At 45.1% G+C, this 125,067-nt stretch overlaps 5 protein-coding genes and 4 long non-coding RNA genes across 30 annotated transcripts; 5 read left to right on the top strand and 4 right to left on the bottom strand.

The window, feature by feature from the left end:
• Positions 1-5,761: 5,761 nt before the first annotated feature.
• On the top strand, positions 5,762-20,066 carry HSBP1L1 (heat shock factor binding protein 1 like 1). Of its 2 annotated transcripts, none has more exons than XM_081563114.1 (4): positions 5,762-5,904; positions 7,538-7,604; positions 8,590-8,683; positions 16,129-16,975. In XM_081563114.1, the coding sequence occupies exons 1-4, from the start codon at positions 5,854-5,856 to the stop codon at positions 16,136-16,138; spliced, it is 222 nt and encodes a 73-aa protein (XP_081419240.1). In that variant the 5' UTR covers positions 5,762-5,853; the 3' UTR covers positions 16,139-16,975. The 2 variants fall into 2 exon arrangements, with proteins under 2 accessions (XP_081419240.1, XP_081419239.1); XM_081563113.1 differs by lacking the exon at positions 16,129-16,975 and adding an exon at positions 19,653-20,066 and having other exon boundaries at positions 5,854-5,904.
• LOC145534805 (uncharacterized) lies at positions 6,103-10,593 on the bottom strand. The gene is made up of 3 exons (XR_014075003.1): positions 10,412-10,593; positions 8,470-8,667; positions 6,103-6,772 (listed from the first exon to the last, which is right to left on the bottom strand). It is a non-coding gene; the product is annotated as an uncharacterized LOC145534805 (long non-coding RNA).
• Positions 18,709-30,003, bottom strand: TXNL4A (thioredoxin like 4A). 6 transcript variants are annotated; one of them, XM_081563110.1, is made up of 6 exons: positions 29,909-30,003; positions 28,903-29,070; positions 26,741-26,810; positions 24,682-24,793; positions 22,936-23,039; positions 18,709-19,104 (listed from the first exon to the last, which is right to left on the bottom strand). In XM_081563110.1, exons 5-6 carry the CDS (start codon positions 22,977-22,979, stop codon positions 18,933-18,935), a joined length of 216 nt encoding a protein of 71 aa, XP_081419236.1. In that variant the 5' UTR covers positions 22,980-23,039; positions 24,682-24,793; positions 26,741-26,810; positions 28,903-29,070; positions 29,909-30,003; the 3' UTR covers positions 18,709-18,932. The 6 variants fall into 6 exon arrangements, with proteins under 6 accessions (XP_081419236.1, XP_081419235.1, XP_081419232.1 ...); XM_081563109.1 differs by lacking the exon at positions 24,682-24,793; XM_081563106.1 differs by lacking the exons at positions 24,682-24,793; positions 26,741-26,810 and having other exon boundaries at positions 29,726-30,003.
• A 101-nt stretch (positions 30,004-30,104) lies between these two features.
• On the top strand, positions 30,105-53,929 carry LOC145534795 (putative 2-ketogluconate reductase). Of its 4 annotated transcripts, XM_081563094.1 has the most exons (8): positions 40,316-40,404; positions 40,543-40,651; positions 41,146-41,248; positions 44,218-44,602; positions 45,504-45,675; positions 47,107-47,285; positions 48,644-48,740; positions 53,717-53,929. In XM_081563094.1, the coding sequence occupies exons 4-8, from the start codon at positions 44,221-44,223 to the stop codon at positions 53,871-53,873; spliced, it is 987 nt and encodes a 328-aa protein (XP_081419220.1). In that variant the 5' UTR covers positions 40,316-40,404; positions 40,543-40,651; positions 41,146-41,248; positions 44,218-44,220; the 3' UTR covers positions 53,874-53,929. The 4 variants fall into 4 exon arrangements, with proteins under 4 accessions (XP_081419222.1, XP_081419220.1, XP_081419221.1 ...); XM_081563095.1 differs by lacking the exon at positions 40,543-40,651; XM_081563096.1 differs by lacking the exons at positions 40,316-40,404; positions 40,543-40,651; positions 41,146-41,248 and adding an exon at positions 30,105-30,184.
• On the bottom strand, positions 40,724-49,401 carry LOC145534804 (uncharacterized). The gene is made up of 4 exons (XR_014075002.1): positions 44,240-49,401; positions 44,053-44,133; positions 42,474-42,679; positions 40,724-41,181 (listed from the first exon to the last, which is right to left on the bottom strand). It is a non-coding gene; the product is annotated as an uncharacterized LOC145534804 (long non-coding RNA).
• LOC145534803 (uncharacterized) lies at positions 50,349-54,715 on the bottom strand. The gene is made up of 2 exons (XR_014075001.1): positions 54,168-54,715; positions 50,349-51,211 (listed from the first exon to the last, which is right to left on the bottom strand). It is a non-coding gene; the product is annotated as an uncharacterized LOC145534803 (long non-coding RNA).
• Positions 53,717-72,323, top strand: RBFA (ribosome binding factor A). Of its 5 annotated transcripts, none has more exons than XM_081563100.1 (8): positions 56,164-56,316; positions 58,945-58,987; positions 61,213-61,281; positions 61,864-61,976; positions 65,049-65,133; positions 68,640-68,713; positions 69,842-70,149; positions 70,398-72,323. In XM_081563100.1, exons 1-7 carry the CDS (start codon positions 56,192-56,194, stop codon positions 70,101-70,103), a joined length of 771 nt encoding a protein of 256 aa, XP_081419226.1. In that variant the 5' UTR covers positions 56,164-56,191; the 3' UTR covers positions 70,104-70,149; positions 70,398-72,323. The 5 variants fall into 5 exon arrangements, with proteins under 5 accessions (XP_081419227.1, XP_081419226.1, XP_081419224.1 ...); XM_081563098.1 differs by having other exon boundaries at positions 61,213-61,389; XM_081563101.1 differs by lacking the exon at positions 56,164-56,316 and adding an exon at positions 53,717-53,878 and having other exon boundaries at positions 61,213-61,389; positions 69,842-72,323.
• Positions 72,324-85,485: 13,162 nt separating this feature from the next.
• ADNP2 (ADNP homeobox 2) lies at positions 85,486-121,174 on the top strand. 9 transcript variants are annotated; one of them, XM_081563084.1, is made up of 5 exons: positions 85,826-85,994; positions 90,407-90,524; positions 96,653-96,773; positions 111,457-111,546; positions 116,465-121,174. In XM_081563084.1, the coding sequence occupies exons 2-5, from the start codon at positions 90,511-90,513 to the stop codon at positions 119,705-119,707; spliced, it is 3,468 nt and encodes a 1,155-aa protein (XP_081419210.1). In that variant the 5' UTR covers positions 85,826-85,994; positions 90,407-90,510; the 3' UTR covers positions 119,708-121,174. The 9 variants fall into 9 exon arrangements, with proteins under 9 accessions (XP_081419208.1, XP_081419215.1, XP_081419211.1 ...); XM_081563083.1 differs by lacking the exon at positions 85,826-85,994 and adding an exon at positions 86,493-86,590; XM_081563082.1 differs by lacking the exons at positions 85,826-85,994; positions 90,407-90,524 and adding an exon at positions 85,486-85,603.
• Positions 121,175-122,268: 1,094 nt separating this feature from the next.
• LOC145534792 (uncharacterized) lies at positions 122,269-124,021 on the top strand. Its single transcript, XR_014074998.1, has 2 exons — positions 122,269-123,109; positions 123,814-124,021. It is a non-coding gene; the product is annotated as an uncharacterized LOC145534792 (long non-coding RNA).
• The last annotated feature ends 1,046 nt before the right edge of the window (positions 124,022-125,067 follow it).

Below are 125,067 nucleotides of genomic sequence, written 5' to 3'. Positions count from 1 at the left end.
GCTCTGAGAACCACTGTTTCAAAATTCACAACGTACACAGAAGTCCTCAGGATTCAGGTTATTTGCTTCTGGGAAAGGCACTTACTATAAATGGGGCCAGAATTGCATAATAAATAATTAGTGGGTTAAAAAATAGGTGCTTACCTTGCATTAAAAATAGAAGTTAAGGGACTTCCCTGGTGGTCCAGTGGCTAAGACTCTGCACTCCCAAGGCATAAGGCCTGGGATCAATCCTTGGTCAGGGAACTGGATCCCACATGGCGCAACTAAGACCTGGCACAGCCAAATAAATAAATAAAGGAAATAATTTTAAAAAAAAGTTAAAATTATGAGATATTGCAACAACGAATAAAAGGAAGCAAAAAAAATTCTATGCTCAAAATCTGTGTATCCACTGATATATTTAAAATGGATAACCAACAAGGACCTTCTATATGGCACATGGAACTCTGCTTGATGTTATGTGGCAGCCTGGATGAGAGGGGAGTTTGGGGGAGAACGGGTATATATATATAGCTGAGTCTCTTCACTATTCACCTCAAACTATCACATTGTTAATCGCTATATGCCAGTTTAAAATAGGAAGTTTAAAAAAAATCTGTATATCCAAATAAGTACCCTGAAAGAACCCTTCTTTTCTTACAGAATTTTTAAGTGAGAATTTCAAACATACACAAGAGTAGAGATCGTAGCACAGTGAACTCCATGTATCCATCACCGAGCATCAATAACTATAAAAGAGCTCTTTTAATGAATATAAAATAAAAACATAAGTAGCGCAGCTAATTGGCAGCATTTCTCCCTTTCTGGCAATAATGGTGCATCTTAAAATTAGCAGCATCTTAGATTGAAGGCCATAGAAATTAAGCTATTCACATGGACTCAGAGGGGCATCCGAGGGCTTCCACTGGCATTCATGCTTCAGAGGATAGAACTTCCTCTTACATTCAGTTCTGTTCGTTCAGTCGCTCAGTCGTGTCCGACTCTTTTCGACCCAATGGACTGCAACACAGGCCAGGCCTCCCTGTCCATCACCAACTCACTGAGCTCGCTCAAACTCATGTCCATCGAGTCGCTGATGCCATCCAACCATCTCATCCTCTGTTGTCCCCTTTTTCCAGCATCAGGATCTTTTCCAGTGAGTCAGTTCTTTGCATCACATGGCCAAAGTACTGGAGCTGCAGCCTCAGCATCAGTCTTTCCAATGAATATTCAGGACTGATTTCCTTCAAGATTGACTGGCTAGATCTCCTTGCAGTCCAAGGGACTCCCAAGAGTCTTCCTCAACACCACAGTTCAAAAGCATCAATTCTTCGGTGCTCAGCTTTCTTTGTGGTCCAATGCTCACATCCATACATGACTAATGGAAAAACCATAATTTTGACTCTACGGACTTTTTTTGGTAAAGTAATGTCTCTGTTTTTTAATATGCTGTTTAGGTTGGTCATAACTTTTCTTCCAAGGAGTAAGCGTCTTATAATTTCACGGCTGCAGTCACCATCTGCAGTGATTTTGGAGCCCAAGAAAATAAAGTCTGTCACTGTTTCCTTTGTTGCCCCATCTATTTGCCATGAAGTGATGGGACCAGCTGCCATGATCTTCTTTTTTTGAATGTTGAATGTTTTTCACTATCCTCTTTCACTTTCATCAACAGGCTCTTTAGTTCCTCTTTGCTTTCTGCCATAAAGGTGAAGTCATCTGCATATCTGAGGTTATTGATATTTCTCCTGGCAATCTTGATTCCAGCTTGTGCTTCATCCATTCCAGCATTTCGCATGATGTACTCTGCATATAAGTTAAATAAGCAAGGTGACAATATACAGCCTTGACGTACTCCTTTTCCTATTTGGAACCAGTCCGTTGTTCCATGTCTGGTTCTAATTGTTGCTTCTTGACCTGCGTACAGATTTCTCAGGAGGCAAGTAAGGTGGTCTGGTATTCCCATCTCTTGAAGACTTTTCCAGTTTGTTGAAATGCACACAATCAAAGGCTTTAGCGTAATCAATGAAGCAGAAGTAGGTGTTTTTCTGAAATTTTTTTGCTTTTTCTATGATCCAGAGGATGTTGGCAATTTGATCTCTGGTTCCCTCCCTTTTCTAAGTCCAGCTTGAACATCTGCAAGTTCTTGGTTCACATACTGTTGAAGCCTGGCTTGGAAAATTTTGAGCATTACTTTACTAGTGTGTGAGATGAGTACAATTGTGTGGTAGTTTGAACATTCTTTGGCATTGCCTTTCTTTGGGATTGGAATGAAAACTGACCTTTTCCAGTCCTGTGGCCACTGCTGAGTTTTCCAGATTTGCTGGCATATTGAGTGCAGCACTTTCACAGCATCATCTTTCAGGATTTGAAATAGCTCAACTGGAATTCAATCACCTCCACCAGCTTTGTTCTTAGTGATGCTTCCTAAGGCCCACTTGACTTTGCACTTTAGGATGTCTGGCTCTAGGTGAGTGATCACACCATCGTGGTTATCTGGGTCATTAAGATCTTTTTTGTATAGTTCTTCTGTGTATTCTTGCCACCTCTTCTTAATATCTTCTGCTTCTGTTAGGTCCATACAATTTCTGTCCTTTATTGTGCCCATCTTTGCATGAAATATTCCCTTGGAATCTCTAATTTTCTTGAAGAGATCTGTAGTCCTTCTATTCTATTGTTTTCCTCTTTTTATTTGCATTGCTCACTTAGGAAGGGTTTCTTATCTCTCCTTGCTATTCTTTGGAACTCTGCATTCAGATGGATATATCTTTCCCTTTCTCCTTTGCCTTTTGCTTGTCTTCTTTTCTCAGCTATTTGTAAGGCCTCCTCAGACAACTATTTTGCCTCTTTGCGTTTCTTCTTCTTGGGGATGGTTTTGATCACCACCTCCTGTACAATGTTATGAACCTCTGTCCATAATTCTTCAGGCACTCTATCTGTCAGATCTAATTCCTTGAATCTATCTGTCACTTCCACTGTATAACTGTAAGGGGTTTGATTTAGGTCATATCTGAATGGCCTAATGGTTTTCCCTACTTTCTTCAATTTAAGTCTGAATTTGGCAACAAGGAGTTCGTGATCTGAGCCACAGTCAGCTCCTGGTCTTGTTTTTGCTGACTGTATAGAACTTCTCCATCTTCAGCTGCAAAGAATATAATCAAACTGATTTCAGTATTGACCATCTGGTGATGTCCATGTGTAGAGTCGTCTCTTGTGTTGTTGGAAGAGGGTGTTTGGTATGACCAGTGAGTTCTCTTGGCAAAACTCTGCTAGCCTTTGCCCTATTTCATTTTGTACTCCAAGGCCAAACTTGCCTGTTACTCTAGGTATCTCTTGATTTCCTACTTTTGCATTCCAGTCCCCTATGATAAAAAGGACATCTTTTTTTGGTGTTAGTTCTAGAAGGTCTTTTCTAGGTCTTCATAGAACCATTCAACTTCAGCTTCTTTGGCCTTAGTGGTTGGGTCACATCGGTCACACCAATGTTCTCATCTCAGAGTTAAAATTCTAGCGCTCTGATTTAAAGTTTTGTTTTATATTTAGCTGCTGCTCTTTTGGTCTGTGTCTTTGATTCCATTGTGTACTTCTTGTGAGTGAGAGTGAAAGTGTTAGTCACTCAGTCGTCCAACTCTTTGTGACCCCGTGGATTGTAGCCCACCAGGCTCCTCTGTCAATGGAATTTTCCAGGCAAGAATACTGGAGTGGGTAGCCATTCCCTTCTCCAGGGGATCTCCCTGACCCAGGGATCGAACCTAGGTCTCCTGCATCGCAGCGAGATTCTTTACCACTGAGCGACCAGGTTCTTCTTACCCAAACTCTGTTTTCTTCCCCAGCCTGACTTTGCACCAGTGAAGCATCATCTAGTTTCTGCTGCTTCACAGCACACTTGAATACTCTCCTGTTGTAGATTTGCAAGATCAGCTTCATTAGAGAATTTTTCCTCTGATAGTTCCTGGGATTTAATATCCTTAACAAAATGAGTTTTTGTTGAGTGATTCTTATTTCCATATTAATTAATTTGTGTTCCACAAAGGCCGAACTAAGAATTTGACCCCTTCTTAAGCAGTGTAGGTGGTAGATAAAGAAGGACAGATCTCATTTCTCCAGTAGAGATTGGGTTCTCGGGGTTATCAGAGTTTCTGAGTAGGTTTCCACTGAACGACAGAGATTACAGTTGAAGAAAGAAAGAAACCCCTTAACTATGATGCAATCTCTCCCCTCCCCCCTCCACTTCCTGTCTTTATGGATCTGCCAGGCCGGACCTGTCCTGTGAGTGGAGTCTAACCACGCATCCTCCCGTGACTGGCTTCTCCCTGAGCATCGTGCTCCCCAGGTTCATCCACGCTGTGTCACAGGTCAGGGCTTTATTCCTGCCAATGCCAGAATTGTGCTCCATCCTGGGGAGGGACCACAGTTTGTTTATCCATTCATCTGTTGGTGGACATCTGCCTATTTCTACCTGTTGACTGTCATTAATAGTCAACAATGCTGCTATAAACTTTTCTGTACACGTTTTTGTGTGGATATATGCTGTCTTTTCCCTCGGGCACATACCTAGAGGCAGAACTGAGGTTGTCTGGTAACTTTAAGTTCACCTTTTTATGGACCTGCCAGACTGGCTGCACCACCGCACGTTCCCACCTGGGTGTGACGCTCAGACTCTGCCACTCCTTGCCCACACCTGTCATCATCCCTTTGATTCAGGCCATCACAGTGGGTGTGAAGTGGCTCCCCTGGTTGATTTGCATTCTCCTGATGAAAGAGGATGTTGGGTTTCTTTGCACGCAAGGCTATGCTTCAACACACATGCAGCAGCCAAGTGTCCCTGTGTGGTCACTCGGCCAGGCCCCCTGGGGTGCTGGGGCACCCATACAGACACAGCCCTGCCCGCAGAGAGGTGGAGATGTGTAACCAAAGCAGATACTTGCCAAAAACAGGGTCCTGGGCCATCACCCATGAAGTGCCCCCCGAGCCACAATCCAGACAGGCCTGAAGGGCACAGAGGGAGAGAAGGTGGCAGTGACGCCTTCCTTCCAGATCCTCAAAAAATCAGAGCAGAGACTCAAGTGTTGGCCATTCTGCATTGGTCACAGGACAGGACTAGTCTTTCTTTTTTTTTTTGGCCACCCTAGGAGGCTTGTGGGATCTTAGTTTCCTGACCAGGGATTGAACCTGGGTCCTTGGCAGTGAGAGCTTGGAGTCCTAATCCCTGGACCACCAGGGAATTTCCAGAACATAACTATTCTTAATCTTAAAGTTGGGGGCAGAAATGGCAGAGGTTCAGGGAGAGGAGAGTCTCCTGGGTTGAAGATCACAAGGCCCAGGACCGCAGTGCCAACGTGGGCTGCGGCTAGACTCCATCCCCGCTCCCGCACCCTCATCTCCTCCAGGATCCCCCAGTAGACGGGTGACAACACTGCTTGGTGGAAGGGCGAGTGCCAGGGGCTGCGGAGCTGGGGAGGTGTTGTCCCTGGGCGCAGAGCCTGGGTTTGGGACGAGGAGAAAGCTCAGGGAGTGGATGGCTGTCGTGGTTACACAGCAACGCGAAGGTACCTGATGCCACTGCACCATGCGCTTAGAAACGGTTAAAACGGCAATTTCTATGCTGAGCATTCTCTGCCAGGATGATCATTAAAAGGTCGTGCTCACTCTGGGCTCTGAAGCAATAGAAAATAAAACAAACAGTGCAGCTGGGATAGGCCTGTCCGCCGAGGTCCCGCCCCGCCCAGGCCGTCACCCGCGCCCCACTCGGAGCTTGCTCCGCGCCTCCCCGGCCATCGCCGCCGGGAGCCCAGGGCGGCGGAGCTGACCCCGCAGAGCGGCCGGCCGGGGACCAGCCGGCCCGCCTGCAGCCCGGGCCCGCCAGCCGCAGACATGGACGCACGGAGCCCCGAAGCACAGGGCGGGCGCGCGCTGCGGGACGCGGTGAGTGGGGACCCTCCCGCCCCGAGCGCCCCTCCCGGACGGACGCCCCGCTCCCGAGGCTGGACCCCCTTGCTCCCCACCCAGCCCGCGAGGCGCCACTACCGTCCACCCACCCCCAGCTGCTTCCCATTTGCAGAAGGAGCTGCAGTGCCAGAGATGAGACGGCCCAGGGCTGGTAGTCTCATTAGGAAGATTCGGTTAGGTGTACACAATTTAATCCACGTTTTCCTGACCAAAAAAAAAAAAAATCTGATTGACCGCCGAGAAGCGCTCCAGAGGGCCTGCTCCACACAGGAAAGCAGAGTCCAGGGGGCACCTGCCTCGGTGTCTCGGCTCTAAAGCGGAGATAACACTGTGCGGTGCGGGGAGGGAGTGTGTCCTGGACGGGGTGAGATTTCCATCTGGAAACTCAGGGCAGCCTGGGTACCCCTGCCGTCAGTCACAGGGATGGTGTTCGGGTTTCGCCCCATAACCGATTTCTGCAAACCCAGTCCCGGCAAACAAGCACCCACGAGTGTAGGGGCGGCGTGCACCCATGCGGCGTGCTCTGGGGACCCTAGCAGAACTCCTTAAGAATTCTTTGAGAAGCCGAGGTTAGAGGTTTTCTCCTATGCTATCTTCTGGACGTCTGGTAGTTCATTGCTTGTATTTAAATGTCTGATGGCTTTGAGTTAATTGCTGTGGATGGTGTGCGGTAAGGGTCAGGCCTGCTTCTTTAGTTAGTTACCATTTGGCTGTCACTGTTCCAGCTGTTGGTTGAAGCTGTTGATTGATTTTCTTTACTCTTTGTGTGGGAAAGCCTTCGCACCCTGTCAGAAATCAACTAACTGTAGAGTGCAGCCTCTGTGGAAAACAGTACGGGAGGTTCCTAGAACAGTAAAAACAGAATTACCATGTGATCCAGCAAGGCCACCCCGGGGCATATATTCAGACAAAACTATAAAAAGATACACGAGCCCCTATCTTCACAGCATTATTCACAAAAGCCAAAACATGGAAACAATCTAAATATCCATTGACAGATGAATGGATAAAGAAGATGTGGTATATATATGTATGTAATGGAATACTACTCAACCATAAAAAAGAATGAAATAATGCCATTTGCAGCAACATGGATGGACCTAGAGATGATCACACTAAGTAAAGTAAGTCAGACAGAGAAAGACAAACATCATATGATATCACTTATGTAGAATCTAAAATATAACACAGATGAACCTACCTACAAAACAAACAATCTCATAGACTTAGAGAACAGGCTTGTGGTTGCCAAGGGTAGGGGGAGGGATGGGGTGAGAGTCTGGGGTTGGTAGACGCAAACTATTACATTTAGAATGGATAAACAAGGTCCTAACATACAGCACAGGGAACTATATTCAATATCCTGTGATAAACCATAATGGAAAATAATATTAAAAAAGAATGTATGGATATGTATAACTGAGTCACTTTGCTGTATAGCAGAGATTGGCATGACATTGTAAATCAACTGTACTTCAATATAATAAAAAAAATTAGCATCAAAAAGAAATAAACTAACTGTTTATAGGGATAGTTCCCCTTTCATGGTTCTTAGAATGCTCTGCATTGCAAGTAAATATATATTCATTTGTCTTGTTCAATTTTTCAGGCAGAAAATCTATTTCAGGAACTTCAAGAACATTTTCAAGCTCTGACAGCAACATTAAACCTCAGAAATATCCTTTTCTATTTCATAACAAATACTGCAATTCTTTTAGACTGTTGAACTGTCATGGACTATCTTGTTTTCTGCTCTTGGTGGATAATTGCTGACCCAGAGCTTCCTGGTGTTTCCATCTGTGCTTTTACATGCCATCCTGATGTGTTAATTACCACTCGCAGGTAATACTTCCTGCCTGACCAGAGATCCAGGGCGTTTATGTAAGGCAGGGATAAAACACACGACATACATACAGCACATACTATCCAATGGGCTTTTCCGGCAGGCTTAAATAAATCTGGATGGTCTGCTCAGTAGCGTGTGTACTCCCTCAAACGGTCTGAACCCTGCACATGCACTGGGAAGGTCTCCAACCTAGGGATCTTTATAAGGGCTCTCCTGGCCTTGTTTTGCTTCGTAACTTCAGCAGCTGACTATTTGGTAAGACATGAATTCAATCAAAGTTAGGTGGAATGTTTCTGGTTTAAGAAAACCCAGAAAAAGGGACACTTGCCCTAAGACTTCCCCAAGTGAGCTCACGTAACACGTAACACCATCAAACTCCTGCCTTGAAATGTGTAGCATCATTTGCTGAGGGAATGCTTTACTTGCAACTTATGATCATGCAGATGGGGCCCAACAGGGAAAAGGTTTTTGAACATGATAAAAATAAACAGTAGGAAATTATTTTAAACAGAGGTAATTTTCATCGTATTTACATGCTGATTAGAGTTTGGTTAAAACATAGTTGAACATACTAGACAAGCTCATGTCCTAGAATCCATGTGCAAAGAAAGGGAGCCAGGTTTTCAGAACTGGATGCACAGTGCCAGGATTAATGGCAGCTCCAAGCCCGCGGGACACGGTTAGTGAGCACTAACCTGAAGGTGTCCGTGCCTTCGACTCCCTCCTTTCACGTGCACCACAGGGCGTTTTCATCAGTCTTTGAGGGATCGAGCTAGGTGCTCGTGTCCTGTGTTCTGCTCTCCTTGACCTCGTACTGGAAGAAATGGGGGGTCGCATTGAAGACTTGCAGAAGAACGTGAACGACTTGATGGCGCAAGCTGGGATTGACAGTCCTGCTCAGAAACACAGGTGAGGCCTTATTAGGGCACTAATGCTCACCTGTCACATATCCTCTGCTCTCCTCTTGAACGTTTACCCTGTGTTTGTTCACTAAGGGAACTACTGCTTCTGCATTCCATAAAAAACCTTCAGGAGTGATTTTAAAAATTCGCAAATGCTCTCTTCTAAGTAGAAAAAAAACACTCTCTCATTGTTCCATAAAAAGTGCACATGTAAAGGAAAAACCACTATTTAAAAGTGGATTTTATTAAAGTACTTTTCACCCTCATCCCTCAAATTAGCCTTCAATCAAAACACAAGCCGCAATGAGAGATTGGGAATGATGAGTAGTGGCTTCTGTTTGAGACAGTACGTTTGTGGAACCATTTAAAGAAGACACAGATGCATTAGGCTCTCTCCCTGGTTCATGAGTGCTTCCTGAGGGTCCCACCCTGCCCCCCAGAATGCAGGCATTTCTTTTCTGGTGGAATTTTGCACTTCATCTTTTTTTTTTTTACTATTTTATCTTTCATTTTCATTTTATTTTTATTTTAGTTTTTATTGTATTTGATGTACAATATTATATGTACAGGTGTACATGTAATGTGTACAGTGTAATGATTCACAATTTTTAAAGGTTAAACTCCATTTATAGTTATTATAAAATATTGGCTATATTTCCCAAGTTACAATGTATCTTTGTAGCTTATGTTATATAATTATTTCTGCCTCTGAATTCCCTAATCCTAATTGCCTCTCCCCTGCCCCTCTCTCCCCACTGGTAACCAGTAGTTTGTTCTCTGTATCTGTGAGTCTGTATATTCATTAGTTTGTTATATTTTTTAGATTTCACACATACAAGTGATAGCATACAGTATTTGTCTTTCTCTGTGTGACTTATTTCACTTAGCATAATGCCCTCCAAGTCTATCCATGTTGCTGCCAATGGCAAATTTTCATTCTTTTTTATGACTGAGTAGTAGTCCATGGTATATATACCACAACTTCTTTATCCAGCCATCTGTTGGACACTTGTGTTGCTTCCCTCTCTTGGCAACTGTAAATAATGCTGCAGTGAGCATTTGGGTGCAGGGATCTTCACCAATTAGTCCCTTTGTTTTTTCTGCACTTCACCTTGAAGATGTAGATAGATGCTTGGCTTCAGGTCTCAGACTGAATGTGTTGTCTGTGTAACATACCTGGAGACACAAGCCTTATTTTATTGAGACACTCAAGCACGTTTCACTGACATAATATTCCGCTTCTATGAGCATGCTCTAATTTTAGCTAAACAGGTAGATGTGGTTGTTTTCCTCGATTTCATTTCTCTGTCAGTCGTTATCCTGAGTCAGCTGGCAGATCACCTGTGCTGAGCCTGCTGAATTAGAGCAAGTTCACTGTCAGTGACTTATTTATAAATTTCTACATCTGCTGTTCTGGTGGAAAAGATTGCTGGAATCTGGCCTGGACACACGAGCTGCAGGTCTGGAGGCGGGTGCTCCAGCTGTGTCTGCAGGATACTTGGCTCTACCCAGGTGAGGGGGCTGCCTCAGACGGACCCACCTGCCCTGGAATGTTGTCTTCCCTGCAGGTGCTGAGCACCACGTCTCAGGGCACGCTGCCCAGAGGGGGATGGCGGCCAGGAACGTGGTCCCTTCCTGTCACCACCCAGACTCCAGTGGGCTGTTTTAAGTTTGGTCAGAACCCATCATAGGTTAGGCATCAAGTTAAATGGATAAGAAGGTATCAAAACTTCACCTTTTCGATGCACATGCAGCCATTATCCAAAGCAGCATGAGAAGTCAGTTGCTGCTGCTGCTGCTAAGTCACTTCAGTCATGTCCGACTATGTGCGACCCCATAGACGGCAGCCCACCAGGCTCCTCCGTCCATGGATTTTCCAGGCAAGAGTACTGGAGTGGGTTGCCATTGCCTTCTCCTGAGAGGTCAGTTGATGCCTTTTAAATTAAAAGAAGAACCTGAACAGGTCTAAATCTGTTTGGCTAAATCTGTGCTTGTTCTGCTGGGTCAGGGGTTCCTAACACAGGGCTCTTGCTGTGGATTTCAGGGGATTTGGTAAACACCCTAAACTTGTGTTCCTGCTGTAAGTAGGGGAGTCCATGACCCCCAAAACTACTGTTCCACATTCTGCTGGGCCCCTCTCGGGCGCAGCATCTGAACACCTGTCCTGATACAGGGAAGCAGGCAGGCAGTTGTTCCAGGAGAATGTCTTCACGCTGTTGATGCGAAGTAGCATTTTGCCATTGGAAGAGCAGGTACTGTTTATTTGCCTTAACTTGTGCATCCACACAAGCATCTGACTCAAATGAGAATCATTTAACATTCAGGTTTTTCATATACTGAATTTTTCCTGTACAAAACTGTCCTAGTAATTACAGGAAAGTAAGGTACATTTTTTTGTTGATAGTTTGGATTCCAGTTTATTTAACTGCACATTAACTGATATTTAAATCAACCATTACTTCTTTCAATTTTTTTCTTACAGACTTGAAGACAGAACAGTCATTTGAAAATATGAAAATGAAAACTGTATTTTTTGAGTAATAACTATATAACACAAGTTCTTATTTTTAGTATTTAAGAATTCATTTTAGTAAAATAAAAGATTAAAAGAACAAAGGCAGGGCAATAAGCATGTAATTAGGCAAGTGATGGATCACTTAACAAAGATGGTTGTAAAATGACACTTTTCAATACACAGGTTAATTTTCCCCCAGAATTAAGCTCTATATAGAGCTTTCTTAAGAATATCATAAGCAGTTTTCTATAGAAGTTGCTTCTTCAACATCTGCATTCCAGTTCAATAATTCCAGTCACACGGTTTTGGGGAAGACTCACGTTCACCTGTCCAGTCCAAGCAGACCCTGATGGTATGTTCTCCAAACCAAAGGAAAACTAAAGAAGCAGTTGATGCAGGAGCTCTGGACTGCTTCCTGGGACACCCTTACCTGCCCTGCCCCCGCGTAGAGGTCGTGACCAAGGAGGTGCACAAAGATTGCACCCACCTTTATCTTGTCAGTTAGAGATGCTTTCAAATAATTGTCAATTCACCTGTCTCTGAGCCAAAGTAAAAAAAGAGCTATGATCACCTAAAACAGGGTCTCATTATTAACAAATAACATTATCCCTGCATTTAAAAGAAATCATACTCTTTATACAAAAGTCAAAAGCACTCCTACAATTCAGAATTATACACTATCAATACTTTTTTCTATGCAAGCAATTTTATATAGTTCATCATATTGCTTGTAATCTAATATCCTGTTCTCATATCATAAACACTTTTTCCCGTGTGAAAATTTCATACACACTTTTGTATGGTTACTAATACTCTCTCTTGTGGCTGAAATAATTTAACCATCCCCTTAACCATTCCTTGGGGTTGAGGTTATTTCTTACTTTCTGGCTAGTATAAATATGCTTTAATGAGCATTGGCTATCCTTAAATTCTCTGCACATTTCTCTAGAGCCAGAAGTATGACCACAGGCCAAGCACACTGAGCAGAATGCATGTAAGAAAGGAAGGGTCATTTTACAACCCCAACAGTAATGCAAACCCAAAGGTTAAACCCGAAGTTTTTAAATTGCATCATTTAAATTCAGTATTCTTGGTGGTTTAAAATCATATTTCCATTTGATTATATGAAAGATCTCGAAACATCTTAGCTGTAATTTTAATTTTAGCAGAAACTAGAGAAAATTACTTGAATTAAAGTAAACCAAACAGATTTGCGTCTCCATGAATAATACAGAACACAATTTAAAGTCCAGGATTTTTAATAAGTAAGAAAGAAAGCTTCTGTTTAGTTATTAACTAAAATAAAAACATAGACATTGTCAAAAATTTATTAACTTCTTTGCAAAGAAAGTTCTCAGCTGATCCCCTCTTATTGGCTCATTTGGCCATTTAACATCTCAATTATTCACTCAAACCACAGGTATCTACCTTTAAAGAGATTATTTGGCATTTTTAAATATCATATCTGTTTCAGTATGTTCCTAATACTTTTACAAAGAATTGCTATTTTCCAGCACCGTGTTACATATACTTAGAAGAAATCAGAATGTTTTCATAAGAAAAAGAGGAAAAATAGTAGACAGATTTACATATACTTAAATACTCATCTTCTAATCTAAATGGGATTAACACAACTTTAGTAGAAAGCAGTTTATCCATTGAATACCTAAGTAAAATGGAGTTACTTCAATATCAAATCCTATATTCATGAATCTGTAATTTAAAACTCACTTAACATAAAGTTATGAAACTTATGAAAATATAAAGCTTAATAATAGAGTTGAATCTATAAGGCAGAAGTGCTGAAAGTTTTAAATTCGCACATTCCGTTTCCTTTTTTACAATTGCCTGATCTATCACCATAGTAGATTTTTAACTCTCTCCCCACATCTCCTTTCAGCAACCCTGCCCAAGCTTTTTGGAAGTAAATTCCATCACCTCACACCTCCTTCCCTAGCAGAGCCTCTCTGCAGCCACCAGCTCCCCTCAACCACACCACATTCTCCAGCCCCAGGCAGCCTCCCTCCTCCCACCACAGGGCCTGCTTCCGAGGTTCCTTCTGGACCGGAGTTACACAAGCACACACACACACAGACACAGACACACACCCGTGCCAGTTAGCACTTTTTCTATCTGATCTCAGCTTGAACATGATCTCCTGAGAGGTTCTTTCCCTGAATGCCTGTCTGGGTGTGATGTACTTCATGTGATCTCTGGCTGACTGTCACAGTTGTCATTTCACTTCTTTGTAATCGTTTGAGTCTCCTCCACAAGGCAGCAACCAGTTTGATTTTGTTCACCTCAGCCGCCCAGGGCTAGCACCGGCCCTGGGGCCCACGAGCTACTCCAACATTTTTTAAAATGAATGAATGAATTTTGAGAGTTTCTAAATACTTTGCAATCTTTTCTATGATGCTTTTTGCCCACAGAGATGTGTGAGAGCTTGACCACTTTTTGACAAGAAAACCAGGGGCCAGAGGGAAGACTGGGAACAACAGCAGTGACTGTAGACTGGGGTGGTGTGGGGAGGCAGCGCTGAGCTCCTGAGGGCGCTGCGAGTGTTCTTTGTAAACCTTTGACGAAAAATGTAAAAATGCCAAAAAGAATACTAGGATCAGTTGCATTTTAAAACCATGTAGGAAAACTGTTCAAAATGATACCCACCTAAAGCAAGTCTTCCAAAAGGTTCCAGTCTAATCTTTAAGACCTCATATAGTCACAAGAAGTCTGAGGCAGTCTCGAATCTACACCCTGCGTTTTAACTAAGCAACCCAAGAAACCAAACTTTGAGTGTGGTTTTCTAGGATAGTTGTAGACAGTAGATGCTTTGATTCTGTCGGTGCCTGAGCTCCTCATCTCTTACCGGCTTGGTAGAGACAGAACTGGGCAGTCTAGCCTACGGACACTTGGATGCCTATATAACAGCCTGTTGCAAACACAGAGGGCTGCTGTTTGTTGTACCGTTTCAGATCTTTGTTTTGAATGTCTTAAAGCTACGTAAATAGCATTATATCCCAGTAGCCTTCTATACCTAGTTTTCCATTCAGTGGTTTGAGATTTGCCTATGTTAATATGTGTAGGTCTAGATTAATGTAACTAACTGCAGTATAATAGTCCTTTGACTATTTGTCATTTGTTTCCAAATAATGCTGCAATAAATAACTCTGCAAAGACATCACTTTGCCGACAAAGGTCTGTCTAGTCAAAGCTATGGTTTTTCAGGAGTCATGTATGGATGTGAGAGTTGGGCAATAAAGCAAGCTAAGTGCCGAAGAATTGATGCTTTTGAACTGTGGTGCTGGAGAAGGCTCTTGAGAGTCCCTTGCACTGCAAGGAGATCAAACCAGTCCATCCTAAAGGAAATCAGTCCTGAATATTCATTGGAAGGACTGATGCTGAAGCTGAAGCTCCAATACTTTGACCACCTGATGTGAAGAACTGACTCACTGGAAAAGACCTTGATGCTGGGAAAGATTGAAGGCAGGAGGAGAAGGGGACGACAGAGGATGAGATGGCTGGATGGCATCACCAACTCAATGGACATGAGTTTGAGTAAACTCTGGGAGTTGGTGATGGACAGGGAGGCCTTGTGTGCTGCAGTCCATGGGGTCCCAAAGAGTCAGACACGACTGAGCGACTGAACTGAACTGAATGCTGCAATACTCTTTCATGTCTCCTGTGTGTGTGCTTGTCTCTCTAGTTTACCTGATTACTTACTCTATTACTGAATAGATTCTGTACCTCCTAGGTTGGTTGCCTCTGTGTCAGCTGCCTTGTTTAATTCCTGGACTTTGCAATAAAACTCATCCTGGGAAGAATGGGAAACAGAAGTCTCTTTGTGCCCAGAGAACCTGGGGTATCATCACCTTTCTCTACTAGTTCATTTCAACTTGATAAAAGCAATGCGCACAGCAATGAGGCAAGGTTTGGTAGCCCTACAGATCTAGGTTTCGAATTCATGTCCTCTGCAATTAGTTGTGGTGGTGGTTTAGTCACTAAGTCGTGTTTGACTCTTGAGACCCCATGTACTGTAGCCCACCAGGCTCCTCTGTCCATAGAATTTCCCAGGCAAGAATACTGGAGTGGGTGAAAGTGAAAGTCCCTCAGTCGTGCCCGACTCTTTGAGACCCCATGGACTACACAGTCCATGGAATTCTCCAGGCCAGAATACTGGAGTAGGTAGCCTTTCCCTTCTCCAGGGGATCTTCCCAACCCAGGGATTGAATCCAGGTCTCCCGCATTGCAGGTGGATTCTTTACCAGCTGAGCCACAAGGGAAGCCCAAGAATACTGGAGTGGGTGGCCTTTCCCTTCTCCAGGGGAACTTCCTGACTAAGGAATTGAACCGTGGTCTCCTGAGTTGCAGGCGGATTCTTTACCAACTGAACTGGGGTGGGTAGGTAGCCATTTCCTCCTCCAAGGGATCTCCAACCCAGGTATTGAGCCTGGGCCTCCTACACTGCAGGCAGATTCTTTACCACCGAGCCACCAGGAAAGCCCAATTAGTTGTAACTTTGGGCAACTATGGTTTAGTTTCCTTCTCTGTCAACTATCTACCTGGCAGGTGCTTAGAAGGATTTGAGAAATGACTTATAAGTTACTTGGTTAAGGGTGAGGTAGATAGTAATAAGATATAAGCTTAGTATTAATAAGCTTTTTACAATAAAATATAAACATACAATAGAGGCCAAATCATAATTCAGGGATATTATACTAACAAAGAACCAGTGAAAAGATCATTTTTAAAGTCAAATGTGAATGAAGTTGTTACAACTTGTAAATAAAACAAATTTATAATAGAGTAAATTTACAAAAGTGAAGTACAATTTTTTGTGTTTTGGTTAATAAAGCTTTATCAATGAGAGAGAATTCATATGCCATGCAATTCATCCAACTAAAACGTACAATTCAGTGATTTTTCTCTGGATATATTCACAGGCATGTATAACCACAATTCTGCAAGATTTCCATCATCTTAAGAAGAAATCCTGTACCCATCAGTTGTCACTGCCCAATTTCTGCATCCTCCAGTCTTAAGCAACCACTAAACAACTGTCTGTCTCTATGGATTTGCCCATTCTAGACATCTCCTATAAATGGGATCACACACGACATAGTAACTAGTTTCTTCTACTTACGTTAATGTTTTCAAGTTTGGAGCCTACGTCAGTACTTCATTCCCTCTTACGACCAAGTGATAGTCCACTGCATGGATATAGCACACTATTCGATCTACTGGGGAGCTGATGGACATTTGAGATGCCTGTCTTCTTTGGCTCTTGTGAAAAATGCTGCCATAAAAATTCGTGTCCAACTTTCTGTGTTGACATACATGTTTGAATCTCTGAGATATATACCTAGGAGTGACTCTGATGGGTCAGATGGTAATTCCACGCCGTGTTTTGAGGAACTGCCACACTGGTTTCTACAGTGACTGCACCACTGTCCCTTCCCACCAGCAGCGCATGTCATCCAGTTTCTCACATCCTTGTCAGCACTTGTAATAATGGACTCTTGAATCTGTTCACACCCATTCTCATGGGTGTCAAGCAGCATCTCCTGGTTTTGATATGCATTCCCTTGGTGACTGATGACGCTAAGCATCTTTTCAGGAAATTACTGGCTAATGGTCTTGCTTGAAGAAATGTCAGAAGTATACTATCAAATGTCTTTCACATGCCAGGTACTTGGGATCACATTTTTTTTTCTTTAGCACCTCATATGATACGGTATTATACTATTTTTGGGAAAATTAAAACTGGAGACATTAAACTGCATACTTCCATTTGAGTTTTATATCCATTTTTAATTAAAAAAATATTTGGCTATACTGGGATCTTTAGTTACAGCATGCGAACTCTTAGATCCAGCATGTGGGATCTAGTTCCCTGACCAGGGATCAAACCTGCACCCCCTGCTTTGGGAGGGCAGAGTCTTAACCTCCGTACCACCAGGGAAGTCCCTCCCTATCAGTTCAGTTCAGTTCAGTCTCAGTCGTGTCCGACTCTTTGCGACCCTATGGACTGCAGCATGCCACGCCTCCCTGTCCATCACAAACTCCTGGAGGTTGCTCAAACTCATGTCCATTGAGTCAGTGATGCCATCCAACTATCTCATCCTCTGTCGTCCCCTTCTCCTCCTGCCTTCAATCTTTCCCAGCATCAGGGTCTTTTCCAGTGAGTCAGTTCTTCACGTCAGGTGGCCAAAGTATTGAAGTTTCAGCTTCAGCATCAGTCCTTCCAATGAACATTTCCTTTAGGATGGACTGGCTGGATCTCCTTGCTGTCCAAGGGACTCTCAAGAGTCTTCTCCAACACCACAGTTCAAAAGCATCAATTCTTCAGCGCTCAGCTTTCTTTATAGTCCAACTCTCACACCTATACATGACTACTGGAAAAACCATAGCCTTGACTAGACAGACCTTTGTTGGCAAAGAAGTCCCTATATCCATTTCTAAAAGCACATATTTGTGTGTGTGTGTGGCTTTTTAAAATTCATTCTCTGGTAAGTACACTCATGTTTCAACAATGAGTCAGTCTGATGAGGCAGTGTGCCTTTTCACAGCAGAGGGCCCCCAGGGAAGGCTGTGACTGATTTGAGTACAGCAGGTGTCAGACAGCAGATGCTACTACCATCCTCTTCACATGGGAGAGCACTTGCCCAGGGTCCTCAGTAAGCAACGGAGGACGGCTGTGAAGCCAGCTGGGGGCTCCAGGTGTGCTCCCCAGGGAGCTCCCTGTGCTCCTTCACGCCAGGCGTCCGCTGTCGACTTCGTAGTCTGTGTGCACTGAGATGTGCCAGGGAAGATCCCAACTAACAAATGCCGCTGGGGTAAGAGATTTAGGAGAGGAACTCGCGATTGTGATGAGGAAAGCAGCTACATGGATTGAAGGGTCTAGTTTCCATGTAAAATACAGTGTATGTATGCACATTAGATTTGATCTTAGGAAGTATAAGAATCAGCTCTTAGTATTTAAAGGGAAGACTCCAAAAACCATTATTTTATTGTACTGTTTTTATAACCAGAATAAAATGTAATTTTTCGTTGAGTGTGTATTCTTCCTGAACTCAAGCCTTTGGTTCTGTTGAGGGTTCAGCTGTGTCTCCGAAAATTCCTGCATTGGAAGTCCTCAGCCCAGGACCTCAAAATGTGTCCTTGTGGAGATGGGGCTGTTGCAGACGTCATGAGTGGAGATGGTCGTGCTGGAGCAGGGCGGCCCTCACCCAGTGGGACATCCGAACAGACACGCACACAGGGAGAACACCGCATAGGATGAAGGGTGGGACAGCGGTGAAGCATCACCAGCCAAGGAACAGTTAAGACGCCAGAAACCGCCAGAGCCAGGAGAGGGGTAGGAACAGACTCCCCGTCAGGCCCCAGAGGACCAGCCTGACGGCTGGATCTGACTCCAGCTTCCAGAAGCACGAGACACACTGAGCCTCACTCAATGGTAAAGAGTCAATTCTTGACTACCAGAATCATTAATCTATACACTAAGTTTCTTAGTAAATAAACAATTTTGACCATCCCCATCACTGTGTATTTTATTTATTTCAGTTAGATATTTACAGATATTTGCTGATACAAAAATACAATGACCAAGCAGACTGAAAGGCGAGGCAATGCCACCCACACTGCAAAATCCTCCAGCTCCTTGAGCTCCGTGTACTTTCCCAAAGGCTTTAAATAGTTGAAAATACCTCCCCGTGAGAACGACCTCGGGGCACCATGTGCACCGGGCTCAGTATCTGTACTTGGTGGAGTAGTCCTTCGGAGACACAACCAGCCCGCGGCCCTTGCGCGCCCCCCGGTACACCGTCTCGATGATGTCGATCATCTCCTGCTTGTCCTCCATGGCCCAGTTGATCTTGTTGTTGTTGCCGGTGCCCAGGTCGATCATGATGTGCTTGTTCCTGTAAGAGGGAAGGGGTCAGTGCTCACAGGAATCCCTCTGAAAAAGAACCGCATGGAAAACATGCCTTACATTCCCACCTCCATTACAGGCTCTTGTCAAACATTAGCACGATCAAGAGGACCCACCACGGTTTAGAAGAAGACTAGAAACCATGTAAATACTGTTAAGAAAGACACACGTGTTCCTTCCGTGTGCTCTGTAATTCCTTAGGACAAATAACCTACAGGATAATCAAGGGTCAAAGGACACAGCCTCAGTCACCTGGAAAGTCAAAACAGTTTTCCAGGGGGTTGTACTAACTTACCTAAAAAAGGAACGTGTGAGTTTCTCACGGTATTCTTGTGAGCACTTAGTGTAAATGTTACTGAAAGTCCTACTGATTGTGAAGTGAATATGATATTTTGCACTTCTTGATTCTCCATAGACGTATATTTCAAGAAGCTACTTTTTAAAATGAATTTATATGTGCACTTCATAAAATAAAGATATGAACCCTTGTTGTACCAGCTGCACTAATGGTTATCGATTTAACTTTCCGTTTCTTAGAGGCTATGAGTCTGGCTGCCGGCTGCTGTTCCCTGGCGTGGGCTCCACCTGGAGCTGCAGTGAGGTCTCCTTCTAATCAGGGTGAGCTTCCAGGAGGCAAACTGGACGTCACTCTCCTGCTGCAAAAACTTGCTTCCAGGAGTCACACTGGCCCAGGAATCCGGGCATCTGGGCCCAGCCTTGCCCTCCCTTGCACACCTGCCACTCCCCACCCCCACCTGTGTTGCCCATGTCCTTGCAGGTCCCCAGACGTGCGGGCTGTTCTGCCCTGTGCCCCTGCCAGGCTCACGCCAAACTTACTCAGCAGCCTCTATACACTCCCTGCCACCAGATGACAATCAGTATTTGTGCCTCTGCAAATACCTGCTGCAATATTGTGACTTATAGGAAAAATACATATGTGGTCACTCAAAAGATATACTCTCCTATGTATTTGGTTTTATCCACAGTTCCTGGCTCAATGCTGCCAAAACCTTTGGAACTGTCTGCAGTAAGAGTGATGGGATATTTGGTCTCTGGTCCTTAGTTCCTGAAGACACTTCACGGCCATAATGCTGAAATGTGTCCCGTGCTATTCCTAGGCACCTCTTCTGTCACAAGGGAGTTCATGTTAACGAAGGCCACTTCTAGATCCTACGATTGCTTGTGGGTGAGGGGAAGCCCCTCCCACCGGCAAGCACACACGCTGTCACCTGTCGCTTCGCCGTGGTTTCCGGTGCTATCTGCTCTGTTGTTGCCATCAGAGGACGTTCTGTGACAGCAGGCACCCTGTCTGATCTGATTCATGTCCCAGCATAGACATAAAACTGAGCAGGACTCTATGCGTATACATATTTGGTGAACAAATTAACTAAAACACTGTTACTACTTGTCTTAGAATTCTGGGTTGCAGGAACAGCTTTGTCTCCTTTTCCAGTGCAGCATTAGTTCTGAAATATCAAAATACACACCCAGCCCCAGTACCACTCAACCTCTTTCCCCAGCAAGGCATCTCCTGTCCCTCAAGGCTGGTCACACGCAGTGGAAGGCAGGATCCAAGACGGGAGGACTCTGGGAGAATTCTGAGGGGCAGACAGAAAAGACCCAGACTGCCTTCAACAGGCTGTCAGTAGGAACATGGACTGGGAGGAGGTGGGGCTGCGTTACAAGGAGTGGAGGATGTCTGCGACACTCCAGAGTGACGGACGTGGATACCAGCTGAGGACACCTAAGTGTCCAGAAGGCGCTGCCGAGTTTCGTGCTGCTTACAGTAAAAGGAGAAGAGAGGCAAACTGGCGTTAAGATCTGTTAACCAGAAAAATTTCTCAGCCTCTCCAGACAGCAAAAGGTGCTGAAATCCAGAAACGGCTGCTCAACTCTTGACAAAGAGGCCACACAACCTTCTGCGGAAACATAGGAAAGACCTAAAGTCAGAGTGTCCAGTCACAGGACAGGCTCTTCCCCGAGGAAGCAGCTGTTGGGCAGAGGGCACCCCAGAGCCCAGGACAGGAACCCTACTTGCTCAGGCTGAAAGGGAAGAGCATGCAGTGAGAAGAGCTGACACAACCCCAAAATGCTGCTGGCAGGAAGCAGGTTGAAAAATGAACCAGCTACAAACGCCCTTCATGAGAAAGGCAAAAAATAAAAACCTGCACTGGGCCAGGAGGACGACCCCGTCCTGCGTCAGAGCCCCTCCTCCAGAGGCCCCTCCTCCCAGTCTTCTCTCCTTGTGAACCCAGGAGACTGCTTCTCATGACTGTCCACATGGCGGCCTGGAGGAGGGGCCACAGATAAGGAGCAGCGTCCAAAGCTGGCCAGGGAAGCCTCATCCACACCGGATTCTGCAACCGGAGCCGAGGGTGGGGGCTGCGGGGGGCGGAGGACATGCCTCTCTGGAGCCAGGGGCGGGGCGGGCCTGGCTGGGCTGGCGGCGGTGCACAGAGCCCTTAAGAGCCCCTCCCTCCCGCCCAACCCCCGGAACTGCGCGGCAACACGACCACGCCCACCATCAGGTATATGATACCGCACAGGGGGGTCTGCAGCTGTCCCCATGGTTACTCATCGGTTGATTTTAAAATAAGGGGATTCTCCTGGATTAAGGGGTTTGTCTAATCCAATTACACGTACCCTCTGAAAGCAGAACAGGATGTTGGAGCAACTTATGAAAAGAACTCAACTCACTGCTCAGGGTTTCAAAGACAGAGGGGCCTCTAGGAGCAGAGAGGGGCCCAGCAGAAACAGACTTTAGACCTGTGACCACAAGAAACTGGATCCAACCAATAGCGCCCCCTGAGCCAAGTGGATTCTTCCCTGACCGACAGCCTAGATGGGAGCCCAGCCTGTGACTCTGGCCTTTGGAGACCCCACGTCAGAACCCTGACCTACAGACCACCAAGTTTGTTACCCAGAACAGAGAGTGAGTACACACCCTGCACACCGCACCCAGACTTCCTCACCCACCAGGGAGCTCTGCTTCTAGAGCTGGCCTGGTGTTTATATTGCTACTTACTAACTTCTGCAGTAACGAACGTAAGAAATTCTGACAAGTAAAAACAGTGTCATATGGTGATTTCCTTCCAAATTAAACCTCCACAACAGAATTTTTTTTTCCACTCATTCTGTTACTTAACTTTATTACAAAAATACTAAAAACCGTGTTTATATCTGCATCAGACTCCTGTGTCTAACTAGTAGCTACTCCGCATTCTCCTTTCATGCAAAGTTTGTAAATCATAGGTGCAAATTAATTCAAGGCGATCAGGGAGATTCTAATACTTGAGCCAATGATTGACTGACTAGGGTCCACAAAAGAATTTTTCAGCTGATAAAAGATGTTTTTATAAGATTTTGTATTTATAAGCAAATTAACGAAGCACAAGTTTCCCTCTTGGATATCACGAAAGGATGCTAAACAGAGTCAGTAATATATTTAAAAAGTGAGTTACTGTAAACACATTTTTCAATTTAAAAAGTGAGTTACTGTAAACACAGTTTTCATCAACAGATTAAATTTAAAGGTATCTTAAATGTCAGTAAGAATGTCCTCCATTTAATTACACTTCACCTAGGTCCCTGGGCGGTTATTTCAAAAGGGTAATTTGTTACTGAGTAAATAAATAATTTGTTACTGAGTAAAACTGGAATTGTTACTTTGAAAATTATTTAAAAGATCACATTGATTGCCTGGTGATACACACTGTATTATGATATGCCTGCATTACGACTTCCTTCTAAAGATACCTTGATTGCATTAAATGTCCAATCTATTCGATTTAAATAATAACTTTAAGATAAGTGAACATACCTGAAGAAAAACATGACAGTACACGGATCATATAACTCATACATTTTGTTGAAGTCAGGTACTTCTGTAATATCCACAAGATAAATAACTGCAAAATTTTTAACCTAAAAGTAAAGGAGATTGAGGGAAAAAAGAAATGAAATAACAAATCAATTTTTTTTTTTCTGTAAAAGCATATTAAAAAAACAAAAACAAAAGAATCTGTATATACAGGACAATTTTCAAACTAGCTCTGCAACAGGTTTTCCCAGGAGAGCTGCCATGTGGGAAATCATCACTAGCATCACGGTCCTGAGCAACTGTCCATTAGCATCTCACTTAACATTTTCTAGACAGCAAGTTATGAGAGTCCTGCAGGAAAAGTCCACAGAGACATCATTCATGCTGATCCAGTAAAATTCTACATGAACTTTCACAAACTTTTAATTGTATGCGGCAAACAAATGCTTTAAAACATGCCCCTGGAATTCAGCCACACATTCCCCTCTAACTTAGGTCTGGACACCTGCACATACTAAGGGCCTAACAACTCAAATCATATTGTAGGTAACAAATGTTCTTTAATTTCTTCCTTAATTGCAAGTCCATCACAGAACATTTAGAAAACCCAGAAAACCATAAATAAAATTACGTCCAATCCCAACACCCAGAGTTAACTGCTGATAACATATTTTTACTATACTCTTTCCCACTTTTTCTGGTCTGTTCATGCTGTTCTAATAAAATTTGATAATATGGTGATCATACTACAATATTTTGTATCTCACTTTAATTATGAGTGTCCTCATATAAACTGTATACTGTATATAAGAAAACAATCCAAACAAAACTTTATGGCTACGACTATGCCATTATTTTACCATTCTTGTTATTTTCTTTGATTTTTCATGAAAATAAGTAAAATTTCATTAATATCAATTATTCACATATGAACATTATTGCATTTACATTTATATACATATTTCATTATTTCTTAAGGATAAACACCTAAAACAGAATCTTCAGAACAAAAGACATGACATTTTAAACGCTCCTCATAATTTCTGTCTCAGTGCCCTTTAGAAAGCTTATACCAACTTAAAATACTGTGGGTTGAATTATGTCCTTTTACCCCAGCAAGAAAACAAACTGAAGCCCTCACCCCTCATTCTCAGAAGGTGGCCTGACCTGGGAACAGGGTGCCTGCAGAGCTCATCAGCGAAGGTCAAACCAGGTCATACTGGAGTCTCAGCCATGATCCAACCCAGCTGGTTGAAACAAGCCAAGGGAACAAACACGCCAACTGAACCCAGAGGGCTGGGGGAGGCACCTAGAAGTCGGGGAGCACCCCAGGAGGGGAGACACAAGGGACTTTCCCGAGGGAGGGAGCGCGGCCTGCTGACACCCCAGTCTTGGACTTCTGACCCCCAGACTGTGAGACAACACATTTCTCTTGTTTTAATCTGCCCAATTTGTGATGCTTTGTTACGGCAGGCCCAGGAACTTCACAGAAAATGTACATTTCTTCCTCCAAACTAACTCTAAAAACCCGACTGTAATTTATTAGTGAAATAGCATGGGATTTGGTTCAATATTACAATACAAAAAATGAGGGATTAAATGGTACAAGACTGACAGAATACTGGTAAGTGCAACAGGTACAGAGGAGTCCACTACGCTCTGCTCTCTACTTTAGGGAATATTAAGAAATATTGACTATGGACATTAAACCACCACCTTCCACAAAAAGGAGGGAAGGAAGTTTACATTCACGAGCACGCCTTTTGCTGACAGACGTCAGTGCCGAGGTATGGGAAGAAAAGGAGTCTCTCCGAGCCTCTCGCACATCTCCTCTTCCTGGCGAACGGAGAGAACACACCTGCAGAAGGCAGAGAGCGAGCTGAGCCCCACGTGTTCACAGGCACACAGAGCCGGAGGACAGCTGAGAGCAGCCACGCGCGCCACTGCACGACTGCCTCCTGGCAAAAGTTACCCTGCTGGTTTATAAGTTCTGGGGGTTGTGGTTTAGTCGCTAAGTCGTGTCTGACCCTTGCAACCCCATGGACTGTAGCCCGCCAGGCTCCTCTGTCCATGGGATTCTCCAGGCAAGAATACTGGAGTGGGTTGCTATTTCCTTCTCCAGGGGATTTTCCTGACCCAGGAAACGAACCTAGGTCTCCTGCCTTTCATAAGTCCTGCCTGCATCTAATTTTACTAAGCAGAGATATTTTATTTTACTTCTTCTCTCATTAAAAAAAAAAAATACTACAATGTAAAAATTAGGTATTAACATCACAGTATAACCAAACACACACACACACACACACACGCACAGCCTCCTAAAGCATAAAATGACAACTCAATGATGTACAATTTTCACACTGTGAATGTTGCTTTTTACGTGAGACTTTTAAAAAAGGTCTTATTTTCTTCTGCTTTCAAAGATGAGTAAGAAAACCATAGCTCATTCAGAAGTCAAAAAACAAATGACGCTAGAGGCCTTCATCGCCTCTTCCTTCCACGTAAATCCCATCATGATAGACGTGAAGCCTCACAAGGTCGGGAACCACATCTGCTGTCTTTTCTGCTGGTCCTCGAGCCAACCAGGACCGGACACACCCAAGGCACTAGTAAGTATCACTATCTGAATGAATGAACTTCAGAAATAAACATATATTTCAAAACTAAGAAAATGTTTTATTGTCACTATGGACTTAATTACATAATCCTGAGTTCAAACAGACCTGCCTTAAAAGATGTTCTGTTCCTGCCACTAGGAGGTGATCTGACAGGTCCTCTAGCCCCGCAGCACCAGCTGGCCTCTCTCACAGTGACAGTGCAGTTCCGCAGTCCTGCAGGCCACTCGGTGCCACTCACGAATGTCACTAGGACCAAAGGCTGTCAGTGTTGCCTTCCACCTTCTCTATGAAGCTCCTCCATTAGCTAAGAACCCACCTAAAATTCTGGACAAATGTTCTTGACTGTCAATTGGCACTATGTATTTTTGAAGTATCAATTTTTACATTTTTAGATGGTTCCTTTCAAAGCCATCAAAAAACTGCATGATAACTTCCTTTTCTCAAACTGTTATTTGCCCTGATTGGTTACTGGTTCCTATGAGATTTCTAAATTGAGCATAAATTTCTGCAGGTTCAACCTACTTTATGACATGTTTAAAAAAGACCCCTGGAAGTCATTCCTAAATAATTCCATGAATACATCTACCTTATATACAATCTTGTTAGGAGGTCTGACTATGAGATAGTATCACTGAGGTTGTGCATATTTTAAATTCTACTTGTATGAACTCTTTAAACATACAAAAATTAAACATCCCATTTATTCTTACATATAATGGGACTTGGTCACAGTGCTGCCAAAGTACACTCCTCCAAAATGGCAAGACAAAATAGTCCTACCTTGAAGCTGTGCATAAAATCACCCACTAATCAGAAAACTTTATTTTTTAAAATATTTAATTTATTTATTTTGCTGCACCAAGTCTTAGTTGTGGCACGTGGGATCTTTAGTTGTGGCATCTGGGAGCTAGTTCCCTGACCAGGGATTAAACCTGGGCCCCTACTTTGGGAACCTGGAGTCAGGGCCACTGAACCACAGGGAAGTCCTGGAAACTTTATTTTGATAATAATTCTACCAAACTCCAGACAGCTGTAAAATCTTTCAACATATCTCTATGTTTTCAGTACAGCTCAAAACTAATCCGGCATGAGGTGGGGTTGGAGCTGCTGAAGCAGCGAGTCAATAAAACACATTCCAGGAGAAATTGTATAATCAAGTCCAGCCTCAATGTTGGAATTTTACTCACTTTAAAACAGCTGGGGTATCCAAACAGGGCTCGTAACAAGATGAGGAAGATCTCCCATTATCTGCCATTTCTGCAGAGGGAGATAGACAGTTAAATTGTTCTTTATACTAAAACCTTAAATTTCAAAAATTCTTGTTGAACGTCCCCAAAAAGGGCTTCCAGAATTATAAACCCATATTCTGCCCTTATACTAAGCAGAAAATAAAACATTAACAGTTTTGTAATGCACTTCAAGCTTGCATTTTTAATGACTATACTATTACATAGTACTGGAAGTTTATTAAAATAGAAATCCAAGTTCTAGATAAAAGAAAAATAACTTAAAAGACCAAAGAAAAATACTCCAAGTGAGCCAAATTAAACTATTCTTACCAACAGGTTCTAGTCCAAAAAGAGCACACCTGCTAGCACTACAGCAATTTGGTCTCTGACTGCTACATAGGGATTAAAAAAGAACAATTCTGGAAAAAGTCCCTAAAAACTTACATTGACACAAAATCTGTCTCCTAGCTAAGAGTATCTTGCTGAGTTTTGCTCAGATATGAACAGCAAACAACCCTCATGCCTCTGCCATCCTAGCCTCGTGTTGAGGGCGACCAGGTCTGGACATCCCCTGGTGCTTACGTGCCACCTGCAAGGCAGAACCCAGAACACATACCTAAGTTACGTCAGTGTCCACACAGCAGTGCTTCGATTACTGGAACAGGGTCGTCATCTGTCATCACTGAATTCTGCAGTCTCTGCCCTTGACCACTGAGGCTCAAGTCATGCGGAAATGACTCCTGGGCACCACCTCACTCCTGACCTCTGACCCGACTGGCAGAACCCTGCTCTCCTGAGTTCCCTGGGCATCTCTTCAAGCTCCCTCAACGCCTTGGGGTCCAAGAGGAAGAGGAGGGCAAAGTTATCACCACAGACTCCTGCTCTGACTTGGATCTCGTTGAAGGGATTCGGAATTCCTGGGGGAGCTTCTGTACCTCACCTCAGATCTGCAGAATCAGACTCTTTGAGATGCACTTTCGGTGACAGACACAGAAGGATGGTCCCTAATGTTCAAATGCCACCACCCCTACCTCACTCTGCCTGTCCTACCAAAGAGGAGACAGTGAAAATTACTGATGGCAGGTCAGACTACTTTTCCATTCCTAAATACAAACTATATCCTTACACCTGATACTCTTTACTCAAAGGAGTTATTTTAATCCAGCCCATATTAGCATATCTTACTCCTGTGAAATAAATGATGGCTTCAATGTTTCCCTTAGTTTTATACTCTTTATTAAAATGAATAACCTCTCAAATTATCATGGAATATTAATTTTTTTATTAATACCCTAATATATTTGCCTCTTGCCCTATTACTGCAATTGCAAAAATCTAAACCAAATTTACCTTAAAATACCCATGAGACGATTACAGAAAGAGAATTAAGCCCTAGTAACTCAACAGTGCCCTACAATTGCTCTTGATTGTCAGCAAAGGGCCACAGACAAACCCGTGTACTAAATTTAAGGATCAGGAAAACTAGTTCTAACATTACAGTTCTACTTTCTCCCCATGTTTCCTGCATTGGAATCACTCTAAGCTATAAATCAAGTCACTTACAAAGAGCACCCTGGGGAAAAGAAGGGACTCAAAGAAAAAGAAGGGAATTTACTATGTTGTTACCATAGATGTTCTGCTCAATACATACAACAAATAAACACGGTACCAAAAAAATGACAAGTCTTTTAAACTAAGCCATTCAAAGTAAGCTCCTACACTCAGCCAAATTCTGCAAATGTGTTTTGCTCTTGGCAGTATAGATGTAAATTTTTGAAAACTTCCTATCAGTTAAAATCCCTATAAATTAATAAGAATCTTTCACTTCTTCAAGGAGAGACATCATGAACCTCTTAAAAATTTGAAAATCTATGTAAACTTCTGTCAGATAAGGATATAAGCTATTCTGACCAATTTCAGGGAGCCCATCCTCATACCCCAAGGTAAGTCTGTACTTTTGTGAATTCTACTGCTTCTCTTTAACCGGTGAACTGGCTGTACTTTTTTTTTTTTTTTTTTGGGGTGTACTTTTAATGCTTACCGGCAAAACAAAAGCAATCCAACAGGATGCAAACATCAAACCAGACGGCAGGACGCGACGGGAGGTGGGGTTGCTTTACCTTTTCAGCAATGCTGTACAGAACCTCATCCATCTTCATGCAAGTAGGGTCCCAGTCGTGCCCAAACCGGATGACGACCACGCGGTCTTCTTCCGAAAGGATGGCCTGATCCACCTGCCAGCCATTGTGCAGGTGAGGGAGCATGTACGACATCTTGGGCCGACAGGTCTGCGGGGGAGTAGGGGGAAATCACGGGCCAGCTCCTCCCAACTCCCCCATGGCACACCAACGGGACCCCTCGCCCCACGGAGCCTCACCACGGAGCGCCCCCACGGGGTGTCACCCTGCGGGGCCCCCACCGCACAAAGCCTCACCACGGAGCCCCCACCCCACGGGGGCTCATCCTGCGGGGCCCCCACCCCAAGGGGGCTCACTCTGCGGGGCCCCCACCCCACGGAGCCTCACCACGGACCCCCCACCCCACGGGGGCTCACCCTGAGGGGTCCCCACCGCACAGAGCCTCACCACGGAGCCCCCACCCCACGGGGGCTCACCCTGCGGGGCCCCCGCCCCACGGGGGCTCACCCTGAGGGGCCCCCACCCCACGGAGCCTCACCATGGAACCCCCCAACCCATGAGGGCTCACCTTGCGGGGCCCCCACTCCACGGAGCCACACCACGGAGCCCCCACCCCACGGGGGCTCACCCTGCGGGGCCCCCACCCCCCGGAGCCTCACCACGGAGCCCCCCCAAGGGGGCTCACCCTGCGGGGCCCTCACCCCAAGGAGCCTCATCACGGAGCCCCCACCCCACGGGGGCTCACCCTGCGGGGCCCCCACCCCACGGAGCCTCACCACGGAGCCCCCGGCCCACGGGGGCTCACCCCAAGGGGCAGTCGATGCGCGGCCGGCAGGGTCAGGCCCGCGTCCACCAGGTTCCGACCCCGACCCCGCCACAAGAACGCCTTTGCCCCCGGGCCAAGAACCCAAGGCGAGGGGGCCCCTGGAATCACACACCCGCGCATCACTCGCCGCCCCATCCCCACAGTCTCCAGCCACGCACGCACCTCTGCCCTCACCGGGCCCTCCCGCTCAGCGGTCCTTCCGGGCGCGGAGCGCTCCCACACGGCGTGAGCGCGGGCTAGTGCTCCCGCGCACCCACAGAGCGTGAGCGCCGGCGAATGCGTGCGCGCGCCCGCAGAGCGTGAGCGCCAGCGAGTACGTGCGCGCGCCCGGGCCGGGCAGGGGCGTGGACTCCTCTCTGAGGGACTCGGAGCTGAAGGTGGGGTCAGTGTCATGAGCGTCTTGGAGGTGGCGGCTGCTTCAGACCTACTGCGTCTCCAGTGAGTCGGCGTCCGAGCTTGCGACCGAGACCCAGGAGTGAACGGAGAGGATAACCTCTCTGAGGAAGAGCTCCTTGCCCTTCACTCCCACACTGCTGCTGCTGCTAAGTTGCTTCAGTCGTGTCCGACTCTGTGCGACCCCATAGACGGCAGCCCACCAGGCTCCGCCGTCCCTGGGATTCTCCAGGCAAGAATACTGGAGTGGGTTGCCATTTCCTTCTCCAGTGCGTAAAAGTGAAAAGTGAAAGTGAAGTCGCTTAGTCGTGTCCGACGACTCTTAGCGACCCCATGGACTGCAGCCTACCAGGCTCCTCCGTCCATGGGATTTTCCAGGCAAGAGTACTGGAGTGGGGTGCCATTGCCCCCTAATTAATCATTTTGGAGGCCCTGCCTTCCAGACGCAAGCACAGTTGCTTTACTTGTGAAAAGCGGTTCATTAACAGAAGAGTACTGGTAAGATGCAAATGCCCCCAAATAACTTATTGAAATTAGTATTTCTAAACATTTTTTGTTGTCGTAAAATTTAAATAATATAAAAGTTACCATTTTAGCTATATAGTTCAGTGGCATTTAGTATGTTCACATCATTGTGCAACATTACCACTCCAGATACCAAGAGAACATTTCATGCAAAGATGGGTTCGATAAAGGACAGAAATGGCATGGACCTAACAGAAGCAGAAGATATTAAGAAGAGGTGGCAAGAATACACAGAAGAACTGTACAAAAAAGATCTTCATGACCCAGATAATCACGATGGTGTGATCACTCACCTAGAGCCAGACATCCTGGAATGTGAAGTCAAGTGGGCCTTAGAAAGCATCACTACGAACAAAGCTAGTGGAGGTGATGGAATTCCAGTTGAGCTATTTCAAATCCTGAAAGATGATGCTGTGAAAGTGCTGCACTCAATATGCCAGCAAATCTGGAAAACTCAGCAGTGGCCACAGGACTGGAAAAGGTCAGTTTTCATTCCAATCCCAAAGAAAGGCAATGCCAAAGAATGCTCAAACTACCGCACAATTGCACTCATCTCACATGCTAGTAAAGTAATGTTCAAAATTCTCCAAGCCAGGCTTCAGCAATACCTGAACCGTGAACTTCCAGATGTTCAAGCTGGTTTTAGAAAAGGCAGAGAGGAACCAGAGATCAAATTACCAACATCTGCTGGATCATCGAAAAAGCAAGAGAGTTCCAGAAAAACATCTATTTCTGCTTTCTTGACTATGCCAAAGCCTTTGACTGTGTGGATCACAATAAACTGTGGAAAATTCTGAAAGAGATGGGAATACCAGACCATCTGACCTGTCTCTTGAGAAACCTGTATGCAGGTCAGGAAGCAACAGTTAGAACTGGACATGGAACAACAGACTGGTTCCAAATAGGAAAAGGAGTACGTCAAGGCTGTATATTGTCACCCTGCTTATTTAACTTGTATGCAGAGTACATCATGAGAAACGCTGGGCTGGAAGAAGCACAAGCTGGAATCAAGATTGCCAGGAGAAATATCAATAACCTCAGATATGCAGATAACACCACCCTTATGGCAGAAAGCAAAGAAGAACTAAAGAGCCTCTTGATGAAAGTGAAAGAGGAGAGTGAAAAATTTGGCTTAAAGCTCAACATTCAGAAAACTAAGATCATGGCATCTGGTCCCATCACTTCATGGCAAATAGATGGGGAAACAGTGTCAGACTTTATTTTTTTGGGCTCCAAAATCACTGCTGATGGTGATTGCAGCCATGAAATTAAAAGACGCTTACTCCTTGGAAGGAAGGTTATGGCCAACCTAAATAACATATTTAAAAGGAGAGACATTACTTTGCCAACAAAAGTCCGTCTAGTCAAGGCTATGGTTTTTCCAGTGGTCATGTATGGATGTGAGAGTTGGACTATAAAGACAGCTGAGCACTGAAGAATTGGTGCTTTTGAACTGTGGTGTTGGAGAAGACTCTTGAGAGTCCCTTGGACTGCAAGAAGATCCAACCAGTCCATCCTAAAGGAGATCAGTCCTGGGTGTTCATTGGAAGGACTGATGTTGAAGCTGAAACTCCAATACTTTGGCCACCTCATGCAACGAGTTGACTCACTGGAAAAGACCCTAATGCTGGGAAGGATTGGGGGCAGGAGGAGAAGGGGACAACAGAGGATGAGATGGTTGGATGGCATCACCGACTTGATGGACATGGGTTTGGATAAACTCTGTGAGTTGGTGATGGACAGGGAGGCCTGGCGTGCTGCGATTCATGGGGTCGCAAAGAGTCGGACACGACCGAGCAACTGAACTGAACTGAACCACTCCAGATACTTATTTTGTTAAAAAGCTTTGTTGAGATATTATTCACATACCATTTGTGGCTCAGCTGGTAAAGAATCCACCTGCAATGCGGAAGCCCTGGGTTGGGAAGATCCCCTGGAGAAGGGAAAGGCTACCCACTCCAGTATTGTGGCCGAGAGAATTCCATGGACTATACATGGGTCGCAAAGAGTTGGACATGGATGAGCGACTTTCACTATGTTGTACTACTACCATCAAGTGATGCGCCCACTTAAGATGGTTTTTCACAGAGTTATGGAACTCTGCAATCCAATTATGGGCGGGCATGGCGGTCCACTCCAGTATTCTTGCCTGGAGGATCCCCACGGACAGAGGAGCCTGGTGGCTTGCAGTTATGGGGTCTCAAAGAGTTGAACACTTCTGAGAGACTAAGCAGAGCACACACAGCAGTTAGTCCCACATCCTTTCCATCCCTTTGGCTTTTGGCAACTTTTAACTATCCTAGGGCCTTCCAGGTGGTGCTAGTGGTAAAGAACCCGCCTACCAATGCAGAAGACAAAAGAGAGTTGGGTTCCATCCCTGGGTAGGGAATATCCCCTGTAGGAGGGCATGGCAACCCACTCCAGTATTGTTGCCTGGAGAATCTCATGGACAGAGGAGCCTGGCAGGCTGCAGTCCATAGGGTTGCACAGAGTCAGACATGACTGAAGCAACTTAGCATGCATGCAGGCAACCTACCCTAGATGTTTTGTGTAAACGGAAACATAAATATGTAGTCTTTCATAGTGGCTCAGTTGGTAAAGAATTTGCTGTGCAGGAAACGGGGATTTGATCCCTGAGTCAGGAAGATCCCCTGAAGAAGGACACTACATCCCACTCCAGTATTGTTGCCTGGAGAATCCCATGGACAGAGGAGCCTGGCGGACTTAGGGGTCTGTGGGGTCACAAGAATCAGGCGTGATTTAGCGACTAAACCACCACCAACTACTAACCTATCCTAGACATTTAGTGTAAATGGAAACATAAATATGTAGTCTTTTGACTTCTTTCACTTAGCATAATGTTCTCAAGGTTCACCCACATTGTATAAACATAATAGCAGGCATCATGACCCTTGAACAACACGGATTTGAACTTACACATGTACTATGTGTACTACATGATCTGCAGTTGGGTAAATCTGGGGAACTAGGGATATAAGGGGCCAACTCTATAGTTATGCAAGGATTTTTGACTTCACAGAGGGTCATCATTGAAGGATCAACTGTACTTAGTTCCTTTTTGTTGTTGACTAATATTCTATTGTTTAGATACACTGCATTTTACCTATCCATCAATTAATTGACATTAGAGTTGTTTACACTTTTTTGGCTATTATGAGTAATGCTGCTATGAACACTCGTGTACAAGTTTTTGTATGGATTTAAGTCTTCATTTTTCTTGGTTATATACAGGTGGGGTAGCTGAATCATATTATAATTACATATAATGTTTTGAGAAATTGACAACTGTTTTCAGATGCGGCTATACCATTTTACATTTCCAATGGCAACATGATGGTATTGGATTTCTCCATGTCTTTGTCTACTCTTGTTATTTGTGTGTTTTTGTTGTTGTTTTTTTGGAATGATATCCTGCTAGTTGTGAGGTTTTATTACATCACAACTTTTCCTACTGGTTAGTGATATAGAGCATCTTTTAATATACTTGTTGGCCATTTGGAAAAATGTCTGTTTATCTCCTTTGGTCACTAAAAATGGATTAGTTGTCTTTTTATTATTGAGTTACAGGAGTTCTTTATACATTCTGGATAGAAATCCTTCATCAGATATATGATATGAAAATATTACCTACCATGTTGTGGATTGAATTTTCACTTTTTATTGGTATTGTTTGCAGCATAAAACTTGTAAATTTTGAAGAAGTCCAGTGTATCTTTTTTCCATTCTGTTGCTTTTGCTTTGAGTGTCATATCTAAGAAACCATTGCCTAACTCAAGATCAGGAATATTTACTCCTCTTTCTCCAAAAGTTTTACAGTTTTAACTCTTCCTTATAGGTTTGTGATCATTTTGAATAAGTTTTTGTGTATGGTGTTAGGTATGTATCCAAATCCATTCTTTTGATGTTTTTGTTTTGTTTTTGCCATTCCATGTGGCTTGTGGGATCTTAGTTCACCAACCAGGGATTGACAACTCCGTTCTTTTGTTTGAGGATATCCAGGTGTCACAGAACCATCTATTGGAAAGATTTTTTTTTCACCATCAAGTTGCCTTGACACTCTTGTTGAAAATCAATTGACTTTAAATATAAGGATTTATTTCTGTAGTCTCAAGTCTATTCCAATGATGTGTATGTCTAGCCTTATGTCATACCACACTGTCTTGATTGGCATAGCTTTGTAATAAGCTGTGAAATCAGGAAGTGTTGTCCTTCTATTCTGTTTCTTGTTAAGACTGGCTTGGCCATTCTCGGTCCCTTGCATTTCCATATAATCTTTAGGATTAGTTTGTCAATTTCTGCAAAAAAAAAAACCCCACACACACCCCTGGGATTTTCATAGGAATTTTGTTGAATGTGTACACCAATTTAGGGAATATTGCCATCTTAACAGTACTAAGTCTTCCAATCCATGAATATGGGATATCTTTCCATTTATTTAGGCCTTCTTTAATTTCTATGATTTTAATAGTTACCACTATTCATGTCTTGCACTCCTTATTAATTTTATTCCTAAATATTTTATTCCTTTTGATGCTATTTAAATGGAATTGTTATTTTAAATATTTTCAGGTTATTCATAATCAATGTATAGAAATAGATTTTTTCATGTGGTTTTACTTGTTATTCCAGTTTTATTGAGCTGTAACTGACATACAGCACTGTATAAGTTTAAAGTGTACAGCATAGTGATTTGACTTGTGTACATCATGAAATGATTATCACAGTAAGGTTAGTGAGCATCCATTATCTTATATGGATAAAAAAGAAAAGAAAGAAAAAATATTTTTCCCTGATGAGACCTCTTAGTATTTACACTCTTAACAACCTTCATATATAATTTATAGCTGTGTTTATTATATTAATCATGTTGTACATCTGTAGTACTTTTTTATCTTTTTTAATATAATTTTATTTATTTATTTGGCTGTGCTGGATCTTTGTTGCTGCATAGGCTTTTCTTTAGTTGTGGCAAGCAGGGGCTACTCTAGCTGTGGTATGTGGGTTTCGCCTTGCAACAGCTTCTCCTGTTGCAGAACACAGGCTCTAGAGCATTTGAGCTTCAGTAGTCACAGCTCCAGGACTCCAGAACACAGGCTCAGTGGTTCGGGATGCAGTGGATGTGGCTCCAGGACTCCAGAACACAAGCTCAGTAGTTGTGGCACATGGGCTTAGTTGTCCCAGGCATGATGGATCTTCCTGGACCAGGGAACGAACTTGTGTCTCTGGCATAGGCAAGTGGATTCTTTACCACTGAGCCATCAGGGAATTGATGCTTTTGACCTGTGGTGTTGGAGGAGACTCCTGAGAGTCCCTTGGACTGCAAGGAGATCCAACCAGTCCATCCTAAAGGAAATCAGTCCTGAGTATTCATTGGAAGGACTGACTGATGCTGAAGCTGAAACTCCAATCCTTTGACCATCTGATGTGAAGAACTGACTCGTTGGAAAAGACCCTAATGCTGGGAAAGATTGAAGGCTAGAGGAGAAGGGGATGATAGAGGATGAGAAGGTTGCAAGGCATTACTGACTCAATGGACATGAGTTTGAGCAAGCTCTGGGAGTGGTGATGGACAGGGAGGCCTGGTGTGCTGCAGTCCTTGGGGTTGCAAAGAGTCGGACATGACTGAGCAGCTGAACTGAAACCAACCTAGCATTCCTAGGATAAATCCTATTTAAGTACTAGTACTAGTATTAGTCTCTCAGTCATGTCTGACTTTTTGCAACCCCGCCAGGCTCCTCTGTCTATAGGATTATTTAACCTATACGCTGAGCACATCTTGAGAAATGCCTGGGCTGGATGAGTTACAAGCTGGAATCAAGATAGGCAGGAGAAACATCAACAACCTCAGATATGCAGATGATACCACTCTAATGGCAGAAAGCAAAGAGGAACTAAAGAGCTTCTTGGTGAGGGTGAAGGAGGAGAGTGAAAGAGCCGGCTTAAGACTGAAAAAACTAAACTAAAAAAAGCTAAACTAAGCTAGACTAAAAAAGCTGGCTTAGTTAAAAAAACTAAGATCATGACATCTGGCCCCATTACTGCATGGCAAATAGAGGGGGAAAAGGTGAAAGTAGTGACAGATTTCCTCTTCTTGGCCTTCAAAATCACTGTGGATGGTGACTGCAGCCATAAAATCAGAAGACAATTGTTTTTTGGCAGGAAATAGATGACAAAGCTCGACAGTGTGTTGAAGAGCAGAGACATTACTCTGCTGGCAAAGGTCCATATAGTCAAGGCTATGGTCTTCCCATGGTTACATACAGTTGTGAGACCTGGACTGTAAAGAAAGCAGAACACCAAAGAATTGGTGCCTTTGAACTATGGTGCTTGAGAAGATTCCTGAAAGTCCCTTGGACAGCATGGAGATCAAACCAGGCAATCTTAAGGGAGATAAACCCTGAATATTCACTGGAAGGACTGATGCTGAAGCTGAAGCTCCAGTATTTTGGTCACCTCATGTGAACAGAAAACTCATTGGAAGAGTCCCTGATGCTGGGAAAGATTGAGGGCAGAAGAAGAGGGCGTCAGAGAATGAGATTGCTGGACAGCATCACCAATGCAGCAAACATCAACTTGGACAAACTTTGGGAGATGGTGAGGGACAGGGAGGCCTGGCATCTGCAGTCCATGGGGTCATGAAGAGTTGGACATGACTGGTTGACTGAACAACAACAACTCAGTCGTGTCCAACTCTTTGCAACCCATGTACTGGCTCCTTTGTCCATGGGATTTCCCAGGCAAGAATACTGGAGTGGGTTGCCATTTCCTTCTCCAGGGGATCTTCCCAACCCAGAGATTGAACCCAGGTCTCCTGCATTGCAGGCAGATTCTTTACCTTCTGAGCCACCAGGGAAGCTAAAACCTATTTGATCTCAGTAGTTTTTCAAAATATGTTGCTGAATTTGGTTTGCTAGTATTGAAGGTTTTGTCTCTATAACTCACAAAGGATATTGGTCTGTAGTTTTCTTGCAAAATCTTTGTCTCATTTTGGTTTGGGGCCTCATGGAATGAGTTGAAAAGTCATTAGTCCAGCCAAGAAAAATCGATTGTTTGACCAAAGCTCTCCATTTCTCCTTTCATTTCCTCTAAAAGTATGTGATCATTACTGCTACTGCTAAGTCGCTTCAGTCATGTCCGACTCTGTGCGACCCTATAGACGGCAGCCCACCAGGCTCCGCCGTCCCTAGGATTCTCCAGGCAAGAATACTGGAGTGGGTTGCCATTTCCTTCTCCAGTGCATGAAAGGGAAAAGTGAAAGTGAAGTCGCTCAGTCGTGTCCGACCTTTAGCGAACCCATGGACTGCAGCCTACCAGGCTCCTCTGTCCATAGGATTTTCCAGGCAAGAGTACTGGAGTGGGGTGCCATTTCCTTCTCCGATCTGATCATTAAGATGGGAATAAATAGGCCAAATCATCTCTGAGTGAATCAGACGTCTTGAATTACATTTTATCTTTAGAAACTGAATTCTTCATTTTAAAAAAGACTAAACATAAGCATTAAAAACGCAGTCTGGAATTCCCAAGTAAGGACAAGACAGATGTTTAGTGGGAGAAGATGTTCCTATGTCTCCTAATTCAGAAAGGATACACATGGCCAAACAGAGCCCTCATTCCTGTGGAGCAACTGGCTTGAGTTGAAAAGAAGGCAATTTGACAGAACTAATTGTTACTAATAAAAAATTATTGAAGAGCCTTACTACTCTTCTAGAAGGATTTGCATTTTTAAAAGAAGAAATGTTTTAAATCAAATGTAAGACAATGTTAAAGTGAGACTTTCTCTCAAATTTCTGCAGAGGCCCCAAATTGAAGATAAATGTACACTAAACTAGTAACTGAAGAATAACAGCTAAGGTAGGAAACTTCTTAGAACTGTCTGGAACTGAAAGAGGAGAGTAAAGTTTTAGTAGAGTAGAGTGGAGTGGAGACTGAAAGAGGACGTAGTGTTTTACTATTCTATCTCAAGGTCATAAAAAGGCTCTTGAGAAAGCATTGCCTTGAAAAATGGGTTTATTCAGGAATAGCAAAAACTGTGATTTAAAACAGGCAATCAATGGCAAATGAAAGACAAGTCCAGAGAACAAAGGAGAGGAAGCCCTTTTATAGAGGAGAAGGGAGAGATGAAGGTGAAAAAGGAGAGTGAAGAAGCTGGCTTAATACTCCAAACATTCAAAAAACTAAGATCATGGCATTCGGTCCTGTCACTTCATGGCAAGTAGATGGGGAAACAATGGAAACTATGACAGACTTTATTTCCTTGAGCTCCAAAATCACTGTGGACAGTGACTGCAGCCATGAAATGAAGACACTTGCTCCTTGGAAGAAAAGCTATGACAAACCTAGGCAGTGTTATTAAAAAGCAGAGACATTACTTTGCTGACAAAGGTCCCTGTAGTCAAAGATATGGTTTTTCCAGTAGTCATGTACGGATGTGAGAGTTAAGACCATAAAGAAGGCTGAGTGCTGAAGAATTGATGCTTTTGAACTGTGGTGTAGGAGAAGACTCTTGAGAGTCCCTTGGCTTGTAAGGAGATAAAATCCTAAAGGAAATCAATTCTAAAGGAAATCTGTCCTGAATATTCATTGGAAGGACTGATGCTGAAGCTCCTATACTTTGACCACCTGACGGGAAGAGCAGACTCATTGGAAAAGACCCTTTTGCTGGGAAAGATTGAAGGCTGGAGGAGAAGGGAAGGACAGAGGTCAAGATGGTTGGATGGCATCACCGACTCAATGGACATGAGTTTGAGCAAACCCTGGGAGATGGTGAAGGACCATGCAGCCTGACATGCTGCAGTCCATGGGGTCGCAGAGTCAGACACGACTGAGCGACTGAACAACAAAGCGGGAGCTGGGCATGGCTTCTTGTAATAGAGTCCATTGGCGGGAACCTGGAGTTGGAAGTGTAGCGGCTTCCCATTGGCTGGGTTGCTTCCAGACTGGGAGGAAGGTTTCCTTCCTTGTAGGTAGTGAGGTTGCGCCCTTCTTCCTGCTGGGTCTCCAGTCAAGGGAGAGTGATGCCCAGAACTATCCCTTCTGGCCTCCCAACTCTATCTTGAGTGAGGTTTCCGGGTGTTGATTTTCACAGTTCGCACGCTGAGACCGGCCTGCAACCTTCTGCACTGCACAGGCCCCACTAGACTCTGCTCCTGCAAGAGGCTCCACCAAAGCCGTCCCTCTAGGCGCCATTTGCCCTTCAGGCGGCTTCTCCTTGCGCCCAGCGTTCTTGGCCTCGGGACGTAATGCTGGAAGTGCGGGCGCGGCCTAGTTGGATGGGGCGGGGCTCACAGAAGAGGCCCAAGCTGGATGTGGGCTTTGGGGCGAGGCTCGGGCGGGGCGGAGCGGGGCGGGGCGAGGCGGGGCGAGGCTGAGTTGGCTCGGGCGGGGCGGGGCGGGGCGGGGCTGGGTTGGCTCCGGCGGGGCGGGGCGAGGCTGGGTTGGCTCCGGCGGGGCGGGGCGAGGCTGGGTTGGCTCCGGCGGGGCGGGGCGGGGCGGGGCTGGGTTGGCTCCGGCGGGGCGGGGCGGGGCGGGGCTGGGTTGGCTCCGGCGGGGCGGGGCGGGGCGGGGCTGGGTTGGCTCCGGCGGGGCGGGGCGAGGCTGGGTTGGCTCCGGCGGGGCGGGGCGGGGCACCGCGCTCTTTGACCTGAGCTTTCCCTGTCCAGGTCTTGCCTTGGAGGTTGGGTTGGCTGGAGAGTCCCTTAAATCTGGAATCTTGTTAAAAGGTAAATGTACCCCTAGAATGTTGCGATGTGTGTGGGGGGAGACTAGATAGAGCTCTGCCGCGTAGACAAGACTGACCTTGGACTTCACCTGGGGCAGGTGGGCAGCATTAGCATCCTAACACCCTTCTGGGCCCCCAGGGCACAATCCTGAAGAATTTAATAAGGAAACTCCATTGTTATTTATACCTCCCTTGTTCCAGAGAAGACTTAAAGTGGTTTCAGAGATTCTCAAGGTCATTTTGGACAGGTATGTACTTTTTTTCTAAACTCTAGGCAGTGGCAGATTAAGCTTTAAATGAATAAGATTCAGGTACTCCCATACGATTTTACAGTTTATTCCCTACATTAGTTAAGTTTTAATATTTTAATCTTGCCTTTCTTTTCTCTGATATTTAGCAAGCCCTGACAAACCATTTCTTAGGAGGGAAGCAACCGTTTTTGCTGACACATTGTGACAGTGTTGGTTTTAAGTTACATTCAATTTGTTGACAACCTGGTGACTGGAGAAACCTCACAAAAAGGGTGTAAACAGTGCAGTTTTCATTAAATCCGAAATGGCAAACACACCCTCAAGGATATGCCTTTTGGTATATCTTAATCTTCAGGTCCCTTTATCTAGTCATGCATGAATAGATCATTTGCAGCAAATCCAGAATATCAGCATACGGATGATTAAAACAAGCAGAGGGGCTAAACATGGCATCAACTACTCTTCCTTACAGAGATCTTTTTTTTCCCCAGTCTTTTTCGGAGCCTCTCTGGAGCAGGATCAGGGATCTGTAGAGGACAGAGAAAAACAATTGTGATTTTATCCCCATGGAGAGGGCAGAGAGCGGCTCCATAGGTGAGATTGTTGTAGCCACGCGTTCCGGGAAACAAACTCACTCAGAAGGGCAATGCAGATAGTGGAGTGCAGTTTATTAACACCGGCGGGCCCAAGGCAGAGTCTCCTCTTAACCAAGGACTCCAACCAGTTTTTGTGAAAACCTTATATACCCTAAGTGTGCTTGCTCAAACCCACCTCCCCAAATTCCTTGAAACTACTGTGGACAAGGTAAAAGAGAGGTATGATCAAAGTTAACCCGTGATTCATGTGTCATAAGCCTAGAAAGTTAAACAGTGGACATTTATCAATAGGCCTGTGGTCATATCCCTATAAACATAATGGAATTTACGACTTTGTTCTGTTACAGAGATACTTTTTCAGGCAACGGAGAGTCCAAGTCCAAGTCCTGAGGCTCTTTTATCCGGGTGGTCTGGTTTTCCATTGGTATGCCATTTCTATAGACGCTGGGCACAAAGTTCAGAGTCCATTGGGAGAGTGACCATGAGTGTAGCCTAATGTTCACAGCCTGGCCTAAGATGGAGCCCAGCTCTGTCTGTTTCCTCCTTCAAGATGAGGATAGACTTTGAAAGGGACTAGAGAGAGGATCAGAGGACAGAGTGGCAGGGAGAGAAGATACAAGTCAGTGGGCACCAGTTTGAAGCAAGTCTTGGCATGTTGGGGATGTGGGGATGATGGGAGGGTATTGGACTTGTCTCTCAAATACTGCGAGGAAGCTTCGTGAGGAAATAGGGTTTTAAGACAATTTTAAAAAATTTTACTGTGCTATATGAATTCAGTCTCTCTCTTTGGTGTAAGTTTGTTTCTAGACACTTAGGTAGATGCCTAAATTGTTCTTCAGATTTGAACATTAATAACCCCCGTTCACTGAAGGCTTGCCCCTGGTCCTCCAGGCTCTGAATGCTCTCTTTCATTATCTGGGCCACGATGCAAGGCTGTGTGTTCTCCTCACTCTGCGTTGGAGGAGAGCAAGTTTCAGGGAGAATCACAGTTAGGCAGAGTGGCCTGAACCAGCGCCTGTGGTCCTGCTTTTTTGTCCTCCTTCCTGCCCTCACCCCATCTTTGTTTCTTTCTCTCTGTTCCCAAAACTAAAAGTATTTTGTTGGTTGCAGTTGGTTTTTATTTTCATTTTTGCTTTTAAGTTAGAAAGATCTCTCTTACTCCCCTCCCCCTTGCCTGTCCCCACCCTCGCCCCTTCTGTGAACTGAAGTCTCGCTCTCCTTACTTGTGTCACCTGGTGCTCCCTGCCCCATCCTGCTCTGGGCTCAGAGTCCAGCTGGGCAGCCATGGTCACTGGTCAGGGATCTACATGCCTCCCTCTGCACCTCCCTCATGAGTGCCGTGCACATGTCGGTCTTACTTTTCCTTGAAAGAAGAGGTTGGAAGTTCATTCTACTTTATTTTTCTTTCTGGGTCTCAATTTTAAAGAGGCTTTAAAAGAAGAAAATCCTGAGTTTAGACCCTTGGGTCTGTGGAAGGCAATTTCAACAAAGTTAATACAAAGTCTTTTATTTTTTAATTGAGCAATCATTTTGCAAGGAGAAAATAACTAATTTTAAATCTGTGTTAGCAGTTCAAATTAAACGGTGCAAGGAGCATGCACATAGCAGTTAGAAAATATACATGTCTGAACTATCACTCTCTTAACTAAAAACAAAGCTGTAAAATTTTTTATTTTTCCAAATTTCACCCATAGGTTTATCTTTTGACTTGGACAAAATGTGGGTGCCTAATAATACACCTTCTTAGTGGTGAGTTCCTTTGTTGTCAGAATGTCCTAACCAACCATCATGTCAATACTGGGCATCCAAGGACGCCTGCTAGAGGCAAGTCCACTTACCTCTGTCTGTGCAGAAACTAGGGGAGGAGAATGAGATGTGATCTCAGGGTACGGCTGTAAAACACACCTGTTGATATCATGTCAGTTTCACCAAGAACCCAGGAAGCCTGAAGACCTTTGGTCGGCCGTTGGAGCCAAAGTTGTCTCTTTCAACACTGACCACCCCTCTGAGCACCAGGCTCAGCAGCAGGTAGGACCTGTGCCTTCTAGGAAAGCAGTTAATGAGGATCCCACCTCCTGTCTCATGCTCCTTGGCTAGACTCCTGGCTGTGAGTGGAGATGTTTAGGGGCTGGTGCTGGTAAAAGGAGTTACGGAGCAAGGAACAGAGCCCAGGGACGGGGTAAGCTCCCGAATCTGCCCAACACTCCCACCCTCTGCTATGGCCATCTCTCCCGACTTTGACTCTCATCTCCTCTTAACTTTTGGAGAGGCCACGAGTCACGTGGATGGTCTTGGATCTTCACCATGTACACCTACTGACAGTAATGGCATGATGGATGTGTGTCATTGCTCCATAACCAACTTGAAGCAGGCAGGAATTGAGCCTGCTCTCTGTAACACTAAAGTCTTATCCTGAATGAAGCTCTTTTAATCTTTTACTCAAAGTCCAAGAAGTAACACAAGTTTTTTTTTAGCCAGTTATGCTCTGAACTTTGAACACATTTTAAACATTTTTAGCCAAGTGTGTGACCCGAAGATAAAATGCACTCATTAGCCTCAACTCTTGAAAGCAGCTGGTTTTCTTTTTGGAAGAAAGCTATAAAATGTTTAAAAAGAAAATCTTATTTTAAATTAGGAACAAGGAACATAAAATATTATTTAATTCGTTTGACAGACAATAACAAATATCTTTTACTTTCACGGTAAAAAGATCAGTTAGTTACTGCAACTGCTATGGCCAAAGGGCAGAAATAAAGACCCACGTCCAATAGGAGGAACGTGGGCCTGATGGGGTGTTGGTACCTTCAGAGTCCCGGTCTGTTGTGGTTCAGATTTTACAGGAATTCATCCAGGAAATAATTCCAGTCTTATAGTTCAGAAAATCTAAAGAGTGGTAGAAGAGCATACAGGTTATTCTCTTGAAAACTCTCTTCTTTGACAGCAGAAATTGCATCTGTCTTTCTGCAGGCCATGGGCGATCAGGACCTACCTGGAGTTCTGGTGTCTGATCTTGAAGGACCACATGGTATATGTGAAGATCACATTGAAGACCTGAAGAGACACTTTAGTCTCATTACCATGCAAGACTTTTTGGAAAATAAAGCACAGCTGGGTCCCAAGATCCAAGCTGTGTACATCTGGGGTGGAAGGCCAGCCGTCAGCCAGGAGCTCCTGCACAGCCTGCCCTCCTTGAAGATCGTGGCCAGCGCAGGGGCAGGGCTGGACCACTTGGACCTGGGGCTCCTGGCCAGCTTTGGTGTGAAGGTGGCCAACACACCACATGCTGTCTCCAGCCCCACGGCAGACCTGGGGATGGCCTTGCTGCTTGCCGCAGCTCGGAGAGTTGTGGAAGGTAAACAGCCAGGAGATGTTGGTTTTCCAGATTAGTTGATGGGTGTTTAATGTCACACCTGATAAAGCCCTTGTCTCTTCACACCGCATCCAGGACTTTGTGGCCCTGGGGTGGGAGCCAGTCTTGGTTGCTACAGCCTAGTCAGGGCCAGGCTCAGCACCTGCACACATGCAGCCCGCATGGTCTAAGCGCTATCTTTTCTTCCACCACATTCTACTCACTGTGCCACAGGGGTACCTGTACATGTGAGGTAATTTCAGCACCACTGTGGAAACGCCCTGGGGTGATCCATTGGCCTGTCAGCCTGCTACCCTGGGGTGAAGGCCCACACATGAGTAGGTGAGACCCCACCTCTCCACACACTGGACATCACTGGGAGTGTCCTAGGAAGGACAGTGCAGCCGTTCAGCACTTGACCGTCATCCTGGTGGAGCTCTGGGGTGAAAGGGCTTGAAGAGAGGAGGCAAGAACCAGGCTGGTTCTCTTCTGATTTCTGGTTCACATGTGCACACTCACACACATTTATGCACTTGCATATGCACATAAGCCATATATAAACACATATGCAGTCACATACACATACATGTAGTCACAATGTGTGTGTACGGACACACACACCAGAACCAACAAATTTTAACCACAAATCCTCCCTTAATGTGAAAGAAGTTGCTTGTTTAAACCATCATGCTAGGAGGTTTTGGTTTGTGATGAAGAAACTGCTGTCAGATTCATCTTTCTTCCTGCAGAAACATTTTGCTGTTGGATACATATGCCTGAGCGCCCAGGGTCCACCTCGGGCTTCCTTCAACCTCATCTCTCAGTCAGGAGGTCCCGTGAGGGTTGTGGGGATTCTGTGTGTGGTGCTGTCCACATTGCCCACTCTGCACCTTGTTTATTTTAGGTCATCAGTTGGCTGTTTCACCACATACAGAGAAGTTTCCTACAAACTATATGGGTCAACACGTGACAGGGGCCACTCTGGGAATTATTGGCATGGGCAGCATTGGCTATAAGATTGCTCAAAGGGCCAGAGCATTTGAAATGAAGATTCTCTATCACAATAGGAAACGCAGGTAAAATTCAGAAAATGGACTTGAAATTAACTGAGCAGAACTTATATCATCACTGCCTTCAGTATGGCTTTGATATATTATTTCTCCACTTTTTATTTGATTCCCTTATTCTGTCTCCAAAAAGCAGGGTTGATGATCAAAGAATGGATTGTAGCATTTTTATGATTCCCTAAAAATGTGGCAGGTAAGCTTCTCTTCATGGAATAAATTTCACCAGAGAAAAGAGATTTTGGCTCACCTACAGTTATGTGCTTTTTTAATTTGTAAACTGATTCTTTCTGACCATGGGAGATGCTGCCCACACTTTAATACACATAACACAAGGGCACAGGGCTTCCTCCAGCAGTGTTTGGTCTGAAACCGTCTTCCTTGTACTCCACGAGCAGCATTTGGCCCAGCGCCCAGTCTTTTGATTTTGTCTCAGACCTGCCTGTTTGCTCTCACTTCATTGATGCCTCCTGCCTACGCCCTGGCTTCTCTCACCCACATTCCACATCCCCCAGGGGGCTGCGCTCTCTGTTTTTGAACGTCAGCCCGTGTGCAGATCAGCGGGAGGAGGGTACTATTCAGAGCCTTTCAGTGGCTTCTGCTCCCTGGAATAGCTTTCCACTCACAGAGGCAGGGTGAGCTGGGAGACCTTCCATCAGGACCACCCTCTCCAGTTGACGTGGGCACACTGGACGGTGGTGAGGCGTCAGTAGCTCTCATGGCTCCCAGTGTGGTGAGGGCTGACGCAGAGGCCAGGGCTCTTCGGGGACAGGCATGTGATACGAGCAGGGCCTTCATAGTGGCTGGGCGTGCTGGCGGTTCCTTTCCTCCAGGCGGCCCCCTGGCCAAGATATGTAGGAAGAATCCATACAGTTTTGTATTGCATATTTGTAGGGCAGGAGTGGCTACCAAGGACGCTGAGAGCTCCTGGAGCTTGGCATTTCTGTTGAGGAATCAGCTGCCTGGGGTGGGCAGAGCAGGAGCTAGGATTGAACCCAAAACGGAGCGCACAAGCTGCCTGCACCAGAACCTTGGGTCGTTGCTCTCTGTTGAACACATGGCACTCCCTACCCTCTTGTTTTTTTTTCTGGAGTTTCTGACGTATTTGCCCATATCCAGCAGTGTCTCATGTCACTGAAAGCATGTCTGACACTATCGGCTGTACCAGCCTCTGAGGGCTCAGAGGTGAGTGAGAGGAAGCTCCTGTCCACAAGAGGCTTGCAGTCTGGTGTGAAATGCCACAGACACAGGGCTCAGAGCACCCAGAGGCACAGGTTTCTATGGGTAAGCCCTGACCTCAGCGTCCAGCTGCCTCTGAACCCACATGGGGTCTGGCCCCATGGGGGACATACTGAGTCTGCAGCCCTCTCAGAAACTCCTTCCTGGGGCAAACAGATGAATTTCTAAGCAGAGAACATGGTCTTCTCCTTGTTCCCTTCATAGAAAATTGGAGGAGGAGGAAGCTGTTGGGGCCATTTACTGTGAGAGGCTGGATGACCTGCTTCAGCAGTCAGACTTTGTGATGTTGGCTGTGAGCCTGATGCCACAGACCCAGAGCCTGATCGGGAAGCGGGAGCTGAGGTTAATGAAGCCCACTGCCATCCTCGTCAACATCGGCAGAGGTACCCGCTCCAGTTGTATGTGGGCTGGAGGACTGTGCAGGAGGACCCCCAGCCCTGGCCACTCTCTCAGCATTTCCAGTCAACCTTTTCCCTGAATGGTCTGAAAAATCCACTAGACTTGTGGGTGGTGCGTTAAAGGGATTATACTTTATATTTAGAAATATTTCTGATTTTTATCTTCACATCATTTTGAGCCTCAAATTAGTAACATAAAGAATGAGAACCCTGAACCTCGGTGGGAGTTTCATATCCCAGTGTGGGCATCTCCTTGGGTAGGGCCATCGCAATTTGACTTTCCAGGTGTTAATCAAGCAAAAGTCATGGGGATGAATTTTCTGAGCCTCACTCCGTTTGGTTACTTGACATTTGCATAGAACTTTGTGTGTCTGTGTACAGGAAGCCATAGGTCCTGTGTTGTAACTAAGTTCTCTGGAGCATTTGTAAAGGAAAAAACAGGGTCCTCAATGCTGGGCACATGAGCACGTGTGAGGATCGGTGCTGGCATCACACCTGCCAGTGACTTGCCTTTGGGGTTGGGGACCAGAGGATGTGTGAGACCTGGCACTACCAGCAGCTACCTGGATCTCATCCGTAAAACCCAGATAACAGTGCTTGCTGTGAGATCCCACAGGGCCAAGCTAGTGTACTTGAAGGTCTCAAAAATTCATACCCTGTTGACAAGCAGGAAGGACCAGTGCATTATGTGCTTTTGGTGATGTCAGAGGTTGGAGACAAAGATTCTAGAAAATCAAACACCCTAGGAAGGGCTTGGAGCTAGATGTCTCCTCCAGCAGCATGGGCAGGCTGGGTGCTGTGTCTTGACCGTGGGGCAGCTCAGCCCACTAGTGGGAAGGGGACTTCTCTGCTTGAGGGAAAGGGCCTCCTTCTCAGCTGCTGTTCAAGCAGCCCCTGCTATTTCATGTTTGAAATGCAGTTATGGGTCATGTTTGTGGCTGCTTGGTTTTTTAGCATGTATATAAAACTTTTATCCAGGGGCTGTTTCCTGGAATCCTCCGGTGGTTGGGAGGTGGTGTGGTGAAGTGGCAGGGCCCAGGCTCAGGGCCAGACAGACCTGGGCTCAGATCTGGGTGGATGTGTTAGAAGTATGTGACTTCAGCTGAGTATGTCACCTGTAAAATGAGTACCGTCTTCTGCTGGGTAAGCAGAATCAGTGAGACAGTGTCTGTGAAGGGCTTAGTGTACCGCCTGGCACATGGTAGGCTCTCTCTGAGAACAGATTGGCAGAATGAAGTTCATATGCTTTTTGTCAAACCTCTGACAAGATCAAGATGTGTTTCAGTGTGACCAGAGAGCACTGCCTAACTTGGGCCTACAGAGGAGGGGTCTTGTCCACCCAGGTCTGCTAGTTGATCAAGATGCCCTGGTGGAAGCCCTTCAGACCGGGCTCATTAAGGCGGCAGCGCTGGATGTGACATACCCAGAGCCCCTGCCCAGGTAAGGAAGCTGGATAGTATCTACAGTTCTCTCCCTCCAGGTGGAAGAGGCCTCAGACAGCTGTTGCTTTTGGCTTCTGCAGCCATGTTGAGCTGCACATTGCAATCACGTGGGGTCTTGGCCTTGGAGCATGCCCCTGGTGACCTGTCCATTTCTGCAGTGGGTCAGGCCTCTGCTTCAGCACCTCCACAGACGGGGCACTCAGGGCACTGGGGCCCCAGACCCCATGGATGGAGAACGCACAGAATAGTCTTTCTCAGGTTGAGCCAAACAGTCCTCCCTTTACCCATTGACCCTGGTTTGCCCCCTGGAGCATCAGAGGCTAACTTTGATTATTCTCTTTACAAACCTTCAGACAACCACCACATTTCACCACAGTCTTTTTTTTGAGGCTGCTGCTGCTAAGTCACTTCAGTCGTGTCCGCCTCTGTGCGACCCCATAGACAGCAGCCCACCAGGCTCCCTCGTCCCTGGGATTCTCCAGGCAAGAACACTGGAGTGCGTTGCCGTTTCCTTCTCCAGTGCATGAAAGGGAAAAGTGAAAGTGAAGTCGCTCAGTTGTCCGACTCTTAGCGATCCCATGGACTGCAGCCTGCCAGGCTCCTCTGTCCATGGGATTCTCCAGGCAAGAACACCGGAGTGGGTTGCCATTTCCTTCTCCAATGCATGAGTGAAAAGTGAAAATGAAGTTGCTCAGTCGTGTCTGACGACTCTTAGTAACCCCATGGACTGCAGCGTACCGGGCTCCTCCGTCCACAGGATTTTCCAGGCAAGAGTACTGGAGTGGGGTGCCATTGCCTTCTCCATTTTTTGAGGCTAAATATCTTCATATTCTTCACTTGTAACCTAAATGATGTCATTTCCAGACACTTTGTCCTTATTGCTTTCCAGTCCTTTGAAGATACGCTGCTGGGGACTGCATAGTATTCAGGTTGCGGCCTGACCCCTGCGGAGGAGTTACCCAGAGGTTGTGTGAGCAGCGTGTTTCCTCACAGCCTCACTGCGCCTTAACTCATTAAGTTTTTTAGTCAGCTAAAGTTGAAATTGTTATTCTCTCAAGTTTTTTTTTTAAGTATATGTGTGGAATTTAACATTTATTTCCATTTAATTTCATTTGCTTGTATGTTTTGACCATGTGATTCAGCCTAGTGGGACTGGCGTCTTGATTCTCTTACTTATTTTGAATCTTGATGCTGTCATTTGTTAAACCAGCTATTCCTAACTTTGATTTCCATCCAGTAAGCAAATTACTGTCAGATGAATGTTTTGACCAAATTTGATATCTAATTTATCAAGATTTAGAAATTAGACATTTCTGAGAAAAACAATGATTTATTGAGAACAGTTTCTCAAAATGTGGTCTGGAGACCATTTTAAGGGGTCTATGAACTCAAAACTATGTTTCTTTTTAAAGGTCTAATTGGCTTCATTTAATAATTCATGAATCAGACAGCATCCTATCTAGAAGGAGACAGAAGTTTCCACATCAGACCTGTTTTCCTGATGCATAAGCAGTTGTTCATTTCCACTCATGTTTTCTCACAAGAGCACAGCAGGGTTTCCCGGAGACCTCAGAATGTGTGATGACATCATCACTCAGACAGTTAATGAAGTGTATTACATTGTTTTCAGTTTTAATTTCTAATACAATAAATGTTGATAGACATAATCCTCATAAACACATGTTCTCTGGGGTTCTCAATTTTTAAGAGTGTAAAGGGCAAGTAAGCAAGCCACTCAGTTCAGTCACTCAGTCATGTCCGACTCTTTGCAACCCCCATGAACTGCAGCACGCCAAGCTTCCCTGTCCACCACCAGCTCCTCGAGCTTATTGAAACATCGAATTGGTGATGCCATCCAACCACCTCATCCTCTGTCATCCCATCCTCCTCCTGCCTTCAGTCTTTCCCAGCATCAGGGTCTTTTCCAATGAGTCAGTTCTTTACATCAGTGGCCAAAGTATTGGAGTTTCAGCTTCATCATCAGTCCTTCCAATGATTATTCAGGACTGTTTTCCTTTAGGATTGACTGGTTTGATCTCCTTGCAGTCCAAAGGACTCTTAAGAGTCTTCTCCAACACCATATTTCAAAAGCATCAATTCTTTGGCACTTAGCTTTCTTTATGGTCCAGCTCTCACATCCATACACAACTACTGGAAACACCATAGCTTTGACTAGACGGACCTTTGTTGGCAAAGTAATGTCTCTGCTTTTTAATATGCTGTCTAGGTTAGTCATAGCTTTTCTTCCAAGGAGTAAGCGTCTTTTAATTTCATGGCTGCAGTCACCATCTGCAGTGGTTTTGGAGCCCAAGAAAATAAAGTCTGACACTGTTTCCATTGTTTCCCCACCTGTTTGCCATGAAGTGATGGGACTGGATGTCATGAGCTTAGTTTTTTGGATGTTAAGCCAACTTTTTCACTCTCCTCTTTCATTTTCATCAAGAGGCTCTTTAGAAGAGAGCCACTGATCTAGAATAAAAAAAGAATTTCAATATAAATAAAGAAGCATGAATATTTTAGACAGTTGCCAACTTACTAAAAACTGAGAAGTCATGTGATCACCCCTGTTGACTAACCTGCTAAAAGAGCTTTTTCTCACAAGTCACAGGGCAAATACCAGTGTTATATCTGAAAGCTTAATTTATCCTAACAGGTGATGTACTCCCAGTGTCCCACATGAAATCATTTTTGTTAAAGCTCTTTTGCCAAGATACTTATCAGATATGTTTGAGTTTTCATCTTTGTTTTTCAGGGAGACATTTTGATTCTGCTCACTGTGGAAAAAAAAAGTAGGAAATCTGGGGTTATTTAGTCATACTACATAAGTATTCTTTACTTTACAAAAGGATTTACTACAAATTATTTTAAAAAGTTTCATTTGCCAGTACTGCCAGGGGTCCCCAAGACTACCTTCAGTTTTAATGATTGGCTGGAATGACCTGCAGAACGCAGAAAAGCTTTTATACTCGCAGTTTATTACAGTGAAAAGACATAAGTTTAAAAGCAGCAAAGGCAGAAACCTTCTCAAATGGAGTCCAGGAGACCCAAGCTTGTCCTCCCAGCAGAGTTGGGTGCACAGTGCCTACACCTCCAGCAGTGATGCGTGATAGCACGCATTAGGTACTTCCACCCAGGAAGCTCACCAAGCCTTGTGTCTGGGCTCAGTCATGTGGGCGTGGAGCACCCACTTGTCCGACACTGACTTCTTAGACCCCAGCCCCTACAGGGGTCAAACTGACACAGACTGGCCAAGAGCTCTAGGCAAACAACAGGCGTTCACCACAAATTAAACCACTAGCAACAACTCTCTGGCTTTGTCCAAGACCCCAAGGATCAGACACCCTTACCAGGCAGTATATCTGAAGGGCTCATAGGTTATCTCCCATAGGCCAGTCAGAGGCCAGCCTTGTCTTTGGAATGTGCAGGATTCAAGAACTCCCAACCTGCCTGCTGAGTTAATTCTTTATTACACAGGCCACCCCTGTGGCCCTTCAGTTCAGTTCAGTCGCTCAGTTATGGATGTGTGGGGTCTCTGCGACCCCATGGACTACAAGACCCTTGGCCTAGGCTGTTTCACAGCAAAATGATATTTATTGGAGTATCTACATTTATTACAGTATTTATATGACAGGTTCAGCAATAGTATTGCTCTTAGACTATGCCTAACATTTGAAGGAGTCACTGTGGGGCAGGGATAAGATTTAAAGAAACAACTTACCCATTGTATTTTTGTATTTTTTTGATTACTTGTTGCCCTCAACCTCTTCATCTACCACTATTTGTATGTTATGATGAACTCATGTAGCACTATTTAGTATATAAAGTTAGGTGATATTTAGCGAAATCCAGTAATTCCTCAGGCCAGTCATGTCCCATTGATCATCAGTGTCACTATTATCATCTGACTTACTTTCATGAGGTAGTTAAATCTTGCCAACAGTGCCAGTGTTACAGCATATTGCTATATATTCATGGTACAATGCAGTTTAATTACATAAGTCAATAACAATTGCAGAGGTATTTGCTATGCCTTCTTAACACAAATGTCTCTTGCCTATACATTCAGATATTCTTATGGGCAGGTGTTGGGCTCCACGTCAGTTGGGACAAAGCGTCGCCCTGTCTCACACCCTCGTACCGAGACTGTTTGCCATTGTGTGCTGTTATATAGTAGGGCCCACCTGCTTCATAGGGGGAAGACAAGTGTTTTTCAGAATAGTCCTATCCCTGCTAACTGTACCACACGATACGTCTTACTTCAGCCAGTCTTGGAGGTGAGGGTGGTTGCACTGCATTGGCGTAAATTACAGGTGCCTGTAGAGAACTTCCATAGGTTTGGGGTCCTTAAGATTCCCAAGTGTGTGCCCCTTGAGACTCAGTAGCTATTGTATGTGGGGGGGATCACTGCCACGTGGCTACTTTGGCCTCTGTCTGTATTAAACAGGCTCTGTTGGGCCAGGTGACAGCACTTTTCCAATCCTGAGTTCTAATATTATCCATCATTATGCTTGAGTCTGCCTGACCCACTTCACTAAAACCTTATCTTTCCAGGCTGTCTCCCATTTTTTGCCTTCTTACTGGAAGAGAGCTCGCTCTAACCTGCTAATCCTAGTTAAGAAATCTTTTCCCTCTGAATGCCATTCCCATTAAAGGTGCATTCATCTTGTCCCATCATGCCTGAATCAGCACCCTAAGGCCCTTTCTTATCTTGCGGGTCACTGTCATTTAACCCATCACGCATGTTCTGCAATTGTGAACTAATGGCCTGGGTGCAGTTAGGATATGTTATTTTACATCCAGTAATGTTGGGTCACCCAAACCATGGTTAGATGAGCAGTGATCATCTAGAGGTATCATCTCAGTACACCATGAGGCCTCCCACAGCCTTCCCCATCTCAGACTGGGGATGTGAAACCAGAATATGAAGTCAAGAAACCAAATGACTCTGTTTTCCTCCATTAATCTGTATTTCAGAGATCATCCTTTATTGGAGTTGAAGAACGTCACTCTGACACCTCACATTGGAAGTGCAACTCATCAAGCAAGACGACAGATAATAGAAAATTTGGTTGAAAGCATCCTGGCTTCTCTCAGTGGTCTTCCTATTCCTAACGAAGTGCTGCTTAAATGATTTATGTGAGTTAAGAGTTCAGTGGGATGGAAACAGCAGAGTAAATGGGAAAGAAACACTTCTGTATACTTTATGTATGAGTCCATTATATAGATTGCATTAATATTACTTAGATGAAAAACTTAAGGACTAGTCATAATACTTATCACCTGTTGAAAGTTTGCTAAATGCTTTTCTCACATGCTCACCTCATCCTCAAGGCCACTGTAAGAGGGAACTATTGTTTCAATCATTCAAAAAAAGGATAATTGGGCACCTTCTATGTACTAAGTCCCCACTCAAGGGTTTACTTACTAGTAGAAGAGAAGACCAAACAGTGCCAGGAGGTCTGTGCTGAGCGGGAGCAAAGGAGCGGGGAGAGAGTGCCTAGTGCGGAATTACCCGGGGTGACCTTGAAGAGGTGTCTGAGATGAGGATGCCTCCTTTCTGCAGGAATTTGGAAGCTGTTTTTCCCCTCCACGTAAACTGACGAGCAGGTGTCACAGGAAATGAGCAAACGAATTAGTAGCATAGAGAGGAAGGAACTTGGTCCTTCCCAGTTGTGCCAGCAGCAGGAGCTCTGCTCCAGGACGCCGGCTTTTCATTTAAGCCATCTAGTGAGGACAGACCTTACTTCCCTGCTCTTCATTTGGTGTTCAGTAGCAAGGGAGTTGCAACGCCCCCGTCTCTGTTAGCTCCGTGCTTTTGCATAAAATGTATTCCTCGCTCTGCAGTCTCCGCCTCTGGGTGTTTTGCGCGCTTCCCCAGCAGCGAATCCTAGCTAACGTGGCACTCGATGGAAGAGCGGCGGGGTCGTAGCTCGCCGGCACCCAGCACATCCTGAAGTCCCGCCCCCGCTCCTCAGGTTACGTCGTGGCGCTCCGCTCAGCACCTCAATATCTGGCCCCACCCTCGGGCGCCCCGCCCAGCCCCGGCCCGGCCCGGCCCGGCCCACCCCGCTAACGACGTGTCCTCACACCCCTGCTCACGCGCAGGCTCGCCCCTCCCCGCACGTGCCTGCGCTCGGCCGCCTCAGGGCCCATCTACGCATCCCCAGATACCGCCGCACCCTTTCGCCCCGCCCACAGTTTCCCGGCGACTCCCAGCATGCCCGGCACTTGGCCCAGAACCGCATCACAGGGTCCCCTAACGCGTCTTCCCGCCCCACGTCGCCTCAAGGCCTTACGTCGCCCCACCCGAGTGGCGACGCTCCACGTCTCCTTGGCAACGTCGGCCGGCTACGCCCTCGTCTATATAGCCCCGCCCTATTGCAGCCATGAAGTTAAAAGACACTTACTCCTTGGAAGGAAGGTTATGGCCAACCTAGATGGCATATTTAAAAGCAGAGACATTACTTTGCCAACAAAAGTCCGTCTAGTCAAGGCTATGGTTTTTCCAGTGGTCATGTATGGATGTGAGAGTTGGACGATGAAGAAAGCTGAGCGCCGCAGAATTGAAGCTTTTGAACTGTGGTGTTGGAGAAGACTCTTGAGAGTCCCTTGGACTGCAAGGAGATCCAATCAATCCATCCTAAAGGAAATCAGTCCTGGGTGTTCATTGGAAGGACTGATGTTGAAGCTGAAACTCCAATACTTTGGCCACCTCATGCGAAGAGTTGACTCATTGAAAAAGACCCTAATGCTGGGAAGGATTGGGGGCAGGAGGAGAAGGGGACGACAGAGGATGAGATGGTTGGATGGCATCGCCGACTCGATGGACATGGGTTTGGGTAAACTCCGGGAGTTGGTGATGGACAGGGAGGCCTGGCGTGCTGCAGTTCATGGGGTCGCAAAGAGTCGGACACGACTGAGCGACTGAACTGAACTGATACATCGTCCCGTCTCGCTTCGCCCCGCCCCACGTCTCACCTTCAATTTCGCTTCACGACACGTCACAGTCAACGTTACCCCGCCCAGCGTCGCTCGCCTGCGTGTCTCCTTGGCAACGACGCCCCGCCGACTCCTCGTCAATATAGCCCCGCCTACACTTCGCTCCGCCCCGCGCGCTCCTCAGCCCGTCTCCTTGGCAACGGTACCCCCCCGACACCCACGCCCCGTCTACGTATCCTACCCTGCACACAGCCCCGCTCAGCGTTTCTCCGCTTTACATCTCCTTGGCAACGTCACCCTGCTCACGTCACGCAAACGTAGCCCCGCCCCACAGTCGCCCCGGCCCGCTTCCCTCCGCTCCACGTCCTTGGCAACGTAGCTTTGCCGCGTTTGTCTTCTTGCCCACGTCTCCCCGCAAAGGTCGCCCGGTCTGGCTTTGCCCCGCCCCACGTCTCCTCGTCACCGTCGCCCCTCCTAGCGTCGCCATTTGTCCGCAGTCGCTGAGCAAACATGTGGGCCGTTCTCAGGGGGCGACCATGGCTCCACTTGGGGCTCCTGAGCGGTGCCCGAGGTCTGCACAGCTCGCCTGTGTCCTGTGGCAAGAACCTGCTCAAGAAATTTGCTTCGAAAACCAAGTAATGTTGCCGAGTGGGGTGGAGGGCGTTGGGGCTGTGGCCCGGGTGGGGTCCTGCCAAGGGTCGGGCTCCGCCTGGGCGCTAGCTGGCGCCCGAGCGCGTAGCCAAGTCTGTGAGCGCAGTCTCCGCGTGTGAAAGCCCACCCGTCACGGCTGCCGTTTGCAGTTTTTCCACCCAGCCTTTTTTCTGTACTTTCATACAGTTGTGATGATTTTAAGTTTGCTGAAAGCAAAGTGAACTTTTAAAGCAAAATGATGTTTGTATTCCACCGTGGTCCGAGGTTCCAAATTGTCGGATTCAACCAACTTTGGATTGAAAATGTTTAGAAGTTCCACGAAGTTCTAAAAAACACAACCTGAGCTTGCCTTGCTGGCAGCTGTTTTGGTAGCATTTACATGGTATTAGGTATGATAAGTAACCTAGCGATGACTTGGTGTGTCCGGGAGGATGCGCAGAGTTGATGAGCAAACACAAGGCGTTGGGCATCCTCGAGTTTTGGTGTTTGTGGGGTCTTGGAACCAGTTCCTTACAGACACTGAGGGATGGTGATTCTTGTTATTAGAAGCATTTTTTCGGGAGAGCGGTTTCATCACAGGGAAATAAAAACACGTAAGAATTGCCTTTCCACATTAATGCTTTCTCTGTGAGGTTAATTTGAGGGAAAAAAAAATAATCAGGATAGGTTTTGTTGTGATAAGAGGTAAGTATAATAAATTATGTTAATTTCCATATCATTTTGAGTCTATTGTAGATGTGTGTAAGTGTATGTATGTATATGTATATGTTCTGTTTTAATACAGTTTTAAAAAGTTTTAGATTGGCAAAGATGAGTAGAGTTCCCATATGAGCACAATTTCCCCTGTATTAATCTCATATTGGTTACATATGGGTTACAATGGATGAACCAGCATTGATAACATTATTATTAACTAAACTCAGAGCTTTTGCACCTTTCCTTTGTTTTCCCCTGTCCTTTTTCTGTTCCAGTATCCTATCCAGGGACATCTTTTTAGGTTCCTTTTCACGGTGTCAGTTTCTCCAAACTGTTGGTGCTTGATGACCTCCACAGTTTGAGGAGCACTGGTTAGGTATTTGTAGAATGCCTCTCTGTTGGTACTGGTGTGCTGTTTTTCTCTTGATTACACTGGGGTTTTGGTTCGAGGGGAAGACGATACATGCAAAGTGACGTTTTTATCACATCGTGACATCATATGAACACATACATGATATCAACATGGTTTATCCCTGTTGACGTTGGTCTTGATCACTGACTGGGGTCCTTTGTGTCTGTGGAGTTTATCCACTGTAAAGTTACCTTTCCCGCTCTGATTCCATACTGTTGCCTTTGCTGGGAAGTCACTGTATGCCGCTCACACCTAAGAAGTAGTGTGAGTTAGGCTCATGAATTATTGAGACTTTTGATGTGTCTCTTTTTCTCCATTTGTTTAATTCCTATCAGTATGCACCCATGGGTTAGAACCCATTACTACTTAATTTTGCTCCAGTTGTTCCAACTTTGACCATTGGTAGCTCTTTCAGGTGGCTCCTGTGTTCCTTTGACATACCTCATTGTTAGGGGTTTTGAAGTAGTTTTTATTTATTTTATTTTATTTATTTATTTATTGGCTCTGCTGGGTCTTTGTTGCTGCCCACAGGCTTTCTCTAGTTGTGGGGAGAGGGGGCTACTCTCTAGCTGCAGTGAGCAACTTCTCATTGCAGGGCACAGGCTCTAGGACGTGTGGGTTCAGTAGCTTAGTTGGTCTGTGGCATGTGGCATCTTCCAGGATCAGGGATCAAACCCGTGTCCCCTTTGTTGGCAGGCGGATTTTTAACCAGTAGACCATCAGGGAAACTCTTAAAGTAGTTTTTACATTTAAAGAAATTTATTAGCACTTCTTTACTTTATGGCACTACAGAATGCCTCAGCGCTAGAACCAGCCACTTCTCCAAGGAGCTCTGGTTCCTTCACTGGACACTGGCATCAGAACCATGATTTGGAGCTGAGTATGTATTGCTACTGGGGTATTTTTCTTTTATACCCTTTCAGCTGACAAAGTGAAAGCAGTATGTGTTCCAGTTAAGCCAAGTATGTATGCTTATCTATAAATGTTTCTCCATGTCACCACCTGTAGCTGTAAAAAGTGGAACTTGAGTTCCTGCTGACCTCCATCTCTAATCTGCTCATGCCCGGATGGTCCTCACCCTCTTGCCTTGCTTGTCTGCAGCAGTCAGGAGCCTGGCTCTCCCATCTGCCTTCTGTTCACTTAGCTGTCGCTGTGTGACGGTGTCAGTTGTTAACCAGATCCCAGATAGCAGCTTTGTTGAGCAGGACAGTGCTGTCATGCGCTTGGTAGGTGTGTTTTTAAGATCCCCTTTCTCCATCTTTGGGACGAGAAGTAGACTTTAGCTAAAACTTAGAGCTGAATTAAAACTGCCTTCTGTCTCTCCCCGAAAACCCATACTGCTGTCAGGTGGATATCTAAACCTTTTAGAACCCCAGGAACTTAATCTGTACGTCCAGGCTTAGCCCTTTAGAAACAGCTATGATATAACCTGCGGTTAGCATTTGTAACTGTTTGTTACCCAATTTGCCATTGTATCCAGCAGAGTTCTCACTTTCTCCCACAGGAAGAAGTTCTGGTATGAAGGTCCTTCCTTGGGCTCTCACCTGGTAAGTAGGAGGAGCAGTGACAAGCACTTTGGGATCTCAGAGGGCAGGAGGCCCTGCCCCAGGCAGCACTCCAGCCTGTGGTCCCTCAGCATCAGTACGGGAGGGAGCAGGCTCTGGAGGGGTGAGCCTGCTAACGTGGGGATTTGACCTTTAAAAAAATTACACCACAGTTTTCCAGAATGTCGTATCTGTTATCAGATTCTAACATGGTGATGTCCATTCGGGTTGTGTGTGTGTGTGTATAACACAGGTATGTGTAGGTATGCAGGCACTCCTTGTGTTGTGTGTGTGTGTAACACAGGTATGTGTAGGTATGCAGGCACTCCTTGGGTTGCGTGTGTGTGTGTAACACAGCTATGTGTAGGTATGCAGGCACTCCTTGGGTTGCGTGTGTGTGTGTAACACAGCTATGTGTAGGTATGCAGGCACTCCTTGTGTTGCGTGTGTGTGTGTAACACAGCTATGTGTAGGTATGCAGGCACTCCTTGTGTTGCGTGTGTGTGTGTAACACAGCTATGTGTAGGTATGCAGGCACTCCTTGTGTTGTGTTTCCGACATACAGTGTTTTTTACGGATTGAGGTCTGTGGTATCCCTGCTTTGGCAGGTCAGCGTCAGCATGTTTTAGCAATAAAGTGTTTTCAGTTAAGGCGTGTACATTGTCTTTAGATATATTACTGCTGCACACTTACTAGCCTGCACTATAGTGCAGACATAACTTATATGCATCGGGAATCCAGAAAATTCGTGTGACTCACTGTATTATGATATCTGCTTTATTGTGATAGTCTGGAAGGAACCTGCAGTATCTTTGAAATACATTGTATGTGTATCGTGGAAGTGTATGTAATGAATGGTTCCTTTTAGAAAAAAATACACTGTGTATACTAGAAACCTACTGCTTCACTGAGTACACTAAAGCCTTTGGCTGTGTGGATCCCAACAAACTGTGAAAAATTCTTAAAGAGATGGGACCACCTTACCTGCCTGCTGAGAAATCTGCATGCATGTCAGAAGCAACAGTTAGAACTGGACATGGAATGACAAACTGGTTCCATATTGGGAAAGGAGTACATCAAGGCTGTATATTGTCACCTTGCTTATTTACCTTATATGCAGAGTAGTTCATGCGAAATGCTAGGCTGGATGAAGCACAAGCTGGAATCAAGATTGCTAGGAGAAATATCAATAACCTCAAATATGCAGATGACACCACCCTTATGGCAGAAAGCAAAGAGTAACTAAAGAGCCTCTTGATGAAAGTGAAAGAGGAGAGGGGAAAAGTTGGCTTAAAGCTCAACATTCAAAAAAAGATCACGGCAGCCGGTCCCATCACTTCATGGCAAATAGATGGGGAAACAATGGAAACAGTGACAGACTTTATTTTGGGTGGCTCCAAAATCACTGCAGATGGTGACTGCAGCCATGAAATTAAAAGATGCTTGCTCCTTGGAAGAGAAGCTATGACAAACCTAGACAGCATATTAAAAACCAGACATTACTTTGTCAACAAAGGTCTGTCTAGTCAAAGCTATGGTTTTTCCAGTAGTCGTGTATGGATGTGAGAGTTGGACTGTAAAGAAAGCTGAGCACTGAAGAATTGATGCTTTTGAACTGTGGTGTTGGAGAAGACCCTTGAGAGTCCCTCGGACTGCAAGGAGATCAAACCAGTCAATCCTAAAGGAAATCAGTCCTGAGTATTAATTGAAAGGACTGAAGCTGAAGCTCCAATACTTTGGCCATGTGAAGGACTGACTCATTGGAAAAGACCCTGATGCTGGGAAAGACTGAAGGCAGGAGGAGAAGGGGATGACAGAGGATGAGATGGTTGGATGGCATCACCGACTCGATGTTTGAGTAAGGTCGAGGAGTTGGTGGTGGACAGGGAAGCTTGGCGTGCTGCAGTTCATAGGGGTTGCAAAGAGTCAGACACAACTGAGCAACTGAACTGATACTGGAAACCGCTGAATTGTAGTTTTTAAGAGGGAGAATTTTATGGTATGTGGATTACATTTCAGTAAGAGTTTTTTTGGAAAAAAGTATGTACTTGGCCATAGTTTTAATTTTGAAGGGATGCTAGGTAAAATCTAGACGGGTCCAGGTTTGTAAAATGAAGTATATCTTCATGAAAGCTAAGGTGGCTGAGGGTGACCCTTGTTGTCAGTAAGGTTCACGTACAGGTGTCATGTTGGCCTTTGTGTAATGTTGGCCTTTCTTCTTGATGGAGACCCACAGGTCATCCCAGTTGGAGTTCCTGACGAAGAGCACCTCTCGGAGAACCCGGAAGGAAGACCAGGTGCGTCTGAGGGCCCTGAACGGTCTCCTCTACAAAGCACTCACAGACTTGCTGGGCACCCCTGAAGTGAGCCAGGAGCTGTGCGACCTGAACGTGGAGCTCTGCAAGGTAGCCACGGGGCCTCGTGCCCCTTCGGTGCCTGGTGCTTGGAAGAGGCAGGAGGGAGGCTCAGTGTGTGCCTTGAGGTGTCAGGAGGAAGGAGTGGGGGGCAGGCACAGACAACGCCCGGTGCTCTGCCTGGGGTGAGGCAGGCCATCAGAGGAAGACCTGGGTCAGATGAGGGGTGGCCTGTGTGCCTTCCCCTCAGGGCAAGGATGGGGAGCTGGCTCCTGCTGTCTGCACCCTCAGGGTGGAGTGGGTTCACCCCAGGGAGGGCAGAGCGCACTGGGGCGCTTCCGGGGTGGGGGCTGGAGTCAGGTCAGGTGCGCTGGGGGCGGCGTGGGCCTGGGGCCCTGGCGCTGGGCGCTAGTGCTGGGGTTGAAGCCAGGACTGCCCTTGGGTTAGTGCCTCTCTCCTGACACCCTCTGTCCACACGAGCCCAGGTGAACTGACAGTGATTTGGGGTGGGGGTGGGGGGCTCAGGTCTCTCTGACTTCAGACTTCTCTGCCTGCCGTGTCTTCTGGAGGGCGACCCTCTCTGAGGCTCAGAACGCACACACGGAAGCTGTCCTGCGGAGGAGCGCTGCACACATGAGGTGAGCCGTCCGCCTGACCCTGTCTGCCGGCTGGTGTGTTCACCATTTTTTCTTTTAAGGAAAATTTGGGAAGCATTTTCTTGAATTTCAGAGCAGAATTCACATCTTCATATAAGCCACAAGCCAGGTCACTGGTTCCCTCAGTGGGTCCTGGGTCCCTGGGGACCCCCGAGGTCATTTGTTGGGGGATGTTCATGAGATTAGAGCTGTCTTCGTGGTGAGGTGTGGTTTTCTTTTCTTGGTGTGTGTACGTTTGCACTGAGCATGTCCTGGTCATCACTGTGGCGTCAGCATGTACTCACGGTAATCAGCTGCCAGCTTCATTAAGAATACCCTTGGTGAATAAGCAGCAGTTACTCCCTTTATTAAATCTTGACCCTTGGGCACATGTTTTTAGTATCTGTGTTGAAAAGTGTGGATGAAGTCCTGGTGGTTGTCTTGGAAAAATACTGTGGTTGCTGATTGTGACCCAAAATACACATTTTTCACTTGGAAGAACAAGTGAACCAACTAGGGTTATTAAGATGTAGGTATTTGACAGACATTTTCTCCAAAGTGAGTAAAGTGAACTTGTCACTTCAAGAAAACAACTGACCATGTTTGTTACCAGTGATAAAGCTTTCAGTGAAAATGAAAATTTTAGAAAGCCTGGGAAGGATTGGAGGCAGGAGGAGAAGGGGATGACAGAGGATGAGATGGCTGGATGGCATCACCGACTCAATGGACATGGGTTTGGGTAGACTCCGGGAGTTGGTGATGGACAGGGAGGCCTGGCGTGCTGCGATTCATGGGGTTGCAAAGAGTCAGACACGACTGAGCGACTGAACTGAATTGAACTGTACCCACTACCATGAGTTTGACAGCTTTGCAGTTCATAAGACCCTTGTGATGAGATTGGAGATGATATATTGTAAAGTGCATCATCATTCTGAAAATCTGTGTAACTTGGTAAATCAGTATTGTCAGAAAAATACCAATGTGTGATGTTACAAAATCACCAATGGGGAAAGGTCAATTCAGAGGGCAAGAGGATCACAAGATTTTAATGTACAGAGAGTGACATGTACATCCATCTGGTTTTAGATTCTACATTGCAGCCTTAGATAAACTACTTTTGTTGAGATTGCGTGTAGCATCAGAGAACGTCGACACTTTCTTGAAGGGCTGTTTACATGCTGTTCCTTTTTCAGTTACAGATCTGTGAGCTCACATTTCCCTGTTCTTTTTAAGCAAAATAGTAGGACAGGTTGAATGCAGACACAGAGGTGAGAATCTAGCTGCCTTCCATTATGCTGGGTTTTAAAGAAATTTGAAACCATGTAAGCAGTGTCACTCTTCTTAATAATCTCATTTAAAATACAGCTGAAAAAAAAAAGAAAAAAAAAAAGAAAAAAATAAAAAATAAAAATAAAATAAAATAAAATAAAATACAGCTGCTACTTTAAATGAATTAATGAATACATATTTTTACATTTTTCAGCTTCACTTTCTTTTTTTTTTTTAATTTTAATTGGCGGCTAATTACTTTACAATGTTGTGTTGGTTTTTGCCGTACATTCATGTGAATCAGCCATGGGTGTACATGTGTTCCCCATCCTGAACCCCCCTCCCGCCTCCTTCCCCATTCAGCTTCACTTTCTAATGTGTTAAATATTGATTGATGTAACCCACATAAACAAAAGGTCTGTGGTGTCCTCAGTAATTGTTAAGAGTATAGTGGGGGTTCTGAGACCAAAAATTTTGAGAACCACTGAGCTGGGTGGTAGGAAAAAAGTTACTCAGTTTTCTCCTCAGTCTTTAAAACGGAGAAAACCTCAGAACTGGGTTTTCTCTCTCCTGCTTCTCTTCTTTCTCCCTGGGCCTCCTGCCTCCACTGTATAGCAGGCTTCCGCATTCCTTTTTAAAGTTTTATATATTTTTGGCTGCTCTGGGTCTTCGATGCTGCACACGGGCTTTCTCCAGTTGCGGGGAGCGGGGGCAAGTCTCTCGTCACAAAGCATGGGCTCTGGAGCACAGGCTCCGTAGTTGGGGCTCACGGGTTTAGTTGCCCCATGGGGTGTGGGCTCTTCCTGGACCAGGGATTGAACCTGTATCCCCGGGTTCTTGACCCTTGGGCCCCAGGGAAGCCCCACGCTTCCTTTCCAGAAGGCGGGGGTAGATGCTGAGAGCAGAATCCTGCAGGTCTGGTGTTCTCCTGTGTGCCTGCTTCAGCCGCTCTGCATCCCGCACAGTGTCGGTCTCTGAAGCCGGCCATCACAGAGTGGTCAGTCACTCTCAATTTTTACATTTAACAGAAACAAGAAAATGAGACATTTCCAACGAGTGTTGAGATAACAGCATTGTTTTTGATTAGCTTTTAGGTAATCAGAAAAGTGGGGCTTCCTTGGTGGCTCAGTGGTAAAGAATCACCTGCAATGCCGGAGACATGGGTTCAATCCCTGAGTCAGGAAGATCCCCTGGAGGAGGGCATGGCAACCCACTCCAGTATTCTTGCCTGGAGAATCCCATGGATAGACGAGCCTGGCGGGCTACAGACCATGGGGTCGCACATAGTCGGACATGACTGAAGTGACTAAGCAGCAGCAGCAGTCAGAAAAGTCAGTTGAACAGACTGTTTCCCACCTCTTGGGATCACCAGGCTTCAGTGTAAAGGTCTCCGCATGACTGTGTACCAGTTCTGTCACCGAGCAGCTGTGCTCGTGTGTCCCAGCAGTGTTTTCTGTGTCTGGTGTCTGGTGGTGGTGGGCTGGCAGCCACCCTTCTGTGGAGCCACTAGTGGTGACCGTGAATGGAGGGACAGGACGCTGGCGGTGATGCCCGGCAGGCCATCCCAAGTTCACATCAGACTGTTGATAAGGATCTCAAAAGTTGCATTTAGAGAATTAAAAAGAGTTGTGATGATGCATTTTATATCCCTGTTGAAATGTGGCCGTTGGCTAAGGAAGACTTTTCATCTTTGAATACTGAGATAAACAGAACTCACGTCTCACCTCTTTGTGAGATGACATTTCTGTTTCTGGTACCCCTCCGCCAGATGTCACCTCAACTGCTCAAACCTTCTTTTCTGTCCAGGCACCTTCTGATGTCCCAGCAGACCCTGAGGAACGTGCCGCCCATAGTGTTTGTTCAGGACAAAAAATATGCAGCTATGATGGAGGTAAGGCTTTTACATAATTGCCTCTTTACTGTGTCAACTTTTGTATGCATAAGGTTTTACATTTAAGTTTTAAATATTCAAAAGAATACTGTGTACAGATTTTAAAAGGTAATATCTGGAAAGGTACAAATGAAAAGTAGGCCTCCTGTGCCCCTGTCCTCAGCCTGGTTCCCCAGAGGAAGCCACATCGCATAGCTTTAATATTTTGATGCTCGTCAGTATCACTCTCAAAACTACAACTCCCCGTAGTTGTAGTTTGAGTATCACACTCAAAAACTGCAGCCCCGTCTCTCGGTTCATAAATGGGACACACTCAGAGCTGCCCTCTGAGCTTGCTGCCTCCTCTTGCTTCCCTGGGTTTCAATCTGTCTGTGGTTACTTTACACCATCAAGGCTGACACACTTATGTTCTGTCCTGGAACTGTCATTGTTTCATAGTTGTTTTCCTTGATTTAAGTACAGGTTTTAGAGGTTAAAAACCTGTTAACATACGTGCATTTTTCATCTGGTGGTAGTTCCTTGGTGGTTATTAAGGTGTCTTACACCTTTCACAGGTTCACTGAAGAAACCAGCAGCGTTGCAGGATAGTTCGGTGGCGTATTCACTGTAAGACTAGGTAGTGCGTAGGTCCACAGAGCAAAAAAGATCCAGTCGTACATTGTGGTCTCTCATTTTTCATCATACAGCCTATACTGGAAACATTATTTGGATAATGGCCTCGTGGGTGTGTGGTTTCCTCGCTAGAAGGGGAGCAGGAGTGAAGATGCAGAGCTGCTGGTCAGCCCAGTTGGGGTTTGGGCTGGGGTGTGCAGACCCTCAGCAGGAGTCCCCGTGCAGGGCTGTGGGAGGAGCCCAGCCTGTCCCAGAGGGTGGGCGCCCTGCTCTCGCTGAACCATGACTCATCCCACTCTCTGTGGAGGAAGATTTCATGGCTGCACGGTGCTCCCTGACTGTGTGGGTTCCCTTCCAGAAAAGTCACTGGAGGGAGGGTATGCTCTCACCTGTATGCTTGTGTCTCCAGGGGGCCTTTTGTCCACTTCAGGCCTGTCTGTCCTCCCACATGAGCCCAAGGGAAGTGCTGAAGGGTCGGACACAGGCCACATGATGATGGCGGGTCCTGCACGTGGAGCCGCCAAGGGAAGGTCAGGCCATGGCTGGCCGCGTCGTCCAGCACTCTGTCTCACTGTAGTTAGGAGTAAGGGCTGGACCAGAGTAGGTTTCTGATTTGGGCATGGTCACTGCTTCTCCTGGCTAAGTCAGAGCAGAGTTTTTCAGACTCTGTACATTTTTAAAACTTAAAATCATCCATTGGTAAGCAGCTTGGATAGAGCAGAAATTTGAAATTAGTTCTGGATGAAACTTGAAGTCTTCTGTTAGTCTGTTTATTTCTGTCTAATATTGGTTGCAACAAAAGTTGCAAATAGTTGCTACTGCTCCAGTTTGAACAGCTTACTTTGCGTTCTCTGGATAGAATGCAGTCTTCAGGTCAAGGTCTGGATGTCTGAAAGAGGCTGGGTCATCAGCTGTGTCCAAACTGAAGCCTAGGTAGTTCAGCAAAACTACTAGTACTGCCAGTGCACACACTCTGAGGTGCTCAGCACTGATAGTACTGCCAGTGTGCACACTCGGGGGTGCTCAATACTGATAGTACTGCTCGTGCACACACTCAGGGGTGCTCAGCACTGATAGTGCTGCCAGTGTGCACACTCAGGTACTCAATACTGATAGTACTGCCAATGCGCACACTCAGAGGTGCTCAATATTGATAGTACTGCCAGTGCACACACTCAGAGGTGCTCAATATTGGTAGTACTGCTAGTGTGCACACTCAAGGGTGCTCAGTACTGGTGGTTCTGCCAGTTTGCACCCTCAGGAGTGCTCGATACTGATAGTACTGCCAGTGCACACACTCAGGGGTGCTCAATACTGATAGTACTGCTCATGCACACACTCAGGGGTGCTCAGCACTGATAGTACTGCTAGTGTGCACACTCGGGGGTGCTCGATACTGATAGTACTGCTCGTGCACACACTCAGGGGTGCTCAGCACTGATAGTGCTGCCAGTGTGCACACTTTGGGTGGTCTGCACTGGTGGTACTGCCAGTGTGCACTCAGGGTTGCTCAATACTGATAGTACTGCCAATGCACACACTTAGGGGTGCTCAATACTGATAGTACTGCTCATGCACACACTCAGGGGTGCTCAGCACTGATAGTACTGCCAGTGCGCACACTCGGGTGCTCGGCACTGGTGGTTCTGCCAGTGTGCACACTCAGGATTGTTTAATACTGATAGTACTGCCAGTGTGCACATTCAGGGGTGCTCAATACTGATAGTGCTGCTCATGCACACACTCAGAGGTGCTCAATATTGATAGTACTGCCAGTGTGCACACTCAGAGGTGCTCAGTACTGGTGGTACTGCCAGTGCGCACACTCAGGGGTGCTCAGTACTGGTGGTTCTGCCAGTGCGCACACTCAGGGGTGCTCAATACTGATAGTACTGCTCTTGCGCACACTCAGGGGTGCTCAGCACTGATAGTACTGCTAGTGTGCACACTTTGGGTGGTCTGCACTGGTGGTACTGCCCGTGTGCATACTCAGGGGTGCTTAGCACTGCTGGTACTACTAGTGCTCACTTGCAGAGGTGCTCAGTACTGATGGTCCTGCCAGTGCTCACACTCAGGGTGCTAATTCCTGGTGGTTCTGCCAGTGTGCACACTCAGATGCTCAGCACTGTTGGCCATCAGGAGTGTGACTTAACTCCCAGTTTCAACTCGAGGAGCCCAGTTTGTCCTCAATGTAGCATCATCATCCTGTTCCTGGGTTTTCTGTGGACTGACTCATCTCCAGTTCTGCCTATTCTATCTTTGTGGTTTCAATAGCATCACTTGTTGGTGATGACTTCATGTGGATGTCGGGACCCGGTTGTGGGTCAGGCTGGCTGGGCTTGTACTGAAGTGGGAGGTCAGGTCTCAGTACACAGCCCCGGTGGGAGGACCTGGCGGCATCAGAGCAGACAGGTGAAGGTAGGGGGACCTCGCTGGGCCCTGCTGAGGAGCAGAGTACATCTCCAGCCTTGGCCCCTCACACCCTGCAGAGCTGGAGTCAAATGCCGGGCTTTGTGACTCCCACATAGCCACACTGGGGGGTTCTTTCCCCCAAGCAAATTCTGTGGCAAAATTGAAGCGTTTTACAGAACCTCATTAGAAACCAGTAAGTGTTAGTAATTCAACTAATATTTAACTGGTTCCTTTGTAAATTTGACTAACATTTACATGCTTTAAGTATAGTTTTTTGAGAAGACTTGGTTCATTATCAGAGCAAGTGTAACTAAGATAGAGGGCGTGGGCAGCATCAGCGGACGGAGCCATGTCATGCGGTGGAGCCCTGATGTTGCCATGGCTCTGGGCCGCCTGACTCTCGCAGTCTGCCGGCGCCCTGCTCGGGTGCAGGCAGTAGAGAAGCACAGCTCTCTGGTAACCCACTATCTGTTCTGTTTCAGATTGATCGGCTACTGGCAATTGCTGATTTTGGGCCCCAGGATGAAAAAGAAGACTTTGTGCAAAGTGATTTCAGGTGGTAACATGTGGACGTATGTTTTTGATTTGGGCACACACAGCTATGGACTTGCTGGTTTCCACAGCCGCTGCACAGTCCTGCCTGCCCCCAGCCCAGTGTAGGGGGGGTGGGCCTTGCTTTATGCCCTAGGGTTTTGGCCTGAGGCCCAACCCAGTGTTGGCCTATGGCAGGCCACAGTGGCAGCCTGGCCAATTACCCAGCACCTTGGGGAGGCTGTCAGGAGGGCTTCCAGGCCCACCGGAAGTGCTGGGGCCTGGACACTGAGTGCTGGTGGTTGCAGCTCATCCTCTCCGTTCCCTTGTGCATTTATGTTGAGTGCCTGCTCCCAGCAGGCCTGTTCTAATGCTTAGGGAATGCTGTGAACAAATGGCAGTGTCTTTGGAGCCTGCATTTTGCTAGGAAGCAGTGAACATCAGGGTAGGCCTCTGAGAAGGTGACGTGAGGATTTGGGGTGTGGAGGGGTGCCCGTTCCAGGTGAGGGAACAGCTACACTGGGTGTCTAGCCTGTGTCCTTAGATCAGCCATGTGAGCATCACTTGGGCACCGTCAGGGCCTCGGGGGCCAGGGCCTACAGGAGCCAGCCTACCAGGGGGTGGGGGGCAACACTTGGAGCCCTGAGCTAGGGCAGAAGCCCTGAGTGTCAGTGAGTCCCCAGTTCCAGCTCAGTGAGGAGCATACCTGGGCAAGGCAGGTGGAGCGCCTAGCCTGTGCGTGTGGAGCCCTTCCAGATCTGAGAGTGAGGGATGTGCTGTGGCCAAATCGGGGTTTTGAGAGGATTGCGCTGGTTTTGCCTTCGGAATATACTTGTCTTCTCTTTTGGTTCATCAGGTAACTAAAGACCACCTCCCCATGATTCTGTTTAACTAGCCTAGTGCACTAGCCATGTTTAAGTGGAGAAAATACACTTGATGTCAGCCCAGAATGTCTGCATCAGGAGCATGGTAGCCTGAGCCACATACAGGCTCCGGGGGTGCTGGTCAAGCAGTGCTGGACTGGAGAATGCTGGACCAAAGCCCGCTTGGTGCTGGCTCCACAGTTCCATTAGAGAGGTGGTGGCGCAGTGTGTGGGCAGGGCGCTAACGGAGTGTGTGCACGCCATGTGATATTTGTCCCCTTCTCCCCCAGCAACCCCGAGGCCCTGGACGCGGCTTCGCCAAGTGATACCCTGGGCCCTGCTGCACACTTGAACCTGTGTGGGATTGACCACGAGGCACTCAACAAGCAGATCTTGGAGTACAAGAGGAGGAGAGAGCAAGGGCACGGGAGCATGGGCCCCCTATGGCCAGAGCACGTGGCTGACCTGAGGAAGCAGATGAGGAGGAGGAAGGCCAAGCCCCATGTGGATGATGACCTCTCTCCCAAGAACTACCTGCAGGGTGGGGAGTGACAAGCCCCTGGACGACCGAGGGGCCTCCTGAGGAGTGCGCCCCAGGGTACGAGTGGGGCTCCAAGAAGCAGAGCAGGAACTGAGGTGGAGAGAAAGGATCAGAAGGCAGTGAATCGTGACCTGGCTGCGGGTACATGCGCAGCTGCACGTGTCATCTGCACCCTTTGTGCAGTGTGGCAGGAGGTGGTGAGGCCTGTGGGAAGGGCGGAAAACCTTCTTGGTGGATGGCGAGCTGTCAGGCCTCCTTATTTGGGATCCATGTGTGCATGTTTGCTCACTGGAGTTTCTCCACAGCCCCCAGATGCATGGCTGCAGTGCTGCCCTGGTCTTCCTGGACGCACAGACACGCGGACACTTGAGTCCTGGGATGCACAGGTGGCATCTGTTCACAGAGATGCTGATTTGCCTGCTTTGTTCACCTTGGGCTGTAAATGGCTGTCCTCTCCACAGTTGGGTTAGCACCACATTAGTGCCTTTTGATGGAGATGTCACTCCTGGCCTTGAGTTGCTGATGAGTTCTTCTGAGTGTGAGATTCTGTGCTGTGACTTCCAAAGAGAGTGCGTGTGTTAGATGAGCCTCGTTAGGAAATAACCATCTGAGTCTGACACAGAGAAAGTGTCCTAAACTTGGGGCATCTCGACTCACCAGGTGTCAGCCTTGAAGTACTGAAAATGCTACTAACCCAGTTCAGATGGTTAGAGAAGGGTTCCTGCTGAGATACAGCAGGGACGTTTGTAGCACAACTTTCGGGGTGTCTGATTCCCCTTCTCGTAACCTGTCTTGGGAAGGTTGCCCGTATCCCAGCAGCAGTGGCATGGCCTGGATGCTCTGTTCCCTGTCGGCACCTGGGACGGGGTGCAGTGCCCGGCAGGGATGCGGCCCCCGCTGGAGGGACAACAAGCGTCCTGGGACACAGGCCAGCCATGTGGGCACCCGCTCTGGGCACATGGCTGTGGGGGTGGTGCGTGTGTGATGCTGCCCTGGAGGGGCGTGGGTACCGGTGTGGGTGTTTCCTTAGGAAGGTGGGTGCTCACACAGACTCTTCTCCAGACCAGAGATGTCCGGCGGGAGGACTGGCCAGTGTGAGAATGTGCACGTGACCTGCCCTACTCGGCGGTGAGGTAGCAGGCTTGGGAACGCCCTCCTTGAAGGCCCGTGGGTGCCTCTGGGGGTGTCTCTGGTGCTCCTGTCTTGCCAGGCTGGAACCGGAGCTCACACACATGCCCTCGGAGGCTGGAGAGATACCGTCTCAGTTCTACCTGAAAGTTCATGGTGCTTCTGTAGCCTTCGTGTTGAAGGGAAGCTGTGTCTTCTGCTGTAGCTTCTGTTGGGAGGAAGCCTTGCCCTGCAGCAGAGACAGCCCCAGACTGGCCATGACCAGCAGGATGGCAGCAAGCTTCCCTAGACCTCAGGGCACCTTCCCTCTGTAGTCCTCCTGTCTCTCACACTCACACACATTCAGACACACACACAGCACAGTGTCTCAGTGTGAGAGCACGTGCACGCACACACACCCCTTCCCTTTGTAGCCCACCCAACTCTCTCACACATACATACACTCAGTGCAGTGTCTCAGTGTAAGGGTCTTGGTAGCTTTCCTGCCGCTGGGCCCTGCTTCCTGAAGCTCTGAGTCTTGGTCAGAGGAATCTTGCTGTTTTCCCTCCTAGAACAGCCGTGTACAGTGTCAGGACTGATTCTGTGCCCCAGGTACAGAGGGCAGAAAGGAGGTGCTGTCACATTCCCCGGGGATGTCAGCTCCGGGCGCCCATGGACTCGTGTCTAGCAACATCCCAGCAGCAGCAGCCGGGACTCCACTCCTTTCCCTGAGAAAACTCATCTCGGTCTAACCAGGAGCTTGGCTGGACACACCGTGTGAGCAGCAGCTTTGAGTCAGCCTTTCAGTGTCTCACTTCACCCTCTGAAGTGCACGCAGGTAGTCTCACCAGTGTTTGAAGACCTCAGAGTTTTCAGTAGCTGAAGGAAAAGCTTGCACCCTACACTATTTCATTTAGCTCTGCGTATCGGTCCCCAGTTTTATAGAATGCAGGTCCCTGCTGCATTGTTTTAATTTTCAAACTGACTTATGCATAGCACCTCTCAACATGAACTGTGACATTATTAGATCCAGCTTATTAAAGTAAGCTGCTCTGTGAAGAATATGTACAGAAGCAACTTTGAAATGTTCAATAAAGCCTCTTCACTCAGCCCCAAACATAAAATCCCCTCTGTCTCCACTCTGTGCAGACGGCCCATGCACTGGCTTTGGAGAAGCACTTGATGCGGGTTCTGCAGAAATGAGTCAGTGAAATGCAGTGGGGAGAGGCCCCTGTAGGTGACACGTGTTCTGGGTGGGCTGAGAGCTGCATAAAGAGCAACCAAACACATCATCACGGTGGGCGTGGTGTTGGTGTCCGTGTTGTGTAGACTGGCCCTTCCATTTGCAGATGTTGAGCTGCTGGTGTCGGTTCCTGCTCAGGCCCACGACTTGCAAACTGGCTTGCGGGCTGGATGCCTGTGTCACACGTTTCTGGGACCAAGGAAGCTCGGGAGGAGTCACTGTCCCCATCTGGCTCCCATGCTCAACTACTGGATCTTCAAAGCAGATTATATCAGATACACATGAATCTTGGTCACAAAGCCACCAGCAGTGGTGTGTGAGTGTTTTAGTGACCAGAAAAGCAAAAGTGGAGGAAGAACCATTGAGAAGTGAGAAGAAAAATTGTGAAATCCTGCCTGAATTCTAGGCATGTAACTGTCAAAACCTGGTAGGGCAGTCCATGTAACAGAGCTCATAATAGTATGCTAACTATTCTCCCCCCAAAATGAGGAGAGAACACTTAGCAAATTATTCTAAAAGGCCAGTATAACTCTAACACCAAAGCCACACAGACACTACAAAGAAAGAAAAGTGAAATCCAGTATCCTTTATGAGCATTGATGTGAAAATCATCAACAAAATACTAGCAAACAGGATTCAGCAGCATATCAAGAGGATTGAACACCATGACCTAGTGGGATATATCCCTGGAATGCAAAAGTTCAACACATGATAGTCATCAGTGTTACATGCCACATCAACAAAGTGATAAGGAAAAACCACATGATGATCTCAAATGATGCAAAAAAAACCAAAATTCAACACCTGTCTTGAAAAAACACTCAACAAAATAGAAATAGAAGGAGACTGCGTTAATATAAAATCTATATGAGAAAATCCATAGCAAACTACCCAGTGGTGAAAGACCGAAAGCTTTTCATCTAAGGTCAGCAGCAAGACAAAGATGCCTGTCTGCTTAAACCATTTCTGTTCAACATAGTCCTGAAATTTCCAGCCAGAGCAATTAGGCAGGAAAAAGAAAAGGCCTACAAATTAGAGAGGGAAAAGTAAATGATCTGTTTGCAGATGATATGGTCTTATATGTAGACTATCTTAAAGATACCACACCAAAGAAAAGCTGTTAGATCTAATAAATGAGCCCTAGAAAAGTAGGGCTATAAAAGTAGCAAGATTAAAAGTCAGCACACAAGAAGCTGTCACATTTCTATACATGATCAATGAATGATCTGAAAGTGATTACAGGGAATTCCCTGACAGTCTAGCGGTTAGGACTCTGCACTTTTGCTGCTGGGGTCTAGGTTCAATCCATGTTGGAGAACTAAGATCCCACAAGCCATACAGTATGGCCAAAAGCCCCCCAAAACGTGATACTACAATAATTATATTTACATTACCGCCAAAAAAAAAATACTTAGGAGTTAAGCATAAATGAGAAACACTTGTACAATGAAAACTACAAAACATGCTGAAAGAAATTAACTGATTGGAGGACTTATGAAAACATCAGTATTACTCAAAGCACTCTACAGATCAGTGCAGTCACTGTCAAAATCTTGATTTTTTTTTTTTTTTCCTCTAGGAATTGTCAAGCTCATACTAAATTACATAAGGAATCTCAGGGGATTCTGAGCAGCCAACACAATCCTGAAAAAGGAATTAAACTGGATGACTTTCATTTTCCAGTTTGAAACTTACTGCAAAAACAACAGCAATCAAAACTGTGCTGTTGGCTTTAAGACAGACATATAGACTAATGGAATAGAATAGAGAGCCCAGAAATGAACCATCACATAAATGGCCAGATGATTTTTGACAAAGGTGCCAAGATCGTTTAGTGGACAAAGGAAACAATGGAGAAAGGGAAGTCTCAGTAAATGATGCTGGGAAAGCTAGATACCACATACGAAAGTGTGAAGGTGGGGGGACTTCTTTGGCAGTCCTGTGGTTAAGACTCCATACTTCAATGCAGGGGGCAGGGGTTTAATTCCCTGGTCAGGGAACTAAGATCCTGCATACCAAGTGCCATGACCAAAACAGGAAAAAAAAAAAAAGTTGGACATTTTGTTTGTTCAGTCGCTAAGTCATGTCCAGCTCTTGCAACCCCGTGGACTGCAGCACACTAGTCTCCTCTGTCCTACACTATCTCCCCGAGTTTACTCAAATTCATATCCATTGAGTCAGTGATGCTATCTAACCATCTCAACCTCTGCCATTCTCTTCTCCTCTTGCCCTCAATCTTTCCCAGCATCAGGGTCTTTTCCAATGAGTCAGCTCTTTGCATCTGGTGGCCAAAGTATTGAGGGTTCAGCATCAGTCCTGGTGAATATTCAGGGTTGATTTCCTTTAGGATTGACTGGTTTGAGCTCCTTGCTGTCCAAAGGACTTTCAAGAATCTAGCACCACAATTTGAAAGCGTTAGTTCTTCAGCTGTCAGGCTTCTTTATGGTCCAGCTCTCACATCCTTACTTGACTACTAGAAAAACCATAGCTTTGACTCTATGAACCTTTGTTGGCAAAGTGATGTCTCTGCTCTTTATTACACTGTCTAGGTTTGTCAGCTTTCCTTTCAAGGAGCAAACGTCCTAATTTCATGACTGCAATCACCACAATGATTTTGGAGGCCAAGAAAGTAACATCTCTCACTTTTTCCCCTTCTATTTGCCATGAAGTGATGGGGCGGGATGCCATGGGCTTTTTTTTTTTTTGAATCTTGAGTTTCAAGCCAGCTGTTTCACTGTCTTTTTTCACCCTCATCAAGAGGCTCTTTAGTTGCTCTTCACTTGCTGCCAATAGAGTGTTATTATCTGCATATCTGAAGTTGTTGGTATTTCTCCTGGCAAAATTGATTCCAGCTTGTGATTCATCCAGCCTGGCATTTCTCTTGATGTACCCTGCATGTAAGTTAAATGAGCAGAGTGACATTATACAGTCTTGTACTCCTTTCCCAATTTTGAGCCGGTCTGTTGTGCCATGTCCAGTTCTAACTTACTTCTTGACCAGCATACAGATTTCTCAGGAGACAGGTCAGGTGTATTGAAGACCTAAATGTAAGACTTAGTGCTATAGAGCATTCTCTGGCAGTCCAGTGATTGGGACTCCATGCTTCCACTGCCAAAGGCATGGGTTCAACCCCTGATTGGGGAACTAAGATCCCACAAGCCATACAAAGACTTAACACTAAAACTTTTAAAAGAAAACGTAGGACTAGAGCTTCAAAACACTCAGTTTGGCAATGATTTCTTGGATATGATACAAAAGGCATAGGCAACATAAGGAAACAGGCAAGTTGGACTTCGTGAAAATGTTTTGTGTCAAGACACTATCAATGAAATAAAAAGGCAGTCCACAGAATGGGAGATAATACTTGCAAATCATATGTCTGATAAGGAATTAAAATCTAAAATAGATAATGCTTACAACACAAGTGACAACAAAACACAATTCAAAAACAGGTGAAGGAACTTAAGTAGAATTCTCTCCAGAGATGTACAAATGGCCAGTAACCATGTGAAAAGAATGCTCAACGGCACTAATCATTAGGGAAATGCTGAACAATAAATCAAAACTACTCAACTCATCCGTTAGGATGGCTACTATTTAAAAAATTACAAGCGTTGGCGAGGATGTGGAGAAATGTGAACACTTGCACGCTGTTGATGAGCAGGAAAATGGTACAGCCGGAGGCAGCCCACGGTCCCAACCTCTGCTGCACCTCCTTATCTGCGGAGAGGAGCCCATCATGGGAAGAGGGAGACTTCAGTTGGGAACTGCACATCCTTTTACACACCTGACCTGCAGGTGCCCCGGTGGGCAGGCTATTTTCTGGCTACCTATGGGGGTTGTTGCCTTCCTTTTGTCTCTGGGGTCCTTTCCAGCATGCGACAGGAGCGTGTGTCCCGGGGCAGTGGAGAAATTCAGGGATGGAAAAAGGCAGGAGGGTGAGAGGGGAGCGGAGGGGCGCAGAAAGGTGCAGGCTTGCAAGCTCAGTCCTCATCTTATAAACAGGGAAACAGGCCGACCCGGCTCCTGCCGGCGGGTGCTTAGCGCCCCAAGAAGGCAACAGGCAGCGCCCCCCTCCCCGCCTCCCGCAGACGCTGAAGCCCGCTCGGGTCCTGCGGGACAGTCCACCCCTGGGGGCTGCTGGAGCCCCTAGAAGACGCCTGGAGTCCATGCTAATCACGAGCAATTGGCAAGAGCTGACCTAGTGAAACCCTCGAACCAGCCTCGTGAGCACGTCGGTGAACTCTTTCTCTGCTAAACTGCTGCGGAAACGGGGACTGAGTCCAGGCGTCTCAAGCTAAGGATCTCCATCAGCGTCTGTTACTTCGTCAGGTAGGTCAGCCTTTTCCAAGCTTCAGTGTACACCCCGGGGTCCTGTAACACCGGACGCGGCCGACCACCTCTCTGGGGTCGCAGGCCTGAGGCCCGAGCATCTACGTTTCTACAGAGCTCCCCGGAGACACGGCGCTGCCGGCCCGGGTGCAGGTGCTGTGACCCACCGAGCATCTCCGGGAGGATCCCCCCGGGGAGCGCCCTTCGCCCTTCTCCCCTGCTCCCCGGGGGTCGCGCGCTGACCCTCCGCACACGTGGAGCGGAGCCCGCGTGGGCACCACAGGCCGGCTCGGGGAGGCGCGGGCCGCCGCGGAGTGACCAAGGCACACCTGCGTCGCGACTCGGGCTCGGGGCCTGGAGGCGCGCGCGGACCTCCGTGTCGCGTCTGGGTCGGGGGGCAGCCCCGGCCGCCCCTCCGCCGGGCGCCCAGGCAGCGCCGGGTCTTGCGCGAGGAGGTGCTGCCAGCCGGGTGTCCCCGCTCCGTGGCTTGCGCCCCGCCCGGCTCTCAGGACGGGGTCTGCCTGCGGCCTGGCGGCCGTCCGTACTCTCCCGCGCCCCGGGCCGGGGTCGCAGTACAACTGGATTGAAGGGCGGAAACCCTGAAGCCTCGTCGGCTCCAAGGACTGAGGAGGAAACCACTCCAGCTGCCGAGCCAAGTGGGAGAGCTTCGCCCCAGTCCCTCGTCCCGCTCTTTCCACCTGCAGCGCCGGCCTGGAGCTCGCGGCGCGGGCGACCCCCGCTTCCCCCTCCCCAGGCCGCGGGCAGTCTCCTCCAGAAGCTTTGAGGCGGGAGCAGAGCTTCCCTTTAGCCTGGAGAGGGTTGGGGGGCGGGAGGGGGCGCGGTGTCGGGAAGAGACGTCTCTGACCCGGGACCGGGGGCGGCGGGTAGCCGGCGGGGAACCTTCTCCCGGTTTCTCGCGCCGCGAGGTCGCAGTTCCCGCCAGGCCGGGTCCCGCTCGCTCCACCAACTGTCGGCGGGAAGACAGCCCAACGTTCTGCAAGCTTGTAAAGCAGAACGTGGAAGCAAGGTTCCTTGTTTAAAAGAAAATCTAGAAAATGGTTTCCTGCGTTGCGGGACCGGGACCGGACCGCCTGCTAGAACCCGGCAGGTGTGAACCCAGTCTCTGGTGCTCGGGCCAGACTCCTGAGCGACTTTGAAGGGACTGGATCTTTCGCCCTGGGAGGGAACGCGCCGAAGGACCGGGTGGTGTGGTCCTTCTGAACTGACGATTGCAAACAAAACATCCATTTGCCTTCTCTCGGTCTGAGAACCACAAGCCAGGAGCCCTCCACTCAACTCTCCTTCTGAATTCCACTAGAGAGACTGCTGGATCTTATGGTGGTTCTGTTTTCAGTTTGAGAAAGAATTTCCATATAGACTGCACCAATTTACGTTCCGACCAGCAGTCCATGAGAGTACCCTTTTCTTCACATCCTCACCAACAGTTGTTACTGTCTTTTTGACAGTAGCCATTCTGACAGGTGCTGAGATGACATCTCAGTTTCGTTTGCATTTCTCTCATGACACTGAGCATCTTCTCAGGTGCCTGTTGGTTATGTGTGTGTCTTCTCTGGAAAAATGTCTGTTGGGGGTCCTCTGCCTATTTTTTAAACTGGGTTGCTTGTTATTTTAATAGGGGAGACCAGGGAGGGGCCCTGGTGGGCGTCTGTCTGGGCTTGGAGAGAGGGGCAGGGGAACCAGGGACTGCTGTTGACAGTGGCTATGACTCCTGGGACCACAGAGACCCCTCTGAAAGCTGGAGGTCAGTATTATCAGAACATCAAAACAGGGCTCCATTGGTAGCTGATCCTCACCTCCTGCAGCTACCATCGGGGGTGCAGCTGTACCCCAGGATGGCCAAGAGTTAGTGCAAACCTAGACCACGCACTGGGCAGACAGTATTGGTTCCCATTTATGATTCCTGAGCATTAGCAGTGTAGCAGGGCAAGGCCAGACAAAAATTTTACTTCTGACTTTACAATTTGAGTTAGATAAAGGACAGTAAAACCCAAAAGAGAAGGAAAGGAGGAGACCACTAAGGAAACAAAAAGAAATGAATAGAGAACACATGTAAACATTATACTGCATTGTGCAGACAAGCTTGTGTGTGATGCACTTAATGTTGGAAAGAGATATGAGAAAATTGCTTTTATCTTAAAAGGCTAAGTTTTAAGCCTTGTGCCTATTAGAAGAATGATGAGCATTCTGCCTTTACAGGAAAAGAGTGAAATTTATTAAGATGACAGTTTTGATAAAGGAGAAATTCTGAATTAGGTACTATACTGTTTTGTTTTCTATATAAAATATATAGTTTGAATTTTTGTAAATGTCTACTTTCAAAGCTTCCTTAACTGCCTGCTATTTCATTTGCACCTGCCAGGGTGCTCTGCAGAGCACTTGAGAACCTGAGTATGTCCCCTGGAGAGCCATCTGCCTTGTTGGGGTTCAGAGTGAGTTCTCAAAGTGAGCTTCACTGAGGTTTTATTTTAAAATGCAAACATAAACTTTTCCTCTAAACAATTCGGAAATCATTTTTTCCCGTGGCTCTTTAAAAGAAATTCAGAGCATGTCCTGATATGTAAATGAACAAAAATCACCTCCATTTTCAGCTGTTTGGAACCAGCACTTCATGAAAGAAAAGACAGTGACAAAGGCAGGAGTGGAGAGGCATGTCCAGCCATAAAAGCTGTTTCAATCATAGTGGGGAGAACATGGGGAAATGGCTTGGTAGGTGAAGTCCAAGTGTCGTCTATTGATGGTTCTGAACTTGTGTAAAACCCAGAAAGTGAAGCTAAATTAGATATGGAAGAAGAAGATGACCAGAAAAGAGGTTTAGAAGCCTTCAATGCAAACTTGCTGGCTCAGGTGAGGCTATACTGTGCTTGCCTCGAGGGTTCAGATGTTCATGGGTGGTTGTCAATACCTGTGGGCACTCATGCAGAAAAATGAGAAAACCAAAAATGAAGAGTTGGAAGGTCTGTCTCTGCATGCAGTTGGGGGTGTGAATTCAGATACCTCCTTAATCTCTCTGAGCTGCTGTTTCCTCATCTGTGAAATGAGACAGGAACATCTCTATGCTTCTTGAAAATTATATATTAATTCTTCTTCCCCTTCACTACCTTTTATGATGATTTATTTATCAGTTTGGGAATAAGTATGTGTAAACCAATTTTTAAATGATGACTTTTTCCCCCTAAAAATACTTATATCTCTCTTGTAATAAAAAACTTAAAAATGCCACTAGGAGATCAGAAATTCCTAATAATGTTTTGCTATTTCTCCATTAAGGCAGGATTAATTTGATTAAAACAGCTTGTGAGACATAATTCTGGGGAACCTGAGAAGCAGAAAGAAACAGTTGGAGGACAGCCTGGAAGTACAGTGAAGGGAAGGACTTCGCAGGGCTGTTCCCACTGTCTGCAGTCGTCTCCCCTCACCACCTCTTGCTGCCTTGACCCACTCGTGCCGACTTGTCCTTCTGACTTCAGGTTGCCACTCTGTCAAGAATGCACCTCCAGATCAGGTCTCTGGGATGTGGATGCTTAGAGAGTCTACCTTCTTCAGGAGCATTTGCTCAGGTTATAATTAAAATTTCACTGTGTTCTTATTTCACTAATGACGATCTCCCTCATGGTTCTCTAAGCTCTATGAAAGCAGGGACTGAGTTTCTTCTGTTTTCTGCTCATTACTGTCTCCTTGGTGTCTAGCAGACACAAATAAATGTAGAACAAAGGTGAGAAAGGCAAGATCACATCTAAGGTGTTCACAAAGAATATCTTTCCATAGAAATGTCAGTGGATTTGGATGAACCTTAGAGATGTATTTTATTTAGATGAGCGTGTGTACAGTTGTCTCTTTGTGCATTGCCAGGTACAGTTGCCTATGTGACTTGGAAATCCAGCCCACTCTGCTTGCAAAGGTGTGTCCCCTGATGTGGGGCTGGGTCTGCCCAGAGGAAAACACTTTATATATTTATATATATATATATATATATATATATATATATATATATATATATATATGATGTTTCACTTTTATCTGGAAGTTGGGACCCTCAAGGTAGCACCCTCCCAAAGGGCTCCCCCTGTGGGCTGACATGTCAGGCTCTGGGGCTCCGTGGTTACTCAGATTGCTGTTTTTGTGGTGGACAATTATTTTTACAAAAGCTGATGCTGATTATAGAGAGAATCAGATAAGAGTGTAGAAAAAGTCCGGCACAGGCTGTTTAGACCCAACTGAACAACTAAAAGCAAAGCATTTGGTACTTGTACTAACACCAAGTAGGTTGAGAAGAAGCAGAACAAACTTGCTTGTGCTGTGACATGTCCAGCATATATGCCCTCAGGTCTAACTTCTGATTTTGAATGATTTGATGACTGAGTCCCTCTGGGTCATATTGCTCATTCCTCTGTCATGGGGAGGGACAGTCCTTTCAACATCAAAGCTGTTGATTGTAGTTTTAAACGTCATTTGTAACATATCCATGCGTGCTGAAGTGTTTAGGGACACAGTAGACCAACATCTGCAACTTCCTTTGAGGGCATAAAAAAAAGATGGTACAAGAGATGAAAAGTTGATTCACAATAGCATGAAAACAACATAAATGTCCATCGACTGATGAATGGATAAAGAAGAAATGGAATATATGAAATGGAAAACTACTTAGCCATAAAAAAAGAATGAAATAATGCCATCTGCAGCAACATGGATGCAACTAGAGGTTTTATTAAGTGAAGTAAGTCAGAAAGAGACAAGTACCATGTGTTATCACTTATATGTAGAATCTAAAATATGGCACAAATGAACTTATCTACAAAACAGAAACAAACTCACAGGTAGAGAACAGAATTGTGGCTGTCCAGGGGGTGGGGGTGGGGGAGGGAGGGACTGGGAGTTTGGAACTAGCAGATATAAACTATTATATATAGGATGGATTGGAGAAGGCAATGGCACCCCACTCCAGTACTCTTGCCTGGAAAATCCCATGGATGGAGGAGCCTGGTAGGCTACAGTCCATGGAGTCGCTAAGAGTCGGACGACTGAGTGACTTCACTTTCACTTTTCCCTTTCATGCATTGGAGAAGGAAACGGCAATCCACTCCAGTATTCTTGCCTGGAGAATCCCAGGGACGGCGGAGCCTGGTGGGCTGCCGTCTATAGGGTCGCACAGAGTCGGACACGACTGAAGCGACTTAGCAGCATATAGGATGGATAAACAACAAGTTTCTACTATATAGCACAGAGAACTATATTCAATACCCTATGATAAACCATAATGGAAAAGTATGTAAAAAAGAATGTCTATATGTGTTTAACACTTTGCTGTAAAGCAGAGATTCCTTGTAAATTTTGTAACCTTGTAAATCAACTTTGCTTTACAAACATTGTAAATCAACTATGCTTCAATAAAAAAATTGAAAAAGATGAATAGCTGGATAGCTGAGTGATATAGCAAATACAGCAAAATTGTTAATTGTAAGATCTAGGTGATGGTGTTCACTGTACATTTATTTCAACTATTCAGTATGTTCCAAAATTTTTATAAGGTGTTGGGAGAAAAATGAGTTCATTCAACATTTATTAAAGGTTTATTATGTTTATCAAAATATTATTACAAACTGTATTAAAGTAACCTAGGCATCAGGGATACAGTGATGACCAGGAGACATGGTCCCTGTTGGTACAGCAATCCCTGAGAGAGACAGATACATTAGCAAATGAGGATCACACAGTGAAGTGATAGATACACATGGACTGTTCTGCGAATATCAAGAGGAACCCATCACATCTTGCCACATGTACGTGTTCAGTGCTGGTGGTCAGGAAGATCTTGGAAGAGAAGCCAGCAGAACTTAGCCTTGAATGGCAATGAAATAGAAATCAGTTCAGGTTGTGGAAAAGGAAGAAATCCCATGAACAAATACTGTGCAGTGTTTGTGTGAGTGGGAGATGGGCTGGGGATGGTCAGCACCAGAGAGCTTGTGTTCAAGCTGAGCAACTGTTGGAATGGCTGAAGGGAAGAATGGAAGCAACAGGGTCAGACTTGCTTTTGCTAGATCTCTAAGGTGGCTGACTGGAGGGCTTCCCAGAGATGCCTGAGCTGGAGGTCAGAGGTGTGCCTGAGCTGTGCAAGTGTTCCCACCAGGAGAGGCACACGTGGTAGGAGGGCTACAGGAGAGGAGCTTTAGGACGTAAAGTTAGAGAACTGGAGATGGGAAAAATGAAGGCTAGGTAAGCACACTGCTTACTGTTGGAGGGACTGTGGAGGAGGGGTGATGGCTCGGCCTTGAGCACCTGGAATCTGCGGTGTGGGTGGCGCACCCAAGTAGAGCTGCCCAGTTGGCAGCCAGAACTCAGGAGAGAGGTGGATACACTGGAATGGAAATAATGAAATTTGAATCTGCCATTGAGATTAACAAGGGAGAGGACGGAGAGTGATGACTGAAAGGGATGGGGGTTCCAGTATCTGGAACAATGCCTGGCACACAGGACATGGTGATGAACGTGGACAAAAATGGGAGGAATTATGGGGCAAATATTCAAGGATAGAAGTGATAAGAGAGAAGGGGAGAGAAGGGGTACAGTTGACTCTCGTGTCCGACTCTGTGATGCTTTTGCTGAGAAGGGGAAGCTAGAAAAGGTGTGAGGACTAATTAGCTAGGGTGAAGAAGATTAGAGGTCATGTTGTGAGGGAAAAGCTTCAGGAAAGGGAAGATGAGGACTAAAATCTGTTCTTGGCTTTAACAGTTAGAAGGTCACTGGTGGCCAAGTAAAGTCGCTCAGTCATGTCTGACTCTTTGTGACCCCATGGACTATACAGTCCATGGAATTCTCCAGACCAGAATACTGGAGTGGGTAGCCTTTCCCTTCTCCAGAGGATCTTCCCAACCCAGGGACTGAACCCAGGTATCCCACATTGCAGGCGGATTCTTTACCAGCTGGGCCACCAGGGAAGCCCTGGTGGTCAAGGGATACCTGTAATTTCCTGTTGGCTCTTAGACGTGGGTGAGGGTGGCGCAAGAGAGCACACAGTGAGGAGTGGAAGCAGCAAGACATTTGGAGAAATGTGATACAATCCTTCCACTGGAGCCCTGTGGTCTGTGTCAAGGGTAACCGGGAGGCTGTAATTTTTCATCCCACCCATTTCTTCAAGAAAGATGTATAGGGACATCATACCCATTTACTGCTGTGATTCATTATCAAATCATAATTCATAAATAACTATAAAGAGCAAATTCTCCTTCAATTATGGCTTGGATTCTTGTAGAGAAAAAACAAACTGTGGTTGAGTAATATCAACCCAGCACCCAAGAACATTTTAAAATTAATTTATACATTTACTTAGTGCCTCTTATGTTTTTAGTCATTGGGTTAAACTGAGCAGAAGTTAATGAGAGAAGCTGAAATTAGGGGAGAGGAATGCTAACAAAGGTCCATCTAGTTAAGGCTGTGGTTTTTCCAGTAGTCATGCATGGATGTGAGAGTTGGACTATAAAGAAAGCTGAGCGCTGAAGAATTGATGCTTTTGAACTGTTGTGTTGGAGAAGACTCTTGAGAGTCCCTTGGACTGCAAGAAGATCCAACCAGTCCATCCTAAAGGATGGAATCAGTCCTGAATACTCATTGGAAGGACTGCTGAAGCTGAAACTCCAATACTTTGGTTACCTGATGCGAAGAACTGACTCATTTCAAAAGACCCTGATGCTGGGAAAGATTGAAGGTGGGAGGAAAAAGGGGATGACAGAGGATGAGAAGGTTGGATGGCATCACTGACTCAATGGACATGAGTTGAGTAGGCTCCAGGAGTTGGTGATGGACAGGGAGGCCTGGCATGCTCCAGCCCATGGGGTTGCAAAGAGTCGGACACGACTGAGCGACTAACTGAACTGAATGGCTGGGCAATGAGGTGCCGGGCAGGGCAAACAAGGCCCAAGAATGAAGGGGCTGGCCCTGAGGGTGAACCGACACATACTGTGATCAGGATGGTGCTAGGGAAAAGGTGTGCACGTGGGGCCGGAGGAGATAGATGGAGACCATGTCTGATGGTCTTGGTATTCTGGAAGAAGTAGACATGGTCTTGTGCTGAAAAGTAAGTTGAGGAGGGGCAGGTATTGCCTCGGCAGCTTCAGTGAAGGGAGAAAGGGCTGGAGTAGTCACTGAGGAGTGATGAATTAAAATAGTTGTTTGCCTACACAGCAGGCCTCCCCGTTAAACTGCAAGTTCCCTGAGGGCAATGTGGTTCTATTCTTACCTCTTGGGCACTTTACTCAACAGTTGAAGACACACAGGCACTTTGAAAGCTCCTTTAACGTGATGGTACATTCATTTTTAGAAATATATTATCCCTTCACATTTTTTTTTTACTAAGCTGGGCAAAAGTGAACTTTTAAGCCATTTAAGAATTTTTATAAATTCATGCAATTAACTTTTTTCCTACACAGCACGCAGTAGCTCTAACTTAAAAATCAGAATTCCCAAGAAAAAGTGTGAAATTAATTTTCTTAGGATATAATTACGAAGTCAGGAGACCCTATCCAGTCAGTTCACCAAGATGTATCAAGGGCATCCTTGTCAAAGTTCTGATAGCTCAAGTTCTATCCTCCAATGATAGGGCAGGATTCCCCTCACAGCTGGTTTGCCATTGGCTCTGAGATGTGGGCGGGGCCACCTATTCCTGCTACTGCCACTAGCTCCACCCCACCTCATGCAAATGAAGTCAAAGCTCTAGGGAACCCACATGATTGGTCACGTGACGAAAGACGCACGGGCCCCGCCCCTCGTGACGTCATCACATCAAACTCTCACGAGAGTTTGTAGATGTGGTGAGAGGTTAGCAGGCCAGTTCACTGTGGCAAGAGTGGGGTCAGGGGAGGGGGCTTCAACACAAAACCTCATTCCCACTACTGAGCCTCCAGTCCAGCTTAAGGCAGGGGCTCAAAGGGGCCAGTGGGACAGTGCCCCGGGTGGGGGGGGTCCCATGTATGCTCTTCTCCCATTGGTTGACTGCATCGGCATGCAAATGAGGGTTCGCGTCACTTCCGGAGGCCAATCGAGCGCCATTTTCTCTTTCTGGCCGAGCTGGGAGGAGGGGACGGGGTTGCGCGGGGTGGCGCGCGCCGAGCGGGGGTCCCGCCGCGCGGGGCGGAGGCGGGCGGGCGCGGGGCCCCAGCGGGCGCGGCCATACGTGCGAGGGACGCGGCGGCGCTGCGGGCGCCCAGCGGTAGGTAACCCCGGCCCGGCCCGCGGCGACGCCCCTGGTCCGGCCCGCGAAGTCCCGGCGGCGGCCCCGCCCCACCCCGCCCACACCCAGCGGCCCGTGGCCGCCTCTCGAATCCCGCGACGTTCTCTGCCAGCGCGGGGCTCGCGGCCAGAAGAGCGCCCGTCGTCCCTCCGCGTCACGTGGGGCCGGGGTCGAGGGGGGCGGGGATGGGGCCCGGGAGGCGGGGCGGGGGACGGCATCTGGGCGAGGGGGACGCGGGGACAGGGCGGCGGCCGGGGAGGACCGGAGAGGGTGGCGGGCTGGGAGCCGGAGGGCCGCCCGGAGCGAGCGCGGACGCGGACCGGGCAGAGGCGCGCTCAGCCGCCTGCCTTGTGGCGGGTTTTCTCTGGAGGAGCACACAGCTGAAAGGAGCCCCAGTTCCTTCACCCTGGAGTTCTCGGTGTGAATACTGATGACGTGCAGATGTTGACATTACAGTTGAACTTTTCACATGCCGCCGCTCACCGCGCTGACGTAGAGCGCGCAGAATTTCTCCTGACTCTTGGCTTGGGAACGTCAAAAATAGTAGCCGCCAGTTCTAACTGAACAGTTGCTAAGTAATTAAATGTTTAAAGTATTTTCTTTGAATTTGAATGGGAGGCTTGCCGGAATGCTCTTAAAACTCATTATAATTGAATGGAATGGGTAATGGCAGCCTCTTGAGACCTGGAGGACTCTTGTGTGTGGTGATTTATGATGCAGATGGGCAAGTGCCTGAGGGCACCGGCGAGCCCCTCAGCACGCACGTGGGACTGGGAGTCGGGAGGAGCGTTCTGGGGGAGAGGACCACGTAAAAAGTGCGAGTTGAGGGAAGCGCGTGTTCGGCTTTGGTTGAAAGTCAAGTAATGTATGTGTAACTTGTTTAAACATGCATGTTTACAAACGTGTAACTTGTTATTGGGGAGGTAGCCATGTTATGAACGAACTTTGATATTCTAGTTATAATTGGGAGTTTGTTGAGGCAGTGGTCTTTAGACATGGAAGTGACCGATCTGTGTGTCGTAAGAGTACTGGTGCTAGTCTGCAGGGGAACTGGAGTTGTGAGGAGACAGGCTCACTCGTCTGACTGAGCAGTGGTAAGGATGTGAGAGCTGGTTTTAGGGTTAGGAATTTAAGATTGGTGTCGGAGAGGATGGGGAGGGAAATGGCAACTTAACTCCCGTATTGCCTGAAGAATCCCATGGACAGAGAAGCCTGGTGGGCTCTAGTCCATGGGGTCGCAAAGAGTCAGACACGACGGAGCAACTCACACACACACAAAATTCTTGTAACCACTCTATCTTCCTCTCCCGTAGTGAATGAGTGAAAGTCGTGTCCGACTCTGTGACGCCATGGACTGTAGCCCTCCAGGCTCCTCTGTCCATGGAATTCTCCAAGCAAGAATACTGGAGTGGGTAGTCATTCCCTTCTCCAGGGGATCTTCCTGATACAGGGATGGAACCCAGATTCTTTACTGTGTAAGCTACCAGGGAGTCTATCTGAAGATATCTGGGACACCTTTTTAATTTGATCCAAGTTTGCAATATGTTTCTGGTGAGTTTATGGTTGTAGTCACTTTGAGTGGTCACACCCCAGTATTCTGCTGTGGCTGCCACTCTGGTTATCACAGACCTGTTCACAGTGTGCTGCACACCTGTTAGGGCAGTGTGTTACAAGGAGGAGACTGCATCGTGAGGACTTGCTGAAGGTGACGTGTCTGAGAAGGGATCTTCTTGTATTTGAACCCAGACCTTTGATTCTTGCTTGCATGTATTGTATAAAAATCATGTGTTTTTAAAGGCAACCCACTCCAGTGTTCTTGCCGGAGAATCTCAGGGACGGGGGAGCCTGGTGGGCTGCCATCTATGGGGTTGCACAGAGTCGGACACGACTGAAGCGACTTAGCAGCAGCAACAGCAAAACAAAACAAAACAAAACCCTGTATTCCAATAGTTTAAGCATTTCACGTAGATTTTTTGGAGCTTGTTGTTCAGTCATTAAGTCATGTCTGACTCTGCCACCACCTGCCCCCTGCCCCGTGGACTGCAGGATAACAGTCTTCTCTGTCCTCCACTATCTCCCAGAGGTTGCTCAGATTCAGTCCATTGAGTCAGTGGTGCTATCTATAACCATCTCATTCTCTGCCTCCCTCTTCTTTTGCATTCAGTCTTCTGTAGCATCAGCGTCTTTTCCAGTGAGTCAGCTCTTAACATCAGGTGGCCAAAGTATTGGAGCTTTAGCATCAGTCCTTCTGGTGTATATTCAGGATTGATTTCCTTTAGGATGGACTGGTTTGATCTCTCAGTCCAAGGGACTCTCAGGAGTCTTCTCCAGCACCATAGTTCAAAAGCATCAATTCTTTGGTGCTCAGCTTTCTTTATGGTTTAGCTCTCACATCTGTACGTGACTACTGGAAAAACCAATAGCTATGACTATACAGACCTTTGTCGGCAAAGTGATGTCTTTACTTTTTAATACTGTCTAGGTTTGGCTGAGCAACTTCACTTTCACTTTTCCCTCTCATGCACTGGAGAAGGAGATGGCAACCCACTCCAGTATTCTTGCCTGGAGAATCCCAGGGACGGCGGAGCCTGGTGGGCTGCCGTCTATGGGGTCGCACAGAGTCGGACACGACTGAAGTGACTTAGCAGCAGCAGCAGCAGCAGGTTTGTCATAGCTTTCCTTCCAAGGAGCAGGCATCTTTTAATTTCATGGCTGCAGTCACCGTCAGCAGTGATTTTGGAGCTGAAGAAAATAAAATCTGTGTTTCCACTTTTTTTCCCCTTCTATTTGCCATGAAGTGATGGGACTGGATGCCATGATCCTAGTTTTTTGAATGTTGCATTTTAAGTTTTTGGAGTTAGATAGTAGCAAACTCACAGTCTTATGTTCTAAGTGCTTTTCTTGTGTTAAATGAATTTTCTTCCTCAAAGCTACTTCTCAGAGTCGGTTGTGCAGTCCCTGTTTTACAGAAGAAACAGTCCCTAGGATTAAGTAACTTGCTAAAGATCACACAACTAGTAGTAAACTGTGGAGCTTACTTGAACTCAGGCAGTGTAGCTCCAGAGTCTTGGTTGTGAGATCATTTTTCTGGATTGTTTTGCAAGTGAAATCATTTCAGAACTTAGATTTCACAGGAACTTACAATAAAGTTCTGTGACTTAAAAAAGTACTGTTTATTACCGGAATGACTTTTTTTACAGTGTATTTTTTGATAATGGAATTTTTTTAAATGATTGTGATACTAAAAAGCAACAAAAACCCCTTAAGTGCCTCTTTGGAAAATAATATTTTCTTTTGCACTTTATTGCAATTTTTGGTAAATTCATGTCTACCACACACTGCAAAATTAAAGGTAATTTACTGTGGGACTTTGCTGATGATAGAGTAGATAAGAATCTGTCTGCCAGTGCAGGGGACACAGGTTCCATCCCTGACCCAGGAAAATTCCAGAAGCTACTGTGCAGCTAATATGCCCATGAGCCACAACTGCTGAACCTGCATGGTTGAGCCCACATGCTGCAGCTACTGAAGCCTGTGTGCCTAGAGTCCATGCTCTGCAAGAGAAGCCCCCACTCCCTGCAACTAGAGAGAGCATGTGTGTAGCAACGGGCACCAAGCACAGCTGAAAATAATATAAAATACAAAAGAAGAGAATAATTTACTGTGAACTGAACTTGGTAGATAGTACAGCTGCATTAGCCTGCTGTTTCCTAATGGTGAAAATACAGATATAATTGAGTACTAAGAATATATATATAGAGAACAGCATCAATAAAAGATCTATAGATGTGGAAGCATTGAGCAACTTCTTTTCCAGTTAATTAATCCACTCGGCCTTTTGTGTTGAATCTTGCATCTCTTAGAGAATGGATAAATTATGGTAAAAGTCGGCTTTTTTCCCCCAAAGTGATTGGCAACAGTAGACCAAGGATCTTGACAGAACTTATGTGATTTACCTGTGTTTTATTTTTTATTGTTTACTTGGTTTCCCTAAAACAGTAAATGCTATAAACAGGAAACTTTTTCTTTAAGAATGGACATGTGTACTTGTTTTAAGGGAGGGAACCACAGTAACAATGATGAGGGAATGAGAGTGTGTACAGTTGAGAATAAAAAGCTCCTATTCTGCAGGTTCAAGAAGATAGACTTCTTTGGCCCTTCTCCCAAGCCTTGAACAAGTACCTGCAGAGCCCTTTAAAATTTGCCTGATCACTGGAAGCCTCTTCCAGCGCCCTCCTCCTGAGAGTTGGCCTGTCAGGAACAGCTTGGGAACCATCCTGTGAAAAGTGGCCAATCCCTGTACTACTCCTTTCTCAACTGTGATAAGATCAGTACTTCCTATGTGAGGCCAGATTTCTTTGCAAGCAATACATTTAGCTTCTTTGTTTTAGATATAGGTGGATGATGGTCTTAACCTTGGGCAGTCGTATTTATCGGCCAGCTTTTGGGAAAGAAGCGCTCTGGGAACTCTAAGGAGGACATACCAGCACGTCTGATGGAGTGGAGAAGGTGAAGGGGAGTTTCTGTTGAGGCTGCTCTGGCCAGAGAAGCTAGTCTGGGCTTGAAAGTGACACTGTGCTTAATTTTTAAGAATGCTCCCACAAGGTTCTTGACAACTTGCCTTTTAAATTATGCTTTGTGAAGCCTAGAACCCAGTTCAGTGCATTTTATTGTTAATAATTTTGTTATTTTAAAACTTTATTTGCTGTGATTTTTGTATCTTCTGGTTCTAAAATGCTCAATGATCCTTCAAACTTGCTTTCTACTGAACCTGAAGTATAATTTTTACATAGGTAACTTGTCTGAAAAATGTATCCATTCCAAATTGGCTTCTTGATATTTCACATTTTCTTATTACCCAGGAAAAGTTCCCAGGAAAAGTTCCTCCCACTGTTAGCTCTAATGCCCTTTCATGTCTCATTTTATTCCAGTCCATGTTTTCAGTTTTACTTACCTTTTGCCAAATACATTCAGATACTTCTTTACCTCAGTGATTTTTTGATGCTGATCTCTTTACTTAGAATGTCTTGAACTCCAACTCACCAACCCTCTATAGCCTGTCCATTTTGAACCTCTGTGATAGGCCCAGATGTGCAGAGAAACATGATTCCTGCCCTGAAGATGTTTAGTTCAAAAGGGAAAATAGGTATATAAGGAAATAATTACAATGTAGTGAGGTGAGTGCAATGAAATAAGTATAAACTGGCCATTCTGGGAGTTCTTAGAAGGGGTTCCAAGCTTATCCTTGAGGGAGGAGGGGTTGTAAAAGGGTTTAGAGGTGGAATTTAACGCTCATAGAAATTGTTTAAAAATCCTGGGAGATACTGCCAGTCAACATCTAAACATGGGAGAAATTAACGTTTTTCTGCTTACCCCACTACCAGTCAGTTCAGTTCAGTTCAGTTGCTCAGTCATATCTGACACTTTGTGACCCCATGGACTGGTGCACAGCAAGCTTCCGTGTCCATCACCAACTCCTGGATGCCATCGAGTCGGTGATGCCACTATCAGTGGATATTATCAATCTTTCAGTTATTGTTTTGATAATTTGAAAATTGGCATTATTTTACCTGACATTTAACTCAAATTTAACTGATTGTGTTTGTAGCTTTTATAGTTTGTGCATTAAAACCTTTTTTGAAATAGTTTGAGATTTATAGAAAGTTGCGGGTGTAGTACAAAGAACTTCCCCTGAATCATTTGAAACTACGTTGCCAGAAAAGATGCCAGATTACCCAGTATTGTCCATTTTCTACAATAAGGACATTCTGCATACCCAGAACACAACCATCAAAATCAGAAAATCAATGCATTGTTACTATCTGATTCTCAGCCCACACTGAAGTTTTGCCAGTTGTTCCAGAAACAACATTTATAGTAAAGAATCTAGTTAGAATTACACATTGTATTTAGTTTTCTTTAGTCTTTCACAATCTGAAACAGTTCCTTAGTTTTTCCTTGCATGATCTTTTTCTAAGTATTATTGTGGTTCAGTTACTAAGTAGTGTCCGACTCTTGGTGACCTCATGGTCTGCAGCACACCAGGCTTCCCTGTCCTGCACTATGTCCCAGAGTTTGCTCAAACTCAGGTCCACTGAGTCAGTAATGCCATCCAACCATCTCAGCCTTTGTCGTCCCTTTCTCCTCTTGCCTTCAGTCTTTCCCAGCATCAGGCACTTTCCAAGTGAGGCAACTCTTCACTTCAGGTGGCCAAAGTATTGGAGTTTCAGCTTCGGCATCAGTCCTTCCAATGAATATTCAGTGTTGATTTCCTTTAAGATTGACTGGTTGGATCTCCTTGCTGTCCAAGGGACTCTCAACAATCTTTTCCTATAGCTCAAAAGCATCAATTCTTAGGTGCTCAGCTGTTTTTATGGTCCAATTCTCATATCCATACATGACTACTGGAAAAACCACAGCTTTGACTATGGACCTTTGTCGGCAAGTGATGTCTCTGCTTTTTAATGTGCTGTCTAGGTTTGTCATAGCTTTCCTTCCAAGGAGCAAGTGTGTTAATTTCATGGCTGCAGTCACTGTCCATGGTGATTTTGGAGCCCAAGAAAATAAAATCGGCGGCTATTTCCACTTTTCCCCCATCTATTTAACATGAGGTGATGGGAATGGATGCCATGGTCTTAGTTGTTGAGATTTAAGCCAGCTTTTTCACTCTTTGGCTTTCACTCTCATCAAGAGGCTCTTTAGTTGCTCTTCCCTTTCTCTCATTAGAGTGGTATCATCTGCATATCTGAAGTTGTGCTATTTCTCCCAGCAATTTGGATTCCGGCTTGTGAGTCATCCAGCCTGGCATTTCCCATGATGTACTCTGTTCGTTGGAAGGATTGCTGCTGAAAGTTGAAGCTCCGATACTTTGGCCTCCTGATTTGAAGAGCTGACTCGTTGGAAACAACCCTGATCCTGGGTTGTTTGATTGAGATTGAGGGCAAGAGGAGAAGGGGATGACAAAGGATGAGATGGTTGGATCGCATCACTGACTCAATGGACATGAGTTTGAATAAACTGTGAGATAGTGAAGGACAGGGAAGCCTGGTGTGCTGCAGACCATGGGGTCGCAAAGAGTCAGACATGACTTAGCGACTGAACAACAACTCTGCATATAAGTTAAATAAGCAGGGTGACGATACATGACCTTGTTGTACTCCTTTCCCAAGAACTAGTACATTTTTCCATGTCTGGTTCTAACTGTTGCTTCTTGTCCTGCATACAGACTTCTCAGCAGACAGGTAAAGTAGTCTGGTATTCTCATCTCTTTAAGAAATATAATTAGTTGAGTTTTAGTAAATTTATAGAATTGTGCAACCAACAACACAATCTAGTATTAGAACATTTCTAGCACTTTCCCCAAAAACCTATCCATGGGCAGTTACTACTTGTTTTCACACACAGCTGACCACTAATCTACCTTCTATCTCTGTAGATTTCTCCTGAATGTTTCATATAAATGGAGTCAGACAATATGAGGACTTTGTATTTGTGTTCTTTCACTTAGCATCATGTTTTTGAGATACTGATTCATGCTGTCGTGTGCATCAGTGCCTAGTTAATATTTATTGTCGTAGTGTTTTATGGTATGAGTATGTCATGTTTTGCTCATCTATTCACCATTTGATGGACACTTGGATTGTTTCCACAGTTTGGCTGTTATGAATAGTGCTCTTGTATCATCTGGATACTTCTGAGGTTTATAGGAAATTTTGTCTCTTAACTGGATGTCTTCCAGACTTCTGTAAATTACTCTTTCCCCCTTGGTTATTAATGAGTATTTTGTGGGGAGGTGCTTGGAAATGATATAAAATACCCCGTTCTTGACTAAACTTTAATTATTTTTGTTATCATGAACTTGAGTTTATGTTCTAGTGGGTTATATTTTGATTACTATTTCTGAATACGAAACCACCCTAAAACTTCATGGAGTGAAACATTTTATATAAAAATTCAGTAATTCTTCAGGTGGGAGCAGGGGGAGATGACTGGTTTATGTTCCACAGTGTCTGGGCCTCACCTGAGAAAACTCAAAAGACTCTGGTTGAGTGGACAGCTGCAGGCTGTAAGAGCATCTTCACTCTCATGTCCAGTGGTTGATGTGGGACCTTTCCATGTGGGCTAGTTGAGCTTCTTGCAATAAGGAGTCTAGATTCCAAGCGTAATGGTACCCAGAGGGCAAGGAAAGTGTGTGGCATTTTATAGTCTAGCCTGGACATTCACATGGCCATGCTTTATTGGTCGAGGGAGCTGCCGAGTTGTGCTCAGGTTCGAGGAGTGGGAGTGTAGATGCCCCTCCTGGTTGGGAGGAGTGTCATGGACATGTTCTGAGGAAAGCATGTGGGATGGGAGATACAGTGACATTATCTTTGGAAACTTTGGGGCCACAGGTTATAATCTGTTACTCATATTTGGTACCTGCATTGTCCCGTATTTGGCTTGTGGAAACTTCTTCAAGCTGACTTCTTTTGAGTACTTCTGACATGTATCCCCATTTTCTGAGCAACTCCTTTATTTTCTGGCAGAAGACATTCTAGGATCATTTTGTCTCTTCTGTGCTCCAGCCCTGAAATCAGCCATTTTTCCAAGGAGCCCTGCTTCCTTTTAAGGGAAAGTGATATTTAGAAAGGAAGATTTGAGCCCAAGGCTGGTCTGCTACTGATGTGTAACTACTTCCAGGCTCTTGCAGTGGCCTGAGCTGTACAATATACACACACACATTAACAAATATAAATTTTTTAAATCCGTATTTATTACAGATAATAAGGTCACAGCTGTACCTTTTATCCTGGTCAAGTACCACAGGATTTATTTTAATTTTATGCCTTTTTAGATATTTTAAAAGCAGCGTTGGTGGTGGTTTAATTGCTAAGATGTGTCCAACTCTTGTGCCCCTATGGATTGTAGCCTGCCAGGCTCCTCTGTCCATGGGATGCTCCAGGCAAGAATACTGGAGTGGGTTGCCATTTCCTTCTCCAGGGGATCTTCCCAACCCAGGGATCAAACCTGGGTCTCCTGCATTGTAGGCAAGTTCTTTACCAACTGATCTACTAGAAAAGCCCAAAAGCAGTGTTACTGAGATGTAATTTGCATTCCGTACAGTTCACCTGCTTAAAGTGTACAGTCAGTGGTTTTTAGTACATTGACAGAGTTGTGCTTAACGTTACCAATATTGTATTGGTAACTGTAATACGTTTAGAATACTGTCACTGTTCCAGAAAGAAACGTTCTTCCCTTAGCCATCACCTTCCATTTCTCCTCAGCCCGAAGCAACCAGTGTTCTCCTTTTTGTCTCTGTAAATTTTGTCTATTCTAGACATTTCCTATAAATTGAATCATAAAATATGTGGTCCTTTGTGTCTGATGCCTTTCACTTAGAATAATATTTCCCAAGGGTTATCAGTGTAACATGCATCAGTACTTCACTTTTTATGGCCAAATAATACTCCATTCTTCGGATACACCACATTTTATTTATCAGTTGATGGACATTTGCACTTTTTTTCTTTTTGACTTTTGAGTAATGGTGCTGTGAACATTTCTTGTGCAGGGTTTTGTTTGGATGCAGGTTTTTAATTTCTCTCAAGTGGTATTGCTGGTTCATATGGTACTTACATGTTTAATCCTTTGAGGACCTGCTGGACTTTCACAAACCACCCGCACCATTACTACCAGCAGTGTACGGGGGATCCAGTTTTTTCACATCTGTGCCAGCACTACTACTGCTACTTCTTTTAAAATTGACAGCCATCCTAGTTGGTGTGAAGAGTTATTTCATGATGGTTTTTATTTGCTTTTCCCCATAGCTAATGTTGTTTAACATATTCTTAAGTGCTTAATGGCCATTTGTATATTGTCCTTGTAGAAGTATCCAGATCCTCTTCCTGTTTTTAAGTTGGCATATTTGTCCTGTAATTATTGTCGTTGGAGTTTTTTTTAATATATTCTGGATATAAGTTCCTTATCAGAAATAAGATTTGCAAATGTTTTCTCCCACATTGTGGATTCTCTTCATTTCTCTGATGGTCCCCTCTGAAGCGTGTAGGTTTGCATTTTGATGAAGTCCGACTGGGCTACTTTTCCTCTTGTTCCTAGTGCTTTATGGTCTCATATCTGAGGACCTGTTGCCAAATCCAATGTCATGAAAATTTATGCCTGTGTTTTCTTCTGAGGGTTTTAAAGTTTTCACTTGTGCATGGAGGTATAGGACTCATTTTGAATTAATTTTTGTGTATACTAATAGGAAAGAATCCAACTTATTCTTTGATTGTGGAAATCTAATTGTCCTAGAATAATTTGTTGAAAGTGACTCTGCTTTCTTTACCTACCCTGTTTTTACAAATTTTATGCACATACGTGTGTATGTGTGTATATATGGATGCGTGCTAAGTTGCTTCAGTTGTGTCTGACTCTTTTCGACCCCTTGGACTATAGCCTGCCAGGCTCCTCTGTCCATGGGATTTTCCAGGCAAGAATACTGGAGTGGGCTGCCATGCCCTCCTTCAGGGGGTCTTCCCGACCCAGGGAACGAACCCGTGTCTCTTATGTCTCTGGCATTGGCAGGCGGGTTCTTTACCACTGGCGCCGTGTGTGTGTGTGTGTACATTTATTATAATTTTGTTTTCGTCCCTTTAAAGGAAAATTTCAAAAATGTTTCAAATTCCCGTGGAGAATCTTGACAACATCAGGAAGGTACGGAAAAAGGTGAAAAGCATTCTTGTGGACATTGGGCTTGACAGCTGCAAGGAGCTGCTGAAGGTAAGAGAAACACGAGTAATGGATGAAGAGAAGACAGTAACCATGGAGGCCCTGGGCTGAGGGGGACTCTTTGAACGGGACTCTTTGGAGAGTGGGTCAGATGCCTCAAGGTGGAAAGTGCTGCCTCTTAAAATGAGGCCCGGGAACAGCATTCGTTTTTATTTATGTCTTTATGGTTTAAAGTGGCTGCTTTAGGCTCCAGTTTTTAGTTACTTTTAGGAGGGACTTTATAGTATATTTGTTTTTGATCTTTGAGGGGAATATGTTGAATTACTTAAATTTTTTTTAACAGAAAAAGACTAAATCAGTTTTCCAATATTAGAGTAATCTCAAACGGGGATGTATACTTGTATGGTAGGGTTGTTTGTTTTCTTTTGTTTTTTCTGATTTGTGAATTTAATACATGCAGTCTTACAAAAGTTTAAAAATTAAGGTCACAGTCACATTCTTTATGATCAATTCTGTTCTCATATAATTTTATCTTATAACTTGAGAATATATGGCTGGCATAAATAAAAATTGTTAAATAAAGCTTGCTATGTAGCTTTATAGCCATTCTGTACATGTTTAATTCATAACTATTGAAATAGGGACTGCATCTGGTTTGAATTTTTCAGAGTTGTGAATAATTTGATTCAAGATATTATTGGCCCAGGAAGTGTTCAGTTTCTTAATTTTTAAATCTCAGACTTTGAACCAGATTAACTGTATTTATAAAAAGGTGCTGAAAGACCAGTAATTACCAGGATTCTCATTAATGGTTAGAGTTGATTTTTGCTCGCAAGTAAACTTTCTGAAAAAAAGACCTCAAGTAGTTCTCTTGTCAAACGTTGCTGCCCCAGAAAAATCATCCCCCTAAAATTCTGCCCTTTCTACTTCATTGTCTTACCTGTTCTGTTTTTCTCCAAACCTCTCATAATACCTGATGCTATTTGTTTATCTGTGTCTCCCAGGTCAGGTATTGCCTTTGGTTGTCATCTCTCTTTAGTCTCCTTTAATGTGAATCACACTTTTAAAATGGAATTCTGTTACAAACTTAGTGTTCTTTTTTTTTTTTTTGAGAAAATGTCAGTAGCAACTCCTGGAGTCCTTTGATTTTGACATTGCATAAAACTGGACATTCCTCACTAACTTGCTTACTTAGTCAGTCTAAGATTGTTTACTCATCTCAGTTTGTTCAAGACTGTTAACTTTTTCTTTCCAAGACTGTGCTGACACAGATATATGTATACTTCAAAAAAGAAAAGTAAGACATTTGAATGGCATACCAGTATTGTTAGTTAATTAACTATTGGGTTACATTTTACTAATTCTTTTGGGGGGAAATTTTGTTTTTATTAATTTGTAGTTGGTCTTATATTCTGCAGACTTTCTGAAAATTCAAGCAATATAAAAATTCATTATAGAAAAACTAGAAAATATACATAGAAACATAGAGAAAAAAATGACTCGCTTGTACGCTGTTAACCCAGAATCTCTGTGGTAAACACTGTTACATTAATATCTTTTCAGATTTTTAGAGACAGGACATGCTCTAACCATGTGCTAGCTTTGTGTTTTCTTTTCACTGAATCCCACATTAAGAACTTTTAATGTCAAATGTACTTACTCTTAATCCATTGTAGTATTTAGAGTTCTTGGTTAAAAGTGATGAAAACCAACACTGACCAAATGAAACAGGAGGGCATTTGTCTGACATCTGTCAGGGTCCTTTCTGTTTCCTTATTCAGCATTTCAGATTTCATAGTGAGAATTCACTCTGCCTTCTTGGAGTTCCAAAGTGTATATGACTCCATTCATCCTGAGTTAGGACCTCAAATCATAGGCTGTATAGTTCTTGTCAGAAGCCTGGCTGAGGAAAGTAAACCTGAGGGAAAGTAGGCTCTTCCACGAACCTTATCTTCTTTTCTAAAAGTAGATCTAAACCCTGCAACTCCTTAAGAGTATCTTAAAGAGTTTCTTAAAAAGTTAACAACATTTGATCAGTTATATTAAAAGCTAGCTACATACTTTGAAGGGCACTGTGCAAAATGAAAATGTGGGGCCATGACAGGTCCCACAAGTGTGCTGTCCCAGGCAGATGATGGCTCCCACGTGATTTCAGCTTCTGAGCCAGGATGCTTCTGGTACCTGGATCCAGAGTGGACTCTAGGTGCCAAGTTAGCTCCCAAACACCATGGTGCTGCCAGCCCAGGGTGAGGCTGGTAACCACCTTGCCTCCTCCTCTCCCCAAGTCTGTACCTGGCTCTTACCAGGGTGACTGTGGAATGTGGACCTCCTGACAGCTCGGCTATTGCCCCAGGTGGTGGGCGAGAGTCTCAGAGTGGTTGTGGGAGAGGGGAGTTTGGAGGGTATGGGGACCAAGAGCAGGGACAGACTCTGGCCCAGAAACAGTGGTGGTGGGACCGTGTGTGAGCTGAAGCTTCAAGTCCCTGGCATGCGCTTCGTTGTCCTGTCAGACTTCTCGTCATAAAACAGATTCAGAGTTAAAATTATCAACATTTTAAAAATGGCGACAGCAGGGATTCAACCCTGAATTGGCCTTTCTGAACACAGGACCCTGTGCACCTGCATTGGTTGCAGTGCCTCTTTGGTCTTTTCAAAGACTTTTCCAGTTCTTTATTTTTCTAATTTAATAATTTAGTTTATTTAGCCTCATATGTTACAAATATTATTTCAATATGTGATCAGTATAAAATAAGTAATGAACTATTTTAATCTCTTTTTTCCCTTAAATCTTCTAAGTCTACTTAGAAATTTTTTATAAAGGTAAGATATAACATGAAATTGCCATTGCTCTGTGACTCGTGGGATCTTATTTCTTTGACCAGGGACTGAACCCTGGCTGTAGTGTTGAAATCTCCGAATCCTAATCATTGGACCACCAGGGAATTGCTCATTTAGCCATTTTTAAGTGTACAATTCAGTACCATTAATTACATTCACACTGTTTTGCAACTGGGTTGTTACCATCTCAAACAGAAACTCTTAAGTATTAAGTAATAATTCCCCATGCCCCCACCACAGCGCCTGATAACCTGTAATCTACTATATGCTCTATAGATTTGTCTTTTAAAGATGTTTCATGTGAGTGGAATCATGTAACATTGGATCTTTTGTAACTGGCTTATTTTACTTAATGTTCTTGAGGTTCATGTTGTGGCATGTGTCAAAATGTTAGTCCTTTTTATGACTAAGTAGCAGTCCATTATATAACCACATATTGCACTGTGTCAGTTCATCTGTTGATAGACACTCAGGTTGATTTTGCCTTCTGGCCATTGTAAACAATGCTGTAGTGAACTTTGGCTCACAGATGTCTGTTTGAGGCCCTGTTTTCATTTTTTTGCTGGATCATGTAATAATTGTTTAGTTTTTTTAAGGACCCAGCTAACTTTCCAAAGTGGCTGTACCGTTTTCAGTTCCCAGCAGCCATGCATGAGGGGTCCAGTTTAGCCACAGCCTTGCTGCTTGTTCTTTTTCTCTCATCCTCTTTCCCTTCATCTCTCGCCACTGTGGCCACTAATGATGTTGAGCATCTTTTCATGTCCTTATTGGCCATTTGTATATCTTTGGAGATTTGTTTTCAAGTCTTGTTCATTTTTAAATCGGATTGTTTGTCTTCTTGTTGTTGAGGTGTAGTTTTTTATATATTCTGGATATTAAACCCTTATTAGGTATCATTTGTAGATGTTTTCTCCCATTCTGTTTTTACTTCCTTGATAATATCTTGATGCACAAAAGTTTTATATTTTGATGGAGTCCTGTTTGTGTGTTTGCTATGCTTTCTATATCATATCTAAGAAACCATTGCCAGATTCAAGTGAAGATTTTCTATGTTTTCTTCTAAGAGTATTATGGTTGTACTTCTTTTTGTTTAGATTGTTGATCCATATTGAATTAATTTTGTATATGATGTGATGCAAGGGTCCAACTTCATTCTTTCACATGGGGAAATCTAGTTGTTCGGGAGCCATTTATTTCACTAATTTTCCCCCATTGAATGAAATTGGTAGCCTTGTAGAAAATGATTTGGCCATAGATACATGGATTTATTTCTGAACTCTCAATTCTCTTTCATTAATCTGTATGTTTGTCCTTAAACTAGTATTACATTGTTTTGATTACCATCATTTCAGTTCAGTCGCTCAGTCATGTCTGATTCTCTGCCACCCCATGAATTGCAGCACGCCAGGCCTCTCTGTCCATCACCAACTCCCAGGGTCTACCCAAACCCATGTCCATCGAGTCAGTGATGCCATCTAACCATCTCATCCTCTGTCGTCCCCTTCTCCTCCTGCCCCCAATCCTACCCAGCATTAGGTTCTTTTCCAATGAGTAACTCTTCGCATGAGGTGGCCAAAGTATTGGAGTTTCAGCTTCAACATCAGTCCTTCCAATGAACACCCAGGATTGATCTCTTTTAGGATGGATTGATTGGATCTCCTTGCAGTCCTAGGGACTCTCAAGAGTCTTCTCCAACAACACAGTTCAAAAACATCAATTCTGTGGTGCTCAGCTTTCTTCACCGTCCAACTCGCACATCCATACATGACCACTGGAAAAACCATAGCCTTGACTAGACGGACTTTTGTTGGCAAAGTAATGTCTCTCCTTTTAAATACGTTATCTAGGTTGGCCATAACCTTCCTTCCAAGGAGTAAGCGTCTTTTAATTTCATGGCTGCAATCACCATCAGCAGTGATTTTGGAGCCCAAAAAAATAAAGTCTGACACTGTTTCCCCATCTATTTCCCATGAAGAGGTGGGACCAGATGCCATGATCTTAGTTTTCTGAACGTTGAGCTTTAAGCCAACTTTTTCACTCTCCTCTTCACTTTCATCAAGAGACTCTTTAGTTCTTCTTTGCTTTCTGCCATAAGGGTGGTGTCATCCGCATATCTGAGGGTATTGATATTTCTCCTGGCAACTTTGATTCCAGCTTGTGTTTCTTCCAGCACCGCGTTTCTCATGATGTACTCTGCATATAAGTTAAATAAGCAGGGTGACAATATACAGCCTTGACGGACTCCTTTTCCTATTTGGAACCAGTCTGTTGTTCCATGTCCAGTTCTAACTGTTGCTTCCTGACCTGCATACAGGTTTCTCAAGAGACAGGTCAGATGGTCTGGTATTCCCATCTCTTTCAGAATTTTCCACAGTTTATTGTGATCCACACAGTCAAAGGCTTTGGCATAGTCAAGAAAGCAGAAATAGATGTTTTTCTGGAACTCTCTTGCTTTTTCGATGATCCAACGGATATTGGCAATTTGATCTCTGGTTCCTCTGCCTTTTCTAAAACCAGCTTGAACATCTGGAAGTTCACGGTTCAGGTATTGCTGAAGCCTGGCTTGGAGAATTTTGAGCATTACTTTACTAGCATGTGAGATGAGTGCACTTGTGCAGTAGTTTGAGCATTCTTTGGCATTGCCTTTCTTTGGGATTGGAACAGAAACTGACCTTTTCCAGTCCTGTGGCCACTGCTGAGTTTTCCAAATTTGCTGGCATATTGAGTGCAGCACTTTCACAGCATCATCTTTCAGGATTTGAAATAGCTCAACTGGAATTCCATCGCCTACACTAGCTTTGTTCGTAGTGATGCTGTCTAAGGCCCACTTGGCTTCACATTCCAGGATGTCTGGCTCTAGGTGAGTGATCACACCATCGAGATTATCTGGGTCGTGAAGATCTTCTTTGTACAGTTCTTCTGTGTATTCTTGCCACCTCTTCTTAATATCTTCTGCTTCTGTTAGGTCCATACCATTTCTGTCCTTTGTCAAGCCTATCTTTGCATGAAATGTTCCTTTGGTATCTCTAATTTTCTTGAAGAGATCTCTAGTCTTTCCCATTCCGTTGTTTTCCTCTATTTCTTTGCATTGATGGCTGAGGAAGGCTTTCTTCTCTCTCCTTGCTGTTCTTTGGAACTGCATTCAGATGGGAATATGTTTCCTTTTCTCCTTTGCTTTTCGCTTCTCTTCTCTTCCCAGCTACCTGTAAGGCCTCCTCAGACAGCCATTTTGCTTTTTTGCATTTCTTTTCCATGGGGATTTTCTTGATCCCTGTCTCCTGTACAATGTCACGAACCTCTGTCCATTGTTCATCAGGTACTCTTGTCTATCAGATCTAGTCCCTTAAATCTATTTGTCACTTCTACTGTATACTCATAAGGGATTTGATCTAGGTCATACCTGAATGGACTAGTGGTTTTCCCTACTTTCTTCAATTTAAGTCTGAATTTGGCAATAAGGAGTTCATGATCCGAGCCACAGTCTGCTCCCGGTCTTGTTTTTGCTGACTGTATAGAGCTTCTCCATCTTTGGCTGCAAAGAATATAGTCAATCTGATTTTGGTGTTGACCATCTGGTGATGTCCACGTGTAGAGTCTTCTCTTGTGTTGTTGGAAGAGGGTGTTTGCTATGACCAGTGCGTTCTCTTGGCAAAACTCTATTAGCTTTTGCCCTGTTTCGTTCTGTACTCCAAGGCCAAATTTGCCTGTTACACCAGGTGTTTCTTGACTTCCTGCTTTTGCATTCCAGTCCCCTATAATTGATATATAATAATAAATAAATAAATAAATAAATAAATTGATTACCATAGTTTTGTGTTAAGTTCTGAAGTTGGAAAGTGTGAGTTCTTCAACTTCTTTATTTTTTCTTTGCCCCAGTATTGTTTAGGCTGTTAAGGGCCCCTTTCAATTTCATATGAATTTAATGATTGGAGTTTCTATTTCTGCCAGACTATCAGAATTTTGATTGGGATTATATTGTAGATCACGCTGGATAGTATTGACATTTTGGCAGTATTCCTAGCCATGAATAAAGGATGTGTTTCTATTTATTTAAGTCTTTAATGTCTTTCAATAATGTTTTGTAGTTTTCAGTCTACAAGGCTTTTACCTCCTTGGTTATATTTATACCTAGGCACTTCATTATTTTAGATGGTATTGTAAATGAAATTGTTATCTTAATTTCCTTTTCAGATTTTTCATTACAGGTGTATAGAAACACAACTAACTTATGTACTTTCATTTTGTACCCTGCATTTTTACTGAATTTATCATTACCTCTGGTAGCTTATTTTGGATTCTTTTTTTTTTTGGCTGTGCTGAGTCTTCACTGTTGCACACAGGTTTTCTCTAGTTTCAGAGAGTGGGAACTACTCTCTAGTTGTGGTACGCAGGCTTCTCGTTGTGGTGTCTTGTCTTGTTGCTGAGCATGGGCTCTCGGGCGCTGGGCTTCAGGAGTTGTGTACATGGCTCAGTATTCGCGCCTCCTGGTCTCTGGAGCACAGGCTCGGTAGTTGTGGCTCACGGGCTTAGTTGCCCCTCGGCATGTGGAATCTTCCTGGATCAGGGATTGAACCCGTGTCTCTTACATTGGCAGGCGGATGCTTTACCACTCAGCCACAAGGAAGCCCCACTTTGGATTCTTAATAGAGTCATATCACCTGTGAATAGAAATAGTTTTTCTTCCCTTTCAATGTGGATACCTTTTATTTGTTTTTCTTGTCTAAGGACTCTGGCTAGGACTCCAGGACAATACTGAGTAACAGTGGTGAAAGCAGGCGTCCTTGTCTTGTTCACAGTGTTGGGGGGAAGGCTTTCAGTCTCTCACTGTTGAGTATCATGGTGTCCATCAGTGCCTTTTGTCATGTTGAGAAAGTTCTATTCTAGTTTTCTGAGTGTTTCCTTAATCATGAAAGGGTGTTGGATTTTGTCAGGTGCTTTCTCTGCCACTTGAGGTAGTTGTGTGGGTTTTTCTCCCCTTTGTTCTGTTATCTTTGGTATATTACACTGATAGATTTTCTTATGCTGCCCCTGCTTGCATTCCTGATATAAATCCCACTTGATCATAGTGTATAATCTGTAATCACTGTAGGGTTTTGTTCATTAGTATCCGTTAAGGAATTTTTCTTTTTATTCATAAAGAAAATTTGTAATTTTCTTCTCTTGTGATGTCTCGTTTAGCTCTGTTAATAGGATAATGCTGGCCATGTAAAATGAATTAGGAAGTGTTACCTCCTCTTCTGTTGTGGGGAGAAGAGTTTGAGAAAAGCTGGTGTTAATTCCTTCTTAAATATTTGGTAGAATTAACCAGTGAAGCCGTCTGGTCCTGGACTTTTCTTTGTTTTGATACTGTTGATTATGGCTTTTGATTCAATCTCTGCTTGTTATAGGTCTGTTGAAATTTTCTATTTCTTGAATCAGTTTGGATAATTAGTGTGTTTTTAGAAGTTTGTCTATTTCATCTAGTTTTATCTATTTTGTTTGTATACAGTTGTTGCTAATATTTTTGTCTAATTGTTTTATTTCTGTAAGGTCAGTTGTAAAACACCCACTTTCATTTATGGTTTTACTTATTTTTTTCTTCTCTCTTTTTTCTGTCAGTCTCGCTAAACATTTGTAAATTTTATTGATCTTTTCAAAGAAACAACTTTTGGTTTCTTTGATTATCTCTTTTCTTTATCTTTGTTCAGTTCCCAGGTCATTTTAATTTTGGTGTGCAGCCAGCAAACTGTTCGGTTGTGAACACCAGGAAGCTGAGAATCAAATCATGTGAGCTTCCCCAGAATTACATTTTAATGCTGTAAGATGGTCACATCAATTACCTTCATTACTTTACTCACATTTCCCCATGTAAAACCTTAAAAAAGCTTTTCTTTTCAGAACTTGTACTAGGAGAGTATGTGGCATGTCTTGAATGTGCTGGACCCACAACGGAGATCAGTCCCAACCGTACTGGTGCTTGGTCACCCTAGTTAGGGTGAATTCAGGGCCAGCCCTTGAATCTCGTTAAAATGCAGAGGAAACTAGTACCGGGCTGTTCAGTTTAAACACACACACATGTAATTAATTGGTGGGAGTGGGAAAGTGAAAGAGACATTAGATGTTCTTTCCATGTATAATGTGTGTGCTGCTTAGAGTAGAGATTGCTAATATATGATGTGAACCCTTGAGGAGTCATGAAGTTATTTGGGAGTTATTACAGTTTTTCTGGTGGCTAAAAATTCACAGGTAAATGAAGCATTATCTGAGAGTTGAAAGCGATCTCTTCCATTAAATTACTGTTATATATCAAATGTTCATGGATACCGAGGTGATTAATAGTATCCAAATTTATTTAAAAGCAGTAATGTTCTGGACTTCTCTGGTGGTCCAGTGGTTGAGAATCCACCTGCCAGTGCAGGGGTCATGGGTTCAGTCCCTGGCCCAGGAGGATTCCACATGCTGTGGGGCAGCTTGGCCTGTGCACTAGAACCATTGAGCCTGCATTTTAGAGCCGGCGAGCTGCAAGAACTGAGTCCACGAGCTGTAGCTCCTGAAGCCCACGGGCCCTGGAGCCCATGCTCTGCGTCGAGAGAAGCCAGTGCACCACAGCTGGAGAGAGGCTCTGCTCACCACAGCTGGAGAGAGGCTCTGCTCACCACAGCTGGAGAGAGCCTGCGTGCAGCCACAAATAAATAAATTTTAAAAATTAAAAAAACTTCCTGTTCCTAGCAGCTTTTGTCATCCCGTGTTTTTGCAGTTAGGAACTGTCAGAGATACAAATACTGCCACATGGAGGCCAGAAATCTTGAAAGAAGTGGTAGGAAAAGGGGATTTAGAAACAGAAGGTCCCTTGGTTAGAGTTTCAAAGTATCAGATTTATTGAGAGACATGAGCTAGAAACAATTAAGGTTGACCAACTAGTAGAAACTTGGATCCATGATCATAGTTGCCTTTTTGGCAACTTGCGGGTTGTTCCTTTGTAAATCTTTTCTCTCAGTCTTCTGTTGCACCCTGTCCTTTCTGGAGCTCTTCCATTGTCTGCCGCCTGCCTTTAGAAGCCCTCAGGGCAGCCTGCCTTTGGTGTAGAAATTTGGCTGCTCCTGTTCTTGCTTCACTGCACCACACTGGGTTCCTTTCTGCTGCTCTATACAGAGCTGCCGTTTCTGAGGCAGCTCCCGCACTTAATTTCTGTGCATCAAGTATTAGATCAGGTCGGAACATTTAAACCAGTTTTTGCAAACTTGAGGTTGTTGCATCTGAATTAGGGAAGCTTAAAAAAAGGGCCCACTAAACCCACCCCTGTGACAATCTTCTGAGACCATTAGGTGTGTAAACATTTTTTGATGTGTTACACTATGTTCCTACATCTTATCTACAAAAAATATTGAAATAGTTAACCTGTTTATTTCCTAACAATTGAGTTTCCTTGTTCTTTAGTTACAAGTTGAATCTGACTCTTTTCTGATCCCATGGACTGTCGTCCACCAGGCTCCTTTGTCCATGGGATTTCTCTGGGATATTCCCGACCCAGGGATTGAACCTATGTCTTGCTTGGCAGGTGGATTCTTTACCACTGAGCCACCAGGGAAGCCCATACTAGCTCTTTTTTTTTTCCTGCATCTGACAGTGGAAAACACTTCTTCCTTTAAACCCTTCTTGTCTCCTGCGATAGAACATTACTGCTTACTTCTTCCTTTTCCAGTATTTTCTTATGAAAAATTGAAGCCTACAGAAGTACTGAAAGGATTGTACCATGAAAACCCATGTACCTAACACCTAAATTCTATAAGATTATCATGCATATGTATATACACCCATCATTCAACCTTATTTAAAAAAAAAAAATTGGCTGCACTGGGTTTTAGTTTCAGCATGTGGGATCTAGTTCCCTGACCAGGAATTGAACCTAGGCCCCATGCACTGGGAGGGCAGAGTGTTAGCCATTGGACCACCAGGGAAGTCCTTCTATCTTATACTTTGATGCATTTCTAAGTTTCAGGCATTGATAAATTTGCCCTTAAACTCTTTCAGCATAGGTGTATCGTTAACACAAGTTTAGTATTTCTTGACAGCTTTTAGTGGGAGGGGAATTTATATGTTTGTGAGATGTACCTTAGCTGTCTCCAGTTGATGGGTTTGGAAATGCACTGACTCATGCAGTAAAAGCCCTTGTTTGGAAGTCAGACCCCACCCCACCCCACTGGTTAGCATCATGCTGAAAATTTTCACTGTGGCTGGGATTTGCCTGTCTGATGTGTTGTATGAGTGAAATAATAGGTGCTCCTGGGGAAGATTCTTCCATGTTGTTGCTCTGTAGCTGGTCGTTTTTGTTGCTGAGGAGGATCCCATTCTGTGAGTAGTTTGTTGTTGATTCTTCTAATGTGAACACCTAGGCCGTTTCTGGTTTGGGGTTATTATGAGTAAGGTTCTTATAAATATTCTTATAGGGCTTCCCTGTTGGCTCAGACAGTAAAGAATCTGCTTGCAATGCAAGTGATGTGGTTTTGATCCCTGGGTCGGGAAGATGAGCTGGAGAAGGGAATGGCTACCCACTCCAGTATTGCCTGGAAAATTCCATGGACAGAGGAGCCTGGTGGGGTCGCAAAGAGCCGGACACAAGCTAAGCAACTAGCACTTTTTTTTTCAAATATTCTTATAAAAGTGTTTTTTTGTGGACAGCTGTTTTGATATTTCTTGGATAAATAACCTAGATTTGGTATTACCCAAAGTAGTTGTGTGATTTCACACTCCTGTCAGCAGTGTGGGAAGGTTTCCCTTGCTCCGCATCCTTATTAACTTTCAATAGTGTTGATTTTCAAAAAATATTTGAAATGAAGCATAAAATAGATGTAAGAATATTCTTTATGTTACTATACAGCATAGTTGTTAGCTACATGTTTTTGGGAGATCCCCTTTTCAGGTTGAGAAAGTTCCTTATTCTTACTTTGTTGAGAGCAGAAATTATGACTGATGGTTGAATTTTGTCAGATGACTTTTCTATATTAATGTAATTTGCTTTTTTTAGTCTAGTGAATTACATGGTTTTTGTTTTTGTTATTTTTTAAGAAAAGAAATTGTTAAACCAACCTCTATCCCTGGGATAAATTCCACTTTGTCCTTTTTATAATGTGGATTGATTTCCAAACATTTTGTTAAGGATTTTTCATCTGTGTTCTTGAAGGGTATGGTCTGTAGTTTTCATTTTCTGTTACATCTTTGTCAAGTCTTGGCCAGCCTTGTGAAATGAATTGGGAGTTGTTTCTTCCTTTTTATTTTCTGGAAGAGTCTGTGTAGAATTGATAATACCATGTTTAGTAGAATTCCCAGTGAAGCTATCTAGAATTGGAGTTTTCTTTGTGGGAAGGGTTTTAATTATGAAGTCAATTTCTACACTAGATATCAGGCTATCAGGTTATCTAATTTTCCTGAGTGAGCTTTTTCTTATGTTTTTTTAAGAGATTTGTCCTTGTCAGTTTAATTTGTCGAATTTATTGGCATTATAGTGTTCATATTATTTTCTCATCTGTAGGAACCATAGTGGTATCTCTGTTTATTTTTTGGCTGTGGTGGGTTTTCATTGCTTTGCGCAGGCTTTTTCTAGTTGTGGCTAGTGGGGGCTTCTTGGTTGCAAGACACTGACTTCTCATCGCGGTGGCTTCCCTTGCTGCAGAGCACGAGCTATAGGTGCAAGGGCTTCGGCAGTTGCAGGCTGCGGGCTTAGTTGCCCCCTGGCATGTGGAATCTTCTTGGACCAGGGATTGGACTGGTGTCCCTTGCATTGGCAGGTGGATTCTTATACACTTGCCACCGGAAAAGTCCTCCCCTCTCTTTTTGACATTGGTGATTTATATCAGCTTTTTTTTGACTAGTGGTCACATGACATTGATTTTCTTCTTTTTACCTTTAACCTCTCTATGATTTTTTATTTGAAGTGAAATTTTGTAGACAACAGATGTTGCTGTTGTTCAGTCTCTTAAATTTTGTTCCACTCTTTGTGACCTCATGGACTGTAACATGCCTCTGTCCTCCACTATCTCCCAGAGTTTGCTCAAATTCTTGCCGGTGATGCTATCTAACCATTTCATCCTCTGCCATCCCTTTCACCTTTTGCCTCAGCCTTTCCTAGCATCAGGGTCTTTTCCAATGCTTCTGCTCTTCGTATCACTTGGCCAAAGTATTGGAGCTTCAGCAACAGTCCTTCCATATTCAGGGTTGATTTCCTTTAGGAAATGGTTTCCTTTAGGACTGGTTTGATCTCCTTGCTGTCCAAGGGACTCTCAATAGTCTTCTCCAACACCACAATTTGAAAGCAGTTCTTTGGTGCTCAGCCTTCTTTATGGTCCAACTCTCACATCCATACATGACTGCTAGAAAAACCATAGCTTTCAGTAAATGGACTTTTGTTGGCAAGATGATGTCTGCTTTTTAATACAGTGTCTAGGTTTGTTGTAGATTTTCTTCCAAGGAGCAGGCATCTTTTAATTTCATGGCTGTGGTCACTGTCTGCAGGGATTTTGGAGCCGAAGAAAGTAAAATCTGTCACTGCTTCCACTTTTTCACGTTCTAGTTGCCATGAAGCTATGGGACTGGATATCATGATCTTAGTTTTTTGAATGTTTAGTGTTAAGCCAGCTATTTTACCCTCCTTTTTCACCCTCATCAAAAGGCTCTTTAGTTCCTCTTTCTGCCACTAGAGTGCTATCATCTACATATCTGAGGTTGATGAATCTCAGCAGTCTTGATTCCAGTTTGTGAATTCATCTAGCCCGACATTTTGGATGATGTACTCTGCATATAGGTTAAATAAACAGGGCGACAGTATGCAGCCTTGTACTCCTTTCCTAATTTTGAACCAGTAAGTCAACATATAATTGGATTGTGGTTTTTAACTCAGTCTGACATTCTGTACTTCTTATTTGACTGTTTAGACCAGAGGTAAGCAAACTGAGCCAAATCTGGCTTGCTGTCCATTGTGTAAATAAACTTGGAATATAGCTTTGCTTGTCTGTGTTTACATACTGTCTGTGGCTGCTTTTGTGCACAGTGGTGAGCTTGAGGAATTGTTTCAGACAGACTGCATGCTGGCGAAGCCTTACATATTCACCGTCTGACTTCTTACCAACACTTGGAGTGCCCACGTCATCCCACCCCACGCACTTCTCCAGGGGGCTCACACCGGGAAGACCGTGTTTGCTCATGTAGTTTTTCTCTTTCAGAAATTATTTGTGGGAAATCTCATCTGTTTATTTCTTATAAGACTGTATTTTTAAAACTATATATATATATTTATATATGTTTTTGAATTTATGGAAGACTAAAGACATGGGAAGAATCCAGCACTCCAACAAGTATGGCCAGGAAGGAAATCAGCTCTGTAATAAGACAGTTTAATGAACCACAAACAAGAAAGTGTGGGAAAGGAAGAAAAAAATGTATTGAATTTAAGACACTGTGAAACTCAGAAGATACATTTACTAAGTATAAACTCTGTAAGGACTTGACATAAATGGAAAGGCAGCTGCTGAAGTACAGAAGCTGTAGTATTAACTTGGATTATTTCAGCATTTTCCCCAGGTCTCCAGCTTGATGGGAACTCTGTCACAGTTTGACATGGGGTATATTTTCTTTTCAGTTTTCCCACATATATTTCCCTTTCTTTCTCTCTCTCTTTTCTTCTCTTTCTCTCCCTCCCTCCCTTTCTCCACACTGTACAGCATAGGGGATCTCATTTCCCTGACCAGGGACTGAACCTGTGCTCCCTGCATTGGGAGTGCTGGGACTCGTAAAACTGGTCCATCAGGGAAGTCCCTCTCATGTAGATTTCTTAAGTGCGGAAGAATCCCATTGGGTTCTAATTCAATACTTCTTTATCTTCTGAAATTACATAATAATCTCTCTTTTTCTCCCTTTCTAAAAGGACCTTAAAGGCTTTGACCCAGGAGAGAAGTACTTTTATAACACATCATGGGGAGATATTTCTCTGTGGGAACCTTCTGGAAAGAAAGGGGTATGTATTTTTATTTCCAGTTTTCATGTTTCCTCAGAATGTGGGGTGAGTGTTGGTTTACTTCTGAGGAACATTACATGTTTTGGGGTTGCAGATGAATGAAAGGGAAGAGGAGGGGTATAATGTAAACATTTAGGGAAGTAGAAAAAGTTAAATGTTTTATAATACAGGATTGTTGATGCTGTGAGAGTTTTTTGCATATAAAGTAGATGAAGTGATACAGTGAAATTATTATATGCCTCTGATATAAAAAGTGCTTCTGAGTTATGTAACTATTCTGAGTAAAAAGAAATGACTTCAAGTATAAGTGTACATTCTGGTTTTAAAAATTAAAAATATGGAGTTTGAATCAGGGAACACAATTTATAATAAATTTGAAACCTCATAGTTCAGCAGATTCCAGCTAAACTATGTGATGTACTGCTGAATTCTCCGTTGTAAAGTGTTTCCTCTGGAAAACCTTCCTGCTGCCCAGCCGCTGGGTTCGCACCTCCTTGGCTCCAGGCAGCTAGCCCCAAGGGGACTGGCCTCCACTTACTGCCTCCCCCGCCCATTTGTCCAAATAGCGTTGCCCTTGAGAATTCTGGCTTAAAAAAACTTTCTGTAACTTGTCAGTCGTTTTTCTGTCAGAATTTTATTTGTAAACATCTCTGTTGTCACCTTGTCCTCTTGAGTCCCGCTTTCTGCCTGTTCTGTGTCTCTTCCCTTCCTTGACCCGACATTCCCGTCTCTACCAACAGACACGAGTCCTTGAAACTGCTCTGATTTGGCTATTCTGCTCAGAACAGCTCATGGCTTTTCAAATATGCCTTGTTTTGAATACCTTGGCTTCATGAATATTTTCTTAGGCCTCGCTGATTTTTCTCATCTGAATTTCTAAAAGATTCTATTATGTAACATGCAATATAATGTATAATTATATGCTCTTCATCAAGAAACATTTTTTGAATTCCTTCTACAGCTTTCTGAGTGCTTGATGCAAAGAGGTGAAAGTTAGGGTTCTTTTCCTTAGGGAGTTTATGTTTTTGTTTGTGTGAATGGGCACAAAAGTTAAATAACAATACGAAATAGTGGAGATTGAATTTGTTAAATAGGTACCATATTCAGAAAAAATAAACCATCATTACCTGGCGTGGTAGAGGCTGTGTTACCTGCTAGTTTTAGTACGTTACTCTGCATTCGTAGATAACCTTTAATTTGTGTCTGGGTAGTAGGATTTTTGAACAAAGACAGTTTTTCGGCCATTGTAGCAGGAATGTGCTACTTGGCTGCGTTATGTGGCTCATGCTGCAGAGAAGTGAGATGTGCTAGATACCTGGGTTTGGGGGTGGAGATGCTGGTGTTCTGTTGGAAATGGAGCCCAGCTGTTACAGGATCTGAAGACGTGGCCTTAGGCAGATGGGGAGACAGGGATCACCTCGGAGACAAGGCATCCTGCAAGCGCCCAGGATGCCTGACTCCACTTATTTCTGCTTCTCTTCTTGGTTATTCTTCTGTTACAGTGAGCCAAGGTCTCACACTCCAGTTATTTCTGATTGATCACTCTCCTAGAACTTTGATATACAAGTTTTTCTCTAAACATTTGCTTTCACTTCTCTTGGATAATTGTCAAGTGTGAGATTGCTGGGTTGTGCAATATATGGTCCATCTCTGTAACAAACTGCCGGACTGTTTTCCAAAGTGGCTGTACCATGTTGCTCTCCCACCGGTGGTGTGTGTCCCAGCTGCTCTGCATCCTCACTGGACTCTTTCAGGGTTTTTGTGCTTTTGGATTTAACTGCTTGTTTTCCATTTTAATAGGCTTGTAGTGGTGTCTTCTCTGGTTTTAATTTGCATCTCCCTAGTGACTGACATGGAGAAGGAAATGGCAACCCACTCCAGTACTCTTGCCTGGAAAATCTCATGGACGGAGGGGCCTGGTGGGCTGCAGTCCATGGGGTCGAGAAGAGTCGGACATGACTGAGCGACTTTACTTTCACTTTTCTCTTTCATGCACTGGAGAAGGAAATGGCAGCCCACTCCAGTATTCTTGCCTGGAGAATCCCAGGGATGGCGGAGCCTGGTGGGCTGCCGTCTATGGGGTCGCACAGAGTCGGACACGACTGAAGCGACTTAGCAGCAGCAGTGACTAACAATGTTGAGCATCTTTTTTGTGTGTTCCTTTGGCATCTGGATACCCTCTTTAGTTTAAAGTATTCGACTCTTAAATGTTTTGCCAGTTTTCTAAAAATTGGGTCATATGTTTCCTTACTGATACTTGAACATGTCCACAGTGTGTTTTATGGGCACAAGTCCTTTATTAGATATGTGGTTTGTAAACATTGTCTTCTAGCCTGTGGTTTGTCTTTTTACCTTTTAAAGTACCTTTCAAAGAGAAGATTTCTTACTTTGATGAAATCCTGTTGATAATTTTTTTCTACTGTTGTTGTTCAGTCATGTCTGACTCTTTGCAACCCCATGGACTGCAGCACACCAGGCTTCCCTGTCCTTCCACTATCTCCCAAAGTTTGCTCAAACTCATGTCCATTGAGCTGATGATGCCATCCAACAATCTCATCCTCTGTTGTTCCCTTCTCCTCCTGCCCTTAATCTTTCCCAGCATCGGAGTCTTTTCCATTGAGTCAGCTCTTTGCATCAGGTGGCCAAAGTATTGGAGCTTCAGCTTCAGTATCAATCCTTCTAATGAATAGTCAGGGTTGATTTCCTTTAGGATTGACTGGTTTGATTTCCTTGCAGTCCAAGGGACTCTCAAGAGTCTTCTCCAACACCACAGTTCAAAAGTGTCAATTCTTTGGAGCTCAGCTTTCTTTATAGTCCCAACTCTCACATCCATACATGACCACTGGAAAAACCATAGCCTTGACTAGACAGACCTTTGTTGACAAAGTAATGTCTCTGCTTTTTAATATGGTGTCTAGGTTTGTCATAGATTTTCTCCCAAGGAGCAAATGTCTTTTAATTTCATGGCTGCAGTCACCATCAGCAGTGATTCTGGAGCCCAAGAAAATAAAAGTCTGTCACTGTTGCCTTTTTTCCCCCTATCTATTTGCCATGAAGTGATGGGACTAGATGCCATGATCTTTGTTTTTTGAATGTTAAGTTTTAAGCCAGCTTTTACACTCCTCTTTGACCTTCATCAAGAGGCTGTTTAGTTCCTGTTTGCTTTCTGCCATTAGGGTGGTGTCACCTGTATATCTGAGGTTATTGGTATTTCTCCTGACAACCTTGATTCCAGCTTGTGCTTCATCCAGCCTGGTATTTTGCATGATGTACCCTGCATCGAAGTTCAAGAAGGAGGGTGACAATATACAGCCTTGATGTACTCCTTTCCCAATTTTAAACCAGTTTGTTGTTTCGTGTCCAGTTCTGTTGCTTTTTGATCAGCATACAGATTTCTCAGGATTTCTATTATGGGTTGTATTTATGATGTCTTATTTAAGAAATCTTTCCTTGATCCAAAGATCTGTTCAGTACTAACAGATAGTAGCAAGTTGTTAGTTCTGTTGACTTTTTAACTGGGTGTAATTTTCATTAAGTATCTGGTTTTTCAATACAGTATTTGTGGAGTATAAGATGCTCCATTTTAAATGAACCACAAATGAAACTAAAGTAATACTTCACCTAAGTTGTGATGCAACATTAAGCTGTCAGTTGTAAGGTGTTTTCAGATTTCAGAGATATTAAAATAGAAAAAAGTGTGTCCGAATTGGTGAAACGTATTTTTTAAAATGAAGTGTGTGGTTGGCTGTCCCCTAGGTTTTTTACAGATTCTCCTGGAAGTGCCAGAACCTGGGATTTCTTAATTGCTGAAAAGGCAGTAGTGACATATTGTTGAATGTGTTTGGGTGCTTTCTCTGATCAGTGACCCAAGAGGAAGACTGCATGACTAACAGAGAGGGCACAAAACCCACAGAAGTGGAATTTGTGTGTGTGTGTGTGTGTGTGTGTGAGAGAGAGAGAGAGAGAGAGTGGTCTCCGAGCACATGTCTGGGAAGGACGGGGGTGGCCGGCGGCCACTGTGTCAGCTGGAAACAGCTGCAGAGCGGGAGGACCTTTGCCCCGTTGTCTAACCTGTCCCCACCCCAACCTTCCTGCTTTGTGAAACTTGGGCCAGTGTTTTCTGGTGCTCCAGCTCTGGGATCTGGTACCTCCATGCTACTCTCATGTCAGACCAACAAGGCTTCCTGGATGTTAGAACACATTGTGCTCCTCAGTTGGCCAGCTGTTGTACAGATATCTGTTCTTGTGCCCCAGGCTTGTTGAATTCCCCATATTTGCCTTACAGAGAGATACCACGTTGTCAGAGTGGCAGTCTGTGTCTTGAACTTACCTCAGGCTTATTCACAGTGAGTGAGCCACAGCCCCTCTGTCTTCATTGGTTGTCACTGTCCATTTGTCTCCTGGAATCTGGGAAATGAAAGACGGGTGACCGATTTAACAATTATCAAGTTTGGTTATGTTAGAACATTCCAGAAGTTTTAGAATTTGGAGTAAAAACAACTTGGAACTAAGAAAAGTGGATGAGAAAGGGAGAAGGTAATTTTTTCTTGCTGAGAATTGAGTTTAATTGATGTAGTTGATTCAGAGTACAGGATTAAATAATGAGATTTGTGGTTTTAATGGCTGGCTTTGGAAACGGGGTTCAGGTAGCTATGTTTCTGGGGCCAAATGCTGTTTGTATGTATGGCCTAAATGCTGAGAATAGTTGTTACATTTTTTAAGTGTTTTAGGAAAAAAATGAAAAGGGTTTTGTGATGTGAGTGTTATCTGTAGGTGCTTTTCCTTACAGCACAGCCCTCGATCAGCAAGTTAGAAGAAAAAAAATCGTATACTTGCTAACTGTAGATAGTGTAGCATCAGATTTTTATTAAACTATGTACTTTTATTAAACTATGCTTGACTTTTTTTTTTTTAACAGAGATATCGAACAAAACCATACTGTTGTAGCCTCTGTAAATACTCCACAAAAGTGCTTACTTCATTCAAAAATCATTTACATCGTTACCATGAAGATGAAATTGACCAGGAGCTGGTGATCCCTTGCCCAAACTGTGTGTTTTCCTCTCAACCCCGAGTTGTGGGAAGGCACTTCAGAATGTTTCATGCCCCTGCTCGGAAAGTCCAGAATTACACAGTGAATATTTTAGGTGAAACTAAATCATCTAGGAGTGATGTGATAAGTTTTACATGTTTAAAATGTAACTTTTCAAACACTCTGTACTACAGCATGAAGAAGCATGTGCTGGTAGCACATTTTCACTACTTAATTAACTCCTACTTTGGCCTGAGGACTGAGGAGATGGGTGAGCATCCAGGAGCTGACGACACCCTCTGTGCAGAGAAGTTGCCCCTGTCTGACAGGTATTACTGTAAAAAGTGCAACGCCAATGCCAGCAGCCAGGACGCTTTAATGTATCATATTTTGACATCTGATATACACCGGGATTTGGAGAATAAGCTTAGGTCTGTAATCTCAGAACATATTAAGAAGACTGGCCTTTTGAAGCAGATGCATATTGCTCCCAAACCAGCTGCACACGTGGCCGTACCGCCGAATAGCAGTGCTCCGGGTATCCCAGCCTCATCTCCTTGCTTCCACCTTGCCTTGCCGCAGAACAGCCAGAGCCAGACTATGGTGCAGCCTGTTCAGGGTGCAGCCCCTCCGGCGACTGTGGCTGCGGGGACTGTGGGCAGTGTCACCCACTCTCCGCCCGCCGTTGCCCAGCCTCACGTGACTCTGGTCTCCAGTCCTCTGCCGGTGGGGCAGAGCAGCCTCACTCTGCCGCCCTCGACGCCTCAGCCTGTCTTTCTTTCTCATGGTGTCCCACTTAATCAGGCAGCAAACCCTCCTGTGTTGCCCTTGAGTCAGCCGGTTGGACCTGTAAATAAGTCTGTTGGAACCAGTGTCCTCCCCATAAACCAGACCATTCGCCCGGGGGTTTTGCCGCTCAGCCAGCCTGTGGGGCCCATAAGCAGGCCAGTTGGACCTGGAGTTCTTTCGGTGAATAGACCCGTTGGGTCTGGGGTCCTCCCTGTCAACCCCTCTGTCACCCCTGGAGTGCTTCAGGCAGTCTCGCCAGGGGTGATTTCTGTGAGTCGGACAGTCCCGTCAGGGGTCCTTCCTGCAGGACAGGTGACTCCTGCTGGGGTCATCCCTTCAGGACAGACAGCGACTTCTGGGGTTCTCCCTGCTGGCCAGATGGTTCAGTCAGGGGTGCTACCCATCGGGCAGACGGCCCCCTCGGGAGCACTACCCACAGGGCTGACGGTCCCGCTGCGGGTGCTCCCTCCTGGCCAGGTAATCCCACCTGGGCTCCTTCCCCCCAGCCAGACAGTTTCATCACCCGTTCTTCCTGTGAACCAGGGCATTAACTCTGGTGTTCTTCAGCTCAGTCAGCCAGTCATGTCAGGAGTTCTTCCTGTGGGCCAGCCAGTGAGGCCTGGGGTCCTGCAGCTTAATCAGTCTGTGAATACCAACATTCTGCCTGCAAATCAGCCCATTAGACCCAGTGCTTCGCCAAACACCACTTTCCTGACATCGGGCTCTATTCTCAGACAACTCATACCCACAGGGAAACAAGTGAACGGTATTCCCACGTACACACTTGCCCCGGTGTCTGTCACTCTGCCAGTGCCCCCTGGAAGCGTCGCCACTGTTGCCCCTCCCCAGATGCCCATCCAGCTCCTGCAGTCGGGCACAGCTGCCCAGATGGCCAGTTCCATGGCCGGCATGCCCTCCCCTCCCATGGTGGTAAATGCCACTCAGAGTATGTTTGTTCAGGCCTCTTCGTCTGTGGCAGAGGCAAATCAGGTGCTCAAACAGGCCAAGCAATGGAAAACCTGTCCCGTTTGCAATGAGCTCTTCCCTTCCAATGTGTACCAGGTCCATATGGAAGTGGCGCATAAGCACAGTGAATCCAAATCTGCTGAAAAACTGGAGCCAGAGAAACTGGCAGCGTGTGCGCCGTTTTTAAAGTGGATGCGAGAGAAGACAGTTCGGTGTCTGTCTTGTAAGTGCTTAGTTTCGGAGGAGGAGCTTATCCATCACTTACTGATGCATGGCCTGGGGTGCTTGTTCTGCCCGTGTACCTTTCATGATATCAGAGGCCTTTCAGAGCACAGTCGGACCATGCATCTGGGGAAGAAGAAGCTGCCCATGGATTACAGTAACAAAGGTTTTCAACTGGATATCGACGCCAATGGCAACCTGCTGTTTCCCCACCTTGACTTTATTACCATATTGCCCAGGGAGGAGCTGGGTGAGCGGGAGGTCTACCTGGCCGTCCTGGCGGGGATACACTCCAAGTCGCTGGTTCCCGTGTACATCAAGGTGAGGCCCCAGGCTGAGGGTGCGTCTGGGAGGCCCGGCAAGCAGGTGCTGACCTGCCCCTTTTGCTTTGGCACCTTTGTGACAACGGAGGCATATGAGCTGCATCTGAAGGAAAGGCACCACATCACGCCCACAGTCCACACTATTCTGAAGTCTCCGGCTTTCAAGTGCATCCACTGCTGCGGGGTCTACACTGGCAACATGACGCTGGCAGCCATTGCCATCCACCTGCTGCGCTGCCGCAGCGCCCCAAAGGACAGCAGCTCCAACCTGCAGGGCCAGCCCCGCCTCATGGAGAACAGTGAGCTGCTTTTAGTCAACGGGGAGGTGATCCACGACCCCGGTTTCTCAGTGAAGAGAAAGCTGCCCGATGGCCAGTCCGGGGCAGAAGACCAAAGGGATGGTGCAGAGCGGCCCCTCATCATAGACACGGACGCAGACTCGGCCATGGAAAAGGCAGCCAGTGTTGCACCTGTTAAACGGCAGCGGAGTGAGGGCAGGACAGAGGGACCGCTCATTAGTGACGATGCTCTTCAGATTTTAGCATTAAATCCTAAAAAGTACGAAGACCGTTCTTACGAAGACAAAAAGCAGTTTCTTAGGGATTATTTCCACAAGAGACCATATCCCAGTAAAAAGGAAATAGAATTGTTATCCTCACTCTTATGGGTGTGGAAAATTGACGTGGCTTCATTTTTTGGAAAAAGAAGGTATATTTGCATGAAAGCAATAAAAAATCAAAAGCCTTCTGTGCTTTTAGGCTTTGACATGTCTGAACTTAAAAATGTTAAACACAGATTGAAGTTTGAATATGAACCACAAAACTTGTAAAAAAAAAAAAAAAGTAAAGTATTCGATAATTAGTTTTTTCAATTGAGATCTTTAAAAATGTTATTTTCTTCACTGTATGTTGAACTAATCAATTTCAGTGGTCTTTATGCTGCTCTTTAGATTTATTTCAGGTGCTCAGAAAGACTTCTGTATAAAGAAGTGAATAGTTCTTTCAAATTTGTTTCCTGCAGTTTGATTTTGTAACAATTATTTTTTGTTTTTTCCTGTCATGTAAATTAAATCTTTTGATATTTCATGCACGCCTTGTTTTCCCAGTAGTGTCAGTATTGTATGATAAAAACTGAAATCTGTATGCGTTTATTTTTCATTTAAGGAAATTTCAGCTTGTTTCAGAACACTTGATTAACTGCAAATTAAAACTGCTCTCCCTCAGCTTCCCAAGTAGCAGCAGACAATACAGTAAATGTTTAGAGAAGTGAGTAGCAGCCCCCGTGACATGTCTGGTTCCTTAAGGATGCACTGCATTAAACTTATGCTGGTTCCTTCTTATAAGGTATTTGCTTATTAGACTATAATTTTGATTTACGTTTTTTAAGTTGTTTACGTCCTAACAGTTGTTTTTGATTGTGACTCAGAAAACCAAATGTTTTCATTTGTTAAAAATATACTGAACCTGAAGTCTGGTATTTAAATCAAGAGTTATTTCACAAATAAAGTAATTCTATAGGTACAAAATACTTCTCACTGTAGACTTTTCCCCTCTTTTTGATATGGTGATAAGTCTTCTCCATTCAAAGACGAAACAGTAAATCTTTAGTGCCTTTAGAACGAACACTGAGAACATACACACAAGCTCTCCTCCTGACCTGACTGTTCATAAACCAGTGAAAGGGAAGGTCTGCAACTCAGGGATAAAATGCTGACCCCTGAGTGTGGCTACTAACTAAGATTTAAACACAGGTTTTCAGGAAACAAGGTGAAACGTATGGACTAGAGCTAGTCTCCTGGTTGGTGTATTGAGTCTGACAATTTCCTGGAGGTAAATTTATTCATTCTGGGAAAATGGGCTTTCCCATAGCCTGGTGTCCAGGTTATTGTGATGGGCTATTGCTAAGGAATCAAGTGTGTTACTGTCCTTTGGCCAGCTAGGCCTCATTTTTTCCACAAAATCTGAAATAACTTAAAGCACCAGAAGCAATTAATGGAGACCAGCCTGTTTGACCTTGAGGCACAGTGCTGGTGATGCACGGCAGAGGCGCCTGTGCCGCGTGCTTGGAAGATGCGACAGTCTCTGGGAAATCAGATAATGTTACCACGTGGATTTTTAAAATATAATTCTTGCATGTCATTGCTGTAATGTACATTTTTTGAGGCAATCGTGAAACTGGCGTGTGTGTGTGATTGTTGGTATGCTCTGTTGTAAATTCAAAGAACTTGTTCAAGTTTTTTTTTACCTATTGTTTTCAGAGTGTCTATTTTGAATTAAAACTTGTTATACCACTGCAAGTAGAACTGTTTAATTCTTTTAAATGTTAAAACATCACGATGATTCAGAAACTATTTAAACATGGAAATAGATACTATATTTGTTGTTGTGAAAATAAGCACACCCCCAAAAGGCTGACTAATTACAGGGTCACGAAATAGCTGTGGCTGGAGATCCTTGCTTTGTGTGACAGTGGCCGGGAGTTGCCTTTGTCCAGGCTGTGCTCTGTGCCGAGTGGCTCAGCTTGCCATCTGTGTGGCTTGGCCTGTGCTTCTTCACTTGTGAGACTTTGGGGCTCTGTTTGTGTTTGAGGCCTGGTCAGTCTGTCGGGCTGACTGTCCTGTCCGTTGCAGGATCAGAGCAGCATCGCCAGCCTCTTCCCTCCCAGTTGCGGCCCCTACACCCTCCCCCAGGCTGTGTCCCTCCGGGCAGAGAGGAACTGAGCCCTGAGCAGAACAGCTGTGATGAAAGAATTCTGATTGCTAGCTGTAGTCCAGCTTTTGATGTGGAGTCTTTTTATATGCTAGTTACTGGTTATTAAACATTTTTTTAGGCTTACAGATCAAAATTTGATGTAAACTGAGCGTCAAAAAGCATATGGGAGTTCTTGCAAATGTAAAAAATGAGTAAACATTATTATTAGCTATGCTGTGCAGTATGTAGGATCTTAGTTTCCCAACCAGGGACTGAACCCCTGCCCCCTGCAGTGGAAGTGTGGGCTCTTAAACACTGGGAATTCCCTAAGTTTATTGTTTGAAAATGAAAAACTGAACTAGAGATTAATAGTTTAGTAGTGGGGGATTTTTATGCTATCATTTAAAAGATTGGAAATTGAGAAGGAAAGAAGACAATCCTTTTTTTATTTTCATGGTTTCAAAAAGGTGTATATTTAAATTTTAATCTATGCATGAACTTTAAAAATATTACATATTTGGAGACACTGCTTTGGGAAATATCCCCAGTGTTTTTGCTTCAAGTAATAAATCCTTCTCCTTCCCTCTTCCCCCAAATTACATATTTGAAGTTATTTGGTGAAAGACAAATTAGAATGTAGCATATTAGTGTAATTTCTAAATTCTGTTACCATGGTTTTGGGATGTGTTATTTTTTTGGGGGGGGGATGTGTTATTTTTTAACAGCCAGGAACCTTGTCACTTCATTTGTTACAGTGAATAGTAAATGAGAAGAACTCCGGAGGCCCCAGAAAACCTTTCATCCACTGGGTAACAGGGCGGGCCCCTTCGCCACTGCTCCTGTGGTTGATTTTTCTTTTGGTGACTGCTCTCCCACCCACCTGTCAGCATGCTGCTTCCAGGATGGAGCTTTGCAAATCTTTGTCAGATTGCCTTGGTAACTCAGCTGAGGAACAGGTCGGCTGTTGTCACCTCATCCTAAGGCCCTTGAATGTTTTCTTTAAGAAGCTGCAGGCAAGTGAGATCGGACAGGCAGAGCGTGGCTCCTGCAGCTCTAGTGGGCAGCAGGCCTCGCGGGGCTGACTGCGCCTTGAGCCGCGAGACCCCAACAAAGCTGTGGGAGTCGTGTCTCCAGCTTCTGGGCTGTGGGCCATAGGCCGGTGTGAGGGCGCAGACTGCAGGACGCTGTGCCAAGGACTGCGCTGGTGCCAGGGCCGTGTCGGCACTACAGGAGCGCGGAGACGACCTGGCACACGGTGTCGCCCACTCCTCCCCCTTCACCCTCATCAGTGCGCTCAAACAGAACACAGCCAGTCAGCGAAGAAGCCAGGCTGGTCCTGAAAGCCGACGGGACAGAAGACCCTCATCCACATACCACCACCTGGTATGCTGTATCGCCACTGGACTGGTATCCAGGACAGAGGCCCTCTTCCGGAAGCCCTGGTGCAGCTGTGTCGCAGGGAAGGGCTGTTGCTCACACCAGCCCTGCAGTCGGCCTCCTGCGGGGTGGACACGTCGGCCTCTCCCTCAGGCTCAGGCCAGGTCCGTCTCCCTGTTGTGGTTCTTCACTCAGTTTTGCAGTGAGGCCTGTGGGAACACTGTGCTGTGGCTGATTCTCAGCCACCTTCCTTTGCTCTCAGAGCAGCAGCCACACAAGGCCTGCGGGAGCTGGTGGTTCTGCCCCAAGTCCCCAGAGGTGTGTTGGCGCCAGGGCGGGTGGTCACCCACCTCTGTTACCCTTTCCCACAGCCTCACATCTGATGCTTACATGCAGCTCTCTCTTACTAGAGGAAACAACAGCCCTGACTAAGAAAAGAAAAAAGAGCCCCCAAACACTAACCTAGTTTATACATTGTCTTTAAACCACCTTGGTATTAAGTAAGAAACATCTGTCAACAGTTTACCTTTGCTGGGAAATGGGCTGAGTATTCTAATGATGATGGTGATGATCTGCTTTCCTTACCTGGCTCTGTGTTGATGCAGCTGATGTGCATTTTAACTCTCAACAGTCTTGCGAGGTGAATGCTAGTATCCATACCTAAGGAAAACGGAAAGTTCTTTTTCCTTTTTCCATATAAAGGAAACAGGTTAAGTAAGTTGCCCGAGGCAGAGAGCTGGTCAGGTGAAGGAGTGGGGAGGGGATGGTTCGTGCTGCTGGGCCACGTTCTTCTGTTCACGTGTTAATAGGTCCCTATTTAAGCCTCAGTACTCTTGTGAGTAGGTATTATTTTGCCTGTGTTTTCAAGGTGAAGACGTGGAGTCCAAAGTAGTGTGGCCAGCTGTCGCAGTCTGCTCACGACTGAGGGATTTCTCTGAACTTTTAGTAGCAACACTGGGAATACCCAGGCAGGTGGGGACAAGTTGGTCACCCTACCCAGAGGTCAGTTCACCTCCCCACAGAGACACATCACTAAGGGATGCGGTTGTATTGCTAATAAATGTCTGTTCTCTGGGCATACACGTAGCCCTGTTGGTGTTGAGGCGCAGGGCACCCTCCCCTGGATGGTTAGAGCAGCGACAGCAGCAGTGCCCTGTGTGCCAGGTCCTGTTCTGAATGCGCGATGAACTCAGTGAGGTGACATTTTTTGAATGAAAAGTGAAAGGAAGGAAGTCTTGATTAGAACAACAAAAAAGAAATACAAATTTGCTGTTTCATTCAGTATTTTGGAATGTCTCCCCATGTTACTAAACAGCCCCTGCTGAACTATCAACCAAGGAATACAAATTCGAACTTCCGAGGTACTGTCGGAAAACTTGTTTTAAAAACTTAAACGTAATATCATCATTGTCCTCAAACCAATTCTTTTTTTGTAGGTGGTGAGTAAACATATAAACACGCATTCCTTAATAGAAAGCTTTACCTTGTAGCACTCCTGGATGTACACTTATGGAATCACACTACTACTAATTATTACCTAGTTTTTAAAGTTTAAAAATTTAGAAATCATTTTAGCAATGAAAATTTTATACAGGGAAACTCTTTATAATGAGTGAGCCCCGAGAACGTGTTATTTGTAACAGTGCCCAGTAGTTCTAGTTACTTTCAGATTCTAAATCCAGGAGTTTTAAAATTTGTGATCCATGAACCATCTGAGTAAAAAGTGTCAACACTGATGGAAGTTTTAAGTCTAAATTACCAGATTTTTATAATACACAGTTAAGATGACAATTTACCGGCACTATCAACCTCAAAGACCTGTGATAATGACATATGAAAGCAGCCTAAACTGTATGCTTATTTGGGATCAGATATCTAGGAGGGTCACCATGAAAAGTAGATTAAAATAAAAATAATCTGTTTTATGATTGGGATCTCTAAGGCTGCTATGTTGGCAGGTGGAAAACAAACACTAACACCATTCCCGCTGATGACCTAGCTCACTTTTCAAGAAGTAAAATGTATATGATAGCGCTGCTAAATAGTAGGTAACATTTGTTTCCCATACGCTATTAAAGAAGGTGCTTCCGAAAGCCCTTTTCTTTATCCCACCCATAAAATA

This window comes from Giraffa tippelskirchi, chromosome 14, assembly GCF_054371585.1.
Source record: "Giraffa tippelskirchi isolate mGirTip1 chromosome 14, T2T-mGirTip1v1.2.pri, whole genome shotgun sequence".
Taxonomy (NCBI): domain Eukaryota; kingdom Metazoa; phylum Chordata; class Mammalia; order Artiodactyla; family Giraffidae; genus Giraffa; species Giraffa tippelskirchi.
The sequence above is the reverse complement of the archived record's forward strand: the minus strand, read 5'-3'. Positions and strand labels throughout refer to the sequence as shown.

Excerpts from the sequence above, each read along its gene's own strand:
- HSBP1L1 (XM_081563113.1), top strand. The coding sequence starts at position 5,854 with ATGGACGCACGGAGCCCCGAAGCACAGGGCGGGCGCGCGCTGCGGGAC. Across the intron at positions 5,905-7,537 it reads GGCGCGCGCTGCGGGACGCG|GCAGAAAATCTATTTCAGGA; the intron begins GTGAGTGGGGAC and ends TCAATTTTTCAG. Across the intron at positions 7,605-8,589 it reads AGCAACATTAAACCTCAGAA|TGGAAGAAATGGGGGGTCGC; the intron begins ATATCCTTTTCT and ends TTGACCTCGTAC.
- TXNL4A (XM_081563106.1), bottom strand. The coding sequence starts at position 29,881 with ATGGGGCGGCGAGTGATGCGCGGGTGTGTGATTCCAGGGGCCCCCTCG. Across the intron at positions 29,071-29,725 it reads CGCATCGACTGCCCCTTGGG|ACCTGTCGGCCCAAGATGTC; the intron begins GTGAGCCCCCGT and ends ACTCCCCCGCAG. Across the intron at positions 23,040-28,902 it reads TGTACAGCATTGCTGAAAAG|GTTAAAAATTTTGCAGTTAT; the intron begins GTAAAGCAACCC and ends CTTTACTTTTAG.
- LOC145534795 (XM_081563096.1), top strand. The coding sequence starts at position 44,221 with ATGGGCGATCAGGACCTACCTGGAGTTCTGGTGTCTGATCTTGAAGGA. Across the intron at positions 44,603-45,503 it reads AGCTCGGAGAGTTGTGGAAG|GTCATCAGTTGGCTGTTTCA; the intron begins GTAAACAGCCAG and ends TGTTTATTTTAG. Across the intron at positions 48,741-53,716 it reads TACCCAGAGCCCCTGCCCAG|AGATCATCCTTTATTGGAGT; the intron begins GTAAGGAAGCTG and ends TCTGTATTTCAG.
- RBFA (XM_081563098.1), top strand. The coding sequence starts at position 56,192 with ATGTGGGCCGTTCTCAGGGGGCGACCATGGCTCCACTTGGGGCTCCTG. Across the intron at positions 58,988-61,212 it reads CTTCCTTGGGCTCTCACCTG|ACCCACAGGTCATCCCAGTT; the intron begins GTAAGTAGGAGG and ends TTCTTGATGGAG. Across the intron at positions 65,134-68,639 it reads AATATGCAGCTATGATGGAG|ATTGATCGGCTACTGGCAAT; the intron begins GTAAGGCTTTTA and ends GTTCTGTTTCAG.
- ADNP2 (XM_081563082.1), top strand. The coding sequence starts at position 85,512 with ATGATTGGTCACGTGACGAAAGACGCACGGGCCCCGCCCCTCGTGACG. Across the intron at positions 85,604-96,652 it reads GTTTGTAGATGTGGTGAGAG|GAAAATTTCAAAAATGTTTC; the intron begins GTTAGCAGGCCA and ends GTCCCTTTAAAG. Across the intron at positions 96,774-111,456 it reads GCTGCAAGGAGCTGCTGAAG|GACCTTAAAGGCTTTGACCC; the intron begins GTAAGAGAAACA and ends CCTTTCTAAAAG.